The 144,179-nt window shown below is 37.0% G+C and overlaps 3 protein-coding genes across 9 annotated transcripts; 1 reads left to right on the top strand and 2 right to left on the bottom strand.

The window, feature by feature from the left end:
* Window positions 1–5,592: 5,592 nt before the first annotated feature.
* SPCS3 (signal peptidase complex subunit 3) lies at window positions 5,593–12,708 on the bottom strand. The gene is made up of 5 exons (XM_059818063.1): window positions 12,508–12,708; window positions 9,961–10,034; window positions 7,781–7,857; window positions 6,237–6,352; window positions 5,593–5,745 (listed from the first exon to the last, which is right to left on the bottom strand). Exons 1-5 carry the CDS (start codon window positions 12,648–12,650, stop codon window positions 5,613–5,615), a joined length of 543 nt encoding a protein of 180 aa, XP_059674046.1. The 5' UTR covers window positions 12,651–12,708; the 3' UTR covers window positions 5,593–5,612.
* An 8,619-nt stretch (window positions 12,709–21,327) lies between these two features.
* Window positions 21,328–55,604, top strand: ASB5 (ankyrin repeat and SOCS box containing 5). 5 transcript variants are annotated; one of them, XM_059817585.1, is made up of 8 exons: window positions 21,328–21,447; window positions 26,848–27,140; window positions 48,109–48,188; window positions 49,298–49,405; window positions 50,976–51,126; window positions 51,262–51,396; window positions 53,466–53,657; window positions 55,015–55,604. In XM_059817585.1, exons 2-8 carry the CDS (start codon window positions 26,945–26,947, stop codon window positions 55,140–55,142), a joined length of 990 nt encoding a protein of 329 aa, XP_059673568.1. In that variant the 5' UTR covers window positions 21,328–21,447; window positions 26,848–26,944; the 3' UTR covers window positions 55,143–55,604. The 5 variants fall into 5 exon arrangements, with proteins under 5 accessions (XP_059673568.1, XP_059673569.1, XP_059673571.1 ...); XM_059817588.1 differs by lacking the exon at window positions 21,328–21,447 and adding an exon at window positions 44,767–44,834 and having other exon boundaries at window positions 27,121–27,140; XM_059817589.1 differs by lacking the exons at window positions 21,328–21,447; window positions 26,848–27,140 and adding exons at window positions 39,385–39,411; window positions 44,767–44,834.
* Window positions 55,605–66,687: 11,083 nt separating this feature from the next.
* Window positions 66,688–113,696, bottom strand: WDR17 (WD repeat domain 17). 3 transcript variants are annotated; one of them, XM_059817725.1, is made up of 30 exons: window positions 113,586–113,696; window positions 104,852–104,980; window positions 103,607–103,790; window positions 101,866–102,096; window positions 97,295–97,546; window positions 96,424–96,546; window positions 95,900–96,087; window positions 94,514–94,682; window positions 92,383–92,474; window positions 91,451–91,533; window positions 90,441–90,527; window positions 89,540–89,704; window positions 86,090–86,292; window positions 85,801–85,950; window positions 85,565–85,695; window positions 83,669–83,794; window positions 81,705–81,860; window positions 81,356–81,420; window positions 80,812–80,944; window positions 79,224–79,315; window positions 78,200–78,299; window positions 76,890–77,029; window positions 74,422–74,442; window positions 73,340–73,451; window positions 72,470–72,611; window positions 72,279–72,381; window positions 71,309–71,410; window positions 68,861–68,956; window positions 68,492–68,675; window positions 66,688–66,807 (listed from the first exon to the last, which is right to left on the bottom strand). In XM_059817725.1, the coding sequence occupies exons 1-30, from the start codon at window positions 113,694–113,696 to the stop codon at window positions 66,688–66,690; spliced, it is 3,990 nt and encodes a 1,329-aa protein (XP_059673708.1). The 3 variants fall into 3 exon arrangements, with proteins under 3 accessions (XP_059673708.1, XP_059673709.1, XP_059673710.1); XM_059817726.1 differs by lacking the exons at window positions 89,540–89,704; window positions 113,586–113,696 and having other exon boundaries at window positions 104,852–104,974; XM_059817727.1 differs by lacking the exons at window positions 74,422–74,442; window positions 89,540–89,704; window positions 113,586–113,696 and having other exon boundaries at window positions 104,852–104,974.
* Between the last annotated feature and the right edge of the window lie 30,483 nt (window positions 113,697–144,179).

The following is a 144,179-nucleotide window of genomic DNA, read 5'->3' on the forward strand; positions in this document are numbered from 1 at the left end:
TGAGATACTCCATTTAGGAATGAGACTTGTCAATACAGAGAGGTGGCAACGAGGTAAAGTCCATTGCTCATGGGGAAGTGGATCAGAGATTGTGAAATGAGATAGACTTTACAGTGAGTTCAGATATCTGATAAGATACAGAATTTTAAATAATTTTATTACAGCTTGAAATTGTACAAGTCACTTTACTTTTTAATCTTAAAAATTTGTAAATGTAAAAAAAGCCAATCCTTAAAAAGCAGAATGCTAGTGTTGGCTGTTGCCACATAAGCAGGTAGATTGCAGGTGCTAGTGCCCCTCTCTGTTTCTTGCTGTGCTGATTCCTAAAGCAAAAAATAAATGAGCCCCTGAGAGACAAGGACTGAAAGGGCAGGGAAGAAAAAGAAACTCTGACCCTCTCCTTCTTTCAGAATTGGGAGAGAGAGGAAGAATTAAAACAGGAAGAAAATTACCTTTTAGAAATAAAAGTAGAATAGGGGGGAAAAAAAGATACCTAAGCAGCTACAGACAATCTCATTGCTGTTACTTCCCAATCACAGTTCAACTAGTTTTATCTTAATCTTCAATTACCACCTTACACAAAAAGAGCTCTTTCGTCTGCCTGCCTTGTCGGCCACTCATAACTACATCTAATACGAGTCATTCTTAAAGGCATGTTTTTTACACTTAAACCAAACACTCATTTCTGAGCTGATCTTCCATAGCCACATCCAAACCCCTTCTTTTTCTCCTAACAGCTCCTATCACCACACTCCGAAACCTCTCCGGGGTACCAAACCCAACTCCTCCACCTCAGCATGAGCACCCAGGACCATGGCAGTCACTTGAAAAAAACCCACAAACCCCGAAAACAAGAAGAAACAGCGAGCAAGGATGCAGACTGAATTAACAGCACTGTACCTGTTGTCCCTGTTGCACTCCAGAAGCAAAAGCCCACGCGTGAAGTGCAAAGCCTGGTTCTGCAAAGGGAGTCCCCAATTAGGAGTCCTCAATGACCCCTTTTGCCTGCCAACCACCTGTGCAGCCGGGTGGTACTCAGCCCGCCGTAGGTCAGTCACACCCCGCCCCAGGCAAGTATTTTTGAGATGGTCGCTTGCAAAAGCATTTCCAGTATGGCTTAAGAATGGCAGCCTCTTTCTGGAAACAAATACGGATTTTTTTTGTAAAGCACTTGGAAGTCATTGGTTTACAACTGCAAAATACGTGACAACTGCTGTTAACAAAGTTACGAGTGTACTGTAAATATGTCTTCAAATTTCAAACATGCTTGCTCACTGTCATGGTCCTCTAGCGCTGGAAATACGTATATTCTCTCTAATCCATTTCTGCCATTTTTGTGATTTTAAAGGAGTGCCAGCTATTTCTTCAGAATTTATGGCCTGGAGCACTGCTAAGGAGCACAAGGGGATACAGCTGGAAAGGAGAGTTCCAGGTGACTTTGGTGTGCGTCATTAGCACTGAGCTGGGGGAGGGAAAGGGGTCAGGAGGTCAGGTAGCACTTTTGAGCATATCTGAGTTTTGAAATATTCTCTTAATGATATATTTGGCTCCATTATTTTTATTTTGAATCAATAGCTTGTAAGTCTGGATAATGTAACTATATTGATTCAGAAGGGTTTTTTTGTTTGTTTTGTTTTCTCTATAGCTTATGTACAGAGGATTTAGAGTTTCATTATTAGAACATTTATGTTTGGAGAAAGAAATCATAAATGCAACTCTGTTGGAGTTTGGAGTAAACAAAAGAGAGAAAGAAAAAAAATTCTGACTATCTTTCCACATAAAACAAAAGCAAATTAAGAACTGCTAATTAAGAACAATTATTAGTAGCAAAACTAAATAATAACTTGCGTAAAAGGAATTACTACTGGACACGATATTAAGGGAGAAAGAAACTTTAACAATGGAATGCCTACTTTGTCTTTACCTGTGCCTCATCTCTTCAAGAATATGCAGAATCACAAAAGTGGTCCCAGGGAAGTGGTGGAGGGTGCCAGAAAAAGATCCAGCAGCAGTTTGGCTTGTTCAAGCAAAGTTTGGATTTTTTTTTTTTTTATAAAAATATGCCTGATGTGATTACTGTAATAGGAGCATTTAGCTGCGTGCTTAGAATGGGACTCTTCATGCTAAAGAGTATATGCCTGTTTGCTTGTTTGTATGAAAAGTTTAAAATGTTTTAAAAACTGTTTTTAATGGAGGAAATATCAATTTTCTTCCAAAGTAAAGAAGCCAAATTAACCAGAAGAACATTGCTTAAATACCAAAGACTTACAAATAGTTATTTTCTATGTATTTTTTGACACAAATTTGGAGTAAGATTGCTCCTCCAATACCTGAATTTCAGTCTAAATAGTTTTCATTTTACAGAACTGTTCCTGCAAAACCTCTCTTGAAATAATTTTCACAATAGTATTTTCAACATTTGTAATCCAAAAATAATGCAGGAACCCTACTTGAATCTGGTTGTTAAGCAACATAATAGCTAGCTTTAATTTCGTTGATCAGAAGAAACTTATTAAAAGAATAAACAACCAATAGTTAGAAGTAATTTATTTTCTCAATGGCTTTCTATTTTCAGTATCTATAGTGCCAATCCATAAATAAGACTGTATATGCAGGGGAGCAGAGCTGTAAATACAGATTTTTAAAAGTTATTTTCCTTTCCTGCAGAGGGCTTTCCACGTCGTGCTGTGTGCTCTCAACAGTAAGTGGAAACCCAGGCTAGTTTAAGAGTTTGCATTTTTCTGTCCTTAGACAAGAACTCCTCTCTCCAGAACCTCAATAAATTGCTATCTGAAATGCATCAGAAGTGTTTTCAGATCAAATTTCCTACAAAAGTGTTTCAAGCCTTTTCCCATTAAGTAAATCAGTTGCTAGGGAATACGTTTTGTACACATCACTACAGAAAACATCATTATTTAGTTAGTAACACATCTGAGAGAACAATCACCTGCCAGCAAGAATAATACTTCTTTTTATAAGATATATGAGAAGGGACATGTCATTTGTTTCCAAAGAACATTCTTTTTATAAATGGTTTGAGAATTATCACAACAAAATACAGGAGTAATTTTACTTTTTGAAAGGCTTTAACAAGACCAACTGAGGTATTTGCCTCCTTGCTCCCTGGACGGAGAACAGAAAGCATCCTGTTCCGCTTGGTGGCTGAGAAGGGAAGAGCAAGCTATTACAGTACCATTTAAGTGCTTATCTATGCTGGCCTTTCCCTCAAGAATAAAACCAAGTTCTTCTCCCTAAGAACTTGAACATAAACTCAGTGATGGTTTCTTCTTCATCCCTCTAAAATGCTTACCTCAAACATAATTTCTCTTCACTGGGAAAGCCTAGAAAAGCTTCATGCATCATATTTGAAACTACAATTTTAATGTCTTAAAATTCTGCTACTGTCTGCTGGGAGGAATGTACCGTTTTGGAAGAAAGAAGGTAGATTTCTCTCTGATGTTTTCTGACAGCGGATCCTTGTCTTTGTAGTTAAAGCATCTTTTTCATACACAGCCTTTATATTCATTGGAAGAGTACTGCCGAAGGCATACAGGGAAGTGGTTGAATGCCAAGCCACAAGAAATAAGTTTCAGTAAACATTTCAGGAACACAATTCATGAGTAAACCAACCACTTTCTTGGCAATTAACAAAACAACTCCACAACTTTGCCCAATTATCTCTAAAAAAGTATTTTTACCTTCTGTGTGACAGTATTAACTTCTCTGTAACAATTAAGTTTTTAGAGCAATATATACATTTGATATCAAAGCACAGAAAAAATAGGGTGTATTTCAGTGTGCCAATTATGCTGATCTGTGGAAAAGAGCACAAGTTCAGAGAACTGAAATTCATGTAAATATGCCAGATACAAATGAAAAATTGTCCTAAAATATTCCTGTGAAACTAATTTTTTAGTTTTCACACTTAAACAAAATTTTGTTTGTAAAAACACAAAGCACTTTTTGGACATTTTTTTTAACACCTCTTTGATTGATACACCAACATAGAGAATGTACTAAATAGTCACTTAGGGATAATTCACAAATACTAATGATTCCTTTTTAAAAGCAAGTTGGCTTCCTCAAAATCAGTCAGCTCTTATGTGAACTCACAACAAAGGGTGATACTCTGCTCCAATCTTTTGCATCTCTTCTTTTGAAAGGTTTGTCACACTGCAATTCTCATCATTTCTCCTATTATTTTTTCTGATTTGCAGTATTAAAAAACTCATAGTTTTAATTTCAGACTATGTTTGCTCTTTTTCAAAGTCCCCAGCACATTCAGAACATTCCATGTCTGGCAATAAATTAACTTCCACCATACCTCCAGGGAAGTGGTGGAGTCACCATCACTGGAGCTGTTCAAGGAATGTGTGGATGAGGCATTGTGGGACATGGTTTAATAGGCATCGTGGTGTTGGTTGATGGTTGGACTTGATGATCTTACAGGTCATTTCCAACCGTAGTGATTCTGTGAATATATACGTGTACATTAAGAACTACATCAGGAAGGTGATAGCAGCAAGGGCTCCTCCTTCTGGGTATGTGATGAGCCAGAAACATTAGTGGATCAATATAAAGGACCATTATCGCCAAGAGGCAATCCTGATAGCCTGTTTCTTCCTTCTGTCCTGCCAACTATGACAATCATTTGCAGCTGTAGCTGAGTGACAGAGGACACAAAGAGCAGAATGTGCAGCCACAGAGAGGCCATTTCTTCAGCAGATGTGCTGACTGAAACTGCTATACACTGCTTGCTACCTTTCCTGGTTGATGCAAATCAAGACTTGCAGGTAGACTCATATCCATATTCAAGCTGGTAAATCTGTCTAAATTTCTCTATGTTCCCATGGAAAATCCTCTATTTCTTAAATGTTTTCCCAGACTGTTTTGGAGAACATCTGCCCCATTCCTTGCTATGGAAGGGCCCCTCTTAGTATCAGTTGTCCCAGCCCCCTCCGGAACAAGTATCTTCATTCTTCCTGCTGAGCACATCCCAATAAAAATCAAGTGGTTGCTTTGTAGACAGTCTTTCTTTACCTAAAGCTTTTACTTTTCTTACTGACTTATGCCTAATACACTGAAAAGATTTCTTTTCAGTTTTCAAAGTAGCTGTTGGCAGTCCTAGAAAGGACCAAGCTTACCTTACACACTAAGCATGCATTTAACAAAATGCTGTAAAACAGAGTCGCCATTTCCTTGAGGCACTGACAGAAACTGACTCCAAAAAGTGTATTTGAGATCTACATAGATTAAATAACTATCACAGTACCTCAAAAAACACAGTAAGATATCTTCTGGTTTAAAAATGTTTATTTAAAAGAAAAGAAGATCTATACGCAGATGGCCAGGAGAAAGAAAAAAAAAATTTCTCAGTTTTCCCCCCCAAAACCATTACTCTGCAATTTACCTTTCCCTTAAGTTTCAGCTTCAATGTTTTATTTAAAAAAAAAAAACCCTGAACTTTCATTTCCTTTTCCTATGCCATTAGACCTGAGGAAATTAAGTACCTTTCACTGAAGGGTTGCATGGGATGTGAGAAGAAAGCGGAATAAAATTTATTCACAATATACAAGTATAAAAATATCTTGCTTAGGATTCAGTATTATAATTTAATAACTTTTTGTTGTTTCATAGGTATCTGGGAAAGGTACAGACACATGTCCTGATCCTGTTACAAGAGGTAGAATGCCAGCATTTGGTACAACATTCCAGGAGAGAGTCAAAGTGACGTTCCTGTTTCCCCTGCAAAAGCAACAAAGACTATCAGCACAAATACTCAACCGATTTAATTAATAATTATTCATATTAAATAAATTAGGATACAAATTGTTTTCCTGATCCAGAAACAATGGGCTTTTTAATGTTACATAGTTGCTTCATGAAGTATTACCTATTTTCCAGATAAGACCTTTTTTCCTTTTACTGTTACCTAACTCTATTTGGAGTTGAGTGCATCACAGAACCAATTCTACACAGACAAGAATATTAGAAGCAGAAACCCAGAAGCCTATTGCTCATATTAGCAGTGCATCTTCTTGTCTACAGAAGAAACAGGATATCTCGTATCCCAAGGTCATCCTCTAACAATCAAACTACAAAGATGCAATTGACCGACAGAATATCAGATAGAATACAGGTACTTTACCACAGCAACAGACACACATACAAAATGCAAAGTATGCAAGTAAATCAAGACACCATGAGTAATAATACTACTAAAAGGAATTACTTACTTCAGACCATTTCCATCATCAAAGAAAAAGTACTTTGACTTCATGTCTTTTAAGAACAGCCTTGGGTTATCTCCTCTCAACATGATCTTGTCCCAAAGGACCACCTGGTTTAGAGCCTAAAAATACAATTGTAATTAAGTCAGCAAGATACCTTACAAGATCATTTTCAGTCACTGGAATTTCATAGCATTATTCATCTAAAAACCCTGAAGTTGAAGTACACGCTTGCAATCCATAACTAATTTAACAAAACAATGCTTTACAGGGGGGAAACTACACACCAAAGTGTGGCACAGAATAAATAGAAACAACAAAGAACAGCTCAATAAAACATGAGAAAGCCATTTTAAAAAGTCATAAGTTTTCAAAGACTTATAAACTATAATGGGTTTTCCTTTTGAATGGCAAAGGTAAGTTGCTTTTAAAGCAGTATTTAGACTTCATTTCAAATAAAGGACTTAAACTGAGCTATCATGACACTGCCTAGGTATTTAACATTTTTCCAACTTCAATGGAAAAAAATCTCTACTTGAATTGCAAGCGTAACCCCAAGAATTGTATGAACAATTCAAAACTCCCAAATTCTTAAATATTTGAAACTTTGTACTATTCTTTTAAGTAGTTAGGTGTTAACAGTCTTGTTTAATACCTTATAGAACAATTTAGAAAACATATTTCTCAACATTTGCGAGAACTAGTGATTTATGTGGAAAAAAAAATCTAAAAGATGAAACAAGACAATGAAGTCCCCAACCCTCGTAATGAACCCTAAAAACTATTTCAGTACAAACACATCCAGCAGCATGTATAAAATAACTAAGGTACTTTAAAAAAAAAAAAAGAAAAGTAGGGAGATAGTTTTGTGCAGCAAGTTAAGAAAAAACCCCAAGCCTTCACTATATCCTTGCAATGCGACCACAGTAGCTTAAACTAGAATTCAGCAGTACCATGGCAGCATGGTGTTTCATTAAAAGAATTTTTCCACAGGCTGTTCCACACAGCTCCTATCAGATCAGTGAAAAAAGCCTTCAGCTATCCAAAGCGAAATATCAGTGCTAACCAATTTAAAGGATGCAACAAGGCCAATTATTTTGCTAAGTATGACAAGATAACATAAATGTGTTATGGGGCTACAGTAACTGGCATGGACAAACACTTCTGTGATCTATGAACAAGACCTACCACACCTGGCCAGACCAAAAGCCAATATATCTTGTTTCTAATAGCAGCCAACTGCAGAACATTAGGGAAGAGCAAAATGGACAGAGCAAGTAAGTGAAAAAACTCATTTACAGTCCACTATTGTGAGTGAACAACAAGGCATGTGTTACTTTTCTCCCATATATCAAGTTAGGTTTCTTGAGGGTGAACTTCCCACCCTACAGTTATACTGTCAAAAGAATAACAATCATGAAGGTCAGTAAAAACAGTCCAAGCTAGTAGGAAATGCTGGTGCCTTAACTCTTCCCAGCAGAACTTCAGAATGTTAAAAATAGCTGCAGTACAAAATGGGTAATTGCTTCAACTTTCTTTTTGATACTTACATTGTTTTTTGTTGAATATTCTGCAGACAAATATAGAAACAATTGTTTAACATTCCAGTCAAATATACTCTGCAGATGTATGCAAGTTAAGAAAAATACCATATTGTACTTACATAACCTTGTTTTATTTTTACTAGATCTAAATAGACTATGATAATTACAGTGAGTTCTTGCATTTCAAGATACCTCATCTTGATTTATAATCAGAGCACTTCCAGGAGTTTTAACATATATTTTAATCATACTAAAGTGAGGGGTTTTTGGTTTGGTTTTTTAGCTGTAACCTTTTATTTCCCAGTCCTCTTTTTTATTCTATTTGCCACTAACTCAAACAATAAGTTAAACAGATTCCCCAATCAGCCTCAAAATCTTTTCTATCTTGTTCCACTCATCCCAAGACTGAATCATGTTTTTAAGCTACTAATTCAAAAGGCAAGTAATTAAGCAAGTAAATAATCAACTACTGCTGCTGCAAGAATAGCTGGAGCTGTTTTACTTGAACATGTTTTGTCATCTAACTTGAAACAAACAAGATTCTGAAGATCTCTTTTGCAGGATTTCTTGACGCTTGCTAAAGTTAGCCATGAATTAAGTAAGCTAAAAAGAGTTCATGAAAACTGTCTCCTCCCCCTTCCTTTCCCTAGTGGTGTTTGTTTTTTTCCTAACTGTCATTTTATTTAATTCTTTCTAGGACTAACAGCTTGTTTCCATTAGTTAAGAGAGCCCATGTACCAGCACCTCTACAAATTTTGTCAAAAAAAACCTGCTAGAAAGTTGTATTTTACAACTCTACACACTGCAAGGTTCATTTATGCCAGGCATGAAAGATTAAGTCAGAGTTTTTATAAAAAGATTTTAAAACTACTGCTACTATTAAGTCATTAATACACAGAATCTTTATGTCCACATACTGCAGACTAATCCTTATATAAGAACATTTCTTTTAGAGGTCCTGTCCTGCCTCCCCCTATATACACTGCATACAATTCAATCCATCTACTTTAGAATTTCAGTCTCTGGTTTTAATATGTATAAGGATTTCAGAGGTAAAAAACTCAGACTTAGGAGTTCACCTCTCCTGCTTCCAGCTGATAAAAAAAAAATCCTTCTTATTCCTGTGCAACACACACATGCAAAAATCTGATTAACCTGTTTATCCAGTGTTCACATGTATTAAAGATTTGTATTTTGTTTGGTTTGCTTACACAATGTAGTATTCTCCAAAACAGGGAAACTGAAACACAGAGTTAATCAATGTCTTGCCTAACACAATGACAAAAAGCAGCAGACAGGGAAAAATCCCAGGAATTTCAGCCCAGCTGCAAAGCAAGGCTTAGTGTAATCACCTGAGGTAAAGCACGCTGCCTCGCATACCGACTTCTGCACAGAAATTTTTTTTATCAAAACCCTAAATCCTAAGAATGATTCCCTTCTACTGTCAAAAAACCTACCCAAAACAAAGCCAAACAAAAACACATAACCCTCTTTCCCCAACAAAAGCCAGACTAACAGGGAAGCAGAGAAATACAAAAGTTGCAAAAAGGTAACAGCAATGAGAAAGAGGCCAAAAAGTAATGCAATAAATTTTGTAGTGGCTTATATGCTTCCCAATGAATTTCATACCATTCAACGTTGAAGATTTGATAGTTTAACATCTAAGCAAGTAAAGGATTACAATGTCTTTTTATATTTAAAGGAAGACTTGTATGCAACTATTACGTGGACATAACTTTGAAAGCCTCACAACAAAATGAGTTTGAAAGGTGCATCGGAGTTTCTAGATTCAGTATGACAGCCAAAATAGTATGTTATATAAATCCTATAATTAATTCACACCTCAAACCACCAATACAAACTTTACTTAATGGTAATACTGTCCAGATGTTAAACTGCACTTCCCATCATTAAATACAGTGCACTTCACTATAGAGCCCGATTTTAAAAACAGGCATTTAAAAAAATAAAAGAGAGAAAACAACTTGCCCTGTGTCATCTACTAGAGACAGAACAGCTATTCCAAGTTTTATTTTACTGCCCTAGCTATGTAAAATACTACTTTTCACTGCTTTGTATTTATTTTCCTCAAGTCCTGAATATCAGAAGATTTTAAGGTAAAAAAAATAGATGTCAAGATGTTCTTGTTTCAAATGTTCGCAAACCATTTTTTCCATTAAGGATATCTGCAGTAATGTCAAATGTGACGAATCCCAGATCACTTCTTTCTCTAGGTCCAGTGAAATCTTCTACATTTTTTCTAAGACAAAACAAAACACAAGATTATCCTTTCTCATTATTTCTCCTTCATGCATTACATAAATTATTATTCTTATTACGTATTTCCCTCATTAATTTCCTGTATTTTCTTTTAAATACTTTTGGCTAAAACACAATCAGCATTACAAAATAAAACCTGCCTTCCAGAAATTATGGAGCCCCAGGTTTGAATGACAGGCCTTGCCACCACAGTAGTCTAAGTTACACAAATAGCCTATAGACTTTTTCCTGTTAAAAAAAATCTCTATCTATCTGTACCTAAACTGCACTATATTTCATTTTAGTAAAATATGTGTTGGTCATCCCCAAATATATAAAGCTGATTGGAACACTGGCAGCACAGCTGTCTGGTGGCAACCATTTTCAATATTCTTTCTCAACTTTCCATAAAAAAATGCCTCTAGTGCTCAGTCTCATATAAGACACTCCAACCATTCTGGTAAGACAGAGTTTATGCTTATAGTTCACACAACTTAAATACATTCCCGGGAGAAATCTTGTAAGTAGCAATATGAAGAAAATGCTTACTTCCTTCTATGTTATGGAATATCATATCGTTTTGGAAGACTTTATTACAAATCCACATTTGGAGGAATATCTGACATTGCCAGACTAAACCACACTAGAAAAATAAACTGGAAAATAACAAAGACACAGCAGATATTTTCATACGTATTAACAAGGCTTATCAATTTACCAACCTACCCTCTACAAAGAGGAGTATCATAAGCAGGTTGGCAATCAGCTATGAACCTTAATTCCTCATGTAACAAAAATTTTATGAATGATGAACTTCTTAGTTACATTTATTCCAGTTTGAAAATGAGTCCATTAAAGTATCATTTCATTAAAATTAATCTTAGTATTCTCAAAGAAAAAAAAAAGTTTACCAGCAGAAGAAACACTTTTGGAGATAGTAGTTAAGAAATTAACACCGCCAAAACTTCCCAATTTAAGCCTTGCTATGAATTTCCACCCCTTTGCAAAAAGCAACATCTTTTTAAGTAGTAATGCTTATCAAGCACTTCATTTCTGAATCACTGCCAACCTGGTGGAGTAATGGGCCTTAAACCTGGGGTGTGCAGACCTTCTCAGAAGTTCAAGAAAAGCAATTAAGGTATAACGCATCCCATTAATACCAGATCTGCTCATCATGGAAGGGACTGTCACGGCACTATAAACATCACCCAAATTAGGCATTAGCATGCTACCTCATATATGTCAAGCTCACTGGAACACTCAAAAATAAGCTTTTATGCTGTTTGCAATCCTCAATTAGCATAAATATGGGGTTTATTTTCCTGAGATATTAAACCAATCCAAAAGGCGATGGCAGTTCCCGCTCTTTATTTGCATTCACTTCCCCTTTCAAACCCTGCTGCTAGCCATCCACTCCTGCCAAATACCTTGGGGTGGTCCAAAGCTCCATGAGCTGCTTTACCTCACCACTTGGCCAAAACCAAACTAAACAAAGTCATTAGCTGCTTTAAGACAGCTCGGTATCCTGTGAGCCCCATTCACCTATGCAGCTCTGGTAAAGGACCACATGGCTAGAAGCAGCAGCAAAGACCTCCACTTTTCGGTGGCAGTAGCAGCTGCTCAACTGCTCGTGAAACTACAGGCCTCCACATCATACACACTTAACTTGATGGATGTTTCCTGTAACAGTTTCCTTCAAAAAAAAAAATTAAAAAAGGTTCCCTGGCAGAAATTTGCATTGGCATATTGTGTCATGTGGGCAACATGCTTTTGATGTGGTATTACGTATTCTACACCTGGCGCATTTCACAGGAAGATAAGCCATTCCAGGCAGCTTACTGTCACAGAGCTCACAAAAAAGAAAATGTGTTACCTGTGGAAAAATACAGGCGACCTACTAATTAAAAAAGGGTGCTAGGGAGATAAACAGCACGTTCATTTAGGTTCCTGCAACCCTCAAACCTGTCAAAAGCAGTTCGCTCGACTCCCCCGTAAGTCACCACCCCCTTACAGAGACCGCGACTGCTGTCTGCAAGCACGCCGTAACGCAACGGCCCTCATCGGCGCCTTCAGCCCGTCAGGAGTTTAACGCGCCGACCAGCAGCGAAACGCCCCACGCGGGCGGCGCCGCCCCAGCTCCCGCCCGGCCGGGGCGTGAGGCGGCGGGGCGCTGTCGTGGGGCTCCCTCATTGGCCCACGCGGGGAGCGGGCAGGAAGCGGAGACCTCCGCGGCCCCGGCCGATGGAGCCGGCGGAACGGCAGCGGCGAGCCTGCGCTCGCGTCTGCGCCGCCCCGCAGCCGAGCGTTAACGTCCCCTCAGGCGCCCCGGCCGTTACTCGCCCCGCAGCTGCTCCTCGGCGGGCAGCGCGGCAAGAGCCGCAGCTCCCAGACAAACCCTTCCTCTCCCCAGCGGGCAGCCGCCACCCGGCCCAGCCCTCCTCCGCCACTCCCCTCCCTCTCCCGCCCGCACTCACAGCGTGACCCGGGACACGGCGATGCTGACGGGCACGCTCCGCTCCTTGAAGGCCGTGGTGATGAAGCAGCCGAAGGTGAGCGCCGCCATCACGCTCAAAGAGAAGGCGAAGAGCGAGTTGGCCCGGGACAGCACCGTGTTCATCTCCCCTCTCGGCCCAGCCGCCGCGCCGCGCAGGCTCCCAGGCTCCAACCGCTGCTCGGAGGGGGGGGGGGCGGCTCCCGCGGGCCCGGCGGTGCTGGGACGCGGCAGAAAGCGGGCGGCGGCGCTTTCGCTGGGGCCGCGGAGGAAGGGGCGCGCGCGCGCGCGCGCGCGGCCGGCGGGGAGGGGCGTGTCCTCGCCGAAGAGCCCGCCCAGCCGGAGCGGGGCCACGCGCCTCCCGCACCGCGCCTGCGCCCGCGGCGGGGACGGTCCCCTTCCGCTCCCGCCAGCCTTTGGGCTGCTCCGAGGCGTTGTCTGTGGCCGTTGTGTGGTGGTGCGGGCAGCAGCTCACAGGCCGCCCGCTTCCCGGCAGTTGTTCTGTCGCCCCCGTGTCCGCTCTGACCGTCAGTTTTGCGATGCCTTTTGAGACGCGCGCCCTCTCAGGCTCCTCTCAAACTTGGGAGTTTGGAGAAAGAAATGCGTTGTGCCCTCTGGCTGTCGCGTATCTAAGGTGACCGACATTCATAAAAGAGCCTGTATAGTGTTTCTGCGTTGGTCTGGTTTACTGAAGACAAAAATACCTGAAGACAAGACACGCCGGCTTGGTTGCGTCCCGTTTAGCTGTGGGTGGTTTATTTTCTTTTTGTGAGCAGGCGCTGCAACAGCTTGGCCGTCTCCTGCGTGGCTGTGGGAAGGTCCCCAGTGCTCTCTCACAGCCATGGCCCTTCAGAGCAGTGCATGGTGGAGGCACATCTGTATCCCCTGGGAGTGGTCCTCGATGGACTTCTTGGGGTTGCTGTTTGGTACTCTCAGCATTCATACTAGCAGTTTTTAGAGGGAAGTTGGTGCATTTTTTGCATTTATATAATAAAATGTAAATAACATTTGGGGTCAAGGCTTGTGTCGGTTGATGCCTGTATCTTGCTTTCACTGGTATTGTGCCTTGCCATTCACTACCGTGTTTCCTATAGGATGTTCCTATTCATTTCCACTTCGTTGCACACATACTTGGTATGTAAATCATCTTGTTTAGAAACCTCATTTAGTAGCTGGCATGTCATTGGAATCCTTTTTCTTTACCAGATGGTTCTGTGATCCCACACTGTTTGCAGGATGAGGCAGTGTTTCACCTTACTCCTCCGAGCTGCTTGAAATTTCACTTCAAATTGGTGCTAGCAAAGCTTAGCCTATGTAGTGAGGTGTTTCCTACCTCTTCTTCTTAGGCCCCTACTTGGCACCCATTCGTGCTCCCTGGACCTGCAACATTATGAGTCTGAGAACTGGGGAGAGAGAGAGCCTGTACAATGTGTGGGTGGGGGGGGGTCTGTATTTCACTGTATTAAGTACACCAGGCTTGATTAACACATTTCTCGGGGCGGACAACAGGTGTCAGCAGTGGTTCAGTTATATTTAACTTCCTCTTCCCAGCCCTAAGTTTCCAATGCTGTAAATACGGGGAGTAGGAACAGGAGCGCAGATACAGGGGTCTAAAAAGGTGGAAGGCCTCGTGGTGACTGAAGGGATAGTGAGAAGAAGGTGCGGAAAGTCAGGCCATTCTGAAATAAGTATGTTCTGTAATGATGGTGCTGTTTCTTTTCCTCTCCTGTAACTGAGAGTCAGGTCTGTGATTCAGGGAAGAAAAATCTTTTCAGATAAAGGCAGGGAAGGGAAGAAGAGAAAGATTGTACTAGTGCTCTGTATTTCCACCTAGCTTGAGTATCTGTAGATCTCTGTTTAGCACTATTATTAAATATAGAATGTGAACGTACCTATGGGGACAGTCCTCACAGCTGGGAACCTCTGTTCTGCTATGCTGTTGATTTCTGTGTGTCTTTGCATTTCCCTTATGAAATCAGTCACAGGATAGGCTCTTTAGCAACATTCTGATGATAAACTCTTTGCCGGTTTGCTCTTGGTATTTCTCAGCCTTTCTGATAGTCCAGGAGAGTTCCAGAAACACAGTTTCTTGTGTAAAGGTTTTTGTCGGTTTGTTACTACTTTATGTTTTGATTTGCAATTCAAAACATTAATTGTTGTGAGGTAAAGGTTTTTGATTTATGGTCTGAAACATAGTGTTACTGAAACCTTGGATAACTGTTACTGAAAAGTGGGTACTTTTCCCCAAAATATTTGAAGACACAGAAGCAACAAGGAAGCTTTTACAGCAAACTGGGGAACGTAAGCATTTCAGAAGTTGTGAAATCTCTGTTATAATCAAAAAGATAGTTCCAAATGGGAACGCTATTCTTTTCTTGTATATACAAACAAAAGGCTCAATTGCCTTTGCTCTTGGTTTTAGTTCTTATAGTTACTATTTAGAGTTTTTCATTAGATACTAAACAACTCTGCTGTTAGGGAAAACTTAAGTAAGGCAGAACTTGTAGGAGTAAAGTAGTGAAATTTCCAAAGCAGCAGTTAAGTACCTGAAGAAGACCAAAATCAAAAGGTTTAGACAAATTCATGTTAGCATGAGTTTTGAAGACAAATGAATAAATATAGCTGTTGCTCATGTAGCTTGGGATTTATTTTAGTAGAACTCTTAAATAAATGTCACTTAAAAGCACAGTATGCAGGGGAAGACAGATGGTGTAGTTTATTCAAGGACTGATCCATTACTGTTTCAGAACAAAGAAACCTGTAGTTTTTTAATGACTGAAATCTTGCAAAATCGAAAGAGGAGAAAAATTTTGAAACTAAGGCGGCAGTTGTGAAGGATGAAGGGAAGAGGATTATTCACAATTGCTGTTTGCTGGTAAGTTCCAAATTGTTCTGTGAAAAATGTAAAGTCTGTTCTTTTTGTAAGGAATACTGGCATAATATTAATGTCAGAAGTCACTGTCAGCTAAATAGGTTGTGTTAGTTTAAATGGATCAAATACTATAATTATGAAAACAAATTTGTAGAATCTTGTGGAGGCAGAAAAGTTTGGGAGACCATTTCCAAGATGCAGTGGTGTAAAGTACACAGTATGCCTGAGCAGTGTACTCAGGCCCAGACCAGCAGAGCACCTAAGGCGTGGCAGTGCTCAGGCTGGTTCTTACTTCAAGAAATTTTGTAATTTTTCATTACAAACTAATTGAACAAAATGCAGAGATGGGATTGGGAGCAGGTCTGGAACGTAGAATTCTCCCTTCTTCTCTGTCCTTCCCCAGCATTGTGTTCTTTTGCACTCTTTTATCTATTAATTGTGTTCTTTTTTTTTTTTTTTACGGTGTTGGCACTTCAACAGGATTGATCCCAGTCAGCAGCTGATGGTTAGAGTAGCCTTCTGAGAGAGCGTGGCTTGCTTTCTTTGGTTGAGATGTTTCTACTCTGATGTTCAAGTTAGTGAGTGATTGCTTAATCATCTATAAACAAAATGGCAAGTGTTGACATTGACCATCAACAGAGTTCTTTGTTATTCTGCTGAAGTCAGATGGGTTCTAACCTGCTACACATAGATAGGAGCTTTGAGGTGGTTGACAGTTTGGGGTGTATGGTTTGTGAATTCCAGGTGAAGGGGAGGTGTTAACTTCAGCCCAGGTGGTAGCACCTTCGGCCTTCTTGGGGCTTAAGTTTCTAACTGATTTTACAGGTGAAAGTTTAGGTGCCTGTGGCAGCTTTGTCACCTAGCTAGTTAGATGAGGACTGTATAGATAACTTTTTTTGGTCTAGGGCTGTGTATATACTTCCTAAATTTTACCATAAATGTCTAAATACTTTATTGAATGTCTTTTATTAATTATTGAAATATTAACTATTTAAGAGACAATAGCAACACACAGCCTCTTAGGCAGCTCTGGGTATGCAGATGAAGATTAAAATAAATGTGGTCATGAGCAACATGGGAAATTTTTGTCTCTATTGCAACATCCCCCTGGGCTGGGCCATTTTTACAACTGGTATTGTTAGCTGTGGCTAAGAGAAGTAGTCTTGCTGGACTGCATCGAAGGGGTTTTGTTTCTAACCATCTTCTTATCTCTGTTTTTTTGCTTTGAATCTACAAAGTATGGAGAATAATAAGGTAAGCAAACAGAAATTTTCACTTGCCTCTGTATCCTTATTGCTAGTCCTCCAGCAAGAAAATCTGAGGGAATTTTAAATTTATGATTTCAGAATGAACTTGGTGTTTTATAACACTGTCTCATTTAGCTGCATAAGAATGCTTCATCGTAGATGGAACCAAATATTCTTGGCTCCAAAACCAACTCTAAGGATGTTTGGGAGCCCAACACAGTTCATTTTTGGCTCCTGGCAGATTTGCTATTGCCCATTCCATGGTATATGAAGCCATATTAGGTAATTGATTACATCATTGATTCAGCTGCAGCTTTCACACTTCATTGTGCTTTGCATTCTGTGGCAAGAAGCCTGTGTGCTGCTGATCCACCTCACTCTAGTTTTACCTTATTCCCTAAGTCAGTTACAAGTTCTTAATCATAAAGTATTTTTATGTCTCTTGTAAAAGCACCAAGCAGAGACTGTCATGCCTGGGCCTGAGGAAAAGAATGTTTTGGTAGCTCTGTCATGATGATATCACGTAACTGATACCAATTTTAGTGGGTGGAAAAAACCTTTCTGATATGAACACTAGCCATGGGAGTCAGTGTATAGTGACATATGCTTGCAGAATAAGCTTTTAACTCTCATCCCTACCAAGTCATGAAATTGACTTTGTAATTTCCTTTTATTAATATCATTCATAGGCACCAGAATATAGTTTACACAGAAAGGAGACAAATGAAACCACTTTTACTTAGTCTAGAAGAAAACCTGGCAAAAGTTTGAAGAAAGTGGGTATAAAGTTAAAGGAAACAGATGATTTCACTGGTTTTAGAAACAGTTTGTAATGAAGAAAAAAAAATATCAGTGAAATGATTAAAGAAAAATTAAAAGACAGACTATAATGTAGAATAAAATGAACAATTTTGAAAGGAATTCAAATTGGTGACAGAAAACATTCACAACTCAGATATTATTTCGAGCAAACTTTTCACTTTAAAGTAATTGACAATCATCTCATCTTGATGACGTAATTTAAAGGTCTTACACATAGATAAAGAAAAAATACTATAGATCCAAAATAATTTCGTAAGTCCAGGTAGTATTAATTCAGACAGCTGAAGAAGTATGTCTAGGTTTCAAGGTGTCAGAGAGGCATTAGTTACCGGTGCAAATCTTTTGAAAACTGTCAGTTGAAACAGAAAATTTCTGTCAAGTTCATTTCTCATATACTAACTGTATATGTGATGAAAACCAAATCTTGACATGATGGCTTTTCTGGGATTTGAATGTTACAGCTTTATTTATTTACTTATTTAGAGACAGCTATTTAATAAGAATATGTGACATTTTGCAGTTCATTAAAGAAAAGATTAACTGTAAAAACTGCAAAAATACCAGGTTCAGTTACATGAGTTCAGATTAATAGGGATGTTGCACTGCCTACTAGAGAAAAGAGAAATAGCAAAGTTAGTTCTGTCAAGCTAGTTCAAATTTCAGAAGCATAGTAGCTGTCATACCACATACCTAAGGAAGAGGGTGAGTTAGTTGCTGAAGAAGTAATCTGTGAAGTTCTATAGACATGTGGTTGGTGATGAAAACATTTGTTTGGACCCAAGAAAGGAACTATACAAAGGGAAAGAGATGCAAAATGAGGAGACTCTTCAAAGTTTCACTAATAATAGCCACATCAGTACATTGAGCCATCAAAAATTACAGCTAAATATCCTTACTAAGAGGTGGCTTGTATGTGCATTTTGACATTACTCTCCCCTCATAGTTTGCTGCTACTTTTTAACGGGAGGTTACTATCTCAGTAGCAGAATGGGTGATGGGGGTGTGTGGTTTTTTCAGTGTGAAGTCCAAAAGGTTAGTTTAAACTCATCAACAGTTTAAACTGCCAGATTTTGAACTGAAGTTCCAACTGAATACCAATACACATTCCTTCCTCTTGATTTCCAGGAAGCTAGAAGGAGGGGCAGGAACCCTTAGGTGAGGAATGGAATGGGCAGCTGGAGGTGGTAACTTTTTAAACTCCTAGGTGACAAGATTTGCCAAAGTTTGTCTGTCAGCAATCTGTGTGTGCCTGCTGTCTGACACGTTTCTGGTTTTAGTAATGTCTCCAGGTATACACATGACCTATTTTGGAATCTTATTCTATAATACTCTTAGTAATTGGGTTGTGTTAAGTATCAAAAGAGGACTGCAACAAATACTGTAGGACAAACTTACTACGTTTCTTAGCAGAACTCAGATTGAATTTACTTGTAAGCAGGTCAGTTATACCTGCTTCCTTTCTGTATAGAACTTTACTGTCAGTGATGAGATGGACTGGTTAAGTAGATCAAGCATGCTCATATGATAATGTTGCCGATAGCAGGGATTGTTTAATATTAGACTTGAAGTGGAATCTATCACCATTGTGAGAAGCGGCTATCCAGTGGGTGTATAACAAAGTGACACAGCTTTAAAATTTCTGTGTATTCTTTCAAAGAACTGAGAAAGTTAGGAAACTGGAATTTCATAATTGCTTAAATATCTGAGTTACTTTTTATGTTTTTAAATACCTGTGGTATAGAGAATGTCGGTTATGTTTAGAGATACTGATTGATATTTAAATCCTTGTCCAGTAATTCTGTCCTCTGGAAATGCAGATATGCAAGTCTGCATGTTTAAACTATTTTCTAGGATAGGAGTAGTATTTTCAACAGACAGGAAAGACAAAACACCTGAATAAAACTGATTTTAAGTCATTAAAAGTTAGCAGGAGAGTAAGCAAACTTTTCATGATGTTACAAATGAAAGGTTGCATCATTCATGTACCAGAAGGACTTGATTTGTATAGAACCTAAACTGTACCAGAGCACTGATTTTAATACAGTGGAGGACAAAAAACCCTACTACCGTATCCACCCAAAGGCATGAATTTGGACTTTCTGGAGCAGTTTGAGGAACTGATGGAAAGAATGTGCTACACCAAAATACAGAGAGAAAGTATTTATGTAACAAAACTTGTATAAGATAAACTTTTGTGCGTTAAAGCTTTTTAAATGAACTGGTGTGTTTCATAGTCTTATGAGAGAAGAGAAATGGTGTCTAAATACATAGCCGTTCAGTAGAATGAGTGTCAAAAGTCAGAGCATGACTACTAAGAGGAGGAACGTGACATGTTTTATGACACTTACTCTGATTTTCCCCTGTTACAACACTTAAGATGTTATTGCATTGCATTTTGAAAGAGTTTTTTGTTGAAAGTCTTTAGTTGGGTGATCAGGAGACTAGCATGAATTATGACAACTGCAGAAATCTGAATGAAACATAACTTTGGATATCAGTTATAACTTCATGCTGCATTATTTGTGTAGATTCTGGATAGACATAGCATTAAGGTACTTCAGGAAGAAAAGCTGCAAAAAGGAGGTGTAGGCCTTTCATTTGTTTGTTTTACAGTGTTGTGTTTGCTTCAGCTGGCAACACAACTCTGAGAATATGCCTTTTCATGTAGTCGAGTAAGTCTGTAGAATTTTTAAGGATAGCAATAGCGTGTAGTGAAAAAGCAGTTCAGATCTGAACCAAGCTTGGTCTACTCTGGACCAAAGTTTGCATTCTCTCACTTTTCTTACTTTCATTCACAGAATCACTAAGGTTGGAAAAGACCTGTAAGACCATCAAGTCCAACCATCAACCCAACCACCATGCCCACTAAACCATGTCCTGCAATGCCATGTCCACACATTCCTCGAAGACCTCCAGTGATGGTGACTCCACCACCTCCCTGGGCAGCCTGTTCCCAGCTTTACCACCCTCTCAGTGAAGAAATTTTTCTTAATATCCAGTCTAAACCTCCCCTGGTGCAACTTGAGGCCATTTCCTCTTGTCCTGTCACTTGGGAGAAGAGACCAACACCCACCTCTCTGCAACCTCCTTTCAGGTAGTTGTAGAGAGCGATGAGGTCTCCCCTCAGTCTCCTCTTCTCCAGACTGAACAACCCCAGTTCCCTCAGCTTCTACTCATAAGACTTGTGCTCCAGACCCCTCACCAGCTTCGTCGCCCTTCTCTGGACACGCTCCAGCACCTCAATGTCCTTCTTGTAGTGAGGGGCCCAAAACTGAACACAGGATTCGAGGTGCGGCCTCACCAGCGCCGAGTACAGGGGCACGATCACCTCCCTACTCCTGCTGGCCACACTGTTTCTGATACAGGCCAGGATGCCGTTGGCCTTCTTGGCCACCTGGGCACACTGCTGGCTCATATTCAGCCGGCTGTCAATCAACACCCCCAGGTCCTTTTCTGTGGGGCAGCTTTCCAGCCACTCTTCCCCAAGCCTGTAGCATTGCATGGGGTTGTTGTGACCAAAGGGCAGGACCCAGCACTTGGCCTTGTTGAACCTCATACAATTGGCCTTGGCCCATCGATGCAGCCTGTCCAGATCCCTCTGCAGAGCCTTCCTACCCTCGAGTAGATCAACACTCTCACTCAACTTGGCGTCATCTGCAAACTTGCTGAGGGAGCACTCTATCCCCTTATCCAGGTCATCGATAAAGATATTAAACAAGACCGGCCCCAAAACTGAGCCCTGTGGGACTCCACTTGTGACCAGTCGCAATGGGATCTGACTCCATTCACCACAACTCTCTGGGCTCGGCCATCCAGCCAGTTTTTCACCCAGCAAAGAGTACACCTGTCTAAGCCACGAGCCGCCAGCTTCTCCAGGAGAATATTGTGGGAGACAGTGTCTCAAGATGAACCTCTTCATAATCTTCCCCGGCACCGAGGTCAGGCTGGCAGGACTGTAGTTCCCCCAAAACAGTAGCACAAGGTCTGTACTTTGGCCACTGCTGCTTTTCATATTTTGCAAAGAAAGAGTAGTGCCTGGGTTGTGCTAATGGGCTTGAGTTCCAGTTTGGAAAAGGACTCAGCAGCTCTTTGATGTCTTCCAGTCACTCCAATTTCTGAATTTCTTGTAGCTATCAGATAAATATGATTTGTTTGTTTTTCTGTGCCTAAGCATAGATGCATAATTTCCTTAACTTATGAAGGATATTACCAAAAAGAACATTTAATATTTTTTAAAAGTTGTTTTATAGTATGTCTGTCTTTTTTTGCCCTACCTTCCATGTTAACTTAAAGTAACATTTTGCATAACAACATATATGAGCAAATGCATATTAAAATAGTTGCTCTAGGTCTAGATTTATTTGGTTCAAATGCTTTGAGTAAAAATTAATAGAAAAAATTGCTTAAAGAACATACCTCAAGGAGGAAACAACATCAACAACATTCAATAACTTTAGCTTATTTTAAGTATTGAGGATTAGTATGCTATACACCTAGTAAAATAGAAGTCAGCAGATCCCTAAGCAGGTCATTTTTCATGCTGAATTAGACATTGCTTTTTTAGTAGCTCAGTCTTCTCAGCATTTTTGAGTCCTTCATCAAGCACTGTATTGCTTACGTTAGAAACTCAGTGCTAGAACTAGTGGCTTCTTACTGATTTTATTTTAAAATCATTCTGTTTCGAGGTCATTGTTTTAGAAGTTTCTCGTGGTGGGTTGCCTATAATGTATAAAACAATGCATTCTTCAAAGCACATAAGAGTTCCTGTTTCCCTGGCTGGCATCCTATTTCATTAAATTATCTTCTGTTATATTTGTTATTAGCCAGAAGTTTCAAACCCAAGATGACTACCTTAACTTCTTGTGTATTTTTAGCCAAATCTCTTATACGTGGAAAAGGACATGCAGGTGAAGTGTTATACAAATAATTCCTTATACTGTATTGCATATGTCGTCTTGAAAAAAACGTTTTCACTTTCAGACATCTAGATGCATTTCCAAAATACTGAAGAAAACTGTCAAGACTAACTGTAGCAGAATTTGTGCCATGAGTATAATTATTCTTCTATGGTCTATATTAATGTAATTTAAGGATATTACTTTAAAAGATTTAATTAGAAGTAAGTATATTTTCCAGAACTAAAGACACAGTATATGCTATAAAGAAATCGTATGTCTAAGGGTTTTACAGTCTTTAGTATTAAAAAATGTTCTCAAAGACTAAATATTATATCGTATTATTTTTCTTGTGTATCTTGCCTTACTGAAAATTAAGCAGTCTTCTAAAGCATTGAGGAAAAATTGCCAGAATAAAAGAAAGATTTTATAAAGGTGGTTAATCATACCCACAGTGTAATTAATCATAGAAGATAGAGCATACTTTTTTCTAGAAGCTGCTCACTTAGGTTGTGGGTAAGTTGCACTAGATTCCACAAACAGTTTGAATTAGCATAAACAGGTGCCACTGCTGAATACTTACTTTCTGCACTTGGCCACTACACAGTAAGGCATTAAAGAGCAGGCTACTTTGTCTGAGCACTGGAGTTTGAAATTAACCACTTTTATAGTCGTTATAGATGGCAATATTGCTATTTTGAATATACTGGTTATGTTCTTTAGAAATGATAACTGACCAAGCTACATTAAAAGGGAATTTATGACCATAAATTCCAGTATTTGATGTTTTTAAAATGATTTTAAAATTAAAATAGCTAGTTGCCAGAAATGGAGAAAGCATGCCAGAGAAATTACTACATTGTTCTTGTATTATTTTCTGGGAATATGCTAGTATGTCAAGCTAGGGGGATCCTTGTCTGTCACAATATTACTATGTTCTTAAAAAAACCCAAAAAACTTAATATTGTTTATCTGCAGTGTACGTTGGTGCCGTTTTCCTGTGTGCTATGTTAAAACCTTAAATGTAACAATAATTTTACATGCTATCCCTTTTGTAGCCATTAAATGAATGAACATTCAATATTTCATTTTATTTAGGTTTGTTATCCAAATTTTGTATTAAAAGAAACATTAGTAGATACCTAATTAGTTTCAGTATTGTTTTCACCAGAATATCTGACTGGTTTGTTAACAGCAATGAAGTCATCTTCAGAACACTCCTCTTGAGTGGTCAAACCAATTTTGCAAGTGAGGAAATGAGGCGGAGAAATTTCATTCCCAAAAGTCAAAACTATACAGGAAATGTGAATGTCCAGATTAAGCCAGTGCTCTTTTCAAGTGCTTTGATTTTTTTATAATGTTGTGTATTTGTTACATATTGCTGATGCATTTCTATTTGGAAGCTTTCAGCATTCTGCACTGCTGCAAGACTAGACTCCAATTGCTTCATGTTGCCATGCAGTAGAAAATTTTTTTACATTCTTTCATAGCATCACGTTAACTGTCAGATCCTTTATTTATTTACTTATGGTTCTACATTCTGATTTCCATTACAGTATCTGTAGCTTTCTGTTCCTGGTTCTCCCAGTCTGCATGGGCTTGCTCTCAGCTATTTTGTCTTCAGGCCTCAGTATTCATATTGTTGATTCTTCCGAAATCCCATGTGAGCATTAACATCTGAACAGTTGTTCTGTTTTCATGACTGGGTGCCTGGTAGCATGGGTTTGCCAACAAGCTGTAATGGCACTTTCTGCAGAGCGTTAGTAGCCTTAGGTTAGGATAAACTTGGTTGTTCTGTGCAGTTGGGAGAGTTTCCAGTTAAGCTGGCGCATATGAGTTATAGAGCTTTAAAAAAGAAGAAATATTATTAGGAGAGTAATTTTGTCAGCTTCTTACAAGCACGTACAAACTGAAATTTTCAAAACTCATAATTTCTTTCATTTTTATGTAGTTTATAGCTAAGGAGGGAAACTTTTGAGAGGACAGAAGGCAAGCTTTGATACGGGAATAACCATCCTGCTCAATTTTCATGATGTTTCTAAAAGCAGAAGTTTTACAGATCAATGAGGATTTTTGAAAGATCACTTACAGAATATTACATGCATCCACAGCCTTATTTTCGAAAAGTTTTTTGTTAGTTTTGTTGAACCTTTACAGAAAAATTCAACCTGAAGAAGACAACCTAATAACTGAGAAATTTCTTTTCAGTGTTTTATCCACTGCAGTTATAAGAAGCAGGAAACAGTATTGTAAGGGGAAGATTAACTCTGAGCGCTGCTGTTGACTCCAACTGCTATTTATAGTAATTGCTGTTTGGATTTTTGCCTCTGCAAAGAAAGACTATTTTGTTCATTAACAAAACATGGGAGAAGTCCAGATGAGAAAGCACAGTTACTGGATCACACAGGGTGGAGTCAGGAAAAAAAGGGGTCAGGTAAAACACTATAAAGAAGAAAATATTTTCCATGAGGTAATTACAATTCTTCCTTATTCTGCACGGTAAATTTGCAAAACAGGTACTTAGGATGGCTGGGGAATTCTGTGGGCTGATTGAGTTAAGCTTAATAATACTAGTAGAAATATGGAAGAAGTAAGAGATTCCAATACTGGATGTGTTACTAAGGAAAATACCATTTCTGTTAATGATTGAAACGGAAATTGGCAGTGGTGGCTCAGAACATAATGACTATTTATCCTTATGGAAAACATGACACCTCAATTCAGTGTCGGATAACAATGTGCCAAATATAAAAAGGGATTTTCATTTGGCATTTTAAGTACTCACTTCTGCTTCTAACTAAGGTATGAGGAGAGCAGTTCCTATTTTGGCTGGATGAGAAAATGTCTATAAATGAAGTTTAGGAGAAAATGCATATATTTTTTCTCAGACTAATAAAGTTTACAGTCTAAAGTGCTTTTTAATTGCCTTTTCTAGTTAGTGTTTTGACTTTTATGTGGATTAAAATTTTTTTCAAAGAAAAAGACTGAATGTCTGTTTCTCTCAAGATAAGCACAATTCAGTTCCTGTCTGCTAAAAATCTTTATTTCAAAGCACATTTCCTTTTATCATTGTCTTTTCTTCATTTATATAGGTTTATTTTAATGTAGTTTCCAGAAAACATTATAGTTTCTTACTGTAATAAGGTACTCCTGGAGCCAGATGACACGAGGTCCTTTATTTTGACACTTTCCTTTCAGAAATATGATTTTGTGTCATATCCTTAATGTCTGCTATGCTGTTCATTCAAGTCAGGGGGATCTGTAGATGCAGTGACATTTGGATCATACCCTCTGTTCCTGATGGACAGTTGCCAGCATTGTAAAATGTTTTTTCAACAAGAGAATCCAGGGTAGAGTAGAAAGGGTGTTTCAGTTTAAGTTTACTATGGGTAGACTATTTTAAACTATAATTAAAGACACTATTTCTTTTATTTAAAAGGAAATATAAAAGTTTAGAACAGGACCCTCTCCTATGCTGACATGATTCTTTTATTTTAGGGTTATAGCTTAATTAGGAATCTAGTTCCGTCCTGCAGCTCCTCAGTTCGTATCATGTTGTGACACCATTATTTACTCAGCAATTAGTCACACTAATGGAACAATTTGTGCATAACTGCTGATGATCTGAGTAATAACTTTATGGTCTATAAGCAAATTAATTCTTAAAAGATCTGAGGAATTTTGATTCCCCTCTCTAAAACTGGCAAAGAAATAAAGCCTATCATGTCATAGGTTTAAAATAATATGATGCAGCACAATGAAGTGTGTACCATAAGCATTAGAAATTTTCAGTGTTGTATGTTTACCATTGCATTTATTTAATTTCCGTTACATTTAAATTAATTTAATTTTATATATTCCGAGATCTTATTTATAAAAATATCTAGGAGTTTGAGTTTTATAGTCTGCTCTGAATACTGTTTTTTGTATAATGCTATGAGCCATCTGTACTTTTCCTTCAGCCTGAACAAAATAATAAGAAACTGTCAAAGTTGATATATATTAAATCTCTGTTTCTTTATTAATGTGTATTTCAAGTATTTACTGATGTGGTTCTAGTTTTGTAAGAAAAAAATGGTAGTCTAACATAAAATGAAATAGTAGTCTAACATAAAATGAAGTAACAGAAAAGCAATTGTACTTAAGAAGCAGGAGAACGTACTTTAGCAAAAACTGATTACCTGAGTTACCTGTTCTAGTACATGAAATTGTAGTTCTTAATAATAATACTTTTGACAGTGTATTTTTAAACATGTATTAATAGGGTGAATAAATTAATTAGAAATGCAGAATTTGGAATGAAACAGACCTTTTAAGTGGAACAAGTACAATCCAGGGTCTTGGAACCTTTGTCTGTTATATTCCGTCCCACTTGAATATCACCAGGCTAGCAGGAGCGGTAGTGAACTCAACACTATGTACAGTATAAATAATCGTCATATTTTGAGCAGCAAGCATCATGACCAGCTGATATTTTCTTTCCTCAGGACCAGTTGTTCCCAAGAGTACGTGGCTGGAGCCATATGATCTTATCAACACATTTGAGAGCCCTACCCAAACACTGAGAGAGGTTTTGCTGCAGCAATGACTGTCATAGAAGAAAGTCGCCCTTTTGCCCAGCAGCTATCCAATGTCTACTTTACTATACTTTCCCTTTTTTGTTTTAAACTTTTTGTGAAGATCAGCCTTGCTATACTTAGTCATTTCTACATTGTGAAAGGAAACCGTAAGGAAGCAGCAAGGATAGCTGCTGAATTTTATGGAGTTCCTCAAGGACAAGGTATATTTGTACTTACTATTTTATCACTACTGTTTCGGATTTTTGTTGTTACTGGTTTTTCCCCAGGTAATTATTTATCTGCTAGCCTCATTTACATTCAGGTTGTCAAATAATATGTGTGAGTGGTTTTTTTCTGTAGTTTCTGCTGTGTTTTTTTAACAAAAATAATCTGAAGGAGTGTTGTTAGATTATTTAAGCTTTTTTTTTTTTTTAAGGATATTATTTTCAGAATAAAACACAAGTATTACAGCCAATGTCCTGGTAGGAGAGAGGCCTATACTTAAGATGGCTATATTTAAGATTGCCAAATACTTCCCAAACTAAGATGATTTTCCAAATTGCTCCTAAGATTCCCCAGCTTACCCATTTGTGGTTGAAATTTTCCACGCTTGGCATGTGATTATTTTGTAACACTTCAGTGAAACTAGTCCAGATATTTCTGAGAATTATTTCTTGATTACATTAAAATGTTCTTATAATAAATTATTTGAGAAATATAGTCCTGTACTTTGAATTAGCTAGTGTCTTGGCACATATCAGGAAGCTTTTGTCAGGGTGAGATTTTGGGCATGTGTGGAAACCTGTCAAAATTTTACTGGGTTGAAAGCTCTTGTGAAAATTCCTTTTTCTGTTTGCTCAAGCAGAACTTTGGCAGAGCTGGGCACTACTGTTATCTCAAGCTCATCTGTGGTGAACCAGTACCACTTTCATTCAGGTCTTTTTCTGGGTCCCAGAATGCAGAAAACTCTCTTCTTCTCGATTGTGGTATCCTATTACATGACTGAGCCATGTTTTTGCTTAACTTGGGATCCCTGCTGCCTCGCTTGCCTTTGATTGTTGTTCCTTGTATTCTGGGATGACATGAAGTTTGAGTTCGGTGATGGAACAGGAAGTCTTGTCTTGCCTCTTATTGCCTTCACCACTCATCCCTAGGTACTGTGAACAAGAAGAAATAACCCAAGTTAAATGCAAGGGGGAAAACTGTAGAAACAAGCCAGAAACAGTTTCAAGTGTAAAGATCTTTTCAGTCTTCAATGTTGGGACAAAAGTTAGACATTTTGTGTGTATGTTTTTAAATTTGCAAACCAGAGAGAGAGGCTTACATCCTAAAGCAGGAATTAGCTTGCTTTGCAGAAGATTTACTTGAGGTGGATTTATATTATGTGTTCTCTGCACAATTTAGAGAGGAAGTTCTGAAACCCAGGGTTTTTACCTCTGAGTACATTAATCGCATCGTTTGAACTATTATGCATGTGTGTTTGTGTGTGAGTATGTGTACATATATATATGTATGCGGGGGTGTATGTATGTGTATTCACTACAGTAGGATGGAAAGGACTGACTGTCTTTCCCACTGGCAGAAATAGTCACAGTGAATGTGGTAGCCCTCACTTGAAATCAAGTTTGGTTTTTTTTTTTTTTTGGTCAAAAACTGATGGCTAGCTCTAAGGCAGCTCATTCTGGGAAGACTGACACAGAATCCGAGCAAGGAAGCAAAAAGACTGGGAAAAACTAGAGGGAAGGGAATAACATTCATCAGGTTGGAAAGTAAAATAGTCTCTGATGTTACCTGTTGCTGAATCCAGGAGACTTTAGTTTGGTCGTTAGTCAAATGTCTGAATTATTGTATCTAAATAGATGTATATTCGGCATTCTAGTAGATGGCCCATGCAAAAGATGAAAATCTATCACTCTTGCAGGTTACTGTTTTGCTCGGGTAGCAGAGGTTTATATTGATTTAAAGACTCAAATGTACGGTAGAATTTCTGGTTTATTAAAAGGAAATAGTTAATGCAACTATTTTGTGTTTAAACTGTACTTTTTACAACTTGAGAACAGTGTGTCTTAATTTTTCACTGCCCAACTCGCAGTGTTTGGGTCTGAATTTGGAACAGTCCTAAGCACATGTTCAGCTAGTGATATATAATCTGCAAATTCAGCCATTTGTTGTGATTAACGGGACCAATCCTTGCTCTTTGGGATGCAAATAAGGGTCCTCAAAATTACTATTTTATCTCATCTTTTCAATACCTTTGTTCTGCGTTTGTAGAAGGGGGCATGATACTGTCTCGACTCACACCATGTTGTGGAATTTGGTTTGTTTATGTTTGTGAAATACAGTACAGAGATACCTCATTAGAGTTTACACAATACCATGTAACAAAATATCCTGTTCAAAGTAATATCTAGATGATGTACAAAAAGTAATGTGAAGTTACAGCTTGTAACATTAAATGATAAAATTAAATTGTGAGTATCCTCCTAATTAGTGATCCTGTTCTGTTTATTAAGCAATAGAGAAGCCTCAGCAGAAAAGAAAAAACTCAAACCAGAAAAATAGCCTATCATTGCCTAATTGAAGTTTATAGTGTTTCAAGAAGTAATTCTAATTAGAGGAAATGTTAGTTTTCATTTTCTAGTTTTAACCTGATTACATACTCTTAAAATTCTGTTAGTGTTGATATTTTCAGTTTACTTGTAATACTACAAAATTACTTTTTGCTATTATAAAAGGCTTGACTAGGATAGAGTGATATAATTTTGAAGAAGAAAAGAGCCTTTGGAAATAATGTGCTACTAGGCACAAGCATTATTTCATGTTTACTGAATTGAGCTCTTGAGTTAAAATGAGACTTTCTTTTACAAAGTCTGTATAATTGAGGACATTTTAGGTACTGAGCAGTAGTACTTGGTGGAACTCCTTTTATCAAACTGAAGGTATATAGGTCAGTACAGGATTTCAGGCCCAGGGATCACACATTTCATGGATGACTTACTTTGTTTTGTGGCTTGTTCTTTGTTGAATACAAGGAGACAGCTTTACCTGTGTCATCTGCCTACTGTGGTCTTGTTGCTAGATATTAGTGAAACAGGTCATATTTTGTTTCTTAATATTTCAGGAATATTTTCTCCCCAGTATGGATAGTCACCAATCTACTGTGTTAAATCTATCCTTTGGATCTCATATGTACATGAACAGCTGGATAGGGATAGCATCCCAATAATTCATTAGAAATTATTGTACTGTGTATGTGGCATTGAAATATAAGAACTAGATCAGTGTTCAGTATCAGCTAAGACCAGAAAAGTGCGTATAAAATCTCTACTAATTGTAAGTCACATTAATTTGTTTATGGAGATGAAGTCTGAGTAAAACTTTCCTTGTGTACAGCTGAAAGGCACCTTGAGAGGTAATTTGGATGCTCTAGGATCAAATATACATGGGTTGTCCAGCAAATGTTTGTCTGACCCGTTTTTAAAATGCTCAGTAATAGTGATTTCTGCAGTGTCCTTATGCAACCAATTACCACTTTTGCTATTCTCATCACTAGAATGCTTCCCACTCCCCCCAAGACCTACCTAAATCTTTATTTCTGCATAAAATTTGATTAAGGTATTTATCAGTTTTTCTCCTGTATGAAAAGTAATCAATTTAAAGACTGTTATCATGCATCTTCCTACCTGTACTGTTTTTGTCTTTTCTAGAATAAAGAAAAAAAGGATTTAACTTAGTCTGTCCTCCTAAGTCTTGTTTTCTAGACCTGGAATTACTGTAGTTGCTCTCCTTTGGACTTGTGCGAGTTCATACACAGTTCATAGACATCTTTATAGATGTCTAATTCCCCACATTAAACAGAGTGCTCCAGCTGAGAATTTATTAGTGCAACCAGTGGAACTATTAGTTGTATAAAAGTGGAACAGTTATGTCATGTGCCATGTATATGATACCCTATGTAATACCTCCTGGAATGATGGGGGTTTTTGCCTCTTCTTTTTTTTTTTCTTCCCAACAATAAAGTATTAAGGATACAGTCTGTAGCCTGCTATAAACCCCATGTTAAAAGAGAGTAACTGTACTATGCATTTGCTTTTTCGTCTCTTAAGTGTAATTACTTTGTATTGGCCTTCAGCTAACTTTGTGCTCTTGATATCAGACAATTTCTCCATTTTGCTCAAGTCTGTTTTCAATTGTTTCCCTCTGAGCAGTTGCAGCACCTGCAGTTTAGTGTCATCTATTGGTTTTATAAAAATAAATATAATAATCTATCATGCACAATATCAAAAAACTGAACAGCACCAAATGCAGGACAGAACTCTGCAGTCTTTTACATTTGTTTAAAGTGGAGTAAAGACCCATGTCTTAATAAATTGTCAGAATTGAATTCTTTTTTCAGTGAAGACCGTGGTATTACTACCATAAAATAATTAAATGAAAACAGGATTCATTCTACTATAAAGGTCCCATTTACTGGATTATTTTTAACTTCGACACTGATTTTGTAAACAGTCATATACACATTCTTGCCCCATTGAATTGAAAGGGACTGATTAGTTGTTTAGAGCTAAGTGCTTTGCAATCAGGGGCTATAGCTGTGTTGTAAATAGGTTATGGTGCCTAGCTTTTCTTTTTTTATTGTGTTGAAGTGAACATGTATTTATTCATTACACTAGAAAATTCGCAAAAGTCAACATTTTATTAATTTCTTTCTTTATGGAAAAAGTCATAGCACATATATGTTTATTCCATTTTAATATTCTGTGCCCTACAAACTGACCTACAAAAATGAACTTAATTGCAAATTAACTTTGGGTATAATTAGCTCCTTAGCAGGCTATCTGCAGTGACAGTGATCTGCACAGTAAGATTTCTTCTCTCACTGTATTTCCAGACCTGTGAAGAGTTAATAACTCAGCCTTTTGTACAGCTGTTGCTGGATACAAACCAAAGGATCAAAAGCAGCCTCTAGACTCTTCCTACTATACCAACTAGCTGGTCATATCGTGAAAGTGCTCTGCATATACAAGCGCTGAGTTGGAGCGTCAGCTGAGTTTTATAGTTCAGTTGCTCTAGGATGAGGTGGTAGTGCTGTGGTATGAAGTGATTTCAAAGTGTAAATGTCTATCAGATCTTAAGAGTTAATTCATTGTCAGGTGTTTTGGGTCTGTAAGATACAAACTCTACTGTCAAATACTGGTAAAAGCTAGTTTGTATGGAAGAGTAAATACTTTGATAATGCACATAACTTTATACAAGGAGGTATAGTTCCCATTCATAAACCTTTTTATAAGGCAAAAAGAGTATATTTTATCAAAATTAAACCTGATACTTGGCAACTGTCAAAATGCTTTTAGCTGCAAGCAGATAGTGGTATAGAGGAACTTTCTTATGAAAGAATAATTTTGCAGAAGTTAATACAGCATAAACGACAAACAACTAGTCATGCACTTAAAGATACCTGGGGTCTGATGCACAAGCTAAGTAGTTCTGACAACATAAAATGCTTTTTCTTTAATATCCTATTTTTTAATTATGTCAACTCTCTTTGCAAAAATTTTCATAGAATATCACGTTATGCATAACTATTTTAAAGTAATATTTGGAAGTTATTTGAAAGCAGAATTTGTATTTGTAGTATTTGAGTATAGCTTCTCAAAATACATTATACTGGTTTTGCAGAACTGGAGAGGTGAATATACTCTGATTTCTTCTAAGTTCAAAAAGAAAAGTCAATTCTTGTATGAACATAGCAAGTTCTAAGCTACCCATCTTTGCTATATCTGCCTTGGCCAGGCATGGTAGGAATGCTCAGTATATTAGTTATTCCTAGTTGCCCTAAATTAAACCATCCATGGCATTGTGGTAGTTCAAGACCGGAGTCCTCATCTCCTTTCAGGATTATGAGACTTGCAAATAGTATAAAGCCTTCTGTTTCCTTCTTTTTCTTGTACACTGCTTGGGTGGACCCAAGAAACAGGTTCAATAAATACAACTCATAAATAGGAAATAATGCTATGTTTCACTGTTAGAGATCTGCTGTTTGGAAAGTTTGATTACATTTTGAACTGTAGTGAATGATTAGAGCAAAGTTTTCCTATTATTTTATTCTAACGAGTTGCAATTGATAATGTCACTCAGCAACAGTTGTTAGGTAGGGAAGATAGGCATGAGGCATTTTCTCAACTTGCATTCCACAGAGATCACAGTTCTATTAATAAAAGCCATATAAGACCTCTACTGGCTTCCTGGATACAATAGAGATTCATTTAGTAATGATAGGAATATTGTATGGCATACCTATTCACCCTACCACTTGGTGTAAGTCACCATATGTAGCTTTTGTTTTTCATATGCAGCACGTAAGCTAATGGTGTAAAAATGCTTAAGATAGTGTGAATGTTCTTTTTTGAAAGTTCAGAAGGGAGGGTTTTTTTGACGGAGCTCACCACCTTCTCTTATATGCTAAAAAACTCTGCCTAGTATGACAGATAACTGCCAAAGAAGAGTCATACTTCAAAATAAATCTCAAGAAGACACTTGCATAGAATGAAGCAAATGACACCATATATCAGGAAGATACCAGAACTGTTCTCCTCTGAAGAAAATAATCTACCTTAAAGGGATTTTGGTGAGAGTTATATGGTGCAACTAGACTGACATGGCCAGAGCCCTGACCTGTTTGCAGCAACAAAAAACAAGCACATCTGTTGGGAAGCATTGACTTTTCCCTCACCTTAAAGAAAATCTTTGAGGCTACAGAAATTTCTAGTGAATATATCGGCTGGAGCCTGTTTGCATACTTGCTTCCCTGAAAGGAACTGAGATATCCTATCATGTGGATTCCTTTGTGTTTGGTTTTTTTTCCCCCACTCCTGTCTGTATTCGTATGTCGGGATCTCGTTGAGAAGAGCATCACTACAAGCTGTATTTCATGATCAGTATTGTTTATGTGTGCCTCCTTGAAATGTGTCTTTTCTGAAGATAGACCTTAATTTGTCACCAACCTAGGTCCTATTGGCTTGCTTGATGTGCACAGTCTTAAGTTAACTCACATGGAAATCCCCTTAAATTGATTTCCTTATTTTTCTGGATTAAATGAATAATAAGCTTTTGAACTACAAACAAGTACAAAATGAAACATTGTGAACTCTGATGTAGCTTAAAACCTGGATTTTTAAAGGTGCATAGCAATAAGACTGAAAGATAATCCTGGAGCAATCTGCCTGCAAGGCCTTAAAGACAACTGTTGTTAAAGAAAAGCCGTTAGGAAACTCCAGTACTGGATTGGGGCAAGCTCAGAAATGCCATCTGCACTGGTCATTTTTGCAGCAGTGGGGTGTAAAGCAACAGGGGAGGACCAAAATAGCATAGCTCCCTGAAGGTGATGTTCCTCCCCTCAGCCAGGGTTCTGCTATTCACACTCCTCTCTTGTAGGGGATGTTCTCAAATATTTGCAATGCAGGCAAGCAGCGAGTGAACTTCTGCCAGGACTGGATGATGATGGCTTTGGGGGAATGCAGTACATGCCTAAGTGCTGAGCTCTGTTCATGATTGCAGCAATGCTGGCTGGTTGGTCATAAATCCATTATGGCATGCTGCATCTGTTGCACTAGTGGATGTTACTCTCTGCCATGTCTAGAGTCTTTCTGGCAATAGATACGTCTCTCTTTATGGCTGTTCTTTCATGGTAATTGGCTGAAGATTCACTCTGTAGCGCTCTACACCACTCCCATGCTGACTACTGGTTTCATGCCTTGTGTCTTTCTTTTGTGTCAATATCTGAAGCCCAGGCCTGCTTGGATTTGGCTAGATTCATCAGCATGACTGCTGTGATTTGTTTTCCTTTAGCCCACATATTAGCAACTGTTCTGTGTTACCACTGCCTGTCTGCATGAAGAGGTCTGGCGGGTACACATTGCAAATCCACAAGCCAAGAAATGTAGTAAATGTATCATTGTTCCGTATTTTACTTTAGTGGTGGCTGAGACAGAGCCTTTATCATATCAGAATTTTAAATCTTTTCTAAACTTTCCATTCTGATTCCCAGCATCCAAGGATGCAAGGCCTAACAACTGTAAAAATCTCAGGGGAAGAGGTAGGAAAACTACTAGCCATCTATGCTGTTGCTACCTTAATAATAATAGTAATATGAATTTCCAGCTAAGAGACAGTGCTGATACTGTATAAAGTGCAGGAGCGTGTAATAAGCTTTTTTAGTGCTTATAGTGGCATAGAGAAATGTCAGTTTATGCTTAAATAACTAATGACGTTTTAAGTATTATCTACATATCTGCTGGCATTTGTCAAGATGTGGAGGACAGAGGACTGGTTGGTGACATCTGGGTAATGCCTAAGCTTCCGGTTGACTGTTAATGACTTAAAATATCATTGATCCGCCATGAAGTATGGCTTGATGCAAGAATCTGTTTAAAAAAAAAAAAAAAAGAAGTTGTTCAAGTACTTTCCCTGTCCTGCTGTTAGAGCTTTATCACTGTAGTTTCATGGCACATTTAACTTCCTTGGTGTTGAGCCGGCACTGCAGGATGTAACTGTGGCCTTTTAGGATACCATGTTTTTGTTGGTTACCACGTTTCTGTAATTATTTCTAGAACTTGCTTTGTCTTGGCTTCTCCTACAGGGAGGAGTGTTCAAGATCTCTGCTGGTTAGTTGCTGGCAATGTCAAATGACAGGCAACTCTTGAGGTGCTGGCACTGACATCTAGGGAGCCTATCTATTGTTTCAACTTCATGGCTGTAGTCTATGGATCACATCAGCAGGAGAAGGCGATTTCTAGTCCTGTTCCAGAATTCAGTGTGGCAAGTTTCGTGCAATCACTGTGACCCCATAATAGTCCTGGTCATAAAGTAGAGTGAATCTGAGAGTACAGAACAGTTTGGGAAGCGAGGTGGCTAACCTGAGGAGGGTTGCACACAAAATGCTGATCTGTGACGTTTGAAAATAGTGCAATTTTGTCCAATTTTTCCTAAGATAAATTGTTGCTATTGGAGTTTGGACTGTATTGCATTGGGCTGCATCATGTGTTGAAAGGTGCAGGGGGTTTTTTATCATTGTTTTTCTTAACACATTTTTTGTGTCTTACCACAATTACATCTTTGTTGCCTTAAGAACAATGTTCAAAATAGAATGCAACAAAAATTTCTTTCCATTTTCATTCCGACCTGTTAAGAACTGCTGCCCCTGTAAGCTCAGACCTATTTGCTGACATAGAAGTGTTGAAACTGTACTGACATTTCTTTTTATAAAAATTTGGATAAAAAAGATTGTGAAGAAAATTACTTGAAAGTTTCCTTTAACAGTTTTTCCCCTGGGTTATAGAAGTTGAATAGAATTAAATATTAGTGGAAAGCAATGCAGTGGTTTATTTAAAGCTTGTCTGCTAAATTAAGTCAGAATTCCAAACTCATCAGCAAAATCCTCCAGTTTTCTTACTGTGAGACTAGTGTTTGCCCCTTCCTCTGGCTGCTTTTTTGCAGGTAACTGCATTGCTTCTGTGAATAGCTAGAATATGAATACTGTCCTAATTGCTTGTGTACCAAGGCAGGTAGAGTAATGGTGTACTGTATTTTCTACATACTTGGATATCTACTTAGATTTCTGTTTTCTGGTGGATTTTGGAAGTGTTTGAGTGTCTTCTATAGAGAAAAATCTGAGGAACAGAATCTGAGTACCAAGCTTAAGTAGTTTCAAATATTAACAGTTTTATTACCTACTGAAGTCAAGAGATACTGATTTTTATTTTGTAGCTAATGTAACCCAGTGCATGGATGGCTGACATGAGGAAGATCACATAGCAATTCCATGTCAGAGTTGGAAGTGAAATAGTGAGTTCTTCAGTCTTACTCCACGGTTTTAACTGTATGTTCATCCTCTCTTTAGATCAACAACTCAATTATATTTTTAATACATTTCCAGTTGATTTCTGATGTTGGTCTAGCTTTCACTTTTTTATGTACTGTTTCAATAGGACTTTTGAATGGCTTTTGCCTGGAGGATGAATAGTTCTGCCTAGCAGAATTTAGTGCAAAGTTGCTTCTAGAGCCCTGAATGGGACAAGCTTTACCTTCTTTAAAGCATGAAAAAAGATAGTGCATGTTTTTATGCATCACATTCTGATGTCCTCCAAAGTATTGAAAGTAACTTAATGAGTGGCAGGTGTCTATGGAATACAGATACTTTTCCTAGTACCCTTGCCTTGAAGTGTAGTCTAGATTTTGGGGGTAGTCTGACTCCATTTGGTAGCTCATTGCTTCCTTTGGAGTTCTCTGGATGAGAGTGAGCACGTGTTGTTGACTCCCCTTAGAGTTTTCCTCTTTGAAGCCATGGCAGCTGTCTGTGTATCTGCTGGTTTCCACACTCCTGCATGTCACGCCTCTGAGACTAGTAAAAGAGAATAATAAACAGGGGCGCTGGAATATTTGTGGCAAGCAAGCTGTATGAACTACTTCCAGGTTTGTACCACTCCTCTAGAAGGACCCAGCTTCATTCTCAGCTGACAGCCTCACCCACAAAACTCCTACAAAAACATGTACGTCTTGTCTTCCCAGCCCGCTGTCAATCCCTGCCCTGCAGTGCAAAATGCTTTGCTAGATCCTGATCCTCACCACCTTCTCCTGAAAGTCCTGGGATTCCATTCCAAATGGGAAGGAAGTATAAAACTGAGATGAGGCTCAGTGCCATGGCAAGTACAGAAATTGTCATCAGTTATTTCTCACCTGGAGAATAATGGTGATGTCTTCCTGATACAGACACATGTTTACACGTCCTTAGTAAGCTTTCCTGTTAATTCATCTTGCAATATTTCTTTATTTGATGAAAACACTACAATTTAACAAGTAAGTCTAGTATTAAAGTGATGTATTTATAATGTGCCCTTTTATAATCAGCCCTTTAGCGAAAGCTCTGTTCAAGACTTACTTGCAGAGTCTGATTGCTAGATGTGTAGAAATGTTTGATTTCAGTCTGTGAGATATTCTGGTTCATTCAGCTAGATAAAACCTGAAGAAAACAAATTTCTGAAAGCAGCATAACAGCTGGAAGAGTGAAGTTTTGTTTTCTCTTGCGAGGATAGCAGTAGCCCACCTGCTTCTGTTCTGTAAAGAGTGTAGTGCCATTCCAGTAAGGCAGTTCTCATGTGCTGTAATTTCAAGGTGAAATTTGCAGCTGCTCCTTCTTCATCCCCTTACCCTACCTAACTATAATCTTGCCTCTGATTTTCTCATAAAGAAAAACAAGAGGGATATAGAAAATTTCATTAAATACCTGTGTATTATTTCAACATCTTAGAGATTAATTTTTGTCAGGTACCTGAAAGGAGTAGTATTAATGAAACCCAGTAATGTTAATTTCCTTTTAGCAAGTTTACAAATGGCTAGTTTTTATATCAGTAGAAGAGGATAGTGAAGAAATACTAGAAGGAAGTGGCAGGGAGGTAAAGACAGCATCTGAACATGGTATTTGTACAGAGAAATCACTGTCCTCTTTATCCATGCTGGAATTTTATCGTGGATTGCTTCTCCCTGCAGATTTCTGTGGTATTGTATCGGTGTGATACATAGTAACAAATAAAAAAATTCTACCACTAGTTGGTTGCTCTTGTTTTTGTTACTATTTAAAAAATATATTGACTTGTGCTGCTTCTGGCAAGACTACAGTCTTACTTTCATAATGGGATCAGACTTTCAAAATAACCAGTGAAATTTTTTTTTTTGGTAGTCAAACCATGCTTTTATTTATTCAGCATGTAGTTTCTAGTTGGCATCTGTAGTGTACCTTGTCCCCTATTTAAAGAAACACCTAAACCACAAAAAAAACGCAAGTGCTTCGTAATTTCATGGTTCTGAATTCCAAAATCTCTCTTAACTGCAATTTACATATGAGTGAAGCCTGACGCAGTAATAATTATTCTTTCTATTATTAAAAGAATTGCCATTCTGACAAAAGAGTTTTGGTTTTTCTGGTTTAGGTTGCTTGTTGTTCAAGCAACAAAGCATTGAATACTTATGCTTTAAGAATCTGTTTCTTTTTTGGTTAAATGATTAAAAAATTAACACCTTCTTTCCATTTAAATCATGTAAATAGTTAAGACTCATGCTGTAGCTAAGCTGATTCTTTCTCTGTTTTAAAAATAGAAAATGCTAGAGCAGTCCTTCCCTTCCCCCACTACGTACTCACTAGTCCAAGCTAGTAAATGTTGCTGAATGGATTTCAGTGTTGTAGCCATTCTACAGTAAGTACAGCAAGATCCTTTGTGAAAAAGCGTAGGGAGGAAAACAGGTAGTAGAAATCCATTTGTGGATGTTCGTCAGACCAGAGTACCTGCACCAATGACAGACAGGCTGTCCTCAAGAAACAGATAATGGCAACAAACACTGCTGTTCAGAGGAGCCAGAATCTCCCCAAAAGACGGCTAGAAAGTATAGGGGAGTGTCCTGCGAAACGAAAAGCTAGCTGGGGTATTCTCACCAGCCAAGGTTAGTATAGCAGCCATTTCAGAAACCGTGTACTGAAGTATGCTAAGCTGACCCAATTTATGATGTTCTAGCGCTAAACTGTTTTGGGTTTTTTTCCTAGCTGTAATATAAATGCATGCTTATGTTAGTGGCACTTTATTGTCTTGCATGGGTTAACACAAGGGTGTTGAAGCTATTTTTGTTCTTTCTGCACTCTAATCAGCTGATCTAAAATACCTTTTCTTGTTTATCTGCCCTATTTGTTTTATGCGAGTGTTTAAGGCTTGACGTACTCTGACTTTTGCTGTCCTGTCACAAGGTAACTGGATACTGAGGGCTAATTGTTTACGACAGGGAACAGGGGACTGAAAGGAGGGGGAGGAGTAAACTTTACATCTAACTTTGTAAAGAGAAGTTTATAGGTAGCTGAAATAGGAGGCAATGGAGGAACTACAGGTGACAGAATTATTGTCCTGTACTAAGATACTGAAGACAAAGATATAATTGTAAGGGTTTGCATAGAGAAGTACTTAGGAGGTATTTAAGTTGCCGGGCACTGACATTTTCAGCAATGAGGAACCAACTCTGTTATCAAAGAAGTGTTTAGGACTGCTATTGTCTGTGCCATATTTTCCTAATTTTTTCATAATACAAGTGTGTATAAGGGAACTTTAAGTAATTGTGAGGGTCTAATAGGAATTTTTAAAAAGAGTGATCATAATTCCAATTGATATTGACCATATCATAAGGCTTAGAGTGAAATAAAAAAGAAAATAAGGAAATCGAACTTGAATTTCTTGATAATATGGTATCAGATTAAAAATTGGCAGTGTTAAAATAGTCAAGGAAAGGAAGAGACAGGAAAGAGAAATTTGATATATTGTGCATAAAAATAATTATGAATTCACAGTGTAAAACATAGCTATATGTTCTAGGAATCCGAGTTATTCTTAAAATACCTTTGCTAATTTCCACTACTGCCAGTTTTAGAATTAAGCAATATTCAAGAATTTAAGCAACAGTTTACCATAGCTTCCCAAATAACTGCTTGAATGCAATGGTACTGTAAGCTTATTTATTCATCAGTTTTAATACACAGTGTATCTTTTACCCTCATATTGTTCACTGTTTGGGCTAAGATTTCTGGATCTATAGTAACTTTTATTTATGCACATTTCAGCTAGTTAGGTCAGTAGTTCCTAAAAAACTAGGACGTTCTCCCTCAGACTGATAAACTTTTGTAAAACTTCTTTTCAATGTAAGCACTAACTGCTCCTTGATATGGTTCAGGGTTAGGCTCTTTTGCTATTCTTATAAAGAAATAGCCACAGTTAGTCAAGTTTTGAAAATTTCAAAATCACAGTAAAATATGGAATATAAAATTTTCTGAAGAATCCATCTTAACACGGTCCCGCTACTTACAGCCTCTTTGTTGTTGCCAAACTGGGTGTATATATTTATTGATGGACATCTTGAAGTACTGAGACTTCTGTTGCAGTTGAGGCTTCTGGTTGTTGCAGTTCACTCGAATAACAGGTATATAAAATCTGAAGGGGGCTGTCTTCTTCCCTCTCTATTCCTGTCCATGGAGGTATCCAAACCAGGCTTTGTTCTTCAGGCACCCTTGCAGAGCAAAGGAGGAGAAAGTCACACTGCCATGCAGTATGTAATTAAATATGCAGATCGGAAAATGGACTAAAAGTGATGCAGGGGATGGAATATGTCATGATAAGGTTTGGTAGAAGGGTGAAAGGATAGTCAGGCTAGGAAAAGGTCTTCAGCCTACTGGCTTGAGGGACCACAACCAGGCTATTTTAGCAAAATCTCCTGGATGTGGCAAATATCAGCACACTAGGCCCAGCTTTGCTGCCCAGCTGGGGACTGCTTTGAAGGCTAGGGATTAGGCCATGTGCTGCATTCACTCTCTGTCAGGCTGGGAAAGTACTGAGAATACTGAGCACAGCTTCCAGTCTGGATTAAGGCTGAGACTTCATCTGAGGAGCAAAAGTATTCCAGAGGGAAGTCCTCCAGAGTCTGAACTCGGCTCAGAATGTCCATATGCCTTTTCTGTCACCTACTAGTTGAGAGGGCCACTGAAAAAACCTTGCTTTGTTTTAGCGACTTGTCCAAGGAAATAATAACAGCCTAAGAGTACTACCAGCCGCTCCATGTACTCAAATCAGATCTGATGTGGGTCTAACAGATCACTGGATTTAGAGCTTGATGTGATTTTACACCTTGGAGCTCCAGCTAGGGCACACAGAGTTTGCAAGCTACTTTCAGCTAGAAAAATATCCAGCCAGTTGTTGATCCTTCAAGAAGATGGAAGAAACAAACTGTGCATGAGCAATGGACAGGGGCGTTGTTGCTGTGCTTTCATGTGACGGGAGAAGGGGCCTGACACACTTCTTGCTGTGTGTGCAAGGCCCAGCACGGAGCCAGCAGCGACAACTGCTGCTGCCGCTGCCATCGTCATTACCATTGCCTTCACGTAGCATAATGTTGCTTCTGTTGGGAACCAAGCGAGCTGTGTTTGGATATTGCTGTTGTGGTTTTTTAGGATTTTTAATACAGTTTAGTGGCTCATGTTTCTGCGTGAAAAGTATGTTAAATTGCAAAGCCAAAGCACTCAAAATTGAGGGATTGTTAAAAGTAATGTTGCCTGTGCCACACTGATTTGACCCTGTAATGCATTATAACCCAATATTTGACAACACAGCCAAATGCTGTACTTTTCCACAAAGCCCCTGCTTCCTGTGATGTGCAAGATTGATCATGTTCTGAGAATGAATTAGGTTTATACTCAGAAAAAATACACCCTATGCTTTCCTGTATGTTGCAAAGGTGTGTAGTGAATGGTAGGAAATTAACATTTTAATGTCCCTAAAAGCAAATTCTGTTCTTGTCTTTGCTGTGGCACCTGTGTGTTTTAAGACCAGTCATCTAACCTAAAAGTTTCTCAACTGATCATGGTTATTACTATCTAAAGCTGAAATTTCAGAAGCTCAAAGCTATCATACCCGCAATTAAACTATGCTTTCAGTGTATACTCTAATGCTTAAGTACTTGGAAAAAATAAGCTGTTAGATTTTTTTTTTACAATTTAAGCATTAAAACACTTTGTCTTTTGGTTCCCTAGTTATAAAATAGTATGAATGGATGATGTTATGAAGATAAATTCAGCAAGGGTTTTGAAGCATTCTTTTCTTATTGGGAGAATACCATGAAAAAGGCAGTACAAAATTAACAATGTTATAGTCAGTTTACAGTCTGGATAGCATGTTTTAAAGAGCGAGAGATCCTATTATATATGGAGATACAAAATAATCTGAATGCTGACGCATTCATTGAATACAGCACCTGGAATGGCAAAACTAATGTGTGGTCATGTAATGTGGGTGCATTATAAACAGAACTGTGTGGGAAAATAAATTTGGTTTGTATGGTTTTCAAGCATAGGAAATCATTGGCATTTGCATTTGGAGTGAAATACCCAAATTTTGAAAGTCTACATTATGATAAACACTGGAAAGAATATTGGTTTGAATCAAGGTTTCATTTTTTTGTATGCAAATGTTTATGTATTTATGTGTATATATTTATATGTTGTTATAATTTTCAGTCAAATGAAAACAGATTATTTGAAATACTGAAATGAAATATTTAAATGCCACTTGAACTACATCTTCTCTCTCAGACATATTTTAATCATCTCTAGCCTAAATTCTGATTCTTTTGGAGTTCTTCAGTGTTGATCATTAGAATTTTCATTTGGTAAAAATAAGTGGCTTCTGTTTTGCTGGTCATATCTAATCATAGTAGTTAAGCACCACAGATGCATTTCTTAACTTTTAAATCATTGATTTAAGATTCTTTTCAGTAGTTTTTAACATCAAATATCAATTAAGTAGTTGACACACTTCTTTATCGTGCAAGGGCTTTAGACAAATGGGTATTTTTTTATAGTGCCAGAGTAAAAATCTGTTAGAACTTAATTACATATCCAAAATATCAGGCAGTTTTAACAACTAGAGTGAAGTGAGTCCATTGATCTTGGGGCTATAATGTTACAGAGTTTTTCTGTTATAGTTACTGATCCTGTCTGTTGCTTCAGTTGCCACAAACTGAAACACTCAGAATACATCTGAAGGGATAAAAGGTAACAGTATGACCTTAATACATAGCATTTGATAGCTTTGCAGAGATAAATATTAGCTACAACACTTTCTAAATAGTCTGTGTTTCTCATCTCCCAATAATGAACTGTGGCAGGCTTCTGTTTTCAGTTCTTCTCTGATGATACTGTTTCTTCTGAGGACTGGGACACCATCTATTTACTCTTAGAGCAGTATTTTTCTAAAGTGCTGAGCCCTGGCATAAATCTCCCAGTGAAGTAAGTGAGAGGACTTTCATTCATCTCCAGTCCTCCTTGTTTTCAAAATCCAACTTTTTAATGTACCTTTTATACTGTTGTTTTTTGGTTTTGGTTTTTTTTTAAGACTACACAAATTTTTAGAAATAAAAACAAAAGGATGGGATGACTGGAGTTAATGACTTTTACAAAAATATCTTTACTTAGTATTTTACTATTATGATCATAGCTGCAGGAATGACTTACAGGTAATTGCAGGTAGATGTAAAGGAGTGAAGTCTGTAGGAAAACATGAAGAAAATAATGGCTTAGAAGTGGATCAAAGTCAGAATTGCAAATCCCCATTTTTGGGGATTTTCACTGCTGAGAATAATTATCAAAACCCCAATTTAACAACCAAAGAATTGTTTAGAAGATAATTGAGGCAATAGTGAGCTGCTAAAAGAAAAACACAGTTCAGCGTACGGATCAAAGAACATTTGAAACATGTTCAGAATATCTTTGCTTATTTCTTTTCTAAGTATATTATAAGTAAGTAGTAAAATAACATATGAACATTTGGCAGTGCTTCCCTTACAAATCTATGTACTAATACTGATTTTTGAGGATACAGGACTATGTGTCTCATTGCATGAGGTTAAAAAAGGAGGAGTTTGTCCTGCAATTCTTATTCAGCTCAAGGTTCTCTTGATTTCACTGTGAGTTTCTCTTGTGGTGAAAGTCCAGTTAATCTGTCTTGGAAGGCAAATGCACAGATACTAGCACTTTGAAAAGTTGTTACGTTAAAAAAAGAAATGTGAAAAATGAACAAAAATGGCCACAGTTCTTTAGTATAAGAAAAGAAACTGGCAAGTTGTATATGCTCGTATCTTCAAAGCTGTGTTTACTGAAGGGTGAAAGTTCATATTGCAGTGAGCTGCTGATCTCCTTCCAAACATAGCTGGAGTGTATTGAGAACAGGCCCAACTAGCAAGAACAGATTTTTTTGGTTTTTTATTTTCCAGATTGAAAGAAATGAGTAGGATTTATAATTGCAATTGGCTGGAAGTGCCATGGGGAGATGGAGATTTAGGTATTGTATGATATTTCACAATTTTTTTTAAATTTCGCCTGTTAATACAGTGGATATATAATACAGTGAATATACTTATATAATATAAATATAGAATAAATAATATATGTATAATACAGTGAATATATTTATTCACTTTCTTGGTGTTTACAAAGCAATGTAGGCTGCCCTTCCTGGTAAACTGTACACCAGAGAACTTGGAACCAATGTAGCTTCTAAATATAGTTAGAGATAGTTTGTATTCAGCATTTGTCAGAGACGGCATCAGTAGGGAATTAATGCATTAACAGTTTTGGAATAGACTATGTTCGCTAATACTGCTGTTACAGACAACAATGAATGAAAAAATGTCCCCGTTTATATTCTTGTTAATGCTTTCTAAGTGAGAGACATAGTGAGTTTGTGGATTAGCAGAAGGCAGCAATCTAGACAAAAAATTGATTTTAAGACACCCTTGATGTTTATTTATGATACATATTTATTTTGAACATATTCTTGTCCCGGTGGTATTTAATGATGAATTACTATGTTTCTTGATAAATCAGTTGGAATGTGAAAGTTTTTTTCCAAACTTGGTTTGCACAAAATATTTCTGCAGCATTTTGCTTATAGATTTTCATTTCTAGTAGAGATGATACAAGCATTTTGTATTTAATGGATTTAGAAGAAACAGCTAGCTGCTGGATGTCCCTACATGAAAACAGGGATATAAGGTGGGTCTAGGCGCAAAACAGAGCTCACAATGGGATCTGACAGACATTCTTCTAAGCAATCCAAGAGGGAAGGAGGTGAAGGAAAGAAATGTGGAAAAAATGTTGCTTTCATATCCTACCTGCATTTTTGTTCTGTTTAGAGTTATATACGGCTACAGAAATGTCCAAAGTGTGAGTGTATGTAATGGGCATAAAAACTTCATGACACTTATAATTTTATTAGATTATTTTCTATTTAATAGTTAAGTGTCTTTTTTTTCCTGTTAATTTAGGAATAGGATAAACTGTCAAGAGAGAGAAGTCCTTATCTGTAGAGACAGGGGGGACAAAATTTCAAAAGCAGCCTCTAAATACAGCTTTTAATTATTTTTGAGGAATACTTTGCAGCTGCCAGCAGAAGAACTTAATGGATCTAATTCATTTGAATTAGAACGACTTGAGTGCTGGTTCAGATACTACTACGGAAGAAGAAAAACAATGGTCGAAATTATCATAGTGATTGCACACATCCAACCTACAACAGGCTAAATATATCTGAGCTTATTGGGATGACAGAGAAAATATTGATGTTTTGTCAAAATCAGTTCACTTTAAGATTTCTGAGCTCAGTTTTTGTAGTATAATACCCGTTAAAATCCCAGTCACTTTGTTCACTTTTTTAGAAGTTATTCTGACTAGCAATAAGAATTGCAAAATACTACGTTTAATAAGCCAAAGTAAAAAGTATAGGGAACGATCTGTGTGCATGTACATACATATGCACACACAGATGATCAGAGCTTAGTGCAAATAATTCTGAAAGAGTATTGGAAGCTGGATCTTGACTATGGTCCATCTACTCCCAGAGACGAAAGAGTGCAAGGAGCTTCACAGATACTGGATACTCTGACATAATAGAAAACTCCATGCATTTTTCAAGATCAGGTTTACAAAGCTTTAATCTCCTATATTTTAACTTCTGCGATCAGCTTTATATAGTCTTATGATAATTTAAATACTCAGCTGTGCTTTTGTTTTGCTAAGTTTTTGATCTCAATAGCATCCAGTAGTGCTGAGTTCCACAGTGTAGTTATACGTTCTGTGAGAAGATAGTGTCTTACATCTGAGTAAGTTTTAGTTTTATTCACTAACACCTCTAGGAAAACGGAGGGTTTGTCTCAATTTCTATATTGTGCACTATTTTGTATGTGTTTAACTATGCCCTCATTTCTTTTCAGGTTGAGCAGTCTTAATCTTTTTGGTCATTTTTCATGTGATTTGAGGGGACTGTTTATTGTAACCAAAAGTGTACTTTCTGAAACAGGCTAGTGGACAGTAGGGGTCCAATAGGAAACAGAAACAAGGTCTGTTTCTAGTGAGTAGTTACCTTAGAGCTTAGACTGATGATTGCCAGTGGTTGAGCAGCAACTGGCTTTGCTGCTCAAAAAAAAAGTCCTGTCCATTGGAAGGGACAAAGTCAAACACATTTATGCATTGGAGATTCATCTGCCGTTGTTACCAATTCATCATACTTAGCTAATTCTCTCTACGTTTCTTCAGGGATTTTGGGGGGCTTGATATAACTCACACATGTGATTGTATTAGCATTTTTACAGTACTGGGGATTTTGTTCTTATAGGAATAAATATCAGTAATTGATAATATATTTTGAAGATGGTTCTTCCTTGCCCAGTCTCTGAAAACCTGATTTGCAAAATTTATACAATAAATTGGTATCAGCTATGCCTGCAATGCTGTCTGGCTAGAAGGGACCTGTCAGTGGCCAGTCTTCCAGAGGGAAGAGCAGGTTCTTCATCACGAGCCACAGGATGACTCTGGGACCTGGATTGGGAGTTAAGGGGTGGGTATGTGTGTGAAGGCAGGGTTGTTGTTGGGTTTCTTTTTTTTTCCCCCTTTTTTTGGGGTGATAAATAAATGAAAATAAATGCCAAACCTTTACATTAAGCATATCTAACTGTTTTTAGCCCTAAAAGCCTAATAGAATGATGACTTAGACTTAATATTGTATTTCTACTATAGCAATTCTTTTAGTGTGATTCTCGCTGTATTTCTCTCCTTGCACTTGTGTAGTAGCTGCAGATTAATCTCATCATACATAAGGATTTCCATATTGATTTTCATATACATCAGCTTTTTCAGGACTTTTTCAGGCAGGTTTATGTCTGGTTTAAGTTCAAGTATCAATTTGTTGAAGTCTACAAATTTCTATATGCCAGCTGCAAAAATAAGTTATATTATTTTTTTTAAAAAATGAGCAATGCAAAAATAGAAGTTGGAAATATGGCAATTGATGAATTTATTAAATCAGATTACTGAAATCACTATATCAATGTTTTGTTCTCTGTATCACATAATAATTTATTAGAGAGGTTTATGGTTAATAATAGAGCAGTTTTTATTGTCTAGAAACTGATAATTTGAAATACAGTCTCTAAAGAGAAAAAAATAATTTCATAGGACAGTTGACTTCATTCTGTGCATTATATTTTCTGCTTTGCTTTATGCATTCCAAAATCCTTCTAATTCATATGGTTTACTCAATAAATGTTGTTATTACATAGGTTCTTGGGCAGATCGCTCACCTCTGCATGAGGCAGCCAGTCAAGGACGTCTTCTTTCTCTAAAGACTTTATTGTCACAGGTGAAGGCTGTGTTCTTAAAATTGCTTTCATTTTTAATGTTACTTAATTTCTCAGCATAGCTTATTAATGCAGATTTAGTATGCTTTGCTTTGCTTTTTTCACATGAAGTTTTCAGAGCAATACACATTTAGGAATTTTTTATATGATAAGAGATAAGTTAATATTTTAAATATTTTCTCTGTATGGTTTAAAACTTCCCACAAAAAAAATTTTTACCAAAGCTGTATCTAAATGTATATCAGTCTTCCCCTCTTGCATGGTATAAGTCAATGTAGTTCTGCTGCTTTAAGCTCCCAGGTAAATAGAGCTAGTCGGGAAGATACTTGTTGAGGGGAAGAATCACTGAAAGATTCTGGGTTTTGCATAGTTGTGATTTAAAAAAAAAAAAAATAAATTTGTTAACAGCAAAGGGAGAGACTATAAACTGCTAAATTTTAATTTTACAGTATTGTCATATTAGCTACTACAATACTGAAAAATTATACTGTAGAATACATCTGCTCAAAGCCAATAGATGCAATTATTAGTTCTTAAGAATCAAACAACATCTACTGCAGAAAACTTCAAGGGCTTGATGATTTTATCAATCCAAGAAGTGTTTTCCTTGCTAAAATTCATGGCTTTAGATATTTCAGACCTTAAGTCAAAGAATCATAGACTCACAGGACAGTTTAGACTCAGGGCCTTGTTGAATTTTAAAGATCGTCAAGAGTGGAGATGTACCAACCTCTCTGGACCCCTGTTCCAGGGTTTCAGTGTTCCCACAGTGAAATTTTTTTTCCATATATCTAATTGGAATTCACCATGATCCAACTTGTGTCTGTTGCCTTTTGTTCTACCACTGTACATCTCAACAGTCTGTTTCCATCTTTATACCCTCTATATCCTATTCCTATTCCTGATTTAAAAAAAGAGCTGACAACTTACTTTTATTCTGTTATATACATTGATTGATGAAAGATTCCTTTTATGCTCACTGAAGATTAATTTATTGCAAGTAGAATTTTAAGCCTATTTAGAGTATTGTAAACTATTTGAACAGTAGTGTAAGGAAACAACTCTTAACAGCTTTTGTATGATCTTTATATGTCATTCATGTCTTGTTTAGGGGTACAATGTAGACACTCTAACAATTGACCAAGTAACTCCACTTCATGAAGCCTGCCTGGGAGATCATGTAGGATGTGCAAGAATCCTTCTTGAAGCAGGAGCAAATGTAAGGGTTGTGGGGGTTTTTTTTGTATATGAAGTCCCATGCTAACCTTGGTTTAACGGAGAAGGATATATTCCTTGATTTTTATTTTTTTTTTTTTTTTGGTATTTCTCTCTACTTACCCTATTGATTGTGTTGATCTCATTTAATTACAATAAGCTGCCATTTGAAACCTAGAAAAGGAAAGTGATGAGTCAAAGAAACAGCATTAGAGAGATGTAAGATTAAAAGAAAAAACCCAACCAAACAAACCACGGAATTACATCTGTAAAAGTAGATATTAAACAGAAAAACAGTAACAGGGAAAATGGGAGATGGGCAGACACTGAGACAGAGTAATGAATTGGAGAGAATCTGCTAGCAGTATGTCACCAGCCTTATTTCTTCTCTGAATTTCATTACGTTATTTCTCTTCTAAAATATGGGATGCATCCCTCTCCTTTACTGGTTTCCTCTTGCTTTGAGTGGCTTACAGGAGACTGTTCTTTTAATCTCCAGAATGTCTTTTTTCACACTGCACCTGTATGGTCTTAAGATTCTTTGGTTCGAGTAAAAAAAAGCACTGGCTCTTCCTGGCACAAGCTGTCTATCTGTTATCCCAAAACAAAAAATGGGACTTTACAGGCTGCTTTCACTACAATCTCTGCTGGCATCAGAGTTCAAATGCATAGTTTCCCAAATCTCTCATCTTTGTGATGTAAATATTTATAGTCCTTAAAATTCAGTTTTGAGAACCATGTAGCATATGTCTGTGTTATTACAGAAAAAGATACATAGATGTTTCCAAACCCAATTCCTCTCCACTTCAGCTAGCCCAAGGGTTCTACAGATACAAAACTATAAATACTGTAGACAAAACTGTAAGAACAAATATCATTTTACTATGTGCATTTTTTTAGTACTCTTAATTGTTTTGGTGGGTTTGGGGCGTGCATGGAAGAGGATAGGCCAGAGTCCTGGAAGGAGCCCTCTCCTAATACCTGTGCTCCTTCCTTTAATATTACTAGCCCCCACAAATTTGGCTAGTTTCTCTTCTCATTCTCTTCTCACTGGGACTATTCAGTTAACCAGTGAGGTGGCAAGGTTGGTATTAAAACAGTGAGCCTGTACTGTCTCCATCCTGTGAAATACCACTCCAACCTCGAGATTAAAACCACGGAAGACAATAGCAAATAATTCTCACATGTGATATGGAGTTTGCTTTCTTGACAGAGCTGTGGAGAGAAGGTCCCTGTTATTCCATTACTACACAAAGTGTAGATTTTCTGTATCAATGAAACATGCTAAGTGCAATGACTTTTGAAAATTATTTACTGCCCAGATGTTAATGTGTGCTCTTTAGTATTCCAGGTGTATTTTGGTTTATTCAACATAGTTTAACAAGAATAATAGTAAACTAATATCAACTGAGGGGTGTGGTAAGAGGAAGACAGTAGCACAGGGACTGGTCAGTTAAGCTACGTTATTCTAACCAGTAAAGTTTTTGGTATTTTAATGCGATTTCTAACTATATCCTGTTTAAAAAGTTACCTTTCTTTCAATTCTGTTCTTAAATGGACTTTATATATCCTAGGTAAATGCTACAACAATTGATGGAGTGACACCTTTATTTAATGCATGTTCGAGAGGCAGCGCGGCATGTGCTGAACTCCTGTTAGAATATGGTGCCAAAGCTCAGTGGGAGTCCTGTCTTCCGTCACCAACTCATGAAGCAGCCAGCAGAGGTAAGAAATTACCTGCTGAACAGACATGGAGCAGTTGATTAATGTCTCAATAATAGTGTTAAGAAATGTGTCTGGTTTTGTCTATGAGACAACTTACTGAAGTCGAGCAAACTCTGTCATGCTTTGTACTGACAGGTCACAGCGAATGTCTGGAGGTACTGATATCCTGGGGTATAGATGTCGACCAAGATCTTCCCCATTTAGGAACACCTCTGTACGTAGCATGTGTTTCACAGCAGATCCATTGTATTCGAAAGCTTCTTTATGCAGGTATGTCATGATTTAAATGAAAATATTACTAGTTTGTAAAATAAGCATACTGTACTCACCTTTGATATGAGCTGTGCTCAATCAATGAAACTAGAGCTTGCAGGGCTCTACTTCTAAGTTTATTCTGTGATGCATGTTTTCTTACAGCTTACTATGTCTTTCATTTTTTGTGGCGTAGCAAACATATGAGGGAAAAAGGAAGCAAGACCAGTAAGAATGGATGTTTACAATTTTTAGCACCTACTACAGCTTTGTAGATGTTCATTTTCTGTAGGAAAAACAAAGGTAAAAAAATCAGCTTTGAGAAAGGAATTTTATGTAGTAATCATTGAGTTTTCAACAGAACTTCTTTAGCAATGTAGTCCCACCCTTTTTCATTCTTCAGCGTCTTCTGATTGGTCTTTTTACAAGGCAGAGAGGCTGAATTGCAGAGAGAAGAGGTAAGGTAAAAGGCATTTGATCCTAAATTTCACGTTATTTATTTAATCAACGGGAAAGAGATGTTGGAGGCTCACTCTGTTTCAGCACAAGTCCAGGGATGCAATCAGCATAGCTAAAGGATTATTTGCTGTGTTTCAGGTAATGACATACACGGCTTTTGTGTCTCGCAGTACAATGAATGAAAATGTATATATGAATAATTACAGACTTGCCATCATTGCACCAGAATTGTTTTTCTAGTTAATTGCAGGTTATTTAGAACTTAAGCAAGCAGTTAAACTGTTTCTTGTTAAGTCAGTCTCCTTGTATGATCCTATGTTGTGATTTTTGTTTAAGAACTGCAGAAGTATAATTAGCATAATTAGGGATTCAAATACTACCATACATTAAAAACAGTAAGAGAAGGGCATATTCTACATTCGTTGGTGCCCTGAAGTAGAATAGGGTATGTAAATTGAAAATACAAGTAATACTTATGTCAGTTTGAATTTTTTCATATTTTATCAGTTTATGAGAATGTATTAGAAGTTGAAAAGCAAATAGACAATGAAATAGGCAAGAGGATGATACTGTGGAAGTATTCTCAAATTGTTAATACTGAGAACAGTGAGTTATTCAGACTTCAAATCTAATTGCTAGGCCTGCGATATTGTTATTTTACTCAAATGGGAATTAAAAAGGCAAAAATGGTTGATTCAGGGAGACAAGTTCATACAGAAGCCAATTTTTGGTCTCACAAGATCAGTAAAGCTCTCTTAAGAAGTCTGGGTTTTTCTTCTGCTAGAATAGTCTAGAAAACTGTTGGGGCAAACCCAGTTTTAGGGGGACTAACAGCTTGCCTATAAGGGAAATTCTTCCATACTAGCTGGTTTTGTTTAACTCTTGTACGGATAATTTTTTCTTGAATATGAATGCATTATTGCAAATTAATTTAGTCCATTTTAATTTAAAATAAATTAGAAATTCCTTATTAATACAAAAGTGTAATAATTAGAATTCTGTGGATTGGGAGAATTAATGGTTTGGGGGTTTTTTCCCTATTAGCTTTCTTGACTGTGTACCCCACCTTAATTTTAATTAAGTCCTTTATAGAGAAATCCCTGATAACAGTTGGATGGGATGGGAATCTATTTCAAACCCTTTGCCAGCTTCAACACATGAAAAACTATAAAGTGTCCAAGTTAGATTCCTTCTTGAGTTGGTGTACTTAAAATAATATAAATACTAAACTTCAGTTTAGTGATTCTTTTTAAAGACTTAAATAAGAAAAGTATATTTTTGTAGTGCAAATTTTCTTAAACATGTAGAAAATGTACCTTTTTATAATTAGGGCAACAATGATGCTTACATGACCTAATTTGATTTTTCTTTTCCTTCTTTTTATAAAGTATTTTCCTTTAAAATCTAGTTGTGCTTAGGTAATAAAACCTAGGGTAAGTGTATGGGTTCAAAAAACCCCACTGATATGACTAGCTATAGTGCTATGCAATAAAATTAATACAGTGGCTAAATTCACTGTGGCATTCTAGGACAGTGGGGTCTCTTGTTTGTTTTGTAACATCATCTTTATTCAATGACAGTCTTAATTAATCTCTTCTTACATCTCTTTATGTGTACCTACCCACCAGGTGCCAATGTGCAGAAAGGAAAGCATCTGGAAACTCCACTCCATGCTGCTGCCCAGCATTCTAGTACAGAGATTGTAAACTTACTCCTTGAATTTGGGGCAGACATAAATGCCAAAAATACAGACTTTGAGAGGCCTGTTGATTTAGCTGCTCCAAGCAGCTTAGTGGAGAGACTGCTGCTTCTTCATGAAGGTAAGTTTTACATGTGTGTTTTTGCAACCATAACTTGTATTCTTAAAAAAAAAAAAAATCCCCCCAAAAGACCCCAACAGCCCAAACAACCCATGTTACAGAAGCTAACATTGTGCTTTATGAAATGAATATATTAACATTCCGGTAAATTCCTTTCTAGCTATAAAAATACCCAGTAATATTTAATCTCAGGCCAGAGCCTGTTGACCAAGCAGCATCAGAATTTATACAAACTGAAAAAGTATCATCTTATGTTTATTGGGTGTTTACACGATTAGACATTAAAGCTACTTTTTTATTGGTTGTTACAAACCTTGTTAAAAAGAAACAGAATATTTCAATTTCAGATTAAAAATATATTTAGTTTTGGCCAGCTGTCCCAATGTTTTTAAAAATATATTAAGTGCATATAAAGCACTTTGTTGTGATTGTAGGCAAAAAGTATAATAAGTTTCAGTTTCTACATTTTCTTTACTGAATTACAAGTACCTGAGAAATGGGAGTCAACACTTAAGAGTCCCTTAAAACTCTTAAAGGTCTGTTGCCTTAGAAAGAGAGTATCTCAAAGGGAACTGGATTTGTTCAGACTGACCTATGTACGGCGTAAAAATAAGCCACAAGACAAAGGTGGGAAATAAGCAGAGAAACTATAGCCTTAACTGTGGGCATCTCTTTAGAGGTGAAATGTTTTCCTCCAGACAACATCTCTGTAGTCTGAATGCTATTTAAAAACCTCTCTAAAAACAGTTGGTTATCACAAAATTACCAAGGCTAGTAGGTTTTTTAAAAGTCACAGCAAATATGTCAAAAAAAATGAATTGGCATGGTTTTATTGCTGAGAGAAACACAACAATGTGTTGATTTTGAGGGAGTGGGGGGCACAGAGGGACAAAGGCATTATCATGAGCTAGTAAGACCACTAAATATGGCTCAGGATCTCGGGGTATTTTGCCCGCTTATTCTTGCCACAGTGATGGGTTGGTAGTGCAGGTTGTAGTGCTGCAGCATGTATTTCACCTGTTCTATGAATAAAAAAACCCCCAAAACTGCAGTTTTTAAAGTTGTTGACATCAGATATTTTCTAGGAGCAGGTTTTTAATTTAAAAACACAAATTATTTGCTGACCTGACCTCGCTTTTTTGAGTATTTCCCTGATTATTAATGAGGTTTCAGCAGCCCCAGTCTTTATCTTTGAGGGCAAAAAGGCAATGAAAGAAAAGGAAGGAAGGAAAAGGCCAAATTTGCAAAATGTGAACAATTTTTTTTTTTTAGAAATTCCATTATTGTGCAAGACTTGTAAAACACAGTACTAGCTTTTATAGTTGTATAATTAAACTCCTTTCTTTTTTGTTTGCAGCCACACCATCTTCTCTTTGTCAGCTCTGCCGACTATGTATTCGAAATTACATAGGAAGAGCTAGACTGCATCTTGTCCCACAACTCCAGTTGCCAACAATACTGAAGAATTTCTTACAGTATAGATAACATAGTAATTAACCTTTAGAAACTTGAATAACACGTACTTTTTCTTCTTTCTGTTTATTGTACATTTTATCTAAAGAACTGCTGAGCGGAAAAAAAGCCTTTTGCATATTACTTAAAAAAAAATGTATCTTTCACACGTGGTGTTGGTATATAATAATAATTGGGAGCCATTCAGCAACTGGTACCAAGGTGCTAATAAGGCTGAATTGAATAAGTGTGCTGATACTCTGAGAAATGATTGTGTAGCTTTAGCTTAACACTTACTAAATAGCTTTAGTGCTGTTAATTGTATTTATAATTTTAAAATCTGTTTGACACACATGAATCACAAAGAGTTTCTTCATTATTATTTGTTAAGTTTGTCCATTTGCAGTAATTATTTTATGTGTTTTTAAATTTCTATTGTTTCTGTACCTAAAAATACTTGGTGATAGGTGCACTATATACATGGATAAAAATAAAACAAATAGATGTCAATTTTTTGTCTTTTTCTTTATATAGACAATTCATTAATGACAATGACAAACATCCTTTATTCTTCCTCACTGCCTGTGCTGTGAATTGCAATTATGCTGCTGTAAACATAATCACAAATTCAGGAGGTGGATGCAAGGCTCCAGAAATATATCAGTATCAGGACAGGTATCACTCTGAAAAGGACATTATTTCTCTTGCTGTCTAGTTTATAAACAATTACCCAGCTCCAAAAATCACGTTGCAGAATCCCAGAATGCTCTAGCAGGCATTTCTGTGATCAGGTTAATTTTATTGTTCAACTCTCTAGCCAGAGAAGGAATGCTGACACCCGCAAGAGACGTTAGAAAACCCAAAGGTTTCTGCCTCGCTCATGCCTCTGCACGGTGACAATTGCCAGTCATGTCAAAAAAGGTGATTTGACTACTTCATCGAAATACAGCACTACTCCTTTTCTCAGTATTTTCATTTGGTCTTCCTTTGAGAACAGATTACTTCCTCGGTGACTGATAACTCAATTCCTGCAAACCAAAGCATGAGACACTTGAAAATTTACCACGTGCCCTTGGTGATTCACCCTCTTCCATTCCTTTTCAGTGAGTTCTTTCAGTATTTATGTTCCTGCTGGAAAGATGCTAAGTGAGGAACTAACTATAGAGGAAGTTTTCACAAAGAAGAATGCTTACTTAGTTGCTAAATTAGATCCACCTAATAAAATGCAGCTCTCTGACACCTGCCCTTGTTAAAAGTAATCTTAATTTGCTTCTGTTCCCTGCAGAAATTCTAGTGAGGTCCTCTTCTGGAGTCCCTATAAAGGAAAGTCAGATGCAAGTAAGAGGAACTGCTCAGGAGTCCATAATGTACATACTCTGTAATGGAGCAAGTTGGGTGGTTTTGGCTTTCATCAAGAAACTAGTAATTTGGGGCTTTATGTACAATACCACTACTGTGTATTACTTCAAGAAACAAGGAAGTGCCAAGCCAACCATGGCTGTTGAACTTTTCTAAGTAGAATGAGATCATTTAGACCCTCACCTTCAGGTATGCACAGCGCTTTTCAAGTTTGACTCGGGAAAAGTGTAATAAAAAAAAGCTCTCTGATGTTCTTTATAGTAAGATTAGTTTTCAGCAAACATGGCTATTCTGCAAAACACCTGTTCAAAACAAAACTGTTAGATGATGTTAGAAGTTTTGCTGAAAGTCACATCAGAGTCCAAAGCATCTCATCGTAAATAGGTGTGTTCATGCTCTCGTGGCATTTGCAATGTCTATTCCTACTGTTCCCACTGATCCTTGCCGTCATCCGAAGAGCAAATGGCCATCTTAAGAGTTTACAGGTATTCGGTACTACTTTCTCTTTAATGCTGTAGAATGGTAGACTAGCCAGAAAAGTAATCTAGAACTAGCTTACAGTTAATATTACGACTTCAACCTCAGGCAATATGCAGCTCTCAGGCAATATGCAGCTCTCACCATAAGCTTTAATCTTTTGCTACCAGATAATTATATGAAAATAGAGACACTTCAGCAAGCTGAGCCAAGTTGGATGGGCATCACTTGTGTTACTATGTAACAGGAACAAACAACATAGGGAATGGATGTTGTTGCCCTGACAGGACTATGTACTGGCAGATCAGACCGCGCTAATGCCACATACCAAAAATACATAGTAATGAAATACCTGACATTAGTGTTTGGTAAAATTCTTTCCAAAAAATGATCCCTTGTTTACCCAGAAATGAAACAGGCTTGTTACTGTTCTCATTATGTGGGGCCTCTGTTACAAAGGGGCTCCGATGAATTGAATTCTTAGTATGACATAAATGTTAAGTAATGTATTAAAATATTAGGAACCAGGATCTGAAACAAACACTGAACCATGTCAGAGCACTGTTAAAGACTATTACATCACACCCAAGTTTAGAAGGAGCCTTCTTTACTGGCTGAAGTATCTCCTATTATATGAATCGTTATACCAAAAAAAAAAAAGTATCATAAGACGTTTTCAGGAAAAAAAAAAAAAAAGTAGTGTAATATCTCAATTCTGCAAATAAATCCAACTATGAAATCCTGCAGGCTTGCTGAAAAAGCACTTAAGGGAGACACAAACGGTACCGCACTGGCGTCTGAGACGACATACGGAAGACAAGATTTTCCGTGCGTTTACCGACGGGCGCACCCGGCCCGCAGGGCTGCTCCCGCCGCGCCGCGGGGAGGGCGGGCAGCTCCGCCCGCCCCGAGGGGCCGCTCGGCAGCGCCCGCAGCCCTGCCCGCAGCTCTGCCCGCGGAGCGGAGCCATCGCCAGCCCCGCCTCGCGACGGCCGTTGCCGGGAGGTGGCGGGGGGGCTGTCGGCGGCGAGCGTGGCCCTGCGCTGCCACGGCTTCCCCGCAGCCGGGGCTGCCCCGCACCGAGCTCCGCTGGCTGCAGAGCCTCGGCCTCTCCCTCTGCCCCCGGCGCTACCGCAGCTGCGCCGCGCCGGGCCGCGGGGCGGGAGCGGGAGGCGGTGCCAGCGCCAGCCCCGCCTTGTGCTGTGTCGGCGGGGACTTCTCCAGCGAGTAGCTGGTGGCGGAGATCCTGTCGCGCTACTACCCCGCGGACATCCAGAGCCGCGCCTGCGGGAAGGGGAGCTCGCTGCCCGCCGAGCTCGGCAACTGGTCCCGGCTGCGGCTGGCGAGGGCCCAGCGGCGGCAGCGGCGGCGGGGCTGCCCGGGCGGGCTGCGCGCGGGGCGGCCGTTAGGGCGGCCGTTAGGGCGGCCGTTGGGCGGGGGGCGGTGCTGGCCGGACTGCTGTCACGCTGGGTTCCCACTCCACAGGAGTGAGGTGTATAAAACGTAAGCAGCCAGGCTAAGCAGCTGCTTTCGGCAATATTTTTGTATTTGTACAAATGAGGTCTTCTTTGTACTGCGAGCCTCTCCGGGTGAATTAAGGGAGTTTTTGCGGCAACAAGAAATCTCAGTTTGGATAACAAAACTGTACAGGCATCTTCTTCACACCGGCTCATGCCCGGCAATTTTTTCCTGTTGCATAAAGTTTTTTGTGAAACAGAAGCTGAACCTTGCCCCGGGGCTGGTGGAGGGAGCAATTCACTGTAAGCTGGGAGCAGCAGAGGCACCGGTGCAGGACATCTATGTGATGCTGATTAGTAGAGGGTGCGCTGGTGATGCCTACAGGTGGTTTCAGCGCTGTTCATCACTAGCACTGACCTATTACTCAATATCTTTCATATCCCGATTTGGCAAGAAATAGCACAGTCATAAATGGAAAATGTGTTTTAAAGTGAAATTTGACTCCGGAAGATGAGTTTGAGAAGCTTTAACTTCACTCGCCTGGATATCGACTGCTGCTGGATTCCTTTCAGCTTGACCAAATAGCTTTGGTCAAGCTATTTAATATGATTGTATATTGGCTTCCCTGTTTGAAAAATGAAAATTATTATATATTATAGAACTGTAAAAACTAAATAATGACTACTGAATGATTTTTTTTAATGTAATCAATTCCTGAATGCTTCTTTTTTTTCTTCAGAATTAAAAAAACTTCAAGACAGGGAGGCTGATTTTACTGACTACTATTATCAGGCATAGTTACCCGTGGTCACCAGGTGACTGACATCTTCAAAGGCTGTCAAGAGTAACATCAGGCTAACAGAAACGGTGATGGAGCCCAGTATTGACATAAATAGACAGAAGGTTAATGCCATCGTTAATATGCACATGAGAGTGAGAATGCAAGAGAGGGAAGAGGATGCACGTGAGTGTTTTTGTTGTTGGTTCTTATTTTCTTAAAAAGCAGAAGAGCAGGACCAGAGCCTGGGACAGTCACAATTTACCACAGCTACAGCGCTAAGTGTCAGAATGACAACTGAAGGCAGCGAGCAGCAGGCCTCCTTCCATTGGCTTGGGCTGGCTTGCCTAAATGTGGTTGGGGAGCACCATTAGAACCATACAGTGATGGCATGAATTGGGTCATGTGTACAGTCTTCTGAATTTTTCCCAGTGTTTCATGATCTTTGATAACTGCTGTGTGGCTATATTCAACATTCCTTGGGTAGTGTATCAGTGTTATGCTAGTGGAGTAAAATTTAATAACTAGCACTTCCACCATTAACATGTTATTGGTAAATACTCCACTCTGCTACTCCTTTTTACTGAAAGAAGCTGCTGAGTTCCTTTAGCTCTTCTTGGCTGAATCATTATACCTATAGTAGAGATATTATAACTTGTCACTGTTATTCTTTGAAGAAATAAATGGCTCTGGGTACAAGGCTGAGACGATTGGGTTTGTTCAGCCTTGCAAAGAGCAGGTGAAGTGATAAAGCAGTAGCTAATTATTTCCTTCTTCTGCTAATTATTAGGTTAATTTACCATATGTGGATAATGAGCGTTAGGAATTGGATCAGTGATAGTATCAAATGGTCTTCAAGAGTAAAAGGGTATTTTTAAATCAATCCATTGGAGTTATGTTCATTTTAATGTTGTTTATTATTCCTCTCTTCTGTAAGACACACTATATGACCTTTTAAAAAAAAAATACTCCTGTATCAATCCAATCTTGCAGATGTTTGTATATGTATTGGTCTTACTGTAATCAGTTCAGATACTTGGAGGTCTAAAGAGATCGTTAGCCTGTCTAGTTTGACCTCCTCTGTCTTCCAGGCCACTGCATTTCACTTGAATTTTCTTACATTCAACTTCCTAACCAGTGTGTTAACTAAAGCGAGTCTTTTTATTTTTGGAAGACAGCCTGTCTCAATTAAAAGACATGACGGCCGTATCAATGATGTTTCCCAAATGAGATTGAGTTCTCTGGTTTGCTTCATTTTGGAGCCCTGTTCTGCACTCCTGAGAGTTCTCAGTGTCCTTCTCCAAATACTGGAACCTAACATTCCCATATAAGTCTCTTCTATGCACCAGGCCAAGGTAAAAAAATCTCCTCTTCTATTTTTTAATGGTGTAACATGTGTTGCATGTACTGGGACTGTACAAGTTCTTCCAGCTTCTTGGTATCAGTGGTAGTTGCAGGAACAAATGAAGCATAAGCAAACAGAATTTAGACATTAAACTTCAGGTCAGTCATTTAGCTGCGTCTTTAAAATTTCTGAAGAGAATGAAGTATACTGATTGCCAGACATCAAATGAAAAATTTGTTCTGGATCATCAGAAGTATGTATATGATCACAGTTTGTCCGTGTGTGTTTTTTTTTCTTTCTTTCAATATTGGACCTACTTTGCCAATTAAGATGTTTAACTAGACTGATTTAATGATTTTACTCTTCAAATAATTAAAGTTGTTTAAATTCAGCATGTGTGGTTTCAAGACATACTGGGTAATCTCTCAACATTCTATTTCATGCTTATTTATAATGATACAATGATTTCATGCATGTTATGCCTCCAAAAGCCATCTCATTTTAGTTTTTTTCAACATGTGCAAAACATTTGGTTTAAAAAGAAGATACAGTGCACTTTTACCATACAACCTGTTTAATGTTTCCCCTTCTCTTTAGAGGATTTGTTTCCTTTTCTTTTTGGTGTAGTGTTCATTTTATACAGCTGCCAAGATCACCTGGATGTGTAAATCAAGTGTGGGGGGGAGGGTAGTAACTGCAAATAAACTAGAAAACTGAATAACTAACTGATCAGCTGGTTAACATACTGCTGAAATGAACAGCTTGTGATTTTTGCTTTAAAGGGTGGTTAACATTAAACCAAGTTTGGGACAACGTGCAGTTCACCATCTTTGTTGCTCCACATCCTCTGAGAACGTAGCTCATAGCCCAAAGGTAAAACTGTTTGCCACATCACGTAGGTTTGTTTCTCACATCTTCATTTTAATCTTTTCAGATTGTAATGTGTGGTTTTGGTTTGCTTTTGCTGTAAAGGCAACAAAGAGATTTTGTGTTTAAAATTTGAAGACAACAGATACAATTTCTTAGAAAATAGGAAGTTTGGAAGAGGTTGCCAGTATTTTTTATTTTTAACATAAAATTGCTTTGAGCTTTTCCCTGGCATAGCAACTGTAGAAATTATTCTAATATTCAGAAGTGCTTCTATTACATTCCTCAGATATTTGATTTATTATGGATACTTTCACCATACTGAAATCAGTTTTCCTCCCTCCAATTATGTAATGAAGATCTTCATTTTGTTGATGAATGTGTGATTGGGCAGGTGCTCCAGTCCTTACTTAAGCAGTAACTCCCACAGCATTGACAGACAACTTGGCTGCATAGAGAACTGTAGGATATGGTGCAGGAAAAGTGGGACATGAATAGTCACCTCTGTAGCCAGACTGAGTCCTGTTCCTAGGCATGCTGCTGAACCACACGATGGCCTTACCCACATAGATGCCAATGTGTTTGGCTGGTATGGACACTGGTGGCAATAGTCCCAGACTGATCAGTCAGATCAATTTTCAGGTTCTTTGTATATATTTTTCCCTTTTCCCACCAACAATAGCCTACATTGGGAGCGTTGATCTGCTCGAGGGTAGGAAGGCTCTCCAGAGGGATCTGGACAGGCTGCATCGATGGGCCGAGGCCAGCTGAATGAGGTTCAACAAGGCCAAGTGCACGGTCCTGCACGTGGGTCACAACAACCCCATGCAATGCTACAGGCTGGGGGAAAAGTGACTGGAAAGCTGCCCCACAGAAAAGGACCTGGGGGTGTTGATTGGCAGCTGGCTGAAGATGAGCCAGCAGTGTGCCCAGGTGGCCAAGAAGGCCAACAGCATCCTGGCCTGTATCAGAAACAGTGTGGCCAGCAGGAGCAGGGAGGTGATCGTGCCCCTGTACTCGGCACTGGTGAGGCCGCACCTCGAATCCTGTGTTCAGTTTTGGGCCCCTCACTACAAGAAGGACATTGAGGTGCTGGAGCGTGTCCAGAGAAGGGCAACGAAGCTGGTGAGGGGTCTGGAGCACAAGCCTTACGAGGAGTGGCTGAGGGAACTGGGATTGTTCAGTTTGTAGAAGAGGAGGCTGAGGGGAGACCTCATCGCTCTCTACAATTACCTGAAAGGGGGTTGTGGTGAGGTGGGTGTTGGTCTCTTCTCCCAGGTGACGAGTGACAGGACAAGAGGAAATGGCCTCAAGTTGCGCCAGGGGAGGTTCAGGCTGGATATTAGGAAAAAATTCTTTACTGAGTGAGTGGTGAAACACTGGAACAGGCTGCCCAGGGAAGTGGTGGAGTCACCATCCCTGGAGGTGTTCAAGGAACGTGTGGACAAGGCATTGTGGGACATGTTTTAATGGGCATGGTGGTGTTAGTTGACGGTTGGACTTGATGATCTTGCAGGTCTTTTCCAACCTTAGTGATTCTGTGAAATAACCATACCCTCAGAAGATGGTAGTGTTTTGGCTTGATGCATCTATAAGGCTAAAATGTTGCCCACATGGGGGAAGATGAGGCCTTCTTTCACTGTTTAACTATAAAATTGTACACTAAATTTAAAGTAAAAAGTGACAATGCTGTTTTAATCACCCTTAAATTATGGAGTTTTAATACTCTGAATCTTCACAGCCACTCTTTCTTTTAATATAGCTTTCCAAATTATTTTTCCCCTCACTTGCATCTAGATTCCTCAGAAACAAGAGGCAAAACAGGTGTTCATTTTAAAGAAAACCAGGTGAAGCAAGCTGACCCCTCCTGTTACAATGGATGCTTCGTACCTCCCAGCAGACCACTGAAAGGATTACCTAGAGAGTGGAACTTTGAAACAGAAACCCCATTCTGATTACAGTAGGGTTGACTGCATAATCAACAAAAAGAAATTTAAGTTCCCTGTGTGTTAGGGAACAATTCTCTGTTAAGCAAATAAATTAAAAACCGATTTGAAATAATCATATTCTAAAAATACAGCTTTTATTATTATTTCTTAATTTCTTCAATACTGTAATTTCCTTGGGTTTATAACATTGCCTAGCTACCTTTTCAGCATCATTTTTTCCTAGAGTTTGTTTACTATTTTATAAGTGAATTCTTCTGACACAGATGTTAGTGATACAACATTAGAAGCCACAAAGTGTAATTGTTGCATGTGAAATTTTCACTAAAACTGAAAGTGTACTTCATGTCTTCACACCTTGACCTATTGTGCAAATGCATACTGGTCTTCACAACTGCTTTTCTAAACATATTTCCCACCCCATGTTTTTAGTAATTCTTGTCTAGAGCAAAGATGACCCTGGATTTCATTTCCTTCCTACATAAACATATAAGCTTCAAGTTTAAAAACCAAAAAACAACAAACCAATGTCTGTTCTGAAAAAGGTATCTAGACTGGTATTTTAGTTTTGTTTTCTGTGTAAAGAATGAAGGGAGTTTCTTGCGTTAGTGTCATCTTAAATTGTAATTCTGGATTTAAATGATTTTACCCAATGAAAAAAATGAACAACATGGATTTAAAAGTGTCATATCTCATTTTACAGGCAGTCTTTGCAATAGGAAGAGTTTATAGCATGATAGATTTTTTTGGATTGTTTTGGAACCCACCTAGGAAAGTCTCACATGACTGCAGCCTGTGAAGCTTACAAACATGTCAGTAATGTTGGTCAGATTCTTTCAATAGAACAATGAATTTGGTTTTGTAGGGATAAAGTGATGTTAAACTTAACTGAGATTTAATAGTAATTGGAAAGCACTAGCTGTACAGCTTGATAAATTTCTTTATTCAAATAAGAGATACGACTTTTACAGAAGAGTCAAACAATCATTTGAAGACAAAGGATTCTTTAATATTAAGGGGAAATATCTGTATTTGAGTAGCTGTGCCAGACAATGAAGTCACACATTGGCAAACAATCTGAAATTACTTTTGAAAATGATGAACCTACAGTGTGACAGTTGCAACCACAGTTGTAGCAGTAGACACAATTACCTTCTCTGCTGTTCCCCTCACTCACCACATGGGGTACAACCACCTTAAAGAAAAATGCAACCTCATTTTATTCACAATGGCTGTTACCTGATGGATTCCCAATATAAAAAGCACCCTTTGACTTAATTTTTGTATTTCAGCAATGAAAGCGTTCTTAACCCTCACTCTCCAATTTAAAGAGACAGTAGATTTGTCTAGGATTCCATGTTAAGGCACAATTTATGCACAACAAATTGATGCAGTTATATTACATATTGTAAGAAATTTAAACTGTGAAACATCGGTAAAAATCCTTAGAACACAGCAAAAGATTTTAAATATAGTATAGTGGCAGCTGAGTCAATCATTGGTCATGGGGCTGCAGTTCAGTTCTTACCTTTGCTCTCCAATTCTGTATTAACAACTTTTACATACAAGGTTGTACAATTTATGTGCTAAAACATAGCTAGTCTTTCATTTGACAGAAGCAATCCATCAGATACTGACTGCTGGAAAATTCTTTCAAAAACTATGAATTTTTATTTCCGAAATCCAATTCTCATTCCAAGCTCCACAGGGTTAAACAAAGGAAAACATTTTCCAAACAACACATGCAAAAAGGAAAACATTCTGTTCCAGCATCCAAGAATGTACAAAAATGTTTTTGTATGGGTTACAAAACAGCTAAGCTTTTTTCCCCCCCAATATATTCTTATACCAGAAACCCTTGTAATAACACTCTAGAATATTGAAAAGTTAAAATTTCATTCTGTCAAAGAGAAAAAAACCCCACAAAACCAAAACAAAAACCAAGAATTTTTTATTTCTGATCTCCATCCCACCTTTCCAGCATGGTGGCATTGTTATTTCTAGTTAAATGAGGGCATTGCTTACCTATATATTGAGGATTTTGTTAGATAGGGTCTGCTAAAAGAGACCTTGTGTTATTTCCAGTTCTACTACAGTTTCTCTTGAAATAGTTCTGCCAATTTTTAATTGCAGCTTCTTTACATTTTACGCAACTATCAGAATTTTAAAATTTATTCTAAAGCAGCAGCAAAAAACATAACAGATAAAGTAGATTTTTGCTTGTGTGCCATCAATTAAGCTAATAAAGAATATTGTAACCAAGGCATCTTTTTCTACAGGTAATTCTGATTATAAGAATTATTAATAAGAATAATTATTAATATGGATAGGTATAAGTTTGCTTTATGATTAAATTTCATACTAGACACAGCTTTAAAATTTAAATATTTTCAGTATTCTTTTGCCATCATTTTCTTTCCATTTGAGCACAGCTTTAGTAAATAAAAATATATGCACAAGTATTTACTTCTGGTCTGTCATACTAATATGTATATTTATAACTAATACAAAATGTAAAAAGAAAACAAGTATTTTAAATGTACATAACATATTTAAATAATTTCAATACATTTGCTATTTGTTCCTTACAAACCCTTTGTTTAAAAAAAAAAATTTTATAAATATATTTTAGCTTCCAGTGAAAGTATAAGGGGGACAGTTGCCAAAGATGAACTTATTAGAAAATAGAATTTTATAATCTAGATATTCAAACCTCTCTAAACAAAACATTAGTAAACATCTTTGTACTGCTATTAAAGCGCAATAACTAATGGATGAAAAAAATTATCTAAGCACTTTTTAAATTTTTCTTTTGGTATAGTCCTGTGTGTAAAAATTAGTTAAAATTGAAAAGGGGGACACAATGTGTGAAACAGCCGAAGGATTTCAGTCATTCTAAAAACACATGGCAGTGGCTATCAATAAAGTAGTTCTATTATTATGTATTTGAAAGTATGTTTATGGATTTCACAGTTTGTTATCAATATTTTGATAATGTGCAGATAGTTCCTTACTTCCTTTACAAGGCATCTGTTTACAGAGTTGACTGAAATATGTGTGTATTGTCTGACAACACTATTCCTATTTATAAAAAGACATGGCTGTCTATGAAGTTAGGACTTTTCTTTTTTTCTTTGGATTCTCAAATAACTTTTTCTTTGGATTATCAACAAACGTTTGTATAGAAAACATTTTCTTGTTCTCATTTTACAATTTTCTAAGTCCACGTAATTGCCCTTCAGGAGGAGTCAACTGCCATCTTTCTATCCTTTGACAATCAAGGTTAAATCAGTATTAACCCCAAGGGTGTTGTTTTAAGCACTACAAAGTATAGAGGAGAAGACCTCATCAAAATGGGTTAAGTCGTATTCCTGTTCCTAGTGGTGAAAAAGGATTCACTTTGGCCCACATCAAAGCATCATTCAGTGAAATAGCAGATTTTCCATCCTCAAGGAAGAACACTGGACCCTGTACAGTAAAAATGTTTGGGGAGGGAAAGAAAAAGAAAGTACACATGTATTGTGTAAAGGCTACCACAACAGAAAGCACATTTTGTTTTATCTACGAAGGACATAAAAACATGATTTACAACTACCATCTACCTTTGTGCAAAAATTGTACCCCACCAACTTAAAGCTTTGGTAATTAGACATTATAAATTGAGTGAACTTGTTACGTTCCAAAATCTGGAGATCCAACATTTCATAATCCTTAAATTTTTAGTTTGATTTTTAATAATCGTGGTATTTTATATATGTTTGTCAATTATTCCAGAGTTAAATTTAGCCTGAATTACAGTCTGAGGTAATAAGGTTTTTTACTTCAGAATACTGTACATATTTCATTGTGTCTGTCATTATCGGTGCTGATCTGTGTGTTTTGCCATCTATGAAAAGAATAATATAATGCCTCCATGAATTGTTTGAAAACATGGAGTCTACATGCAGTCTACAGAATAATTTTGAATGTTCACTATGAAAAGCATGGACAAAATACTAATTTATCTGATGGAACAAGAGGTATTTGCTAATTTCTTCATTTGACAAAATATGATCTCAAAGCTGCAATTCATTTTACGTGCCTCCTTAAAGAGTCATGCTCTCTGAACTTGCTACTTACAACTTGTAAACCCAAGCAATTAGGCTACGATACCTTAGTATTAACTAAGTGATTTGTGAGCTGTTCTGCATGCCTAAAGCAACGACTCCTAATATTCACTAATAAGGAAATAAGGATATTGTAGATGACAAGCTGGTGACACCATATTTGCTATTCTTGTTGAATGGATTATAACAACGGCAGCTTTACGTGGCTGTTAGCAAATATTGAGAGTAGAGCCATGCTCAGAGACCATGGGTCTAATGTGGAAGTGTTGGCAGCAAGTTTTTTTTAGACTTGATAGTATGCAGTTGTGAAATTTTGTTTACCTCAAAAACTCTGCTACCATTTTGTAATCTCCAATTTCTGATGCAAAACTTAATCCCTGAACAACCCTGTTACTCTTTGGGCTGGCATCTTGCACTGGACAGAGGAAACAGACTCAGCCTTGTATAAGAGGGTAAATTCACACTGAGGCACTGGCTGGAGACAGGAGCCTGAGAGTAGTATTTTCAGGCTCTGTCAGTTTTCCCTTTATGGAAATAAGAACATATACCAAAAAGGTGTTGTAAGGACTAGAATGTTTTGATCATAAAGCTCTATGTGAGTGATAAAGACATATATTTGAATACTTAGTCTTCTAATATCTGGCTTTAATTAATCATGAATTACAAGTTTTATAGCATGCATTTCCATAACGGTAAGTACTAACAATAGAATAATGTTAGTATGTGGTTGAAGATAAATAATTTCCTGGTTTTTATTCAAGCTGTGGTGAGGTAGTAGGCATGCACTTTAGACAGAACATTTGTCAAAGGAAATCCGTCTTTCCCATGGAAATTAAAACGTTTCGGATTGGGGAAAATGGGCAATTATTTGATTGGACAATTCTTCTTTATATAGCCTTTCCTATACAGAAGATGTCAGCACTTGTCCTCTAACTTCTGCTACTGTGACAACAGGGAAAGCATTTTTTCCTCCCAAATGATGGGAGGGATCACAACTAGTCAATGCTATCACGGAGAAAGAACACCTCAGCTCTCTGAAACCGTACCTGTATTCTTAGCCCTGTCAAACAAGAGATGTGAACATCTGAATGACTAGGAAGATTTGATCCAGTGACATAATCTGGCCCAACCATTCCTTTCAGAGGCTCCTCTTGTATTCGTGATACAAGTATTGAATACACTGTTCTCTGCGATTCAGATGGCGGGGTGCCTGGCAATTCATCGGCAGACCTATGAACAAAAGACACTTGTTTTTCAACTATACATCTTAATTTGTGTTAGAAATTAAAAGCCACAAAATACTCATTTTTTACATTCATATTCAGATTTTGCAAAGGAAATAAATACTGTATTTACAACTAAACATTTAAATACTAATAGTCTCATTCATGGTAATTTTCTATTTTTCCACGTACTTGTTTAATTGAGTACAAGCTCTCCATGCATCTAGCTCCTCAGAAAGCTGTTCAATTTTCAAAGGTACAGATACTTCCCGTCTTTTTAAAAGCTGACTGAAAAGGAATGCAAATAATTAAAGTCCAAATTAATTCTAACAATAAATATTTTCTTAAAAGAAAAAAAAGATAGACAGTAGTAATATAAAACTATTTTTGATTGGATATGGAAATAGCTTTATATGGAAATAAATTGATCCTTCATGATAATCATGATACTAAACCTCAGAAATATTAAATTACTAGATGTAAAAGTATACCTTTTCATTTAAGTTTGATTTTAATTATCCCTATTCACACCTTCTTATTTAAGCTTGTCTTTAATTAGTACTTTTTTTTTTCTTTTTATTTTAAGGCTATATGTGTTATTTCTTAATAATGAGAACTTTACTAAAATTAAGGGCCCATTTTGTCTATATATAGTAGATATCATAAAAATACAGTTAGAGTAACATGGTACAATACATGCTCTGAGACAGCCTTGTTTTACCTGATTACTTCTGGAAAACAGTTTCAAAACCCTTGCATTTATTATTTATCAAAATATAATACAAGGGACAGTTATTACCTGACCTAATTCAGCAAACTTCCCTTTGTGTTGGGATGCCTTAAAAATGTCCAGCTTAAGCATTTAACTGTCCAGTTTAAGATGGGCTGGAATCTAAAAAATAAAATCTATGAATCCTGAAAATATTGGGCAATCTGAGAAAAAAATTTAGAACAGTATTGTTCTGTGGTTCTTTAAATCCCAGGAAAACTCAAAGCTTGACAGCCAAAGTATCACAAACTGAGTTGGCTTGTTACTAGTCTATTAATTTCCGTATCAGAATATCCTTTCTGTAAAAGCTTATATTTCATCTTGTTGTTTTCCATACACAAGCCTGGTGGCTCCGAAAAAACCCCACCAAACCAAAAACAAAACCCAAACCCAGTCCTTTTCCCTTTTCCCTATCCTCTCACCTAGTTTCAGATATGAGGATGGGTAAGAGGGAAGGAATGCTGCTGAGACATCTAATGGAGAGGAGTCAAGGAAAAGGGGCAAACACACAGATCTAAGACAAGTTGAATTTATGTTCTTTGATTATCCTTGGTAGACAATTCTGACAAAATATCAGGTGGTGTAGAAAAGTTCACAATTCTAGTAAGGTGTGGAAGGAGTGGACAACATATATGCAATATTTATTCTTGATAAAGAGATAAATGAGCTGAAATTGATAGCAAAGCTACAGTGGTCAGTTAGAGCAGCTAGTACAATGCCAATGCAGCTTGCACTATGAAATCAGTGACATCTTGGAGCTGGCCTTGCTACCCAGCAAGTCAGGTAACAAAACCAAAAGCATTTGACAGTCCCAAATGGTGAAGCAGAAACGGAAATTAGTCAGCTGATAGTACTACTGTTACCAAACCAGACAGGAAGACTAAACAATCACGGTTATACTCTGAGGAAAGACTACTAGAGTACTGTATGTAAGCCTATTTTATTTACCAGGTAAGATCTTATTGATCTTAAAGATCTTACTGATCTTAATCTTTCTCCTTTCAAGTCCAAGCTGGTCAGTTCAAGTCCAAGTGGGACAAATGGGATCAGATCAAGTCAAGTATACCAAGTGAAATCAAGCAGGTCAGCTCGAGTAGGATCAAGTAGGTTGGGCCAAGCTGGACTGGGCTGGGTCAAGCCCAGTCTGGTCAAGTCAAGTGGGCTGGGTCAAGTCAACCCCAGTCAAGCCAAGTCCAGTCACGTCACGTAGGCCAAGTTGGGTCACATGAAGTGAGTGAGGTCAATTCAATTGGGTCAGGCTGAGCTGATTCAAGTCAGTCAAGTGGGCCTAGTCAGGTCAGGTCAAGTCAGGTGACTGGTTAGGGTTGAGCTGGGCCAGGACCAGGCCAGGTCAGATCAAGTGGGCCAGGTCAAGTGTATTAATGCCCGGGAATATTAGCTCACTGAGTAACAGAAGGTCAAGCCAGGTTTCTTGGTGGGAATCAAGCTAGTGCCTAGTTATGAACTGTAAATTCAAAGCTTGTCCTTCTTGCTACTGAGCAAGTCTTGGCAAATGGTCTACGCAGATACAAAATTAGAACTGTTACTGTCAACATATAATCATGCATGGAGGTAACGCTGAATACTCATCTACTTCTAAAAATTGTTTTTCTTACAGAACTGAGTTTGACTGAAATCCTGAATTCACAACTTGTTGCATTACCTCAGAAACTTCTACATGTGTAATGCATAAAGAAAGTAAAGAAGGTTCTATATGCAGGCATGGGTATACCCTCATAACTTCATAACAGAACTGGGAACTCAGATTGATTTTTTTTTTTTGGTGGGGGGAGGGGGAAGTGGGGACAATGTATGGCATACATCATAATAGGGACTGAAATTTCTCAGTGTTACTGAAAACATAGTATTACCTTGTATACTCATAAAGTGCAGGTACAATGCTGTTGTACTGTCTTCTGATAGCAAGTAAAGCACCAATGTAACCACACAAAATCAGCAACTCATTCCGAAATCTGTAAAGGGACAAGTACTAATTATTAACAATAACAAGCATTTGCAAAAACATTAAACAAATTTATATTCAAATTATAATTTTAAAACCTAATTTATCTATCCATCTTTTGTGGAGAATATATGTTTTCTGATTATGCTTACTTTCTGTGTGATGTAATTGTTGAAACAGACTCCATCTGCTTTATATTAAATTTTAAATAGCATGTACAACACAGTTATTAAGCACAACCATGTAAAGTTACAAAACCAATTTCACTCAGACCTTTTAATGTGATAAAACTCTAAATGTAAATAAAATTGCCCCACATATTAGTGTGGACTTTGGTTTCACCAAGTTTCCCCACAGGCCACAGATAAGAATGAACCTCTTTGCTCCTTTTAGTTCTTCACATGTACACCCGTGCAGGCACCCAGGCCTAGTTTCAACCACCTGTCATAAAGGTGAACCACAGCTATCCAACTATTTTAGAGTTAATTCTGAGAGTGACAACTCAAATTTCCTTAACACTTTGACATAAAAACCCATATTATATGCAGTACTACTGCTCTTTTTCTTCAGGAAACTGAAACCAAAGCTGATCAAAGTGAGAGTCTTCAAATAAGACCAACATTGATTTACCCATTGTAAATGCCCCAAAGAGAAAGAAGCAGTAAAATATCTTTTTTCTGCTTGCTAAACCTTGAAAATTTAGGAAAATTCCACATTCTAGTCTCCATATTGGGAACTAGCCTGCTTGTTGCAGTTTTTTTGTACCCCTTTTCTGGTAAACATAAAATGATACTACCAGTGTGCACCTGTATTTTTTAAATTCCTAAAGTTTCCTTTAATGAAGCTTCCACTTTTATAAGTAAGGAAAATATACTCACTCACTACATTTATGCAACACTAGTCGTTCAGTGCGTATGTAACTTAGAAGATCAAGATACGGACAGACTGAATCTAAAGTCCAATCTGAGCCACAAAGTTGTTCTGTTGAGAAATGGAAATAAAAATATCTCAAGAGGCAAGATATACAAATGACTTACAGTTTAAAAAGTTTCTTCGTTCAGGTACCTACCTTTCACATACTGAATGCCAATAGGGAGAGCCTTTTCAGGTTCTGTGCTTAACAGGTAGTACTTTATAGTTTCTAATATATCCCCATCTGCCTGAATTGTCTCTGCCAATTGCATACATTCTTCTACGTCAGGAAGATTACACTGGAAAACAAAAGATTTTGCGAAAGAATTCTTGTACTATTCAAACAATTCTCTAAGATGCAGAGAAATACTGAAGTTTGCACGTAACAGTAAGATCAAACTCTCTCTGAAAGAAGAGTCATTGTTTGAAGGACATACCTCCATATAATGCACATTAAGAAAGCCATCTAGGCCAGAGAACAACACAGGAGGAGAAGGTTCTGTAACTTTAATTTAAGCAGTATCAGCTTCCATTGCTAATGTTTTTGTGAACTTTTAGTACTGCTTAATAGATGTGCAGTCTGAGTTGAACATTAAGGAAGTTAGTGGAGCAGACCCTTCTGCAGCTGAAGAGGAAAGGGGGGATTTCAGGAGATTACAGACATAAGATGCAAAACAATTCAGGATAGTACAGAAAACTGATCTGCCAAGGCATGATAAGGCTGCACTTCAGCGATGAGGAGGTTATAAATCATACTGACAGGTAATTCTGAAGATCATAAGCTACTTCAGGAAGTAACCTGAAGGACTACACACAGAGTAGAATTAAAGAACTCAAGTCCTTCTTGTGCAGTACTGAAAATAAAGTCAAATGAAAACTAAAAGAGCAAAAAAAGATAAGTAATACATAAGACTGTTAGTGACAAATTCATCCTACATATTTATTTGGCCTTAAATTTTCTGAAATTAGTAAACAAATCAATACATAACCTCTTGTTAGCACTCAGGTAAATTCTTTTTCATTGTACCTTTTCATGCAGGTCATTTATTTCTGCTATGCATCCAGGATAAAAAGCACATAGTTTTACTAACTGCAGTTTATTATCAGGAATCATCATAAGAAGATCAGCTGCTAAATCCCTGCACAAACAAAAGATGACATGTAGTTACTCTTGATGGTTTGTAATAGGAGGAAACTCTGTTTTCTCTTTTACATTCCTTTTATAAAGAAGGGTTTACTGGAAAAACAATATTATTTCCAGAGAAGACCAGAAGCAACCTCAGTCTATAATTGGTGCAATAAATGAGGCTTAATCTATTCATCTTTTTTCAGAGATCATGTGTTAATTTTCTGTTGCTTTAGTTGGTTGAATTAAACAGCTGTGCAATCCTCAAGCATTAGAACCACCTCAAAGTACACTGGAAAAATATGTGAGCAGGGATGGGAAGGGAGAGTAGGACCTATCCAATTTGAAAGAAGGAAAGATGTTAATGTGGCTCTGTCATGAAACCATCCGCAAGCTTCCAGGTTTCTAGAGCTCCATGACATCAGCATAAAGCATCTCTCAGTCATCCAGAATGGCTAGTGCTTCTCTGACATTACAAAAGAGACATTATACAAGAAAAGAATGTGATACCTATTTTCATCCTTCTGAAAGGAAAATTGTGTTTTAGCAAACTGACGTTTCTGAAATATTCTTAACTTTTTACCATCTGTTACCCCTTCATTAACACAACAAGCAGCTGGAGGGAATAAGTGTAAATATTAATAAATTATTTTGAAACAATTATCCTACTGAGCTTTTAATAACTGATTATTCTGGTTGTTCTGTGACTATTCATGCAGACATCATTCCTCCTGTGACCCACAAGACTGAGTTGCCCCTATGTAAGGCAAAACCTCCTACTGAGTTCCCCTGGATTTTCAGAATGCGGTCCTTGGCTTAAAAATGTTCGAGTAAGCTACTGTCCAATATTTGCAACTGCTTTCTATCCCACTTTCAAGTATTGATCACAACTAAAAAATTAGAACACTTAGTTTAAGCTTATTTTTAGCGTTAGTAAGGTCACACACTTTTCAAATTTCTCTTTTAATAAACAAGCAAAATACCTGTATCCAAGTGATGGAAAGCTAAAAGGAAGATATTGAAACAGTAATGAACAAAACTTTGTTTTGTATTCTTATTTTACAGAGGAAAAATCTAATAGAAAATAATTAAACTACAACAGCAGATCTATGGGTCAGGTTAAATTAGTTTGTTTAATAACAAAAAAAATCTTTCCAATGCCTTTTGACAACCTAAAGAAGCTAATGCCAAAAGGCCTTTAGAAAATCTGTATACTATTACCATGTAATAGCCACTTTTCCAAGATACAGAAAGGTTCTTTCAGAATATAGTATATTTCATAAGTTCTTAAAGTATTTTCAAGATCAGTTACTCACATTTACTCATCTTCATAGGCAATTTAAAGATTTTTTTTTTAAAAGTGATTAGAAATTGCTCAGCCACAAAACTGAAATCAAATGTTTATTTAAAAAAAAAATCTGAAGAAGCCCTCATATAACAGCCTACAAATCATGTTACCTGGAATGTTTTTTAAGAATCAAGCTGAAAACACTGTCAGTATAAAGAACAAAATCAGGTGGCTGAGTCTGCACATGCAGAATTCAGCATCTCAATTAAAATACCACTAGCCTTCTGAATAGCAGAAGGTTGCTTTTAATGGTATTTAGGTGCTAAACAAAAACAAAATGCTGTTCACACATTTTCCCAAGGCTGTAGATTTGGAAAGATGAGGAAGGGCATGAAAGTTCAGTTTTGACTTTTTCTGTTTGGATTTGATATTTTAGAGCACTTCTAAAAAACCAAACAACCAAAAAAACCAAAACCTGAAAACCCAAAAACAACCAAAACCCCAAAACATTCTACCAATAACTGATTTCATTACCAACCCATCAAGGTCCTTTCAGTATTTCTTCAGGTGTCTACAATTAAGTGTGTCTCTACAATTAAATGTTTCCAATTGATGGATATCCCTAAGCATAACAACCAGTAAAAACAAAAAGGGAGCCCTTCAAGTATCAGAGGCCTCTGAACTCCAGCTTCCCCATGCATGATCTTATACAGGCAGTGGACCAAGGGGTACTATGCTGTGTCAATATCTCTTTATTACAAAATGTGAAGAGATTCAGGAATCTTTGATCTTTTCCTAGAGAATAGAAAAATATGCTCCAATGGCTACAAATCAAAATCCAGGATTGCAGGGTACAGTTGTAATAGGTGTTCCGTATAGCATATGAAACCCACTGACAAATCCAGACATATACTTGGGCAATATGCAGTACACCGATTTAAAATTTTATCACATATACCCATATAGACCTCAGGGTACACATGCCATAAGTTTTCAGAAATTTTATGTACATACACGTAAATGCCATACTATTATAAGTACTTGTTACAGCACTGAGATCAGAACAAGCTTTTGTTATGGAATTGGAAAAAAATATACACAGTTTTTCTTAACTCCACATTCAGTGCTTCCTATCAGAGGCTACATAAAATTCACTCTTCACAATGAAGGCAGGGAGATCAGAGAAAGAGCTTCAGACACTTTAAAAGCTGCAGATGGAGCTGCCAAAACAACCCTGTTAGAACTGGTGCAATGCAGACATGCTAAATCATTGCAAAACCAAAGTAGCAAGTCATCCATTTCTTATTTTATCTTTTTCTACAATACTTCATTGTCTAAGGCAGGCTAAATGTTCTGTAGAGAGGAATTCCACTATATGTCTCTCAGGCTACCTCTAGATGCTTAAGCAAATACCAATGCTTAATTGCAATATCTGTTTAAGCACACATTTTCTATGAAATGTTAATTCCAAAACACATGTACAGCTGCCAAATATACCTTAGGAAGATTTTCTGCTTTTCTTTGGTAGACAAAAACACAGACCAAAACTGTATCCTTCAAAGTAAAACCACTACAAGGAGGAAAAGAAAATTTAGCAGAGAAAGTTTCCCCTATATGCAACACAAATGACCTACTCCTGCAGAATTAAATAGTAATTCTGTTTCATCCTTAAATCTTGTCAGCTGTCTTGCATTCCCAATACCAATATAAAATAATTCCTCAGCCTCTTAGGTTTTTATATTTTTCAAGCAAGTACTTAAAAATCACTTCACAGACCCTACTTAAGCTTCTGTTCCTTTTGATTTTATAATTCAATTCTAGCCTTACTTTGTCTGAAGCAGTCATTTTTACTCAGTACAGACTAGGACTTACTATGCTACCTATTGCCCAAGTATCTAGGGTTTTTTTCAGCGGGTTTCATACTCTGTTTGACAATGACTCTTCTCTCATTTACAATGCATACATAAACTATTTTGAGATTAAAGAAGAACATTTGCATGCCCTGTGCTTCAAAGGTCTAATACATCAATTCTTATTCAAGCAGCAATTCTTATTCTACCTACCCATTGGTGTTTTGGTGTCTATAATGAAAAAACTTTATCGTTTTGTCGGGGGAGAAGGGGGGGAGAATAATAAATCTTCTTTGGATTAAGAAATTCTTACCATGTTGTCACTGTCATACATTTTCTTGCTAGTAATTCTAGGGCATAATGTGTTGCTTGTGCTGCACTTTCTCCTAAGACAGTACCCACACTGATTGCCAACTCCAGTTCATTTCCACGAATCAGGTTTGCCATCGCAAGCTTGCTCAATGAAAAAATTATATCATTAAGGGACACAAGCATTTTTGGGGATTCACCATGTTGAGCATTTGACATTCATTTATGAGACTGCTTTTTACGGAAGGACAAAATATGCATTAATTAAAGCAACTTTATATATAATTTGGGTCTCTTGAATGAGTAAATAATTGTGCACCACGAGTTAATCAGTTTTTAAATAACCAAATAGATTTCCTTTAGCAGAATCTTCCTTTATTCAACCAAAGAGATTACACATCATGCATAAAAAGCATGATAGCAATTCCTTCTAGTCTTAAGTAAGGACACTAGCTTTCAGAGTACTTATTTCCCCTCTCTTGATCAAAGGAGACTCAAAAAAAAAAAAAACCAAACCAAACCAGGAAGGACTCTCCTGTTCTTACCCTCTCTGGGCAACTAGAGATGCTGACAGGCATAGCAGAATATTAAACAGTAAGAGACTACACAACAACTTGAAACATGTCTATTCTGAAATATAGGCATTAACCAATTATTGCTTTCTCTCTGAACAGCTCAGTAAGATGGAATTTTACTCATTTTGGGAGACAGAGGAGGAAGAACATGTTGAGTCAGCAACAACAAAATCCAGAGAAAATGAGGAAAAGAAACAAAATTTTGTTTCTAGAACTACAAACAAAATGAAAATCTAATAAAATCTTTCCCACATGTCAGCCCCATTTTTGTACTGAGGGGTAGAGGTTTTTTTTCCTATTTACTTCACCATTTAGACTGCAAATTTTTCAAGGTAGAGATTGCATCTTTTGTAGCACAGTGAAGTTCCAGTTCTGAATGGGTCTTTTGAGTCACCATGAACAGTAACCAGTAATACCTATGTGTATATGTATACATGTAAGGTACTTAGGTACCTTGTATTTTCTAATATAACAAGATATTGTATATATGAAAATACAATTAAATAATAACATACTACTTTCTGTGCATGAGAGAAATCTTGAGTTTAATAGTATCAGGTGAGTTTTGCTACTAACTTCAATATTGTAAGGATCAAACTTTCTACGTAAATATATACTTGGTATTTTCTTTGTGTAAGTAATACATTTTAGAATGTGGTACATACATTTTAAAACACAGTTGATATGTAAAAAGGAAGCCAGTGTTGGCCTTTCCATAGTTAAAGAAAAAAAAAGTTACCTCTGTATTTTCAACAGCCAGATGGCAACATGCTGCAAGCACTGCATGGCCATCCTGGAAATACCATTCTGCCAGTTCTTTACTGACCTTGTGCAGGAGCCTGCAAGAACAAAACATGAATTCTGCAAGGTCACTTACAGGTTGGAGTTCTTTGGCTCTTAATTTATGCACAAGTCACCACTTTTGCTTCCGTATCCTAAAATTTCTGTATTTGACTTACAGAAAATGACACCACTAGCTTTCAAAAAGCAATCAGTTTGAGCTTTATCCACTACTTATATTGGTGCATATTCAGGTGGGTCAGTTTCCTAAAATCTACATCAGTATAGAAATGCCTCTTCAGATTGACAGAAGAAAAACCAAATATTTGGACATTCATTCTGTACCTGTGAACTCTGCATAAATATCTCTAATTGCTCAAAAACTGCACATGTAAACAAGTAACTACACAGCCTCCAAGCTGCTTTTGTTACTACACATATAACTCGATAATGTAATTTAGGTTTTTGAGCACTGTTCTAAACAAGGAGAGATGCATGGTTTCTTTTATGGGCACACACACTGAAAATATGGCCATCAGTGTCTATTGCCAGAAACTTCACTGATGATAAACAGTGAAGCTACAGGAGGAGAAGATGCATAAAACATAGGGTCTCACAGATACTTGTTAATGCTAAATCTTACTCTACTTACCAAAAGTTCTAAATTAATATGCTACATATTTAAACATATTTAAGTGCATAGGAATGCACCTTAAATATCAAGCAAATGAAAAGGGTATTTATAATACATACATATGAAAAATCCATTTGGTTCCAGAAGGAGGCACAATGGGGAAATTATTCAGTATAGCATCAGTTAGCTAGGAACTATATCAACTAAGTACTAGAAGATGTAATATTTTGTTGTCAAATTCTACATTGCTGATGCCAAATTAAACATTAAACCACTAAGGTTTAGCTCCGTTGATGACTTTACATTCTGCACTAAAATGAGGCTTTAGATATAAACCAGATCAACTTACTCATTGTAATCATCTGTATTGTTTCCACCAGAATTTGAAGATCCACTTGTTGTGGAGAGTGATGACATCTGTATATTTCCCTCACAAGCTGCCTAGAAATGAATAAAAAAGTGGATTAATTAATGCACGAATCAAACTGCATATGAAATGTGATTTTTCAACAACAACAACAGAAAAATCTATGATCCATCAAAATCCTTCTAAAGCCCAGTTATAACAAAGGAAATGTTTAAACCAGTGAACTTATTCATAGCTAAATCTTAGCCTAGTTTTAGCCAGTCATACAAGAAATTCTACAGAAGCAAGAGACCTCTTCCTTCCTATGCATTTGTACAGGATTCTTCCAGCATTTGAATACACTTAAAATGGACAGTGAGGGCTACAACCTTGGTTTTTTCACCCCAAGGAGCAAGTAGCTGTGAGTGAAGGATGAACTCCATAGATACTTCTCAGTAGGTATACCAGCAAATCTGGAAAGGTTTAACGTAGTGGCATAAGCTGAACCTTTTTCGTGTCTGGCAATAAATTATTTCTAACATTAAATGAGAAGAGATCAGTGTGGGTTAAAAGGAAATTCTTTCATGTGCTTTAAGGTGTAGCTAGGATAACAACATTAATACTCTGGGCTCAGTTAAAAGGGAAAGTCAGTCCTGGCATTTTATTGCTTAATATAAAAGAGACAAAGACTAGTCTATGAATTATAATAAAAGCAACACCTGCAATGTCTCTCTTATAAGAAAAATGAGGATCTTTCTAAAGCTTTAAGATTCAAACATTATAAACTTGTTAAATTTAAGCATACCTCGAAGTTCCATTCTGTGCACTATTCAGCTACTATTAGAACACCATACAGATAAACAATTTCTAAAGGACAAATTCACATGCATTATTTAAGTTCTTATCTCTGAGGCAGTTGAGCGTTCAAGGACAGGCAGGCATGAGAGAAGGTACCAGGAACAAATCTTTAACAGTTTATTTAACAAATTATATTAAGTATGCAGAAATTACTCAAAAAGAATAAAAGAATGGTGAGAAAGAGTAAAACAAAGTATCAATCTCGCATGTTTTGTGTGCCCTTTAACTTGTGTTTACATTAGGAAGCAGAAGGGACACACATGCTTTTGGTAGTCTCTTGTACTGGTTTTTGCATTAATTAGAGAGTTTGATTTCCTATATTGATTACTACTGCAAATGAGCAGTTTCACCCAAAGATTCTATAGGAAGTAGTATAACCAAGACCTCAGTAGAAATGCAAGAGAAATTCTACATGTCTTAGATGTTAAGGGCAATACTGACAGCTGAAAATCAGGTTAATTTTCTACTTCAACGAAAAATGAATACATCAGTTTTCATGATGAGCATTTGATTGCAATTTAGAAGAATCAGGCTTAAAATCTGTAAGCATGAGATACCTTTTTATGATTTCTGCATAAAAACGGTCAATACAATACAAAAGTAAAGAGTAGGGTATCATTATTTAGCCATTTTGCAAAAGTGAACAGAGCTAGCCTTTTAAATATGCTTGTCATCTTCAGAGTTAGAAACGAATCGCTAAATACATCTCCCACACTGTTGTACGCAATAATACCTGTGCAACAAGCAGAGCCTCTTTAAGCTGGCCTCTTGAAGTAAAGAAAGAAACTAGTTTCTTCACATCTCCGATAGCTATACAATACGGGATGACATCATCATTTTCTTCCTGAATTAACTGATCAGCTCTCCTAATTAAACAAATTAATAAATAAAAAAGAAAGATTTTATATATATATATATATATAAAATTGATCACTAAACTTATCTCTATGGTATAGGTGTTAGATGCAGCCATATAAAGTTCACTGAAACCCATCTGTCTTTCCAGACCTCAGAAGACTTGCAAACTGGATACTGCACTAAAGAGTTTCCAGTTAAACTTGCAATTTATGCTCAACCCTTTAATTTGATTCCTGTACACAAAACCGTTGTTGAAATCCTCCACAGTTCCATCCCAAAGCTTACTGAACAGAAGTAACATCACTAGAATGCTGCAACAAAAGCCAAATACAACTGATACTAGTATTCATCCTTCCTACTTGTCCATGTCCTTTTATGGACAGAAGCTACAATTCAGCAACATATTTTTATTACCTTACCTTTGCATTAACTTCTTCCAATATTTCATCGATACACCAGGTGCAACTGAGAGAGCTTTGTCCCACTAGAAGAAAGCAGCAATACATTTAACCTGATCATTTTATTTTGAGAAATAGCTGTATTTTTAACTAGTTTCATGTTTCTTCCATTAAAAATCAATTTATCAAGAGGTTAAATAAGGAATGAGCTATGCATTAGACTGCATATGTTAAAAATAATATAATTGGAGCAAGATTACTCTTTTCTGGACTTATGATCCATTTTGTTGCTACCCCATCTTTGCTAGGGTAGCTGGTTTTCAGAAACCTTCATATTTCATTGTTCTTCAATAACGTACTGATATTTTACCTCTCCAAGTTCTACCATTAGTTCACAATATCGCTGAATTTGTCCTAATCTTAAATGTATTTCTGCAGCTTCTTTAAGCCTCTCCTCTTTGCTTGGTGCACCAATACCACCTCCAAACTTGGACATTTTTACTGTTGTCAGTTCTTGTGCCTTGGACTGAGGGGGGAAAAAAAAGTTAAAAAAGTTAAAAAAAAAAAAAAGAGTACAGTTTTCTGTGACGAAAACAAGTTTTCTTAAGAATGATCTAGTGTCAAATATTACAATGGAATATAAAGGCTATCATTTCAGAAAAAACCCACTTGAGAAAAGGCTGATTGGAAGAGATTACAATGAGATTACAGTGCACTAATAAGAGTTTACAATGAGATTACAGTGAACTATTTATATTGTTAAAGTAACTGTGTTAGTGTTTTGTTGCACACATATGTTTTCCTCAACTATCTTCCTTTAAGCTCTTTTTTTTTTTTTATTCTCAACCTTTTTCTCACATGTAATTCACCCAGATGTCCATCATAAACATCTTGGTATTTTTGAAATTGCAAAAAATATTTGTGAACATAAACCATACAGAGCCGGAAATTGTATTTATTACCATCATAATGATGCCCAAATAAAGAAAGAATGAAGACAGTAGACTCAGCCTGTCATACCCCATTAACCTTATGATTTTAACCACTGCAATTTTTATATTAGTTGAAGAGATAGGACTAAATTTCTCCATCTGGCAGAGTTTGAGAAACAAGCTGCAACAGCATCACGTTTAACAAAAAACCCACAAAACCAAAGCAAAAGGAGTTTCACATTTCAAGAATTCTCAGTTTAACTCTATCATCAAGGTATGTGAGACGGCATTTGGCTATCCATGGCTTTATAATACCATATATGGAGGATGGAGAACAAACTTTAAACATCCTTCACCAAAGTAAACTGCAATGTAGACCAATGGCAGCTGCTGAGTCAAGAATTAATTTCTTCTTCTCAGGCTAACTGGCTGAGAAAACTGGTTTTTGGACACATGGACACACACACACTCCCAGCTTCATAGCATTAGCAGAGCAGCTGCTATTATTACAGTTAACATCACCAATAAAAACTTCCATCACCGAAGAGTCATAAGGCATATAGGACACTTTTAAAGAGTCTGATTTTGCAAAAGAGACAGCCTGCAACAGAAAACAACACATGACACCCAGCAGATATTTAGCCCTGGGGGTGGCAAGTGGGGAGTTACGCATTTCCTGATCCATACCAAGAGATATCTTTCCTCTATTTCCAATCCAGTCATTAGAGTATGGGATTCTTTAGTAACCCTAAGTAGTCCCTGACAGAACCACGTATCCCCACATTCTGCACAAATTGTACGTCTGGTTGCATATTCATATATGCAGCTACTAATAAATTTGTGGTCTAGTACTTGAATTTCGCATTCACATCTGAGTCACTCTTCAGCTGCATATCTGTATTAATGACAGGTTCTTGTTTTTCCACTCCTTCCAGACAGCTACAGAGCATATTTCTGCTGACTCTCCTCCATTTTCAGACATGAATTCCCTTGTCTCTGCATCAGAACATAACTACAAGCTTCATGTTTATACAACCAAATAATTTGACTTTTCTGAGTATAAAAGTACCGTGTATGTAATAGGGAAGACAAAACTTGCTTCATAGCTCAAGCTGTAGTAATGCTTGCTTTGCAATTTCTTTTCATTATTTTGAAAACTGCTTTTCTAGTTAATAACTGTAACCTAGCATTTGAACACTGAATATGCATGAAATCACACAGACTTAGCTAGACGCTATTGTTCTAACAGACTAGTATTGCACAGAGAACTGATATTGCACAAATATCTTTGGACATGAAATAAATTGTGACCCTTTTGTAAAGCATTAAATGTTATTTTTAAAGAGTGAAATACTATAATGGATTAACAACCATTTTCACACACCGTTTATGCTTCACTTACCATTCTAAATCTAATGAGATGTTTCATATGCATAATTCCTTTGCAGTAGTTTTGTGGAAGCAAACTGTCATCCTGTCCTTTTATTACAGCAACTAAATCCCATAAATTTTTGCTGCCTCCTGGAGGCTAAAATTGTTAGGGAAGAAAAGATTTGTATTACAGTAATGTTCAAGAGAGAAATTAAACTTATAAAGGCATTGAATAAACATTTGTCAGTCAATTCCAAGAAGTAAAATTTCAGACCATTTCAATACTAGAAACTTTACTATGATTACATGAATTATTAGTTCATGATACTACAACGCCCCTTCAGTCTTCTTGAAGGCTGTGAAGATACAGCAAGATCCATGAATGTAAGTATTTGGTTATGTGTGGACACAGTTGAGGGTTTGTCATTAGAGTTTTCCCTTTTGCTCCCAAAGGAATACAAGCTATCTGGTGGCTACTGCTGGCATAAAATAACATTCAGCTGCTGGGGTGCAGGAGCTGCCCTAGTACTTGTTTACCATTTTCTGTAAAGCAAAGGCTTGGGCCAGGTAGAAAACAACTTCAAGGCTCAGCTGCCACAATTTGGTTTACTATCTTAATATTAAATCTTAAAAAAGACACACATGGTATAACTGTATGTGCACAAAATCTTGCAGGCCATCAAGGTGATTTTTTTTTTTTAAATTAATAAATTTTAAGCATTTTTACTGGTCTAACATTTGAATCAATCCTTCTGTAGAACTAGGACAATGGTTTAACATTCAATGAGGTCTAGAAGAGAGTGAGTAGTTAAAAGCTTAAAAAGGGAATCATTAAACCTTTGACATGAAGGAGATTTTCTAAGAATAACAGGATTACAGGTTTAGGAGCCCAATTATTTCTGAGCTGGTAAAAAGCGGAAGATCCTATTAGGGAAAAAAAAAAAAAAAAAGACTATTCCTCTTTTTTCCAGTCCCTTAAAGCTCTTAGTTGACTTGCCATAGTTTAAGCACAACACTTTATTTTCTGGACTCAAAAAGCACTGAACACAGCTGATCAAAATAGTTGGGTTTTTTCCTGGAAAATTCTAATATTCTTATAACAGTTTTACTCTTAAATCAACATGGGGCATCAAAATGTATAATTTCTGTAAAACAAGGAATTCCATAAAAATGTATTTTTAATAAAAGAAGAAATTTCAAGTTTTGTAATTGAGGAAGATTGTTTCAGCATTTCTAAATCATACACTTAAATCAAGCTAGAAATCAAAACAATTATTTTGGATGAACTAGGTCTTTGTAGATCAGTGTATTGACTTAAATTACGACAGTGCTTGACACAAGCTGTAGTTCTAGGTCATTTTTGTCCTTGTTCTACCTCAAGTTCAGCTCCTATGCAGGTATGCACTCAATTGCACAGAGACACTGCAGTGATTTATAGCAAATATTACTGTGCAATGGAGCAAAGGCAGGAGATGGATACTGGGGCATGGGTCATCCAGATGTACAGCTCCTAGAAGGTAATACAGCAGTTTTGGCACAGAGGCTTGGGCAGTTCAAACTTTATCTGTAATGAGGGTGTCCCTCTGATGGATTAAAACTAAAAACTCCAATGTAGTTTGATAAAACACATCTTTTCATTTTCTTCAATAGAAAATTCTTGTCAAACTTTTCCTATGGAAAATTAAATTATCCCACCTATTTCACTTTGTGAAAAATTGGCATTCACAAATGACAAACAATTCAGTCATGGACATTTTTACATGCAGAACTGTTAAGAGACAGAATTAATTTCTGCATATTTTCTGAGCTCCCTTTAAGAAGGAGAGAAAAAAATTGTAAAGAAGAAAGAAATTCCAGTTTTGGAGACTGACTTCAGAAGAGAAAGTCAGGCACACTGACAATATCCTTAAGTTTGCAGAATACTTACTGAAAAACATTCTGAAAACCACCTTAGTTTTTTTCCTCGAGGATTCCCTGTCAATTTTTCCACTTCTTGTTTAATATCCCTGGAAACTTTACCACACAGCAAAGGAGGAGCACCAGATTCCACAGCACGATCTAACACACAAAGATTTACATATGAAAATTAAAAAAAAGGCAAGAAAAAAGAAAAAAGTATAGTAACATACAGAAAATTAAAACAACGGTATATACAATACTTACCTGTATTACCAATAATCTCATCCCAACATCTGTCTGCTAAGATACTTATTTGTAGAGGGTTTATAAGAGGTGTCAATGACCAGAGTCTCACAGTGGAGTCACGAGAGCAAGATGCCATAGTAAACGGACGACTAGGATGACACGTTAATCCTAGTAGAGATGACATTTTAAAATGTAGTCAAATAATTAAGTTTATCTAATAACCAGTTTGATTAAATTATAAAATAATTTTAAAAATATTTAAAAATGCATTTCAATACAGAAATAAAACAAAATTTTAAAATATTACCGTATACATCTGCACCATGATCATAAACTGTGTCCAAACATGTTCCATCTCTTGTGTCCCAGACTCGAATTGTATAGTCCCAACTGCCGGATATTAGAAGGTAAGGAATTTCAGGATTCCACATCAGTCCCCGTACTGGAGCTGTATGTCCACTAAGAACATTTATACAAGTATCCTGTGTATAATCCCATATTCGAACAGTACTGAAACAGGATAAAAAATACCCATGTCCATCAAATCACCTACTGAAATATGATTCTCTCTCTACTTCAGCGACATTCTAAGCTTCAAATTTATCAGAATATTTATCTGCAATATGTTTGTAGAAGTTGCAATAGGAGAGGTTGGAGACAATGTCCTTCATGTTTAGGATGGGGTACAAAATACACCAAAGACAGTTCATCAGGGTAAGAAACTATTCCATCCACCGCACAGTCTTTCAAAATCTCACATGCACCATTATCTTACGTGTCAGTAAGAGAAAAGTAGTTTGCCCATATTCCTGCATATGTAATAAATTTGTCTGTTAGGACTTTCAAGGGGAAAAATAAAAGAAAAAAAAAACAAAGCAAAACTGTAAGATCTATCTTTCGTATAGCTTTAACAGGCCTCTAACAGACCCTGTTAGTAGTCTAACAGACTACAGATTTGTTAGTTTAACCTCAGTTCTTGGAAAAATTATGGAGAAGACCATACTGGGTACTATTGAAAGGCATTTAAAGAGTAATGCAGTCATCAGGCACAGTCAACATGGGTTCACAAAGGGAAAGTCCTGTTTAACTAATCTGATATCCTTCTATGATAAGGTCACCCACCTAGTAGATGAAGGAAAGGTGGTAGATTTAGTTTTTCTGGATTTTGGTAAGGCTTTTGATACTGTTCCTCACAGCATCCTTCTGGACAAGTTCTCCACCTGTGAGATGAGGAGGTTCACGGCGCGCTGGGTGAAGAACTGGCTGAACAGCAGGGCTCAAAGCATTGTAGTGAATGGGGCTACATCTGCCTGGCAACCAGTCACCAGCGGTGTTTCTCAGGGTTCAATTCTAGGGCCAGTTCTGTTCAATATACTTATCAATGATCTATATGCAGGAGTTGAATGTGTTACTAGCAATTTGGTGATGATACCAAATTGGGAGATGCTGTTGACTCTCTTGAGGGACAAGAGACCTTGCAGAGAGATCTAGATAGATTGGAGCATGGGATGAAATTTAACAAGTCCAAATGCCCAATTTTGCACCTGGGATGGAGTAAAGCCAGGCACAAGTATAAATCAGGAGAGGAGTGGCTGGAGAGCAGCCTTGCAGAAGAAAGGATCTGGGGGTGCTGGTCAACAGCAGGCTCAATGTGAGTCAGCAGTGGCAGCCAAGAGGGCAAACCGCATCCTGGGGTGCCTCAAACACAGCATAACCAGCTGGTCAAAAGAGGTGATTATCCCACTCTATTTAGCATTGGTGCGGCCTCACCTTGAATACTGTGTGCAGTTCCGGGCACTGCAATTCAAGAAGGATGTGAAGGTCCTTGAACATGTCCAGAGGAGGGCAACAAAGCTGGTGAAAGGGCTGGAAGGCATGTCCTGTGAGGAGCGGCTGAGGACTTTGGGCTTGTCTGGTTTGGAGAAAGGGAGGCTGAGGGGTGACCTCATTGCTCTCTACAGCTTCCTGAGGGAGGAGGGGAAGTGGAGAGGGAGGCACTGATCTCTTCTCCCTGGTATCCAGTGATAGAACATGTGGGAAAGGTTCAAAGATGCACCAAGGGAGGTTTAGATTGAACATTAGGAGGCATTTCTTTACCGAGAGGATGGTCAAACACTGAACAGGCTTCCTAGAGAGGTGGCCGATGCCCCAAGCCTGCCAGTGTTTAAGAGGCATTTGGACAATGCCTTTAATAATTTGCTTTAACTTTTGGTCAGCCCTGAAGTGGTCAGACAGTTGGACTAGATGAGTGTTGTAGGCCCCTTCAACTGAAATATTCTATTCTATTGTAGTATCTTCTCTCCTTTGAACATGGCATTTGTCACATGGCAGAAGTGGACACCACACTATCTTAAATTGTGAAGTTCCCACCACAATTACACAAGTAATGAGGAAGAATTCATACCAGCTTTCTCATTATTTTTTCTTCCCTTTTAACCAAGTAAGTTTCCCACATTTCCTTTTATTTTCAGTAGTTATTATTGCTGGGTACAGCTAATTGAGCAGACTACAGAATTAGGAAATTAAAAGTTCAGTTTCTTGATAAGATCATTGTAATTCTGGCTAAATTTTATTAAATTATCAAATATGTTACCAAAGCTCTCTCATGGCAGAAAAGGCACCTATTACAGTTTCTCCAATGCTGCAAAGGGGCCATTTGATGGGCCTTGCATCACAAAGTAGATTCCCCAAGTTAGAAGGCTTTTTTATATATTTATATATTTATTGTCCTACAGCAATATGTCCTCATGTGTGACCCTTGCATACTGTTCCGATGTACTGTATAAGTCTAGGTACTAAACAGGTAATCTGCAATAGTTCTGAGTTTGACTATGAACAGGAGTGTTACCAAGTACAATAAATTCAAAAGACTGCTTACTTTCTGTGTTAGCTGGGACTAAGTTATTCAACCATCCCCTTCTCTCAAAGTGAAAGTATGACTGTATTCTGGAAATCCCGCTGTAATCAAGACTTATTATATAACCATGATTGGTAATAAAATGTGACTATCTCATAATGACACTATGACAGAATTTTGGATTCACTGCTTCTTGGTCATGTGAAACAGAGAGGATTTACATGTAAAAAGTTTGTTGTCAAGTTGGTTTCTTTCATGAATCATTACACTATGAACGAAAAGATTTTGCTGCAAGCATAGACGTCTAATGAATGTTACTGGGGAAAAAGAAATAGAAGCCAATACTCCAAACTTGTGATCCTTTACAGCAATGTTTTGTATACTCTGCAGGGAAGTGGCTTAGAACCATAGAAAAAACATTCCTCCTGCTTACCATAGACTGATGTGCTCTCCCTCAAAAAATGTCATCAAAACCAACAAAGCAGAAGTACCTAGCACCCATTAAGAGTCTCCACAGATTCTACTTAATTATACTTTTGAAAGACATCAAATAAGAGCAGGTCTTGCACCCATATATTTAGACATAGTATAAGCATGTGGTATCCTCCTTGTATCATTCCTGGGAGTAACAGGTATCAGGTCACTGAATCTACTCTTGGGAAAGCATTTGGAAAGTTGCTACAGCAGTTGTGACAATTTTAGATAATTACCCTTCTGTCCAAATACTGTATTAAGCTAACAGCAAAGCTACAGCCTGAATCTGAACAAGGCAGAGATTTAGATTATTATATTATTCACAAAGTTTTTGAAGGTGCCGGCACCAGTACAACTAAAAGATCTTAAGTTTCCCTAATAGTCCTGCTTGAGGTTTAAGTTTTCTAGTAGTTCAGAAATACACACCCATCATCAGAGCCACTGCAGAGGATTCCTTCTCTCAGAGGAGACCACCGCACATGAAATACCTTTGCAGTATGCCCTGTAAAAACTTTCAGTGGCTGATCAGAGCTGGTAGCCAAGTAGTATACACGAACATTTTTATCCTCACAACCAGTAGCTATCATATCTCTGCAAAATAAAAATCGTAAAATCCTTGGTCACTGGGATCATCAAAAGTACTTTTTTAGTTTAAAAATAAATATGATGTGTATTTTACAATTTGCTTTAAAAATAGCTTATTTGTGCTTCTCCTTTGTCTTTTTATGATGTAATTATTGATAACCCAATTAAATATACTAAATCAGAAAAAACCTGATAAAGATCCATTAGTTGCAACAGGGAATAGCATTTGCACTACAGTCTGACGAAGCACCCAACACACAACTATTAATAGACTGAATTACTGTATAATTGGTTTTTTGACAAAAAGTTCTCACGTTATTAGGAATTATCTGCAAAAATCACATATATCACAGTGTATTTAGTTGCCTGCTACATCTTCAGCTTAGCAGTCATTAAAAGGAAGCCAATCTAAACCACCTTGTTCTGGTATTGAATGTCTGCCTTTTTTTTTCCCCCCATTATATATTTAGCCAGAGATATTTTTTTTCTCCCATCAATATTAAAAGATCCTCATCTGAAAGTTAAGCAGTCCTTGTCCTATTCAACACGTTAACATGCTGAGCAATGAAATACACTCCTGGGAATATAGAGCTGCTACAGACATATCCTACTGTGGAACAGAAACCATTTCAGTGCTCTAATGTCACTGTAAATATCACATTCTAAATAACTTTGTGTTATTTTATTGGTAATCAATTTAAATAGTAAATATTATCAATTCCTTGGGATAATTTTTACTTACTTGTTGTTTTGACTCCAGTCACAGCCAAACACTGCAGCTGGATGTTTGTACTTGTGAAGAACCTTGCCATCGATGGTTCGAATAATACTGAAAGCCAATTACAATGTAACATTATGAGGAAAAAAGCATTCTGAATAGGCTATCCAAAAGTCAAGTTTGATTCTGTGCAAATAAGCCAGACAGCAAAAAAACGTATACAGAAAGAATATGAGAAGTCTTTATTCATACAGTCCCTCAACTACAAGGCCAATCATACATTTCCCAACAAAACATTTAACTGGACTTCAGAGTCCATGTTCCTTCAGAGGGGCTGTAAAGATGTCCACTGTGGTACCTCCCTGCCTGAAAGGATCCTCACAGCCCAAAATCTAAATTGTAGCTATAGCTTTAAGATACAAATAGATCTTTAGGGATTTAAAGAAAAAAAAAATAAAGTTGATTGATTATTTTCTAAAATTCATGCTCTTGTTATGTTTGAGCTGAAATAACATGGGTAGCAAAGGAAAAGAATGAGCAAGGATTTAAAAATGTACTGAAAGACAATACATGCAAAATTGTTCTCAATGGGCATTTGCAAGTTTTTACAAATAAACTATTATACTCCTGTAATAGTACAACTGCAATTACTTTGTTCTAAAATAATGATTCCTAGTCCATGAAATAACAAGCTTAAAAAAAATTTTAAAAATTAAGACAAGTAAAGTGGGATAGCTTTTGAAAAGTGCCCTTCATATCTATAGATAAAAAACCTAGAGTATTCTTGGCTACAGAAAAATCAATATTCAGTTTCACTATCAAAGTGTCTCAGACACTATTCCTTTTGCAAAATTTCCTTTATTTTTTTCATAAAATCATGAAAAATATATCCTAACAAGTACAGGAGATTAATATAATCCAAGTTTTGGCCAGTAAGAACAGTTTTAAAATTAATCACTGATAATACTATCAAAGTTTCCTGACTTGAGAAATGCATTTAGGAATTTTTTTTTTTTTCTTCCAAAAACACTCACCAAAATCCATCACCGCTGCAGGTTGCTATTCTTTTGGAATCTTTATGACTCCAGGCAATGCAGAAGATTCCATTCTTTCCATGCTTCAAAAAATGCAAAATACCTATCAATAAGAAATAATTCACCCCTTTTTCTCTCATCTATTGACTCATCTTTTTTATTTTATTCTCCTATGTGCTTCTGCCCTTTCCTCCCAGTAAAGTATACTGTACAAAAACACATTATAATGATTTCTCAATATAGCTGTGATATTTGACAATCCAAGTCCAAAAAATTGGGACTGAGGAGAGAGACAGTAAAACTGCCATACTCTCCAGGATCGAAGAGACAAAACTGGGTCAAGTTGAAGAATGAGCAACCTATAACTATATGGACCTGAAGCTTGAATAACGGTTAGCTACTTGTTGGAATAATGAAGTTAGGGGGCATGAATAATTGTGGTATGCGAAAACTTAAGTGGGACACGTATCAGGATGAGTGAGAAAATATGTTTAGTTAGCACAAGTGCAAATCTTCTGAGTGTTAGAACTCAGGAACTCCTGAATGTAATGTATGTGTATTTATTTTCTTGCCGCTTCCCCTTCCATTTCTGTCTTCTTAAAGAGCATCCTTTGTCTTCTGATACAGATGCCACAGTTAATTATGTCTGTATAATCTGAAGATTACAGCTATATACTAAGAATACACAACATAGTATAGAATACTACAACACAGTACTAAATAGCTCCTGCCAATAACAGTTATGCTACTGTTTCAGGACTTGCAAATGTCTGCATAGATTTCAGGTAATACAAGGCAAGATTCTAAATAAGGCAAACTGTTTAGCGTGTTTTAAAAACATATGAACTTTGACCCATCTTTATTTATTGACACTAGAGGGAATGACTAGTTTACATTTCATATAGACAAAAAGAGATGTAATCTCAATTTACCTCACTGAATCTGGTTATCATTTTGCCTTTCAGGACATCCCAGATGAAGCCACCATTTCTGGATGTTGCACCTGCTATGCAGTTCAGATCTCCTTCAGGGAAAGATATTTGTAAGATCTCACAATAAACGTAAGATCAGAATATTGTTTGACTAATATGTTTCTACTTTAAATTCAAGAAATGTAATATAAACAGAACACACATAAACAAGAGTTTTTCATAGCTTAAGGGCAGCATTTGATACTAAGTCACAAATATCAATTTTAACAAAAGCCTGACCTGCTTTTTCTGACCATTCCTATTTTGAGGAAAGGGCAAAATAAAAATTGTATTGTTGCAAAAAGTATTCTCAATGCCTGCTGAAAGTCTTGCAATTAAGGTGACAAGAAAATAATGTCCACGACGCATATGACTCAAACTGAAAGAGATACAATCTCAGTGTTTCAAGCTTAAAGTTGTAGCAACTAGGGCATTTTTCTTTAAAGTTCCCTAAGTACTAAGACAAACCAGGAAGAATGTCACACAACATACAACAGTACATTGTTTTCTTAATCTTGTGCCCTGCAGCGCCTAAGCCCATCAAGAATGTACCTGAGTCTGTAACCACACTCTTCAGGGCAGAAAATCTGAATATATGACTCCATTGTGAGAACCTGAGAACTGAATTCACGCCTAATCTAAAAGCCACCAAGTTCTCCTCACCACAATGACCCTCTATCCCAATATAGCTATACTTTTCCTAAATAGCTATATGGCACATTATATATAATATTTGATAATTATTTTATACCACACTTCAGAGGCAGAAAAGGCAATCTATGCAGGAGGAGTCTAGAAAGGAGAATATATATACACACACACACACACACATATATGATGCAATCTATATCTATATATAGATTCAGGTAGGAGAATGATAGGAAAAGAAAAAAAAATAAAGAGTAACCACTATGCTCAAAGGTCTTTTGAGACCAAATACAAATAGTGGCATGAATTGGATTATATATTAGGAATGAAGATAAATGATAGTACAAGGTGGAGAGGAACTCTCTCGGAGTAAGAAATGTGAAAGAAGCAGAAAAAGTTCTGTCTGGAATGGACAGAAGCTTTTTGACAGGATGATAAGGAACTGAAGTTGAAGCACATGCTTCCAATTACCTTAAATTTACTTTTTTAAAAAAATAATCAGAATACAAGAGTTGAAAAGCACCCACCCCGTGAACAAACTGTTCTCTCAGTGTGATACTACTACAAACCAAATTTAAATTTCGAAAAAAGTAACAAAAAACACCGTATTTCATATTGCTATAATTTCCATACAGCAAGACAAATTATCTGTGAAGAGGAACAAGGTGCAAGAGACTCTCTGAAATGAAAAAAGTGCAAATTCATTTCACATATGCAAACTACATTAAGCTTCCCATCACACAGGTTTTTTTTTCCTGTCAGTTGTTATTTGTTAGGGTTTAAAAGCATAGGAGAGAAAGGCAGCGAGCTGAATTATTTAGACTTTTTAAAAATGCATCTGCTGTCCAAAGAATTAAAACTTAACAAGAAAGCAACTATTGACATTAGTAACTGTCAGAAATGTACTCCCAGGTTCATCTAAGTGGGTTGCAGAACAGTTTTAAGAAGAAAATTTCCCACAGATTTCAGTGACTTCTCTAAGAAAAAGTAGATGCTTTGCAGAAAAGGTACTCCCTATTCTAATAAAGTAAAAGCAGAGCTCTTCAGTGATTAGAAACCTACACAAAAAAGGAAGAGAAAGAACTAAACACATATGTTCCACTTTCTCAGCGCAAAATAGAATGTGAATTCCTTTAATCAGCTGCTTCCCGTGCAAAGAAAGCCTTTTTACCTTTTCATCGTCTTCATAATATAATGCTAGAAAGGCTCTAGAGATTTTCCTCCCTCCATTCTGCCTCAGTGTGAAATACTAAGATCATTTCTCATAAGGGTAAGCCTCAACAGGTTTGAAGCATTGAATTCTACATGTTTCACAGATAACAGTTCAGTTATGTTTAAACCTTTAAGATACCCTTCTATCTAAACCTAATACTTTTATAACACAAATTGCTACTAGTCAATGCTAATTCAAAGAACATTTAGACCTAAAGCAAAATATTCTTACCTGGAGCCCAAGAAAGGGAATAAATAACACCCTCATTACCAGGAGATGTGTAAACCGCTGTTAAAGTATTTATGTCCCAAACTTTTATTGTGCCATCAAATGAAGCTGTAGCAAGAAGATCAGGGTTATCAGGTTTGAATTTGCAATCAAAGATGGTCTCAACATGTCCCTTAAATGAAACAAATATTTAATCCATTTTTATTACATTTATTTTTTTTCAGAAGTCCAACTCTAGATCAAACTCTAAAATACATTCTTTTATAACCTGTCAGATCAATTATTAGTTCCAAAAAACCTGGCTCATCAGTCAAAATTAAAAGGCATAGAATAGCTTGGACTATAACACTCCTCCCTTTCATAGATCATTATTAAAGACAGAAAAATCCTGCCCTGAAACAACAGGGTGATGCAATGCCAGAGACTTTTTAGCATTTTCCATTGAAACTGAGTTGCTAAAAAACAAAATTAAAGAAGTTTAGCAAAAAAACCCCAAGACAAATTAATTTTTTAAAACAGAAATAATTTTGCCCTTTACGTAAAAAGTTTCTGACCGAAAATATAAAGCTTTGTATCTTGATCATGTTCTACAAGTTTTCTAGTATTCCACTGAGTTTTCTATGTTCTAAATACAGTCTATGCTCTATTACAGTTTCAACTTCAATCCATTAGAAATTTCACATGCATTTGTAGAATTTAACTTGACACATACACGAGAAACAGATAATACGTAAGAATTTTTTTAAGCCTCAGTTGCTTTACAGGACCAAAACCTTTAAAAATGGAAAAAGACCACCAACCAGCAGCCTCTATTCAAACATGTGTGGCAGTACAGCTGAAAATTATTCAAGTTTTTCCAGTGAAAAGGGAACGGGGAAAGACAAAAAGAGAAAAATCCTCAAGAATAACCAAAAGCCCAGTGAAGAAGAGGCTCACCTATTATATCATAAACCCAGTATTGAATTTCTGCTTCAAAGAAGATTTAATAATTCAGTCTTTGTCTCTTTAAACTGAATGACTTCACCATCTGAGTTGTATATATTTTCCTTCTGATTTGACTCGAAATTTTATTCTGGGTTATAGAAAACCCTCCAGATAATATTTCTGAGAAGGCCATAAAATTAAAATTTCAGTTAAAAAACCCCAAGCCCTTAAATCTCTATTTCTGGATGAAAACTGCCAGAATACTTCCAACAGGATTCAGTCTTTTGCAATAAAGAATTACTTTCAACTTCAGAACTGTAATTTCATTTCCTAGAAATTTAGACTCTCTTTAATGATAGAAACTGTTTTACAGTGCTGCGAAGACTTCATTCTCCATTTCTTGCTGTTGGAAGAAAGTGTATAAGCTAAATAAACTCTCATTCCAAAGACAGAGATGAAACATACCAAATCTCTAAGGAAATCCCACTTTTTGGCTCCCATGTCATAAAGCCCCACTCCACCATCCATGAAGCAACAGACAGCATGACCAGGAGGAAGAGAAAATGCTTGGTTTTGGCTTAAAGTTGGAGGAGGAACAGCCTCACTTGTTGAGGATGTATGGTGATTTTTAGTAGGATACTGCGATGAACATGCTTAACAAAATAAAGCAGAACATATAAACAGGTAAGATTTTTTTTTTTCATATAATAATTAACAATTATAAAGAGTAAAATACTTTGTATTCCAATGAGATTAAAAACAAAAGAAATTAAGAATTCCAGTATGAAGCCTGGCCTACTAAAGAAGGATCTTATAAAGTGCTTGATCCTTTACACATTTATCTAGTCCACTAGCATGAGAGGGTGCTTTGATTAAGAACTACAGAGCCAACACAAACTTAGAGATTGACTCAGATATAACAAGTTTCACAAACCAGATTTTCTTAACTTGCAGCCACTGCAATGAACAACAATAAAAATTACACTTACACTTTTTCTTTGGAGGAGAACTCAGCACATGCAAACCATGGAAGCCAGTTTTCTTCAATTTAAAATTATCTATAGGTGTTGTACGTGAAACGTTCCAAATACGTAACACACCAACCTGAGAATCTGATGTTTAAAAAAACATAGAAGAACATTTACTTATTTGATTTACTACTGTCTTTTAAGTGTACACGGAGGTATGTGGTTTAAGGACTAATTTAAACAAAAATACAACAATGAATTAAACTTAGAATCCTAAGAAGAATTTTGTAAGCAGGCACTGTCATCTCCATGGTAATATCACTGCTAACAACAATAATTATTAGCATTATTTATTTAAACTTCAATAAATAAACTCTATGGAACTTCTCTCATCATAAAACACTCTCACAGTCTCACTTTCCTTATTCATTAGTTCTTCAACCTGAGCACTAACATCTATGGTGTAGAAGAGAGGCAGGAAATAGATTCTTTTTTTTTTTTTTAAATCCTTCTAAAAATAGAGAAAGAAAAGCAGGGGAGCAGGAAATGACATCGACTAGTCCTATTCCCAAAGTAACGCTCATATTTTTATTCCTATTCCCAAAGTAACTTTCATATTTGTTGCTAAAGTATGCCTGAGGAAAATACTATTTAGTATAAAAAGTTTAAAGTCACTTGTTTATGTACCCAACAAATACAAAGAAAGTAAAAACTGCTCAGTGTAGTTTTCTGTTCTTTTCTACAGTTTTATGATTTTTTTTTTTGTACAATGCCTGTATGCTTTTATTTGTAGAAATGTTAAGAAACAGAAAGATCAAACTTGAGGTACCAGTTTTGAAGACTCAGATCTATATTTACTACCTTCGTATAAGTCAGAAAATAAAAGGCTTACCTCCAGTTATAAACATTCCAGGTGCACTAGAAACCCAGGCTAAACACTGAACAGATGCTGCTGCACTGGGAAAATGAAAAGTTGTGATACAAGACAGAGATTCAGAATCAACTAGTCGAATACCATTATGTAAATTAGCAACAAGAAGGTAGTCAGTTGACAAAGGGTCCCACTCCAGTGCTGTAACTGGATCCTCTTCATCTGTTCCTTCAAGAGACTCTGGTCTTAAGACATGTTTCTGATTTTTAGAACCTTTAAGAGCACAAGAAAACAGATTATCTCAAAATGAAATCAAGTATATCCTGTCAATAGTCACAAGGTTTGCAAACACAGTTTTGTCTCTCCCTGAAATTTTTAGTAGCCAGCTCTACTGTCTGCACCAGTGAAATTAAGGCCTGCAGCACAGCCTAAAATACAAGTTATTTCAGTATAAATATATCTGCATACCACAGCAAATACAGGCAAAATAAAAGCAGCATGAACTACAGAAACAATTGTAGCAGTGAAAAAAGTGTTTATGAACAATTGCCTTTATATTTTTTTCTTCCTCAAAAATATGTGTACAATTTTGAAGCGTTCATAGATTTTTGAAGCCAGAACAGGCCATTAAATATCTAATTTGACACCTGCGTAACAGAAGACATATTTCACTTGATGATCCGTATTATCGAGAAACAATTTTTTACATAATGTTTATTTCCCACTTTTTGTTTTTATGGAGAGCTGGCTCTTAGTTTTATAAGATAATGTACAGTCCAAATGAATAATTAACAACACAGATCTGTATTTCTGAAGTTGTGATCTTCTATTGAAAAAAACAAACTAATTTTATACCCCTTTTCTAGAAATAATAAATTGACATCTTCCATTATTCAGCTTTTAATCTAATTTTCAATTTTGATAATGAAGAATACAAATAATTTGTCATATTATGATAAATGCCAAGACCTGCCTATAATCCTTAATGATTGATACAGGAAAAAGCCTATTCCGATACATACTAAAAAAATGCTGAAAAGTTTTTGTTCACTGAGGAACATTCTGACTATTAAAATAACTCTCATTATGATTTTCTAGGGAAAATGCTATTAGTGCATATTATATCTAGGGTAACTTTATAAATCGATTACCAAGAAGGGGGAAAATAATTTAAGACTGCACAACAATTAATAGCATAAACTGATTTCTCCATTCCATTTATGTTTTTATATAAGACAACTGCAAAGGTGCAGTTGCTTCTTTCGAAGCATCAGGAATAACAACAGGAATAACATCAGAATATCATCAGATAACTGCTTTAAGTTTTCCAAAAACTTTGGGATTCCACCTTCTTTAACAATATCCCCTGCTTACATTTCAGTTCAGATTTTTTGTTGAATGAAAATCAACATTAAAACGAAAACCAAGAACTGACAACAAAGCAGAACTGGCATTTTCCAGTTAGCTTTACAAGAACTAAAGGCAAAAAGTCCTCGAGTGATTAAAGCCAGTCACGTTCAAACATATCAGTCCCAAGAAAGCACAATAAAATGGTGGGGGAGTGTGGATATCTAGGAGCTATTCAGTTTTACCTGTGCTTCACAAAACAGTCCAGAAGCAAAGCTCATGGAAACTCTAACAAATTTTATTTTCTGTTAAAAGAAGACACCAGCACTGTGAATCATGCAGCTGAGTCACAGGTCATTTAAGTAAGCTGTGCTTAATTTGAGAATAAGTGAAAGCTAAAGTAGCACAGAACGTTTGGGTCTACGACTGCACTATTTCTTTAAAAATACAGTACTAATCTTAAATCCTTGCATATTTTTTCTTCACACTAATTGTTCTGCTACATTAATGGATATACTGGAGTTAATTAAAAGAAAGTACAGGCAGGAGAGAAAAACCTAAGTAGATAACAATAATGAAAAAACAGTTGTGTAGTCTGCAAATTATGCATCAGTGACTCACACTTAAATAGAAAGACTAGGGCCTTCAAGTCAATCACACTGAACTTTCAAGCAGTTAACAGGAACTTGTGGATGTTCAGGTTCTCTCAAGATAGTGTTTTGCAGGATATCCTACAAAAGGACTAAAACCTTTAAAAGTAAGAATAGGAATTTTTTTTTTAACATTTATTTCACTTGGTGACAAGCTAAGTTCTGGTTCATTAACAAGCCTTTTTACACACTGGGACATGAGGTAGATGAGAGATGAACTTTGACCGCAAAGCAAAAAATTAGCTTTCTATTCCTTATTGAAAAGTACCAATTCTTCGTGTCCTCCCCCCTGCCCCCCTTTTTTTTTTTTTAAATAGTAGGCGTATATTCATCCTACTGATACCACTTTCTTCAATGTACTATTATTTTTTAAAAGCTACCTATTATGAAAGTCGGATGAATTTTTACTATAAATTGCAAAATAGAAACCTGCAATTGATAAAATAGATAACTTGGATAAACCTACATTTTCAGTTGTATCTGACACATAATAGTCATTTATGAAAGTGTAACCACAGCAATGGTACTTTTTTTACAGTGATACAATCTGTTTTTCAATATTAATTAAAATATGTTTGAAAATTAGGTAATTTATCTGTTCACCAAAATTTTTGTGATCTACTCTTAAACACATCTATGTTTTTATCTAAACACATTCTTTGTCTTTTTCTAATAGTGTAAAGAAAGTAAGTTAAAAGAAAACTAATATTGGTCTGCATTCTTTCAAAGTCATTAAGATTGCTCCAATGTCATTGGCTTAATTACAGGAATACAATCCTTTGAATTAAAATATTCAAATTTCCTATTTTATGCAAGTTTGGGCTTTGAATGGCAGCTCTATGGTGTTTCAATTAGTGGTTGTTCTTCTTGAATGCATCTGAATTTGTTGTCCTAATTTATTTCACATAGTAAAATTTGCTGCTCAGTTCTGACAATTGATTTGTAAGTAGACCTCTGCAGATCAATGATATTTGTTTTATATAAAATCAAATAAAAATCTACTTGACTAAAAAGTTTTTTATATCCATTTCATTAAAAGTAGTATGTTCAGGTTTAAAAAGCACTTAATATGATCCAACAGAAACTGTACTACTTTTCTTGAATACTTTTGAGAAAGTGAAATTCTAAACAGTTTAGAAGCAAAAATTGGAAAGGTTCATTTTTAAAAGCCAAAGTGCAACATTTTCTTTTCAATTCTAAATAATTTATTAAGAAGTAAACTGCACTGCTTAAATCCAGGATTTTCAGTGAAAGAGTTCAGACAAAAATTTTCACCCATGTATAAACTTTCAGCTTCTTATTTCTCTGTTGGAAATCAAGAATCTTATATATATTAAGAACAAATTTTATGGTTAATTTATTTTTATTTTAAAATTATCTTAATGAATATCTATAATATGTATAATACTACAATAATAATGACAACTGTCCTAAATACAGAGACAGGCAAAATTTCTATGATAATCTAACCTCAATTTCAAGCTGATGCAAGTAGGTTTTTCCCCAAAAGTAATGAATAATTTTCAATAAACAAATTTTTATAGCAACTTGAATTGTGGTACATACAAAACTGCCACTGCTTTTTTAGCCAATATTATATTTGCATTTGCAGAACATAATTTTGACATTTTAAATCCTTTTCCTATTATTTCTATTATCATATTCAAATCATTCTAGACAAACTTCATGAAAAGTCTCAGTTCGATACATATTTAGGGGTTATCATATTAAAATATTTTCTTTTCCCAATGCCAATACTAATTCAGTCAGCACTACCGAAGCAAGGGAATCTATCCTCTGTGACATCCTGAGTGACAACTTAATAGCGTGAACTGACAGAGAATAAATTTTGCATGGCTGTTGGAGCACAATACTACGTAAAATTAACACATTATTTAAAGAACAATTTTTCTCACAAAATTGAAAATCAGTTTTTACTGGAGGAAAAAGAAGTAGCCAGAAAAAAAATTGAAATAGCCCACCTAATACAGATATCTGTCTTTGTAGAAAACTATTTATGAAAGAGAGAAATTTTGGCTTCAAAGGAGCTTATCAATAAGACACCTTAATCAGCAGAATACTGGACTATATATAAAGTACGCACAAATGTGCTTGGTGTTTTTCAGACATAAAGAGATAAATATTTCCCCATATAGTCTTTGATGTAACAGAATCACAAAGATAATATGAAGCGTGACATGAGAGTCTACCTACAAAAATGCAGAGGACTCTAGAACAAATGCAAGCAAAGACTAACCAAAAGATTCAAGTCAGTCCATTCAGAAGAACAAACTTGCTGGGAAAGTTCAGTTGAAGATCATGGCTGTTATCATTCCCTAAAAACCCAGTTTATTGTACGTCGAAAATTGCAATGTTATCTTGGTCACAAAAGGGAGAAGATACAAAGAAAATACTCTAAACTTTTTATCTAAGAAAACATATTTTTGTGATATGGAAGGAGTAGGAATATTATGAACTAAGAACAAGTACATACATTATAAAACCTAAATGAAAAAAGTGCAGAATTACAGACATACACAGAGATAAAAGTAAGAGATACATATTTATAAAATATTTTACCATATCAGTTTTTACCTGGTTGAAAAATAGATAGGCTTCCATCAGTATGTCCAAATACTACTTTTCCTTTTTTCTTTGGATGCCATCTAAACAGACTGATATCTGACAAGAAACTATGTGCTTCTCTGTGTACTGTTACCCCGCTGTCAGGTCCTGAGATAGTCCAAATGTACAATGGACCTCTGTGGGACACAAATGCAACTGCATCACCTGCATTCCAGCACCAGCTAAGTGACGCAGGAATTCCTGAAACATACAGGTAAACCTTAGTAAGAAACAGGATATGAAATTCAGTGTATTACTGCTTGACCCAGTATCAGCAATTGTCTTGAAAAGCTGTAGAAATAAGTATTCTACTTAAAAATTATGAGACCAAAATTTAGACAACTGTGTGAACATCTCATCGTGTAAAAGTAAACTACACGTATCCATAGGCAGGAAGTAGAATTATTTCCTATTTCATTCATTCACAATTCCATTCACCATTATGTTTTACTGTAAGCTATTTGCTACTAAGCTAGTAAAATATTGAAAACTTTAAAATGTCTGTTTTTGCATTCCAGTTTACAGATTTTGACCTTAACATCTCCAACCCTCATTATCCTCATAATTTAATAATGTGTGTCTGAAGGAATAAATGACAGTAAGACAAACTCCTCAAGTTGAAAATTCGAAACTGCTTGTATTTAGACACTTTAATATGGCAGTAGACACTTTAATATGGCAGTGTCAAAGAGAGTAAAAGCAGCATTAATAGGAGGTTTAAACACATTATCCTAAAAGTAAATTATCTTTTAAAAAGTTTAAAATAACAATAACACTTCTTTCACATGTAGTCATTGGCTGAAGTAGTTTTTTAAACAAGCGATGTATTGAAAAATAAGTATCAGGTTTTATAATAATGCATAATCTGATACAATAGTCCTTTTCGAATCGATCAAATCAGCGTGGGTTTTTTTCTGCTTATTCCTTTTGCAGGATATCCAAGACACACAAGATTTTCAGAGGTATCTAAGTGCTCTGGAAAGAACAGAGTAGGGGGTCCTGAAATGTCTTAGAAGATCCTGAGATACTGACTGTTCTTGGGTTGCACCTGTTTTCCAAGAATGCACATGTAGGAGTCAAGGACACCTGACAGAGATTGACTGTAAGAACAGAAATACAGGTACTGGGATGAATCAGAACTGGGCAGGGAAAGGTGACAGACACAGACTTTTAACCCCCTAGACTTCTATTACAGTCTCCAAATCAGCAGTTTCAAGTCCTGAAAGAAGATGCAGATAGACAAGCATTAGGGTATTTAAACAAAACCTGTTTTTCAAATTCACTGACAATTTATACTTGAATTTGTTGAGGGCTACATTTTATTTGCTTTCACTTCCATGAAGTTATCATGAAAACACACAAGGTTTAAAACTTTAATTATTTATCCTTTTATACAATGATGGAAAAAACTGTTTTCTTCCCTGCTCAATAAGAAATCAATGACAAAGTAAATTCCTGAATTGGTCAAGTACTTTAGAAAAAAGAATAACATCTTTCTTTACCAATTACTAGATGGTTCAGAGCAATTTACTCGAACACACTATCATTATTTTCTAAAATGAACTGCAACAAATCTGACAAGAATATTGTGTTATGCAACTGTTAAACCTCTGGCCTACCAACTGCTTAGAATTTACTCTATATCAAGTATTTCTGATACCTGCGGATGAAAAAGCTGTATGGATCAAATAGATCTCCATGTCTGAAATACCTTTTGTATTGTCCAGCTTGGCCACAACTTTCTGTTCAGTCACATTCCAAATGATCACTAAACTATCTGCACTGGCACTTGCAAACATGTCAGGATTGTGGGGACACCAAGATATGGCTGTAATTGTCTTCTTATGCTCAGACATAATTGCCCGGAGCTTGAATTCATTGTATCGGTGATCCAGCTAAACAAAAAGTAAAATTCATTTTAGAAATACATATTTTGTAAACTCACTTTAAGTACTGTTGGGTTGGATAATAGCTCTTATAACAGTATTAGACTTCTAGATGAATTTATAGTGGATTTAGCAATCGACAGTACCTGACATCTCAATAAATTAAATTTTCATACATTTGACTTGTACAGAAAAGTCGTCAAATATTCAACCAATATTAACATAGTTTATAAATGAAAAGAGGATAGACTATTATATTGCATTAATAACTGCACTCAAACACAATCCTAAAATGCTTTATTGTTACCATACCTATAAATAATTTAGTAATCTGCAAGGTGTTAAATGAGATAGAACATGAAAATGAGTTTGAAATCATTCTCAATTCTTAAATCACTTAGGATAATTAAAAAAAAATCAAAACACCCAAACCTGACTCAGTAAATTTTGTTTATTTTAATCCCACTAGCGGTATAACTCATGAAGTTAAAATAAGCATATCCTTTATTTCCGGACATATTTCTCAGTCTGAAAATTCCACATGTCACAGCATTTCTATTTTTTTGTTACGTGTTGATGTCTAGCAACTGTGAACTTAAGACCATGGTGCTGAGCAGTTCAGAAATGAAGAAAGCAGTAACTTGTTCCAAACCAAAGAAAGGTGGACCACTGAATCCACAACTTTGCAAAGTTCAAAAAACTACTGTTACACTACAGCTTCAAATGAAACCATGGAATTGCTTCATTTCTCTCTCAGAATCTGCTCTTCCATCATTGCACTTCATTCATCTCAAGCGTTTGCTGGATTGAGAGCCTGTCTTTTAAGAATAATTCTTGACACATACAACTTCAAATATAAAGTTTATATCAATCTTTTGCACTAGCTGTAACAAGAAGAAAAAATATTTTGGAAGGGGTATCTTGAATGGAAGACTGAGCTTTACATAGACATCTTTTCAGCAGCAATCATACTTCCAAAAGCCTTGTAGAAACATTTATTGAAAGGGTTTAAAGTGAGATAGACAACAATGTAAAGATATAACTAGTTTGTTAAATAAAAATAATCTTACCTGATAAATATAAATAGCAAGGGTAGCACAGTAGGCAAATCTGTCCCCACTAGCAGCACATACGTCCTTGTTCCATGGCTGACATCCAGCAGCTAAAAGGGCCACTTGTTTAACCTGTGACATTTTTGCCTTTAAGACAGAAATTCATTAGACTACAACAAGATGACAGAATGTTAAAAAACAGAGTAATACATTTTTGTTCCCATAAATAATGTACATGTACCTTAAAAATATAGCTACTCTTTATGTTTTAACAGCAACATCTTGTGTTTATGACGTACAAATGAATGTATCCAAAATAAAGCCAAGCAGATATTCACAGGCTTCAGTGCTACACAAGAAAGGGATTTTAATACCATTCACAGGAATCCATTTGGGAGAAAAAAAGGGGGGGGGAATAGCACATGAAAACTTGAATAGTTCTTGATTTGTACTAGCTGAAGCTGTTCTTCATCACTTTCATTTTCTTCTGCAGTTTGGTTCAACACTTTATATATTACAGTGTAATGCCCTCTCTGCTCTTTTCTTCCCTTCATTCCCCATAAAGACAGCTGGACAAAACAAACCATATGCTAATACTTTTGTTTTACGAACGTTAAGCAACGTGTCTAAAAAGGTCTTCAAACCACTTGCACAGAACAACTATGCATTACTTATTATCATCATCCTTTTTGGAGAAGCTTTCTAAATTTTCTTGATAATTACTGTTTAACAAAAAAGTTCAAGTAAACTGTGGAAAATAAAAAGCAAAGCTTAGTGTAACATTACTGCATTACTGTATAGCAAACTATGCCTTCACTGTACAAAGCAAGTCTCACACTACCAGCTCTGCTCAGAATGAGGCAACAACCAACTTTAACATAAAGACACAAGAAATGCTTTGCTGGGCCAGACCAATTATCCACCTAGCCCATATCTGATTCACGATAATGTCAAAATGTTACTTAGAGCACATGAACCTGGCCTTTTTTCTATGACCCATTTACACACTCGACAGCGACCAAGAATGCACACATTTGCAAGGATATTGTTAAAACTTAACTCCCGAGTGGGTTGTACAAGGTGACCTCCAGAGGTACCCTCCAACCTCAACCATTCTGTGATTTAAGAAAACATTCAAAATGAGCCTAGTTGCATTTATTTACAGCAGACAAGTAGGGAAGGCCATCAGTTTTTACAGAATCTCTGAATTCACTTAGAAACCAGTCTTCACATGATACAAATGTCCCAGGTTCAAGCCAATTGTCAACTGATTAAATGCCTGCTCCATGAACCTGCAGAAATAATTGTGGCTTTACCACCACTATAGAAGGCTCCAGTGGCCAAACAACTGCAACGGAAGTTGACAAGGATGACTAGGTGGACCACAGCCTGCAACAGTGTGGTGATCCCAATGGCAGAACAAGGTCCGAATAGCTGCAAAAAGGATGCACCAATTATGCATAGAAGTTAAATCAATCCGGACAAGGCTGAGCACAACAGAAAGTACTACCCATACACAGGCTATTTAGATAACCCATAGCTGAAACATCTTCACACGTATGACTTCAGCCGGGCTAGCAGCAGAATCCCAATACAGGAAAACAATTGTGCTTGTGTCAGTGAGGGCTCCTGCAGAAAAGAATCTTCTTGTGCAGATTGGTGAAGGACAATTCCACTGAGTTTCACCATACCACTGAGTGCTTCAGCATGGGCTAAAGTAAGGTCCAGACATAAAAATTTACTCCTCCAACTACATTATAGAATGACAAATTTAAAGACACGTTTATACTTTGGATCGATTAATGGATTGAGGGACATTATGTGGAAAAACATTACATGGAGTATGGAATATTTAGGTCAAAGAGCTGAGACTATAACCTTTAAAGACAAGGAGAGTTATGTTCAAGTGTTAGGCACATTTTCAAGGCCCACAAAGGAAAGGGAATTAAAAAGAAAAAAGGAGACTTCAAATGCAATCAAGTATTTTGAGGGAGCAACTGTTGATTAAATGCAAGGGTTGGTTATACAATGCATTGCTGTGTAACAGTTTTAGGGGATATATGTTGTCTGCAGACCACTTTCCACCTACTTGATATCAACTGTATGGAGGGGGAAATATTTTTCTGAATGACATTAGTATTAAGGCGCATTTAGAAAAAACTTTGTACAAGTATGGTAATAGCGACCTATAGTGCCGAAGGGAATCTATCGGTCAATATTGACAAAAAGCTTATTATATAAATATTAACAAAACTTAATTTTACTACATACATAGAAGGGATGAAAATGAAGTTGAATGATCAATTTTATCTTCCATTTTTTCTGTCTGCTTGGGGTATCTACTTGGCAGATAAATATTAATAAATAAATATAAGCAGCAACCTCCATGAGATTGTAAGTCTCTCTCTTTCACTTTGGAAAGTGTGAAAGAAAAAATTTAAGACAGACTTATTTTTGGTGTTTCTTTAGCAGAAGATCAGAAACAGATTGAATGTTTGGGACTGACTATCTCAAAGATATCACTAACTGTAGTTATAGTGCTTAAAGGTTCTCACTGAGTTCTAAACACCTAAAGAAAATTGAACACGTATGTTTAACCTCTGAAAATTTTGGGAAAGGAGACTGTACAACAACAGGACAGAAAAATCCAAAAAAATGTTACAAGATACAGCTCTGCTGAAGACTACTGCTTTAGCTATTAGACTTTCTTTCTGCCTCTGCCAACAATTCTTCTGACTTCTGCAGCAAATAAATTACAGATTCTAGAGAGAACAGTTCTATAAATTGTATCACCTTGCAGTTCATTTGCAATCCATCTGATGCTATAAGTGACATGAGTCCCACAGAAAGAAATTTATCTTACTATCTAAAGAATCATCATCACCACCACCACAAAGTGACAAAAAATAGACTCAAAAGTTCTGATTTTGTCGTTTAGTGTTCTTTTACTGTTTAGTAAAATTACTAATTCCAGAGGTCCCTTCTGTGCAATTAAAGTATCAATCACATGTATTGAGAAATATTTGGATTTGGGGCATTCAGAACTGCAACACAGACTTTCTCCAGTCACAATGAAAAAATAACTGGCACCATTAACAACCACTTTTTCCGAAATGGAAGTCATCCAGTTGACTACATAGCAATTTACTAAAATGCAGAATAACACCTGGAAACGGAACTCTTGGTTTCTGCTTTTGATTATAGGCAAAAGGATGGTTAAAACACTAGATATGTCAACAAACACACTCTTCTTGATGCACCCCAGGATGCCACTGGCCTTCTCGGCCACAAGGGCACATTGCTGGCTCATGGTCATCCTGTTGTCCACCAGGACTCCCAGGTCCGTTTCCACAGAGTGGCTCTACAGCAGGTCAGCCCCTAACCTCTACTGATGCATGGGGTTATTCTGCTCCAGGTGCAGTACCCTACACTTGCCTTTGTTGAATTTCGTAAGGTTCCTCTCTGCCCAGCTCTCCAGCCTGTCCAGGTCATGCTGAATGGCAGCACAGCCTGCCAATGTGTCCGCCACTCCTCCCAGTTTAGTGTCACGAGCAAACTTGCTGAGGGCACACTCTATCCCTTCATCCATTTGGTAGGTTTACTGCATGTAAGATTGATTAAAAGTTAACAACACTTTAGACACTAAGAGTGCACAAGTATTTATTTCATAGTAAAACAGATTTGTTTCATTTTGTACAGATCCTCTTTTTTACATTCTCATATGGGAGCTAAGAGGTTCTTGATTTGATGAAGTTTAATCTGTAAGAAAATATTATCTTAAATCTTGTTTAATTTGCGGTTTGATTACAGGTAAAATTGATTGTAAAGTTAAGATCTCTTACAGATGGTAAAACAGAATTCTACAAATGTTTCTTTCAGAGTAACAACAGATTTGTCTTGTAGGATTCTGCAGTAATCTGTATTAAAAAAAAATCCTGTTAATATATTCAGTAGATCTTCCTTTTTGCCTTAATATGAGAGAGGGAAGTTATTCCTGACTACATGAAATCTAGTCTGTAGGAAAATACTATTTTAAGTGGCTGAGAATAAGGAGGACTCCAAGGCTAAGTGCTGAAATCCAGAACAAAAAGAAAAAGGTCCTCTACACTGGATTTACAATTACCATGATCACACAAAACAGACTAGCACTTTGGATTTGGAGATAGTTCCACTACTAGTGCTACTATTTCCATGGTTTCCATGCAACTGATTTAACAATGAAGAGGCTTTTATGTATTTTTTTCATGTCATCAGGACACCTGAATACTTTAGTGTATTTTAATGGTTTCCAAATGCATACGTCACTTGATTAGAATTCAGGCTAGATTAATCATGACCAAAAATCATTGTCATCAAATGGTTATAAAATTATTTCAGCCTAGCTCTAAATGTATGTCTGTAAGCATTACTGCATATGTCATTAAGTACTGTATTGGAAATAGAACACATCTGTCTTCTCTTTCTTCTACATTTACATTAAAGACAAAAAGGTAACTTTAATATGTTTTTTGAAGAAATTCACCAATAGAAGCCTCATTCACAAGTTTAAATTAAACAACCATTTTTTAAATAATGTGCTATTTTTCTTGAAGTCTGATATTCTATTGAAAAATGTCTCCTAAATAAGATCAACATTTTGATGAAAAAAGCTACTTTATGATATGTCATTATTCCACTGAGTTAATAATTCAAGCTTAAGAAGGATTATTAAACTTTGATTCTTCATATAGATTTTTCCCATTTAAGTATATGTAAAAAAATTACATATGTAAAATATGCTGAGGTGTATTATAGAAAGGAATTTGCACCTTATTTACTAATATTTGCTGTTTTAAACTTATTAATATTTCCTGCTCCTTGTAATGAGTTATATACTGTTTTACAAAAAATATTGTAATTAAGAAGCATTTGCCTTGAAATTCAGTACAACAGTATCTAGAATAAGAAATTACAATTGTGTGGCATACTGACTGTTATTCTCTTGTAAGTATCATGCATCAAAGCAGTTTCCTGCAGATCTTTTCAGACATTATAGATCTCTGTTGAACATACTTACACTACAAGGGAGAAAGCAGCATTCATTAGAACTGCCTGAGTAAAATGACAGAAAACTAGAACTGCAGTATAACGGAATAAAGATATATAAGTATGATTTCACACGTGTTGCATTTTTATACAATGGAGATTTTTCATACTTTGTTAAAAAAGCATTTTATTTCAAAATAAGGGATGCACAAGTAATTATATTGGACTCTTAAGTATCCACTGAAAAAAATTGTGCATGTAAAAAACATATACCATACTGGGAAAGCTATCAAAGGATGCCCACAGTTTCCAAGGAGATGAAGGGAAGAGGGAGGACAACAAAAACCTTTCTTCTCAATTGGAATGAACAGCAACATTCTAATTAATTTCTTGTTGCTAAATATAGAAAAAAAAAATAAACTGAAATTCTGTATACCATAGAGTTAATATTATTTTTAAATAACAACTGAATGGACTAGATACATAGACATGGCTATATATCAATAACTCAAAGATAATCCCTACCTGAGCAAAGGTATCATTTTTTGTAAACCACTTAAGAATTTCCACGTTCATTCCAATACCTTGCTGCTCCCAAAAATGCAAAATCTTGCTCTGGTTGTAGAATGAAATCACTTTACTTGACAGATGAAGGAACTAAACCTTGATGTTCATAGAATAATGCAGTTACTAAAGGATGTGGGAGAAAAGACTGAGCATTGTGTCACACCACACACACAAAGCGGCAGTGTCAGTAGCCTGGCAACTGCAGCTCTTTAACAGGCACCATTTTAATTTTAACCTAACTCCTTTTTCTCTACTTCAGCTGCTCAGTGTATTTCATCGCTCGTTGTATTTCCTGATTGTACTACAACAATATTGATAGAATACTAATAGCTCTTTAAATCCATCACTTAGCACCCTTTAATTATCAAGGGATGTGCTTGCGTGTTTATAACCATCAAGCAAAACCAATAACATATGATTATATTGTTAGCGATTGTGGTCTATATGATATATGACCTGTCCAAATGAGTGCATATGCAATATGGCATGCACACAGAAGTGAATATACAGTATCCTTATATTAATCAATAACGCTTTTGTATATATAAACCACTAGTTTCTGAACAGCTACGTGTAGTAAAGTGTTAGTGTCCTCTGCTTCTGTTCATTCTATTGTCACTGTCTTCCAATTAAGTTTGTATGTTTTCTTATGTGGAAAGCTTGCTGTCACTCCTCTCCTGTATGTTTGACATATAAAACTGTTAAATCTCATATTGTCCCCAGGTACCAGTATTTTTGTCAACATGATAATATAATAATTAAAGATCTTCTTTAGTGATATAAAAGTGATGTCTCCTTAAAGACATTGGACATATTCACCCATCTTTGTGGGAAAATCCTTTGGAAATGAAAATGTGACCCGTGAACCACAGAGTTTCAAATTCATTACCCTATCCAATGGGACCAGTCTGAAACATCAAATAATGGATGAAGAATTTATCTTGTTAAAATCATGAAGGTCTTCAAACCTACCAAGAAATCTCTGCATGTCTGCAAGACACAGCAGAAACCAACTTCTTCCCCGAGTGTGCCTGCCTCAATAGCACAGAGTCTCATGTAAGAACATAACCTTAATTAGTATTAGCCCTCTTCCAAAGGGGCTGGAAAACACGAAGCACATTATAGCCATGTTAAGAAATTAAATTCTGATTATTATGTCCAGATCCATGAAATAAAGTATAATTGGAAATATTCTGGTACCTATGCAACTTAAAAGCCAATAGACAAATTAAATTTACTAAGACTAAACACAGCAATGAAATTTCCAAAAACAATAATGTTTCTGGAAGGAGCATTTAAGAAGTTAATACATTTTCTAAATTCTATTCTATGCTATCTATCCATTAATTAAAATGCATTTATATCTATTACTTTATGAATCTGGGGAATCTCAAAAGTAAAAGTAAGCACATCAGAAGATGAGAAGAAATCTTATACTGTGAAAACTTGGACAGTATGTATATTGTCAAAGATCAGCTGTCATGGATTTTAATAGATTCACAGGAAAAAAAGGTTAGAAACAAAGAAATAGATGACAGTGTCATATTTCAGTTATAATTTCTTAAGAATCAGATATCTCAGCATCATTTGAGCCACTCCCTTTAAACAAAAATTCTTCCTACTTTGCATGAAGAACCACAAAATGCTGAAGAAGTTTTTGATGTGGACAATCAAACTGCAATTACTAATGTAGGTATCTAAATAGTCTTACTGAGACTATACACGCACTACTTTAAGCAACTGCTTCTGGGTTAAAGATGAGCGAAGACTGACTACATCAATCATGACAGTCACAATGTAGAATAATGTAGAATAATTCCGTAGGTTTATGCATGTACTGCTCTAAACAAAAGCTAAGCCCTTCATACTTCCCAGCAGGAATTAGCTTAGGTAGTCTACTGCTTGTTAGTGTCAGGTTGGTTGCTAGTTTACCACTGAGCAGTATAGGCAGAGAGTTTGCATGCTTCTCCGCAAAAATTTTCTAATTTTCAATTTTTTTCTAATTTTGTATACAATTCATGGCACACAGACTGTCTGCAGCTCCTGTAGAAACAGAAGATTAACCAGAGGCAAGAAGAGTGCACCTTGGACAAGGCTTTGAATTTCAGCAAGATTCTTCAAAAACACCAGAAGCCTTGGCTAGACTCTTGCAACCAGCATTTGAAGATGACATTTCCTAAATTATGATAACCTAGCAATTGTTCAAAATGAGTATATTTAGTTATCCAGATGCCAACTAGGAAAAGAACACTATTATTTTAAAGACCATTTTAAATGAACAAGTGTTCTACTAGTGGGCACAGACATTTTAAACCTCCACAATAAACCCAGAGCCAAATCACTACTAGAACTGATTTAACCACAGTACCTCTGGCTTCACAAGGAAGAAGTCCTAAAAATGTTGTGGACCTCTGGCTGAAGTTTGGAGAAAGTTTGGATTTGAAATCACAGCCTGATTCAATAGCTGAGAATATACTACCAAAACGAGAAATAGAAATTATAGAAATACATGGTTACATAAAGGAGCTTGATACAGTGAAAGAAATGTGACTTATATTCACTTTCCACCATAAATCCATGAAAGCAGCAGTAGATCAAGCTTGCTCAAGGCATGCAGTTAATAAACATTAAAAAAAATTCCAAGATATCCTGCAAATGTTGCTATAGCAACGACTCCTCCTCCTTGGAAAAATGTTAATAAAAATACACAGGTATCCAAGGTACAAACTGGAAATGACCCTAGGTGAATTTAATATCATCCAAATATTTTTATTTTACTCAATTTCTGCTTATAGTTATTTTATTTTACTCCATGCACAGTATATTAATTCCTCGTAATAAAAATCAAGCATTTAATTTTATTGTATCTCATTACATGTTAAATAATTGCTATACATTCAATTATGCAACCCAAAAAAATGCAAGTAGGTGGCCACCAAACTTCCAATACCTTTTATCCAGCCAGCAACATTAATTTGCAAAAAACTCATTTTAGATGTGCTTATCTATGATTCAAGATCTCATTAAAACTACTAAAAATCCCTTCTTAGTACCACTATGGGAATATTACTTTTGGTAATAGTAATATAATAAACAGCAGCTTAAAGAAGAAAAATATAAAGGAAGTAAAATAGAAAATATTAATTTAAACAATTCTTACTCGTTGTTGTCCTTCATACCAATCATCTTCATCAAACCAGTGGGAAATATAAGTCATCCAAGCCATGACAGAAGGCACAGTTGAAATGAAAAATACAGAACCTGAACACATGTAAGTACAATGAGTCCTGTGCTAAAATTTACTCAAAACTACAACAAGCTACCCAAAGATCAGATCTGAACTCTGTGATATGATTCTACACTAATAAGCTTCACATTCATAAATATATAATCTGAAATACTTTTAGCAGCAATTTAAATGCTATATGTATTGGATGCTGAACTGAAAAACAGAAATCAACACTAAAACAATTACTAGATTACATAATCCAGCATTTTAATTTAAAGCAGGTTAGTGCTTCAAGCTTGATTTTACAGTGCTTCTGAGCTCTGAAAATGAGGTGCTCTTTGAGTAATTCTCATTTGTCTCCTAAAAAATTATTTTCCCTCTTTTCAAATGTACTGTCTGTAAGAAATGTGGTTCAGTGCACAAAAGCTTGAATTGAAATGTAAAATACCTTTGGAATCATGGGAAGTGATAGTTTTTGGTTATGTAGGGAGTGGTTTCAACTGGCACAGTAGGAGGGGCCACGATTACCGCAAGTGCCAAACATCTTATGTTTAACATTTTTTTTAAAAAAGGAAAAAAGAAAGAAAAAAAGATCTGCATCTCCATTGTTCACAGCCAGCAGAGCCTGAAGGGCTCAGCTACAGCCACCAGCACTGGCTGAAAATTTAAAAAGCCTTATTTTCACTAATTCATCAGAACGCATCTGCTTCTTTTCTCTCCCTTGGGAGAGTTTCGCATATCTGACTATATTTATTCCTTCTGCAGCTAATTATCCTTTTTTGGTATGCTCCCAAGTTTCACATCAGATTTCACAGTGCATTATACCAATGAAAACAAGAGGTGAAAAGAGGTATAAAAGCTGTATTGCTCACACCACAATTCAGTACTGCAGCAGCACACTTCATCAGCTGTGCTGTTTAGCAGACATTATCATACAAATCTTCCTGACTGCATGCTTGCAGTAACTATCAAATCCTCAACAGAGATTATGGAGACCTAAAAAACCCCCAGCTTCTTAAGAAATCTAGAACCCAGTCAACATCTGCCTTTCTGTAGTGGATTAATGAGCTATTTCCCAAAATTTGTAATATAATAAAGGCAAAAGCTAGACTGTGAAGTCAATTTTCAATCCAGAAATAAACAAAGCAAAGTAGGAAAAGAACAGCTGGAAGTACCAATATTAACCTGGAGTTAGCGGTCAACATGACTAACCATTTCCAAAGAGCAATTCAGTGTCATTACCAGTCCTACTCTAGCACACGTCGTTTCCTTTAAGGCTATTGTATAAGAAAGCTACATTCTCAGATACACTGCAGAGAAGTAAAGGGGCAATACTTTTGCTTTCCAACCTCTTACTCAGAAATTATGACACCCAAGGAAAAAAAAAAACGAACACACAAACCACACACACAAAATAATAAAAATTTCAATCAAGACACACACTATATTTATGGGAAGTAGTATTTCCAGATTAGCAGATTATTTTTTTTTGTTATACAGTCCTCCAGATAAATGTATACATACACAAAAACATACAGAGGAACTTTCCACCATACTGCTGAAATTTTTCAGATTACTTGCCATTTGAGACTTCAGCTCAAACATAAACAATGCAAAGCGCACACAGTTGCATGGTCTCATAAACTACATGGGAAACATAGGATTAATTCAGACACCGCTACTCATATGGCTGAAGAAATGCCTGACCATATCCATGGTCTATGACTAAACAATAAAAATGTTACTGATGTACCACTCCTATGAACAAAAATCTTACAATTTGCTAAACAAATCATATCCTCGTTATTACTGCTTGTTACACCCCAAAATCATGGTTTCAAATAAATTAATACTAGTACATTTAGGAAAGCCTTTGCTTTCACGCTGCTCTGTCTCTTTATAAGGGCACACAGCATCATTCAGAATCTTGAGCAAAGTATTATGTGTAGTTCAACAGTAACAGTATAACTGTTCCACAAAGTATGTGAACTGAATTTTCTGGTCTTAATACTGACCTGTTAAAAAGATGAGTCTCTCTTGAGAGAATAACATTGTGGTTCACATTTAGTTTCAGGATCATCAGGGAAGCATGGGCTAAATGAATATGGATACTGTATTATCCTTTCAATAAACTGGTGATATCTTCAGCTCAAAGGTACAGACACAATTAAAATCTTCACAGGATAGCGGATGGGAACTTAAACTGCTAAGAACAATCCGTTACCCGTAAATAAAGTAAAAAGCTTTGTGCTAAATTATACTTGAAAAATAAAGACAAGAAAGACTAATAGCTGTAAATGCATCATGGGTCCATTCTATGCCTATTCCATCATTCATCTCCAACTGCTGGAAAAACTATTATACTGTAGGTATAATAATGCTCCAGTGGAGGATGAATGAAACTCCATGTACTAAATATTACCATAAAAATGTGAAAAATCTCAAAATATTCCATCCTTTAATTTTTTGCAATGAAGGTTTTATAAATAACTTAGCATGCACTTAACCTAAAGTCCAGTTGGTACATCCAGTTAAATGTTCTTTGTTCTTACTTTTAAGGACAACAAAATATACTATGATGTCAAAGTGAAAAAAAATGAATTTTTGTTCAAGCATTGAATGTTAATAGGGAATTTTAATAGATCAGACCAAAAGAGATGTCTTTAAGGTGTATACAGCCTTACAATAGATTGCCCAATAAACATATTTCCTATATTCCAGAGGGAATAGAAAGATAAAACAGATCCTATTCATTTCATGCAGAAACAATTATTTAATTCTTGAGCGGATTTAAGGAAATGGAATGAAGCTGTGTCAGGGGAAGTTCAGGCTGGACATTAGGAAAAGGTTCTTCACTGAGAGGGTGGTGGGTCACTGGAACAGGCTCCCCCGGGAAGTTGTCAGGGCACCAAGGCTGTCAGAGTTCAAGGAGCATCTGGACAATGCTCTTAGTCATATGGTTTACTTTCAGGTAGTCCTGCGAGGAGCAGGGAGTTGAACTCAATGATCCTTATGGCTCCCTTCCAACTTGAGATATTCTACGATCAAGCCTATGCTGCAGATATTTCACAATCCTCCCTTTGGAGCTAGGTACTCTCATTTCAGCAAGTGAATCATTTTACACTTTTCAGGGTCAGGACTTAAATCCTAAAGGGAACAATTCTAGTGAAGTAACTGCATTTTAGAAACTAAAGTTGTTATGCATATGTAATAACTAATATGTAAATATATGCTACAACAAGAATAGTATTACCAATGTATGTTACAAGTCAAAAAGGTCTGTTACTACTTAGCACTCACAAACATTAACTTCTCATCATTTGAGGTGGAAATTGCAACAGCTATCAATGCTGTAGTGTAAGACTTCTAGAGAAATACATATAATTATAAGAACATAATTTAGAGAAACCCAAGATATCTTGCCAGGGTCAGCACTTCAGCTTTTTTACATTGCCATGTGCATTTTAAAAGGCAAGTGAGATACACAAAATAAGCCAAGTAAAAGCACACAGAAATAGCATTCTAGATTTAATGCTGGTTTTGGCCATAGCACCTCCTGCATCCACAGTCATATTAGCACATATTCAAGTGCATTGTCCAGACTGTCCACAGCCCTTACCAAGTCCCACTGTCACACTGAGGTTGTGTCTCAGGGCTATGAATTAGCCAGCGTGTTCAGGAGAAGTTCAACTTCTATAACTCCATAGAGGCAGCTTGACAATACAGGACCACAGACTCTGTTCTCTCCTCTTCACATAATTGTGCGGTCTTTGATCCTTATATCTCAGTCCGGACTCTGAGGGATACTTTCTACTAGGAGTAGGGCTCTTATCTGCCTGAGGTAAGACCAACAAGGAGCAGCGCAAGTAGGCTACTTTGCAAAGTATGGAAGCCAGGAGCCAAAGGTGCCCGCAAGGCAGGAGAGCGGGTGACCTTGCTGATGAGTAGCACAGTCCCTCAGTACTCAAGAGCAGCAAAACTTGTCCATTGATGGTAACCAGGTTCAGCTGATAGTCCAGTAATCACTAGACAAGTTCACAGTGCCAAAGCAAATCCGAGATCAAGACAGAAATTCAGCAAGGCAAGGTCAGGAGCAGCAAGGCTTTAAGGCCAGGCACAGTGTGGCTATGGCATAAGTTCAGGCAAAGACCAAGGCAAGGGCCTGAGCTCCAACGCAGCTCTAGAGCCAGAGGGCAGAAGGTGCGTGGATGGAGGCCCCAGACAAGGTTTCTCATAGCTCTTTCTCCTGACTTCACTGTTTTCACACAGTCTGACCCAAGGTTACACAGCTACACAGTGGCAGAGCTTGCCTTGAACACAGACAGTTAAACTCCTGGCATGGGCAGGAAAGAGGGTAAAGATGGAGATTGCAGAGCAAGACTTATGGGCTGGTCAGGCCAAGTAGAGCCTGTGCACTGATGGAATGGAAGATGCAGAGGAGCAGCACTCTTGATGCCATACCATCATCAGGTCAGACAGTCTTGTAAGCTCGCCAGAGGTCACTATGCTGGCATTGTGATCTAGAAAGAGCTCCAGTTTGAATGCCTGTGGCCAATTTTATATTCTCACAGTATAACACTTAGCAGTGGGACGCAGCTGCCACTGGCAGTACTACTGAGAATCTAAAAACATTCAACTAGCCATGGGTTCTGAAAAGTTCCTCTGCTCACTGAGTCTCTGGTGTCCTCCCTCCCATCAGTATAATGAAAACCTGTCAGCAGAAGACAGAAAAAATTCTTCTAGAAGACCATTTCCTCAACTTCACAACAAGTGGGGAGGACAGAAGTGGAAGAAAAGATGGTTCATAAGGTGAAAGCTACATCGTGGAGATGGGGAGTGACTGGGACTCGAGGGTATACCAACAGCTGCCCGGATGCTCAGTGAGCCAAGCCACCAGCAGTGGACTGTGTAAGCGGCAGAGACACTGGATCCCACCATGGGGAGCTCTGGAACCATGAGTTACAGGGTGCAAAGCAGCTTGCTGAGTCGGGAGGAAGAGTACAAACTAGGCATTGAAGGAGATGGATGGAGTACAGGAGGTAAGGTCCATAAAAGGCATTTCCACTTATACATACAAGCAACTCCTATGAGGGTTGTAATGCATGTAGCCAGCACAATTCTAGCATCTGTTACCACAAGCAGCTATGTGCCACTGTAGAATATAGTGACTGAACAAATAGCTGTTGGAATCCTTCACACAAGGTGTTGATACTGGGAAAAAGGTCTATACTCTATGCCAAACATTTAAAAAAATTTTTTTTTCCAGCTTCACCGGTTGGTAACATGCATCGTCTCAGAAATATTGAGATTGCAGAGGAAACTTCTCAAGTTTATGAGCATCATCTGTCAAGGATAACAGAAATTGTACATATTCACAGAACTACTGTCTGAGAACACCGTCTGAAGTGACAATGGGTCAATCCAGCCACCAATACAAAGTTCTTTAATCCTTTTCTTGATTCCTAAATCAAATTATTCCCAAAAAAGTTGAATATTGAACAGTTCAACGTGATTTCAGAATCAGAAACGTCTTCTAGTTTCAAGTAGGAGAGGATTTAATTCCAAGTGAAGACTTATTTTATTCACAATGACAACGTTCGATTGCCTTAAGTGTGGACACTAGGCAGGACAGACAGCCCATACAGTATGAAATTTCCTCTAAGATACAATCCAGCAGGAATAAGATAGTAATTGGGTTTTGCCAACTGCTTTTAATGACTCTGCCTTATACGATAATAAGGAAGGATATGCAATTAGAGAATAGTGACAGTTAGTGGAGGTTACTGCCTCCAGTTCCGCAGATAAAACAGCTGAACGCTTGGCCCCAAATTTTGACTGGCTAGGCATAAATACAAAAAACCTAAAACAGTCAGAAGGATACAATGGAAGTGATGTTGTCAATTGTGATGCTTTAGCATAAGAACATTACAATACGCAGTTAAAGGTCAAGCGCTACAAAGGTCAAGAATTACAAAACAAACAAACAAAATCAATGTTTATCTTCTATTTGTATTTGATATGAAAGTTGATCTTAGTTCTGGACACTTCAGTGCAGATATCTTTTTATTAGGAGAGTAAGCTACTACCTTGCTCTCTGCAAAGACATGACCTTAAAAGAGTCTGAAAGGAGATGCTGAAGAGTATAGTGGCCTCAATCTCTAGACACTAAAACATATTCCTAAATATAACATACATATATAGTTTACCTAGAAAACAAAGGATAAAAGATTACATCTGAAAATAATGATCTAAATGCCATTGGAATGAACAAACTGATACTATTCTCCCATGTCATCTGGCAATATCTGAAGTCAGCAATACATTTCAGTTATGAAGAAATCTCTTCAAGAACAGAAGATAGGTAAGAAACCTCTCTATCTTGACCTTCCACTTTTGTCACCAAATTAGCTATTATTTAATAATCTGTAGTTGATATACTGTGCCAAATCACCCATGCACTTATTTTTTTTCCAAATACATTTCTAACCACTGTTTGTTTCTGCTTAAATATTATATAGAGAAATATTTAGACATTTGCCTGTATAAGTTCTTTAAAAAGTCAGATTTGATGTATTCTTGCCATAAATCAGTAACATTAAGTATGTTTCAAAATTAAGAATGATTTTTCAATTAATTTACTATATTTACACCTCATAGAAATTGGTATTTTAGTAAGCTTGTCTCCAGATTCACTGTACCCAATTCTATGACAAAATTCTCTGTCAATCCATGTAGACATTATTTCATAATATGTCCCATCATAGCACTAAAAATTATCTACCAAATGACTATATACTAAAGATTAACATGCTACAATTTTGTGTTTTTTCTTTTGACACATTTTGAAGTCACAAAATTCATTACAGGAATTAATATTTGTCTTTATAACAAAAAACACACAACAAAAACCCCAAGTACAAAATACTTTAAAATTCTTTTAATTACAAGAGTATAAAAATTCATTATTTTCATAATTTGTATAGCATTATGTAAATTTGTTACATCAATATCTATAGTAAAGAAACCAGTTAAAAAGCCTCAGGTTTTATTTATTATTTAGTGCTTTAAGAACCTTTACACTGAGAATATGAAGCATGTAATGATCCTAAATATTTTAAAATAAATCCAAGAATACAATGTTTATAGTAAGGCTGTACAATAATCAATCATACAATAATGACACAGCAAACATATCTCAGTGATCCTATGTCACATGAGGTCAGTTAGGAATTAGATTTCCCCTACTCCCCCCAAGCTACTAGTGGTACAAACATAAGCAGGGGTCTAAATGGTTGTCCTTTTTATTTTTCCCCTCATTTGCTCTTTCCCAACAAGCTGTATGGATTTATCAGGACAAGATGACATACAGGACAGCCAGGCCACCTCACAGTGATTAAAGTAAGCTGTTAGTAACAGATGTGCAACACCATCATCATCACCGGGATGAGACTTTAGAACAACCTTCCCACAAGAGTACAAGGACAAAAACATAGCTACTTTTAAGGCTGAGCTTTATCAGTTTATGGAGGAGATTAGGCTCTAGCTGCCAACAATAGCAGTGGATTGGACTTGATCACATATCTTCCTAAGGATGTTCCATAATTGGATCTTGAAAATAAGAACAATGAAACTTTTATAGCTTTTTTTTTTCCTTTTTAAGAAAATAACTTTAACATTTCTTAAGAAAAAAAACCAAATTAGTACGTTTATGTATACAGTACCACTGTTACTATGGCTTAACAGATGTTTCCATTCAAATTCTCTGATGAATACACATAACAGTTAAGAAAAGGGAAAGTTAAATATCTCTTTGATTTTCAAATTCCTTGGTCAAAAAATAGACAAAAAGGGCACACTACATATGTATGAAGAAAAATTATAACCTTATTTATAAAGCTATGTCTATACTGAAATGCTTGTCTCAGTTTCATAATCACTACATGTATAAAATTTGGATGTAGTCAAAGCTGAAGTGCCCCAGTTTCTGTTAAAGAAAAGAAAAAAGATTGTTCAGTCTGTCAGCAAACACTTAATATAGCTAGAAAGATGTTGCATGTATTTTTTGTATCATGCTCATAGGATTTATCTATGTCTAGCTAGATTGTAAGTCATTCCATTCTAACATGTTCTTCAGGAACATGTTAGATTGTGTTCATTATCATTCCAGACAAGGGTTTGCACTATTATAATTAAATTTGTAATACAGTAAGCTTTTTAATAATAATCATTTTTTAAACTATATTTTACTGATTTGGATGTTAAGATAATAGTACTTGTTATTTAATTGATATTTAAGTACATTTCTATGGCAGATATAAGAAATAAATATACTGAGGAAGTGTTTTTGTTAACTCAGCATACCAGGAACTTTCCTTAGCAGAAAAAAAATTCAGTATCCAAAGCACAAACAAGCCCACAGAGAACATAACTTGAAAGTAGGCAAAAAAAAAACCAAACCCAAACAAAAACAAAAAACCCCACACCAATAAAAAAAGAAGAAATAATTCTCTCTAGCTGTGAAGCTCAGGGCAAGATTTAAAATTCCTTGGATCTTGGTCATGTCCCTGTGCTATTCATCATCTGTAAGTATTTGTTAATGGATTTGGTGAGCTAAGAGAGGTTGTATAGCCAAAGTGTGGATGACATCCAGCTGTATATCATTTTGCACAAACTCTATCCTCTCACACATCTGCTAATACTAATTTTCTGAATTTGGAAAACTAGCTAAAGCTGGACACAGGCAAGATTGACTTCATTTTATTGGCAAAACAGATCAACTCTTGAAAAGTTTGTCTTTAAGATAATGTTCTAAACCATGGACATTTTCTGCCCTAAGAATTTTTACAGAGTGGTCAATTTAACAGTTCTGTTCAGACACTTCAGGGGCCACTTGTGCCTTAATAACTACAAAAGCAAGGAGAACCCTGAAAAAACATACACCATAACTACCTCCAAAAAAAGAAGCCTCTTTAACTGCAACAAGATTGCACTCCATTCTCTGGAAATCTGAATGGGATACAACTACATGCATGTTCACAGCCAGCAGGTTAAGTATAAAAAACATGCTGTAGGTTAGTAACAAATGATTACACAGCTCTTCTCAACACTAACCTCACAGTTGAAAATGGAAGTCCTAATTTTTCTTTCCTGGCATTTAAACTTATGTATGAAATTGATCTCCGAGATATGACATACCCTCTTTCATTCCATCATTATCAGTCTCCCACTACAGGTATTTTCAGACAATAGGTAACAACTTGAAAAGGAAGTTAAGACAGTGAAAACAGTAGCATTAATTAGTGCTCTTAGACCTTGATTTGCCAATGTGGGGGGAAGAAAAACCCAAAATCAAGTCTAGCATAAAAACTTCAAATGATTCTTTAACCAGATTGAAAAAGACAATACAGAAGGTCAAAGCCAAAGAGATTAGGGTTCAGACTATCAATAAACTAGGCAATTTCTGTCTCGCTAAGAAAGAGGCTACTGAGTAAGAGGCAAAAGCAGGTTGTCTAATGAGCAAGTAAATGCAAACAATTATATCTAAGACAGAACAAAATATTTAAGTTGAAGGGATGGGATAAACCCTATCCCTCAAAAAGAACTGCAAGTAGAGATGATTGGTTTCAAGAGACCATGAAATTGGTTAAAAACTACACAACTATAGTACAACAAAAGGAGAAAGAGGAAAAATCCCTTACAAAATCAGTCAAACATTGGATGTGCTAAACTATAGGAAAAGTATGAGCCATCAACAGGATGTGGCCATGAGAAGGAGAGAGGTACAATATGTTAATAAAGCTATTTTCAACACAGAAGGAAGCTTAACACCATTATACCAGGCATTCATGCACTCCGTTTGGTTAGCATATTCAAGACAGATGGATTTAAACATTCTAGATACAGTGTTTTAAAAAAAATAATGGAAGGAGGTGGTAATTACCAGAGATATAGAAGTGTTATTTAAATCAAGATACCATACAGGCTAGGCAGCTGGGTTCAAACTGGCCACACAGGCCGGAAAGTAGATGAAGGTTCCTGTACCTAAACCAAATTTCTAGTCAGTAGAAGCATTAAGGAAAAAAAAAAAAAATCATTAAGTAGGGAAAAGGCAGTATTAACTTCACCAATGTAAGACCTATAATACACAGCCAAAGAAAAAAGATTACGTTAATACTTTTCCACTCCAACAACTGCTTCCAAGAGCTGGGGATCCCCCATCATTAAATACAAAATTACACACTGGACACTGAATAGAAAGATTTCTCTCTGGTGAAGATTTTAGAAATTACTAATTATCAACTTGTCTGCTTACACACAGCTTCCCACATAAAACTGAACAAAGTAGCTCAAATGAAAAATTTAAGGACGAGCCTTAAGCAGAGACAACGATGCAGTCAGGGTCATCCCACAAGTGAAAACATCACCAAATGACAGAAAGAACTGGAAGTGGTGAGTTCCACACTTTATGACAAGACTGCCTTGAGAGCTAGTATATGATATTGTTAACAACATAAAAAACAAGTCAGCAAAACTGTACAAGCCTTTACTGCTAATCTAGTGAATCCCACACATCATAGCAAAACCAAATTCTCCAGCCTGTGCTAGAAGAGGATAAGGAATAAATGGCCCTAATGGATTCAGCCAAGGGGGAGTTATTATAGGACTTAAATGGGGAAAAGAATACCATACAAAGCTTCCATCCTTCTCCAGTGCCCAGAGTACAGCTCAGCCACAACCATAAATAATTGCTAGCCTGAATGACACTATGTCACTGAATTGCCTATACCCTATGGGTGAATTCTCAGTTCTCATAGCCAGTTGCTATAAATCAAGTGTCATTAATATTTACTTCTCTTCCTGTGCTGTGTATCTTTTGCCTTATATAATGCAATATGAGAGTTACACGATATCTTCACCAGGATTTGCAGATGTAACTCTTATTGTCCACATCAACTCTGACTCACAGACTGCAGGAAGAGAAAGGAAATACTGCTTTCCCTAAGTTATCATCTCCTATTACCACTGTTAGAAATAAAATACGGTCCCACTGAGTTAAGTGGACCATTAGTCAAACTCAGTGAGGACTTTCTTATGTTGTTCTTGCTATGTGGAAATTCTCCTCATAGCAGATGACCAAATTACAAGTTTATCATTGTATTATTTGTCCTTTAACTAGCCAGAGCTACTCCGAGTCGAAGATTTGGTGTAATAGAATGCACAGAAAGACACTTCTGTTGAAACAGAGAGATGGAAGAAGACTGTAAATATCTTCTCAGGGAGAATAAGTAATAAGATACCAAAAAAAAAAAATCACTAAGTAAGACAATACTCCCAAGATATTTTAAAATTTTTGCATTATCTGTATTACTCCATACACACTCCATATTACCTTTCCAAGTTCTTTAGATCACAATTAGCCAAAGGTGACTACAGTCTTAACTGAAGCTTTTGAACAGTTCCGATATGCAAAACATAAATAACGATAGTTATAGTTAGCTTGCCTGATTCGTGCAAGGCACTTGTTCTCTAACAGAAACCTTAAAATATATCAGTAACCTATACAGTTGTGCCTTTAATCAGGAAATAAATTATTTGCAAATGGCACAACCTAAGTGAATTTCCCTTATTTTAGGGCTACAAAAAATTAGGAAGTGCAAAGGTTAGCAACTTGAGCTTAATTTAAAACAATGGGAAATATGCCTTACTGTGAATAACTTAAGCAAAATAATATTTTGCTAAAGTTTGAAGAACATCTGATTGTTTACTATATGTGTTCATTATCTGATTTCTTCCCCCTAAATGCTCTTATGAATAGCAGGAAAACACATAACGTCATGACAAAATTTTTAAGTGAGGCAGAAAACCAGAAAGCTCTAGACTCCTAACATAGAAGACACTTAAACTCTAGAATTAGTTAGAAAGAGACACAATAGACTCCCTAGCCCATGACATTTTTGAAAGACTGAGTGCACAGCCATCAGAAAGATATTCTTGAAACAACCAGTTTTGGGGCTTGAAATGGAAATTTCCAAGTATTTATGTTCCATATCATGCAGTGGTTAAGCCAATTATTAAGAACACTATGGTCTTCATCTATTTTAAAATCCAGGATTATGGTATTTACCAGAGCATTCCAAATAATTAAAGATCTCACTCAGACTTGGATTTCATGCCTGCCATTTTCAAGCCTTCCAAAATAGTTTCTCAAAATGCTGTGTGTCCATTTCTATGTAAAGCAACATCTCTTAAGATATCAGAGGAATTTAACACAAAAAGCTTTAAATACTTATTTCTTCATTTGCAGAGCCTGCTGTCTTAAATTTGTTTTCATAAGCTTTGTTTGCTTAGCCTGTAGTTTGCTTTTGCACTTGAATTTTTTAAAATTCTCTAAACTTGCTTTTGCTCCCCCCTCCCGCACTTGCCCCAGCTGGGAAAAGTATTTTAAGTATAAGCAAGCCCAAAGCTCTCTCTCCCAACGGAGGGCAAGCATTTTCCACGCAGTTTGCTGCTTCTAAAGATTGCTGCCTCTGCCTTTACTCGATTTGAAGTCCATGCTTCCATACAAGCACGTTTGTACAGATATGCATACAACAGAAAAGTCCCAAAACCAATGCAAAAACACAACAATACCATCAGCCCGCTCCTGGATGCTTCAGACAACCGCCCAAAGCCCCGAAAGCTCCCCAGGGCCGCTTGGTCCCCATGCCGCAGGTAGGCGAAGGTCGGCGCGGCGCGGCCCAGCCGAGCCCCACAGAACCGCCGCCCGCGGGACAACACGGCCCGCAACGGGCTCAACCGCCCGAGCCGGGCCGCACACCCGCCAGACGACGGGAGGAGAAACGCCGTACCGCACACCTCCTGCCCTGCCCAGCTACAAAACTCGAAGCCCGCTCCCCAGTGGCGGCCGCCAGCCCTCACCTGCCAGCCCTCACCTGCCCTGCCGCAGCACCGACACCGCATCCGCCGCCGCCGCGCAGGGAGAAACCAACCCCGTCTCCCGGGCAACCTGTCGGGCCCGCCCCCGCCGCGCGCTCATTGGAGGGAGAGGCCGGCCGCCGGCGGGCGGAAGTGGGGACCGCGTTACTTAGCAACGGGGCGGGAGGTGCCCGCTCTACCTAGGCGCCTCCGGGCGGGCGGGGCTTGTTCGGCGGCCCCCTGAGGAGCTGCCGCCCGGGGAGACCCCAGCGGCGGCTCGTGCCTCAGCCGTTAACCGCCGCGTCAGCGTGACCCGGGAGACACTGAGGGACGAACCCCGACCCCAGCTCCGCTCTTTCCTGCGGGTTTCGACTGGGTCGGTGGTTGGGAGAGGGGAGGTTTTCCAGAGCTGGCAAGCCGCCTTCCCCGTTCCCGTGAGGGGGTCGGAAACCAGTGTCAGGAGGGACGGGCGCATTTTACGAGCGCCGAGGATTGCCGGGGAGTGCTGGCCTCATACCCCCGGACGACGCTGTTGTTAAGCTAAGCGTTTCAAGATGACACGAATTTTGAGCTGTGCCTCGTTTGTAGAGACCGTTGCTCCATGGTGAGGGACTGAAGAGAACTGCAGATTGTCATGTTACACACTGGCTAATCCCGTCAAATACGAGTCACAAAACACATTCCACTGGATCCAACTCTACCAGCCTGGAGTCATCAGGTACATCATGTGGGCTTTTAATCCACAGACATTTAATGGACCACATCGACTTGGTTTTCTCTTCTACTTTTTCCCTCCTCTGATTGTTTGTGCAGCTGGAACTTACTTTTTTACCTTATTTTTCCTTGAATTATTTTTCAGACAGAACAATTTCCTGATTCAGCTCACAACATCACCATTACTATGTTTTTGTCAATGCAATGCAAACGGTGGGGAGGTAGCCTATGAATTGTGGAACTACAACTCCAGAGATAGTTCTTGGCTTCTTTCATTAAAGCTACCTCTACCTTCTGTAGCTGCTATCTATGCATGCTGAAATAAGAAAAATTGTCTTCTTACTCTGTTCTCTGGACAAAAAGAATCTATTGCTTGAGGAGATCTGTCCTACAATGTAATTCCTGACCTTGCCAATAGATTCTTCTTTAACAGAAGGAACTGAGAAGAGGTCGATAGGGCATCGCTTTGTATATGATTTACTGGGCAGAAAGTATACAGCTCCAACACACACCACCTGCTGGTGAAATTTTTTGCTGAATTTGCTTCCTTCCTTAGAAGCCTATGCTAATTTTTAACCTATATGATCTTCTTGAAGACCGTAACAATCATACGTGTTCATACCAGAAGTCCCAAGCACTATATTCCATATTCAACAATAATCAGTACAAGAAGTAGGTGCAGAGACAGTAGGGAGCAAAGCCATACAGCCTTTCTCTCTTCGCATTATGCCTTTTGACAATTATGAACTAGGGACTTGATCATACAAAAGGTTCCACAAGCACTATATTTCATCTCCAACAAAAGCTTCTAGTGGAGGTAGGTGCAATGAATATAAGGAAAAACATGTATTATTTCCCTCTTGGTATTGTATCTTTTGGCAATTATAAACTATGAGATTCTTGTACTAAATGTTACGTTCAAATCATGTATATTTGCCCCCAGCTTTTATCTATCCCCCTAAACTTCTGATCTCCAAAACATCCCACCACACTGAATTCTATTTTTAAAGTCCTGCAGAAAAGCATCTGCATTTGTTACGTTTAAAACATCCATCTGGTAATCCATGTGCTCCCTTTTTAATGACAGGTAGCAAAAAATAATTTGCTTTTCAATTTCTGTGTGTCATTCATGCTTTCATAGCTCTCTTCAGCCATCCCTTTCACAGGTTGAAGAGATCTAACCTATTTTGTCTCTTAGGTAAGGCCTAACCTATAAATTCAAATGGCCATCCTTGTTGCCTTTCTCTTTATCTTTTCCAGTCCTACTTCATTCTTTTGAGATAGGCTGACTGGAACTGCCTAAAGATTTTTCCTGGAAAAGAGATGGTCTGTGGGTCATAGGACAGGTTCATAGGATCAGAATATAGTACAAGAGGATGATTCAGATTAGAAGGGGCCTTCTGAGACAATCTAGTCAAACCTCCTGTTCAGAGCAGGGTGAGCCATGAGGTCAGACCAGGTTGCTCATGGCTTTAATTTGGTGGTCATCTGCTGAACTTACTCCATTTTGTTGATGCCTTGCTTGTGTTGGGGGCCCAAAAATGGATGCAGTATTACAGATGTGGTCTAAGAAGTGCTGAGTAGAGAAAGAAAGAAGTTAAATATGTATAACAGAAAAATGTTTTAATACTTACTCCTTCACATGCTAAGGATTTTATTTAAATAGGACTACTCACATCTGAGTGCATAAAGTTGTAATTTTCTCTGGATTCTGAGATTATATTCAGCACTGCAATCTCTGTTATGTTGTGTTTTATTTTAGTTATTCAGAAAAGTAATACAATTTTTACTAACTACTAGGAGTCTTGATTAATCTAGGCATACATAGTAACTCCTTTATGAAAGGTATCTAGCTCTACCACACTACTAAGAACAAATCCTACTTCTTCTAACTTCTCTGTGACTTTCAGCTCAAGAAATGCGAGTATCACGGTGAAATGTGCTAGCCTATTGCCATCCACATCCATCATATACAGTCTTATCTAGAGCATTAGTTATAGTTACCAGTGCCTTAGGTTTTTACAGAATTGTTTCTTGTTCTTTCTCAGTTGCTGAAAGCTAAACTGAAGTTTATTCAGCTAGCTGTTTCTTTTTCTTACCAGAGCTCTGTATTTTCTCTTGTACTCATGTTATTAAAGCAGGATACATTTATCCCATCTATGAATAATACAATAAAACAAGTAGAACTTTAAATTGGGTCAAAAATGGAGTTTCAATTTCCGTCATATGTAGAATCAATGAGTACTTAGAATTTTGGTAACTTTCATTTTATTCCTATGATGTGACTGACCTCTGGTAGGAGTCAGCAAATATTATTTTATTTCAATTTCTCACTAAGAATGTTTTTTTTTTTTATTCCACTAGTGATCCTATAATGCTATTAGCCTGCTGCCTGGCAGGGATCATATGCTTTTCTACCTTGTGTTGTCAAATTACATCTAGCAAAGGATTTTATGTAGGATTTAGGCTGATGATTATTTTTCTCCATTTTTGCTGAGAAGCGCTTACTGAAAGGTGTCAAAAGAAGAAAATACTTGAAAGAAGTTTCATTCATTACACTTAGTTCATGCAGTAGTTTTATTAGATGCAAACAGCCTCTGCTGTGGCTAAAATCAATAGCTTTTAATAAGCTATTTTAAGTGGAGAAACTGCCACCTTGGCAGTGCTGTTGATGTTGTCCGTTTAGTTACAGCATTAGGATTGCCTAGAATTCATTTCAGGAAATGGAATAACTGTCACAGAGTCCATCATTTGCAAATGAGATCAGACCAAATCAGAAAGTCCCACTTGCATTTAGTGACTTGTACAGGGTGGATTTTGAACACAGAGGTTCTGCGGGACCTGAGGAAAGGCAAAGTGACAGACTCTTCCTGGCTGATGATTACCAGTAGTTTTCAAAAAGCAGCTTTTTTAGCAACATGGGAGGCTCACTACTCTGAACTGGCCAGCAGACAGGCTCTAGTTACAAAATCTAGCATCAGGGCAAGATTCATTTTGAGACTGGGGCACTTACATTGAAGCACTGGACCTGTACGTGTATAAACTGCCATTACCATTAATGTCTCACAGGAGTCCCACAAGATCTTTCACAGTCTCTCACAGAGCAGCTTGGTTTACGAGAGACTAGCTGTTTAGGGTAAAATGAATTGTTTTCTGGGATCTGTTGTCTATATTGATTAGATCATTGTTGACTGTAACAGGAATTTTAGACACTTAAATTCAAGCCATCTGAATCCCTCCACAGATATTTAGCCTAGGTAATGCCACCCTCCTGCAGTGATCCTGACCATAAGACCATTCACAAAGCTACCGGCCCACATAACGTTGAACCTGAGAAGGTGCAGGCCTGTGCTCTGCTGTGCTGCACATCCCGCTTAGCTGTCAGGGATGTGCAGCACAGCACAGGCCTGTGCTGTGTCATGCTGTACATGTCCCGTGGCCAAGGGACAAACACAGCCAGCTCATTGAAACAGAGGAGCTTGTGGGCTGCTCTCACTTGGTACTGGCAATTGCCCCACCTGCCTGGCCTTGCCTTTTTCCTAAAAGTGCAGCAGGAAGTTCTCCTGTGAATATCCTTCCTGTATAACAGTAGAAATGATGCAGAGAGTTGTATTCTTGTAAGAAAATCCTATAGTAGCTCAAATGACCAACATGGGGTAACCCTTTCTCCAGGCAGGGTCTGCACAGCACACTGCATGCTGATCAGATGACCATTCGATGCTGCACAGCTTAGGTCTCCCAGCATCTAAAGGGAGGTAAGATTATCTGTACTATTCTTTCTTTTTTATAGTGTTAGCTCTAATAAATAGCATTTTAAATGATACTTTACAGCATCTGTGTGCCTTTCTAAGTGGGATCGTAATGGACCAGCATCTCCTGGTGCAGAACACCTCCTTTTCTGATTTTTTTCTTTTTTCAGAAATAGTTGTGGGATTTCTAGCCTACTGTGAAAAAGTAACTTTAGAGGCATATCGATGCTAGTTAAAACAAATATTTTAGAATCAAAAAAGTGTTGAGGCTGATTTTGTTCCCTTTTCCAGGTATTGTACAACTCCAGCTGGCTTGGTAGATTTCCTTCAAGACAGAAAAAGCAAGGAGCTGGCAAATGTAATTGAGTGTTACTCTTTTTATTATAGACCAGAATAGATAAATTTTATAGACCAGAATAGAGGTTTGCTGAGAGCATTATGATCTAACACATCTGTATAAGAACAAGCTCTTACAAACAGTACATGTAAGTCATTTTGTTAAAGGCAGTGCATACTAATGTCATGTTATGTGCTGAGGTCATATAGCAGTAACTCATGCCCATGTATGGGTATCTACAACCAAGGCCTATGATTAAACTGTCAAGATTCTGCTTGAAATCACTATCTCCTTGTTACAATGTCTTCTGCAGTGGCCTGCTACAACATCTTGCATAATCAAATATCAAATGCAAAAACCTAAGATGATAAATGCAAGAATTAACATTTCCAAGTCTCCTGGATGTTACAAAGCATGTACTCAATGGACCAAACTACATTGTATTCTCCCTCTTGCTTGCTTCCTTCCTCTCCTCCATAGCCTTCTTCAGAGAGATAAGGAGAAAGATAAAAAGAGATAGTTATTAACTGTCCTATCATTCAATCCCACTAACAACACCTCTTATTTCACAAGTAGCAATCATATTTTGTCTCAAATGGTTTATTTCATACACTTCTAATTAAACTTGAAGCAATTATTCTCACCTTACATTTAGCATTAAATTAAATCCTGTGAAACAGGTTTCTTTGTTTTTTTCTGAATATCTTGACACTATTTTGAACTAAAAGATATCAGAAAAACATTTGTGTTGAGTCAGAAGCTATGTTTTATAATGATTAGGCACTAATTTTTTTTTTTTGGTTTTAGATAATTGCAGAAACCAGGAGTAATTTCAGGTCTTTAATGACAGACAACTTTTCAACTCACTTCAGTAACACTTTGCTAGTAGAAAGGAAAAAGATTGTATTGCCAGCTCTACTGCAACTATTTTGTGTTGGTTTAAATTTATCCTTACTCATGCTGCAAGCTCTTAACACTTAAAATGAATTTTGGTAACACCAACCTGGGAACGCAAGAAAACAAGGCTTGAGGTGCGATGGGAGAGGATGAGATGCCACAGGCCAGGATGAAGTGTGGTGATGCTCAGTGAGGTGAAGCGAGTCCCAGTGGTGGGGTAAATGCCTGGAGGGGAGAAAGAAATCATGGTGGGTGAACCGCTAGGGGACAAACTCACAGAATCACAGAATCACTAAGGTTGGAAAAGACTGTAAGATCAAGTCCAACCATCAACGTAACACCACCATGCCCATTAAACCGTGTCCCACAATGCCTCGTCCACACGTTCCTTGAACACCTCCAGGGATGGTGACTCCACCGCTTCCCTGGGCAGCTTATTCCAGTGTCTCACCACTCTCTCAGTAAAGAAATTTTTCCTAATATCCAGCCTGAACCTCCCCTGGCGCAACTTGAGGCCATTTGCTTTTGTCCTGTCGCTAGTCACTTGGGAGAAGAGACCGGCACCCACCTCTCTGCAACCTACTTTTAGGTAGTGGTACCTACAAGTGTGCCTCCAAGGGCAAAGCCTCTTCTGTGGCAGGTGGGAGCAGGGCCGACTGTGCCCGTACAGACCATCGCTATGGCTGCCCTCAGGGTGCTGTGTGAGGCCATGGCTGGCAAAGTAGTGGGATGGTGTTTGCTCCAGACTAGTGTCAGGCTCCAGAGAAAAGGTCTGGCCATTACCAAAAATACTGCAAAGGCACCTATGTGTGTTTGAAATCATACTTTTAACGTGCACTCACTTATGCAGGGTTGTTGCCAAGTGCTTCTTTATGTGTGTTTGTAAAGGCTGAACCTGCACATGTTTTAATATCAGGAAGTGAGAAACACACTTGCACAAGGTCCCTATTGGTTCCTGTCTCCAGCGGCCAGATGTTGCAGCACAGCTAAGGCCCACGTCTGCCAGCTTCGAGACACAGACCGAAATCACCCCTTTGGCTAGGATAGTCTTTGTGTCATGTTCAAACAGCTGTGTCTGGGTCCAGATGCTGTGGGATTTGGTGAGTTCAGATGCAGTGCCATGTCCAGTGCAAATGGGTGTGCAGGCTGTGGAACTCCCTGGGGTGTGCAGTGGGACAGGCATGTGCGGTGGGGCTGTGTGCTGTGTGGCAGACCTTGCCACTTTGGGAGAAGGAGACTGGAAATTGCCTGGAGTCAGGGTTTTCCATTCGTGCTGGAACTTCATTTTTGAGGTAGCCTTGTTCACTCTTGGTACATTAGATCGTAGAGCTACAGTCTGATCCCTTGTGGATCTGTGAAATCATCTCTTTACTGCTCTTACCGTGTCCTCCATGAACTTCTGTCCTCCCCTCCTGTTCTGCCTGCTTCTTACTTCTTTCAGTCACTCATCTGCATCTTTTATCCTTGAGGAGCTTTCAGGGACCAGGTGCATAGCAAATTATTTGCTTGTAGCCCTCTTTGTTTAATATGCTTTTCTGAGTGTTTAAATCTACATTATTGTAGCCTCTCCTTGGCAGGAGTTCTCTCACTTGCTTTTCTTTCACTTTTCTTCTCCTATCGTTCTCTCTTGACTACCAGTTAAAAGCTGACAGCTTTTAAGTAAGGGATGGTAACTTAGTCAATACTTAGTAACATGATGTCAGGCTGTGACAGTTCTGTTGAAGAATTAAATGAAGTTGGAGTTCACACACTCTTCTTGTCTCTACTAAGATGTTATGAGTATTAATCCTTTATATGCAAAGAATGGAAGGTTAAAGAAAAAAATCCACTTAATTCACATTTTTTCCCTTCTTCTTCCCTGCCCCCGGCCCCCCCTCGGTGCCATGCAAACCTTTCAGTTTTCATTGAGTAAAATAGGATATCATATTTCTTGTCAGGTGCTTTCATGCAGGTATAATTTCTTCATGCTTGCTTACTCATCTCTGGAGGCTAAATCAGTGGTTTTCAGGAAGGCAACATAGTGGATGTAATGGAACAGGACCAAGTTCCAGAACTGAGATCTTGTTTTCAAATTTGGAAAACTATGGCATCTACATAAAATAAAGAGTACTGTAACTATTTTTATAGAAGCAATGCATTTTTAAAATCTGCATTGTAGATAACTGTATAAGTAGTAAGATCCAAGGGTAATGAATCCTGCCTTTCATTATATCAAGCAAAAGTTTTGTCATGGATTTCAGTGGGGGCAAGATTTTGCTTGGACATACTTGAAACAGAGAGAAAAGGTCAGTTTTGAAGACACTGCCACTATTCAGAATTTACTGAAACATCAAACATACTGTTAGGAAAGTACAGCAGAACTACTGTGATCTAGAAATGCATTGTACCATTTTGGCTTAAAAAATGTTGGAAACAACTGTCCATTTGTGAGCTCTAATTAATTAACTCTGCTTTTGAGAACTGCTGCAGTTGCTCAGATATATAATAATCTAGACAAATATGTTTGGTGGTATCACTGTTTTGATCTGTCATGTAATTTTTTTATCTTAACCAATGCAGAGGAAGGAAAAGGCAAAATTTGTTCAGAACTTGGTGCAAGCTAGTTACTGTATATGTGTGTTTAATTTCTTATCTTATTAGTTTCAGTTGTGTATAAGCATATCCTAGGTTTGTGTATGGCAAACCTAGAGGAATTGCTAATAGGTTGATTTTGAGCGTTATATAGCTATATTAATTTCCTTTATATAGTCATCATAAGTTCTTGGGTTTTTTAGGTGTAGTGCTAAACTACTGAAGAGTGTGATTCTAAATTACTTAAGTAAAAAGCAAGATAGAAATACATTATGACAGTTCAGACTGACACATTAATCGTCAATGTTAAAGCTCATCTTTTAACTTCCAGCTAGCTCTTATAAAAAATCTGAAACCTTCAAAAGCATAGGAAGCCTAGCTTCCTTCTTTTATGTAAAACTTTTGCAAGAGAAGAAAGAACATGCCTACTTCTAGACCTCTGTGCTTTTGCAGTGAAATGTTGCTTTCCTCTGAAATATTTTATTTAAATGTGGAAACAAAAATCAGTTGAACATAGAACTTACGTATCCTGTCTCTCCCTAATCATATCTACAACCTCAGTCTTATTCATTTATTGGTGCAAGTGAAAATGACAGTTCATGTATTGCTGGTGATAGACTGAGAGTTTTAAAAAGTTTTAAAGAATTAAAATTAGTCAGCATTAGATCTTAATTAGTTCATGGATTTAATATTATGCCAAGAATGTGAATTTCTTTCAGCCTGCATGTGATTCTTCATTCATGAAGCATGAGTTTTCATTTTACTCCTTTTGAGCTGCTTATTTCTATTGCACTTTGTAACTTCAGCATCTATGTGTATTTCAGTTTTGAGTAATCATTTCTAATACCTTTAACTTCAACTAAAATTACTTCGCCAGGAAGAATGACCAAATTAGAAAACAAAACATAGACTGAATTTATCTTAATGACCTGGAAAGCCAAACCTCAGATGGATGTGAATGTTTCAAAATATACAGCTAGATTCAACGCAAAATAGGGGGGTGGGAGGGAAAGAATTCCACTGGTTTGCTATTAACTTGCTCTCTTAATAGTAACAGGGAGAAGTAGTCTTTGACCCTTTTGCTCTGGGAAAGCTGCAGATGTGCTTGTCCTAACTATAGGCCTGTAGATATTCATTCTGGTCTAACCCCTTTTGGAAATTAATGGAAGCAAAGCAGTTGAATACTTTGAGAATATATGCACAATTATTAAGTGTCACTTAGTCACTTAACAGTGAGTTTTAGAGTTAATACACATTTATTATCTTTGAAAAGTACATTTTTTCATAATTTATTAAAATTATCAATATGCTAATTTATAATAATAACCACACTAGAAATTCTACTGGCATCAGATGCTGCTATGTATCAATGTTTCAGAGCCAGCTGTTGATAATGTATAACTACAGTAGTTAAAAACTCTTTGGTAGCATTAAGAATTTGTCTGGGGGCCAGAAAGCTGTCCAATTTCTTTTGTTCTTGGGCTTTCATGTTGTCTTCTGTCAATGGAATTAATGGAAGAAGTGATCTTGGGTAGTGTGAATTCTCATCAGATGCCTTCCAACTAGATGCCCCTCTGTATAAAACATAAGTTTTTAATCATTTTCTGCACTGACAAAAGCAAGCATCTGTTTTTGCTGAAATGCATGAAATTGAACATCTCTGACAGGAAAATAGCCCCTTAAAATAAACCAATTTCCTATGGAAACACTGTCTTGTTTTTCCACTAGTGGAATTTGTATTGTAAAGTCTTGGTAGCTTACCTGGAATATTTAAAGAGTAACACCTACCTATTGCTGCCATCTAGTAAAAAAAATAAAAAATATTAATTTTGCGCTGGCTAGTGCCATACATTTTTGGGGGAATTGATCAGTTTTTGGACTAGTGATTCTAGTTAATTTAATCTGCTGGTGAATGCTAATTCTTCACATTATTTACCATCTAAAATATGTTAGTGCAACAATGGAAATTTGCTTTTATAAGCAATTAAAAAATTTATGTGTTTCGGATGAAGGATGACAGTAGCTTTCTGTAGACAATAGTATATAGATTTGAATTTGCCTGGTATGCTGTAAACAGATTGCTAATCCTTACAGTTGGCAATCTAATAGCTCTGAAGAGGTGTTTTATATTCTGTGGCTGGATCTTGCTCAGATTATTGAAGTGTTTAAAAAATCACGGTGATCTGCCTACATTCTGGAATTTATAAGCAAAAAAATGTATTTGTGTAAGTACAAGAAAGGAGTCCGAAAGGCAACAATAGGATTTCTTTTTTAATCAATTGCTGATGATTTATATAATGCAACACTGAAAAAGGGTCAAAACCATTTTTTTGGTCCGCTACACTTGTTAAATAATGACATATATGCGCTTGACTTGCCTAAATGAGTAATGTACTCTTCAGCAAAATAACTAATTTTACCTTTCATAACATTGAACATTTCATAATCCAGTGTCAGTGGATACTTCATTTCTTTCAACAGAAGCCAAATCTAGTACTTATTCTGCACGAGATGATTTATCAACTCGGAGATCATTATAATGTCCCCTTTGCTGCATAACTGAGACTTAAGAGACAACTCAGGGCAATATTCTAATTTTTCTATTTCTCTTGAAGTAGTTAAGGATATTTTTCAATTCCTTGCTTTTTTTTTTTTGTATCTCTTTCTCTCTTTTACTGTTTTTTTCCCCCTTTTACTTTCCTTTTTTATTCTGTGCTATTTTTACCTGTAGCTCTGGAAAAAGATAAGCCAAGTCAGTTTTCCTCTCTGACTGCAAACCTCGCAGCTTTCAGAACACTCATCTCCAGTAATAGGCTCAAAGCTTTTGCCTTGTTGCTGAGAAACCCCATGTCCTGACCTTACAAGCTCTGCTTGTTGAGGCTGATGGTTTCATTCAACACTACTGAGAAATTTAGCGAATAACAGGATTGGTTTTGTGGATGGCGATGTGCTTTTTCAGGAGTATTTGACTGGGGGATCTTGAAGATTAGTGTAAAAGACACTGACTTTGACTTGGTGTTTGCAGAGGAATCAGCGCACCAATGAGAATTGTGGGCTGGTTTTGGAGTTTGTGGGTTTTTGTTTGTTTTCTGCTTTTTTTTTTTGGTTCGTTGGTTGGTTGGTTGGTTGAGTTTTGGTTTGGTTTTTTTTTTTAATTTATTTTTATTTTTCTATAAGCTGCTCATGTTACCTTTATGGCAGGATGCTGTGGTTTTCTGACCAATGATACTTGGTCTGGTAAAACACAGGAGACTGACAGTGTTGCTGACTGCATGCTCAACTCCATACCTCATTCAGGCGTGTTTATTTATTACACAACATAGAGGTAATTTACATTTGGATTGCAGTGTATACTAGTGACATCTCCCATTTGGCACTGCTGAGTAAGGTGAGCTGATGGTTGTCCAATGAGGAGTGTTTCTTTAAGGCTTTCTTTACAATCTTGTAATGTTCTGTAGCATAAAAATGAATAATAACAAAATTTATCGGAGCAGCTATTTCAAAGCCGTACAAAAAAAGAGCGGGGTGAAAACCTATTGAAACGTTTTTTCTTTATGGAACTTAGTAGGTAGGAGCTTCTTCTATACCGTGACCGCTGTGCAAAGCTGAGGTCAAAAGCTGTCCCTGCAAACACTGGAATGTGGCAAATGCTTGTATCTGCAGTCTGTCCCCCTAAGGTTTTGAGACTCCTCCATTTCTTAAGTGAACTCAGAGTGCTGCCTGGGGAGCCCTGCTCTGAGCACCGCTTGTTTTGGTACCCTGCTAAGCAGCAAGGAAGCAGTAAGGAAGCCCCTTTTACAACAAGAGCTGGGCAAAAATGAACGGCTCTTTGGAGCCACTCATTGCTAATACAAAAGCCCTGTATTTTCTCTGCAGCAGCTGACTTCACATTTAAAGCGCTGATAAATAAACACCCACGTGCTGCGGGCTCTGGTGGTCATGCCGCCCGTTTCCCGGAGAGGCGTGCCGGCCCCCCGGCGGCGGGGCGGGCGCGGCCCCAGCAGAGGGCGGTGCGCTGCCGCAGGCCGCCGGCAGCGGCCGGAAGGATGCTCTCAGTTTAGATTTGTAAGCGCTTTTACAAGCTGTTTCCCGTCGCTTTCCATCTCCTTTTGCAGAGCGCAGTTTTTAACTAGAGAGCGTTTAAAACCAGTGGAACAGAATGATAGTGACAAGGTTATCTGGAATAATTTTGTCTGTTAGCATCCTGCTTTTTCTTTACTGTATTTAATTCTGTCTTTCCAGTAGCCTGGGGTAGTTACCTGTTCTATAAAAAAAAGCAATGACTACGTCATCTGTTTTTAAAGTGAGTGGAAACCCCTTTTCTTTGAGGAGGAGAGTGAAGCCAGCTTGAATATGTTTTTCTCCCAGCAGGATGCGCTGAATGTGGGTGCATCTGCCTGCGTGCAGATGAAGAATTGGAGGATAAGATAAGGTCTGATAGAGAGCATGTCATGGGGGAGGACACAGAAGAGAACGCAGTTCCTAATCTTAGACAGGAAGTTCTTGAAATGAAAATTGTTGATCTTGATTCAAGTGACTGTCCTGTCGTAAAACTAGCCACTTTTTTCTGCTTTGATAAATGAGTAAGGATTGCTTATAATGAATGTCACAACCTCATTTTCCAATCAAGGTATTGCTGATTTCAGTTTGTTTTAGAAATGCTGTGTTGTAAGCTGGAGTTTGTAAACTGTAGTCTGGGATCTTATTGAGGAATAGCTCACATACCTGCACAAGGAAACAGAGTGAAAAATTTCTGTCCCTGTCAGTCAGAGCCCTCAAACTCCACTTTTCTAAAGAAAATAATGTATAACAGTACATAGTATAATTCTTCCTGTTCTGAAATCCTTTCCTTGTAATGAAGGAAATTACTTGTAGTGAAACCAGTCAGGGTACTGTCAGATAGGCTTTGATACTGTATGAGAAAGCTAGTGCAATCATTGAAGTTATTAGAGTGGGGAAAGAGAGGATGATAATAGCATAAGTGAATGAAGGGACTGATACTGGTGTAGGAAAAAAAGTGAATATTTTGCTATTGACTTGTGTGTTTAGGACTTCTCACTTTTATTAACAGAACAGGTAAAATTTCACAGGTATCCTAGCTAGACATGATTTCTTTATCCTAGATCCTAATTCATTTTACTGAAGCTTTTTTGTTTCTTTTTCTCCCCAAAACCACTGAAATTCATTGGCAACATCCCTGTACTCTGAGAGGTAACATTTTTCAACTGACTTCTAAAATTATAATCATTTCAATAGCATAGTAAAGATACTAAGCAGAGATTTTTCCTCATCTTCCAGTGCAAAAGATGTATAGGTTGTGAGAAACCAACATGGCTCATCAGCATGTTTTTATAGATATGGACTTTTACATTCTTTTCTCTTTCAGTTGTAAAAATACAGTTGCAAAGCCAAACCCAGTTTTATGTTTGTAACCTTTTTTTCCGGAAGTTGAAAAGAAATTATTACCTACCTCTACTCATGAATGTGTGACTTCAAACACAGAAAAAAATGTTGAATGTAGTCACTGTGCAGGCCACAGATTTTTAATTTAAAGATGAATATGACAGTTTTCCTTACTCAAATGATGCTAGCATGATGAATGTTGATGAGGTCCTGTTGAAATTGCTGATTCTACTAGATTTCCTTCCTTTAGCACAGAGATACAGAGCTGTTAGCTCCCATGAAGTAGGGGACATATAATAGTAGGAAACAGTTTTTGAAGCAATAAACACAGGCAGAAGTAGCAGGAAAAAAAAAAGATGTCTGTGTCCTTCAAAGTGCATATTTTCTTCTATGAATATTTGCACTGGTGATGGAAGGCAGCAGGAGTAGCCCAGGAAAGCTCTTAACTGAGAAAGATGGAACGGAACTTTTTGGACTGAGTGCTTTCTTGAAAAGAGACTTGGAAGTGTAAGAATTTATCTGCTTTTTTATTGATTATTTTGGCAGTCAAGAAAGATTTGAGTTTGTTCTGTACGATTTTTTAATTTCAAAACATGATCCCAATCAACAACAAAATCTTTTCTGACCATGTCAATGTCAGGTCTTTCATACCGGAAAACTGTTTAAGTCTCTCTAAAGGTACTGATATTAAACATCATATCTGAAATGTTTATTCATCATTTGCCACAGCCCAGAGAATGGCATATATTTGGACCAGGTCCCCTGCCACTGTCTTCTTCTGAGAAAAGTGTGTTTTCTGTACAGTTCTCTTACATTAATGCCCAATAATGCACCAAATATTGACACAGAGTGGCATAAATTATCCCTTTGTGAAGGCAGATAGAGTATGTGAATCTGTAATATAGCCAATATACCTAATGTTTTTCCATTTAAAGATTTGAAAATCTTAAAGTCTTTGAGCCTCTGGTCATTAGCCTCCCAGACCTCCGTGCCTACTGCGAGAGTTTGGGGGAGAGAAATGCTGCCTATGTTAGAGGAAGATTGAGTTAGAGTCCATGTAAGCAAACTGAGACTGCTGGATTTGCAGCCAATGTTGCTGTTATTGTGAAGGGGCTATTCCCCATTTTTTTTGAAAGCGTGTGGTGATTATGAGAGGTCTCCAGTGACTGGAGAAAGGTAAATAACGTGCCCATTTTCAAGAGGGAAAAGAAGGATATCCAGGGAACTGTACACAGGACAGTGTCCTCTCAATTCCTGGGAAGATTATGGAATAAATCTTCCTGGAAGCCATAGCCAGGCACAGGAAGGTAAATAAGGTGGTTGAGAACAGCCAGCATAGCTTTACCAGGTACAAATCATGTCTGACTAATCTGATTACGTTCTGTAGTGAAACAGCTGGCTCTGCAGACAACAGGAGAACAGGTAAACAATGGTGTTTACCTTGACTTAATCAAGTATTTTGACATGGTTTCTTACAGCATTACAGACTGGTGGCTACAACGTGGGTAGGAAAGCAGCTGCCCTGTATGTCTCAAAGACCAGAGGTGAACAGCTTGAAGTCTAACTGGTGGCTGCTTACAAGTGATGCTCTTTAGAAGCTGATACTGGTGTAAATATTGCTTAACATTTTCATCATTGACCTGGATGATGGGATAGAAGGTGCCCTCATGTTTGTGAATGACAGTGAAATGGGTGGGGGAGGGAGGCAGTCTATACGTGGGGCTATATGCTGAACTATACACAGGGCTAGCATTCAAAGGGACCTCAGCTTGCTGTAGGAGTGGACCAAAAGGTACCTGGTGAAATTCATTAAGAACAGACGTAAAGTCCTGCAGCTGAGCTGGCATAACCCCATGCAACAGTGTAAGCTGGTGAGTGAGTGGCCACGAAACAGCTCTTTAGTAAAGGACCTGAGGGTGAATGAGAATTTAAATATGAGTCACCACTGTGTGATGAAAGCTATCTGCATGCTTGGTGGCCACAGTACCTGTAGCAAGCATAGCAAGGCAAGTGATTCTTCCCCCTCATTCAGCACTTGAGATTGCATCAGGTGAGTACTGCGTGGAGATATGTCTATCCTTCCCCCCCCACCCATAAGGAGATTGCTAAACTGGAATATGTTCAGCAGATGGCTATCAGAATGGTTAAGGGGATGGAGCACAGTGGAGATTTTACTCTCTTGAAACCACAGAGTTCTCATTTTATAAAGGGATAGATATATACAATTATTTAATACAAAATGGGTCATTAAAAATGGTTGCTTTTAACACCTAACATTGTGTAGGCTGAGAAGTTCTGATGTGAAAACAAAATCTGATACCTTTGCTAGGAAGCAGTTTGGAAAGAATACTGTTCTTTCCAAACGTACAAAGGTTAAGAAAAATAAAGTAATGTCTACCCTTAGCATTCCAATTTGCATTATGAAAAAGATTAAAAAGAAACAGATTAAAGGAATGTTATGATTGGTTTATTCAGTATTCTGCTTTTACACTTATTCTAGTCTGCTTTGGTTTCCATAGCTACTAGTTTAATCATGATGCACAGAGCTGTTTCTAATTACAGTATATGCCAGCATAAAATTAATTCTTTGAGTACCTTAAGTAACAAACAGCTTGCAGCTTGTTCTTTGGCATTTTATTACCACAAATCCTGAAGTAGTACATTAGCACATCATATTTAATCTGTTTGATTTTATTAAAAAGAAAATAAGTCTTTAAATATATACCTGCTTAAATCTGTGTCAAGGGAGATACATTAAAGAAGGAATGTATTCTACCCAAGGTTGATGCATTCATTTCAAATTATATATCACTTGTAAATGATCAGTGGCTATTATAGAAAAGATTTGTCGTACTGAACATCCAATACAATCCAGTTTTGGTCTCTAGTTTTTATCAATGTGAAGTCTCTGTGACATCTTTAAATTCTCCTTAGGCAAGTACATGTTTTTCCTTACAACATAGAGGGAAAGAATTAGATACATCTTCTGTCCTGAAGAACTTGCAATATGCAGGACTGAGGTTCTACAACTGAGTGCAGGTGAAGCAGACATACAGTTCAGTGAGAAGTTATTCAAATGCAGTGATTGCAGAATAGATCAGAAATAAAAAAAGACTGGATTTTCCAAGAAATGCTAAACATTAACAGTAGAGAAGTCAGTGGCAGCTGATGATCAGTGCTGTCAAAAACCATGCCAAGACTTGTTGATATTTGTTTTCTAAATGAAACAGACATTATTTTACCTTATTAGTGTACAATCTTTTTTTAATGTCAAATAATATTTATATTTTATTTCCTTATTCAACTGTCTTCCACCTCCAAAGCCCTGGCTATACTAACACATTGTCTTCCCAAATATGTTCCTGCAATGTAAAGTAGAATGAGTAGAATCAGAACTTTTTGCATTGTGACTGCTGTCTGACAATAATACCATGCTTAATTAAAATATCTTCTCCATCTTTTTGACTGTTAATAATCTATGTTGTCAGGAATCCAAAATAGGTAGATTTGTAGAGATTTGAACTGGAGTTAAAATTTAAGTTATTTTGAAATACAGAATTTTGAAATATATATAAGCAAAATTATTTTATGACTGTTGCTATCCAGGTCATCCACTTATCAAAACTGGAGTTAAGTGTGACACAGAGACTTCTTGTTTGCTATGTGGTGATTGTTCTGGCGGTTTAATACTTTTTTTCACTGACTCACCTAAACAGTGAAGTAGTACGCATTAAGAAATATGGTGCCTACAAAGAGCTAATTTAAATCTCTCTAAAATTATTGAGATAATTATCATTCAAACTGGTGTAAGGGTGGCTTTTTGAAGGCACATAATCGATGCACTTTTTTTACTCTTTTTTCTGACTTGAGACTAATGTAGATCTGAGTTTCTTCTAATTAGCAGAAAAGAATAGATCTCTGTTAGGGTTGAATTTCTGC

This window comes from Gavia stellata, chromosome 5 (assembly GCF_030936135.1).
Source record: "Gavia stellata isolate bGavSte3 chromosome 5, bGavSte3.hap2, whole genome shotgun sequence".
In the NCBI taxonomy this organism is placed as follows: Eukaryota; Metazoa; Chordata; class Aves; order Gaviiformes; family Gaviidae; genus Gavia; species Gavia stellata.

What these genes read in the sequence shown, in the direction of transcription:
- ASB5 (XM_059817585.1), top strand. Translation starts at nt 26,945, where the DNA reads ATGACTGTCATAGAAGAAAGTCGCCCTTTTGCCCAGCAGCTATCCAAT. An exon ending in TAAAGACTTTATTGTCACAG is followed by an intron (nt 48,189 to 49,297) that starts GTGAAGGCTGTG and finishes TGTCTTGTTTAG; the next exon opens with GGGTACAATGTAGACACTCT. An exon ending in TTCTTGAAGCAGGAGCAAAT is followed by an intron (nt 49,406 to 50,975) that starts GTAAGGGTTGTG and finishes TATATATCCTAG; the next exon opens with GTAAATGCTACAACAATTGA.
- WDR17 (XM_059817725.1), bottom strand. Translation starts at nt 113,696, where the DNA reads ATGTGTTCAGGTTCTGTATTTTTCATTTCAACTGTGCCTTCTGTCATG. An exon ending in CAAGCTGGACAATACAAAAG is followed by an intron (nt 102,097 to 103,606) that starts GTATTTCAGACA and finishes TGTATGTTTCAG; the next exon opens with GAATTCCTGCGTCACTTAGC. An exon ending in TGCAGTGGCTCTGATGATGG is followed by an intron (nt 86,293 to 89,539) that starts GTGTGTATTTCT and finishes ATCCTGTTTCAG; the next exon opens with TACTGTTCGAATATGGGATT.
- SPCS3 (XM_059818063.1), bottom strand. Translation starts at nt 12,650, where the DNA reads ATGAACACGGTGCTGTCCCGGGCCAACTCGCTCTTCGCCTTCTCTTTG. An exon ending in GCCGTGTCCCGGGTCACGCT is followed by an intron (nt 10,035 to 12,507) that starts GTGAGTGCGGGC and finishes GTTTTGTCTTAG; the next exon opens with AAAAAATGTAGAAGATTTCA. An exon ending in GATGATGGAAATGGTCTGAA is followed by an intron (nt 5,746 to 6,236) that starts GTAAGTAATTCC and finishes TTGCTTTTGCAG; the next exon opens with GGGAAACAGGAACGTCACTT.